This window comes from Entelurus aequoreus, linkage group LG26 (genome assembly GCF_033978785.1).
Source record: "Entelurus aequoreus isolate RoL-2023_Sb linkage group LG26, RoL_Eaeq_v1.1, whole genome shotgun sequence".
In the NCBI taxonomy this organism is placed as follows: domain Eukaryota; kingdom Metazoa; phylum Chordata; class Actinopteri; order Syngnathiformes; family Syngnathidae; genus Entelurus; species Entelurus aequoreus.
The window spans coordinates 11,739,205-11,865,506 of record NC_084756.1 but is presented as its reverse complement, the minus strand read 5'-3'; the positions used below and the strand labels follow the sequence as shown (position 1 = coordinate 11,865,506).

The 126,302-nt window shown below is 38.4% G+C and overlaps 2 protein-coding genes across 2 annotated transcripts; one reads left to right on the top strand and one right to left on the bottom strand.

The window, feature by feature from the left end:
• Nucleotides 1–4,669: 4,669 nt before the first annotated feature.
• nckap1l (NCK associated protein 1 like) lies at nucleotides 4,670–73,906 on the bottom strand. Its single transcript, XM_062038093.1, has 31 exons — nucleotides 73,760–73,906; nucleotides 70,366–70,476; nucleotides 70,178–70,270; nucleotides 66,229–66,285; nucleotides 66,018–66,160; nucleotides 64,744–64,834; nucleotides 64,527–64,664; nucleotides 62,327–62,375; nucleotides 62,081–62,237; nucleotides 60,294–60,350; nucleotides 60,130–60,226; nucleotides 59,928–60,037; nucleotides 58,176–58,308; nucleotides 58,018–58,099; nucleotides 51,379–51,437; nucleotides 49,865–50,010; nucleotides 49,667–49,799; nucleotides 45,898–46,017; nucleotides 44,442–44,581; nucleotides 43,337–43,468; nucleotides 39,414–39,632; nucleotides 36,812–36,942; nucleotides 33,232–33,329; nucleotides 31,466–31,559; nucleotides 29,491–29,573; nucleotides 24,743–24,823; nucleotides 20,649–20,742; nucleotides 20,441–20,557; nucleotides 11,112–11,221; nucleotides 5,137–5,226; nucleotides 4,670–4,964 (listed from the first exon to the last, which is right to left on the bottom strand). Exons 1-31 carry the CDS (start codon nucleotides 73,847–73,849, stop codon nucleotides 4,848–4,850), a joined length of 3,372 nt encoding a protein of 1,123 aa, XP_061894077.1. The 5' UTR covers nucleotides 73,850–73,906; the 3' UTR covers nucleotides 4,670–4,847.
• Nucleotides 73,907–78,620: 4,714 nt separating this feature from the next.
• LOC133643125 (piggyBac transposable element-derived protein 4-like) lies at nucleotides 78,621–79,985 on the top strand. The gene has a single exon (XM_062037535.1). The coding sequence runs from the start codon at nucleotides 78,621–78,623 to the stop codon at nucleotides 79,983–79,985; it is 1,365 nt and encodes a 454-aa protein (XP_061893519.1).
• Nucleotides 79,986–126,302: the final 46,317 nt, after the last annotated feature.

Below are 126,302 nucleotides of genomic sequence, written 5' to 3'. Positions count from 1 at the left end.
CTCTTTAGGAGAAAAATCCCCTGAAGAGCATGGAAACCTGCGAAACAGGCTTGTAGGGATGATATAGCCTCTGTGTTTTTTTCCTGACCTAACATATATCCCGCTCTACCCTGGTATTGAGCACTTTATAAAGGATAACCCACAGAAACCCCAACTATATATTATTGTGATTCGTTTTTTTTTGGTATGGAACATTTGGTAGGGTACCGGTCCTTAAGTGAGGGTCAGGAAGTGCAACTGCCTTGTGATAAAAATCCACATCTGCTGTGTGAACACACTTAGTGAAATCAAGGCTTTGGTGCAGTAAAAGTTCCAGCATTGCAGTTGTTGGGATTGTGTTCAACTACGGAGGGATTACTTTGAACGCAAAATCTTATATTTTGGATTTTAAATATTTCGGTATTGTTTGTCTGTCACACCAGTCCTGGAATTTTTCTGACCTACTTTGCACATACTTTACCAAAGCGTAATTATGGCGTGAAGTGGAACCTCAATTTATGAACCATTCAATGTAAGAACTTTTCGATTTACGAACCACAGACCGAATAAAAATATGCTTTGGTGTACGAACCTTGTCTCAGTGTATGGTTTCATCCACCGTAGGGCTGTATGGTATACTGCTACTAACAAAGTACAATGGTAGTATGTATTATACTAGGGCTGCACTGAATGATCGATATAAAAATGATATTCCTAAAATTCTACTATTTCAATCTGTGCTCGGCAAGTTGGCCTTCAGGAATGTAAGTATTGAACCAAGATCATTTTAAAAGGGAATCAATAGTTTTTTTTATCAATACCAGAAAAATGAAAACATTATATCTTGCACGGCGGTGGGTCACAGCTTACTGCGAGGTTCGTTCTCCCGGGATGCAGACGAACCACTCCGGACAAGGCGTGCAGGTAGGAACATGATTTATTCCTCCAAAATCTAACACGTACCAAAAACAGACAACAAGCAAAGGGAAAGCGTGCCGATCGCACGGGAAGCTAAGGCGAGACTTAGCGCAGGAATCAAGAAGCATATGAGACAAGGAATGTACCCAACGTAACTGTTGCATGTAGCAAATGTTGAAGCAAGACTGAGCGTGGCGAGCAAGGTGAATAAATAGCTCTCTGATTAGTGGTTGACAGCAGCTGAGCGGGCCGACCACTAACCAGAGGCAGGTGAACCCAATTAATCCCCATGGAAACTAAAACAAACCCAGAGGTGCACAAACAGGAACTCAGGGAGTCCAAAACTAACAGGACATAACAAAACATGATCCGGGCCACGGATCATGACAATATTTAAGAACGGCAGACTTTATATGAAGTTTAACACTTTTAATGATAGCAATGTTGATCGTTCCTCAAGTGGATACCTACGGTGGCCGAGAAAAGTCGCAACAAATGCAAATGCTACAAGACTACCATAAATTACAATGCAGTAACTTTCAGCTACAGCACGATTGCAAAAGCCACAACAAATACAAATGCTACAACACAAGATAAAGCCGCAACACAACTTTAAGCCACAAAGGAGGCGACAAACACAAGAGAAGTGACAGCAAAGCAAGTTTCGCCGACGGAGCAGGTGTGGCGGAAGGTTGAAAATGGTGTTATGAACATGGTTTATTAGTATTATTGTGAAAGTTAACTGGAAAAGTTAACTTTTCATTTCCGTGCTTTTGGCTTATAGTTTTTGTCTTGTGGCGTTTGTGTTTCTTGTGGCTTTTGCAACCATGCTATAGCTGAAAGTTGTGTTGTGGCTTCATGTTGTTGTGTTGTGACTTTTGCATCTGTTGTGGCTTTTCTTGGCCACCGTAGCTGTTTCATTAAAATGAGAGGAGTAGCATGTCAAACCACTGCTCATTTAACTCGAAAAGATTTGGTTGCACTTCATTTTTTATATTAATATTGTAATCATTCATTTTTGAATGTTAGAAATGTGAGCAGAAAATGTTTGCTGTTGTTAATTCAACGTAAAGTGTTGGTTGCCCTTTATTCAAATATGTGAATGCATAGGCCATTAATTGTTGTTTATTTGTTTATATCCATAGTTAATTTATACATACTTCCCTTACAAATAGGACACTTTAACTGCGATATCCACTACCCAGTATTTATTTCACACTCTCACTGGTAGTTTAAAAAGTTACTAAAGCAATTCTAACTCACTGAACTGTTTGGGATCGTATCGCTCCAAATAAACTGGTATCGTCCATGAATCTTATCGACAACATCAAATAATGATTTGAGTTGAATCATTATTAAAACAAATCGTGACACCCCTATATTATGATGCTTTTGAAAAAATACCGGTACTTTTTTTTCATGTGCAATGCGGCTCACTGCCATGATATTGCTGGTAGTATGAGCCGAGGGGCATGTTGAGTGAGTCAACACACACACAGAGCAAATACAAGCAGAAACAGCATAGAGAGGAAGAACTGAAGAAATAACAATTCTACCGGTTAATAAAGAGGGATAAGGATGTAATTGGGCTTCAGAACTAACAATACAAGTGAAGTTATAAATACTCTGAAAGCGGTGTTTTAAAAACATGCCTCGCCAAAGGTGGCATTACTTCAAACTTAGGTAAACATTTAAAGCACAAGCAGACCTGCACAAGGAGTTTGAAGAGTGACACAGGTAAGAATGTAGTCAACTGTTGTGCACATACAGTATAGATACATGGACGTTCTCATTGTCATCCCCTTGGGTTGAGTTTTTTCTTGCCCTGATGTGGGATCTGAGCCGAGGAGGTCGTTGTGGCTTGTGCAGCCCTTTGAGACACTCGTGATTTAGGGCTATATAAGTAAACTTTGATTGATTGATTGATTGATGGACGCGAATACAGCTGGTTGGCTCGTTACCAAATTACTAGCAGAGTCAAAACCACCCACTAAAGCTTAAACTAAAGTGAATTGATTGAATTTTGTTCAGTCAAGCAGTTGTTCCTACAGTTTGCGTTTTACTTTGAAAATTGTGTGTTTTACTTAATACATTTCTTATCGGTGTACTTTTAGCAGTGGTGTGCCGTCAGGGCCAGCAAGGCCTAACATAACCAGAAATCATGATCATAATTAAAGATACAAGTATTTTTTTTATTTACTTTCCCTAAATATCTAAAAGTATTCATATTCTCTTCATGTCATATATTGCTCCTTCCAGTGCTGTTGTTTTTAGTTTAGAGTTTGTATCCAATCAGAATTCAGCTAGCTTATGTTGCCATGCTGTACCAAATCTGCAATGTCTGTGCATTGTAAGTGAACGGGCACATACAGTTGATAGACAATTGCCATAGCCAATCAGATCATGAGTTGTTGTCAGTAAGGCCTTCTAGATGGCTTTACGCTGTGATTGGATACTCACTTGGGAGTCCCAAGTGAGTATCCAATCACAAGTTGTGAAAACAGGAAGTGGCACCGGAACCATACGAGCCATAGAAAGCCACATAAAACTCACTGGTACAATAACTAGTAACATAAAGTGTTTGTCTTACACCTAGTAATCCGCTGTGAACAGATGAAACCAAGCAATGCAGGTGTGCTCCCTTCCGCGAAGGAAATACATTTTTGGCAGGCAATCACATTTTGGCACAACACCGGTGGTTTGCTCAGCACTTTCACACGAATCAACCGACTACGACGGTGCCACCGGCTTATACGGCGTCGGAGGGGTGCTACAAATTGTGAGTTCAAATATTTTATTTATTTTATGTTTTATTTCTTTGATACAATTATTTTAATTTTGATAGTACCACATAAGATATGTTTTTACTTGCTGAAGCGGGTTTATTGAATGTTAAATGCGCCGAAAAATAGACTCTTTTGTACACTGTTGAGGGGCTTCAATGGACAGTAGTGTCCAAGTGTGTTTCTGTATAATACATACAGCCGTGTCCATGTGGTGACATTAATTACGGTATTTGGAGAGGTGAAGTCGGACTAAGTAGGACATCACTGAAGGCCTAGGTGAGAAATGCACGGCCCGCCACTAACTTTTAGCCATAGTACTTGTTTTAGTATATACTAATTATTGTATTTGTCTTAAAGATTAAAACCTTTTTTTAAATCTATTGGTGTTTTTTAGCCTTGTTTATGTGTTGGCCCTGCAATAAGGTGGCGACACACACACATGCATAAAAATATGCGCCACACACACATACCCCACGCCCCATCCAACGCCTTTGACGCAAATCCCTTAGGGGTGATGGTTGGGCAGTGCCTGAAGAGCTGCAGCCTGCCACCATGGCCTCCACTCCCTCCCTTCTGTTGCAAGTCTCGAGATGTATGTTGTAATATGTATATGTGCTTTGCTATGAAGGGTTTTTTACTCGGCCCCTTTAGGAGCCAAGTCTAGATTGTATTTTTTTACGCATCTTCCCCCAGCATTTACCTTTTTCCCATCTTTTACGGGGCGCCTTGTGGTGACCCATCAGCGTTCCTGTTCTGTAACCCTGTACACTGTTTGTTTGTCTAATCTTGAACGGGTTTGTGCTGAAAACAAAATTCCGTTGTACTTGTACAATGACAATAAAGACCTACCTACCTACCTACCTACCTACCTACCTAAGACTTGTCCAGGGTGTAACCTGCCTTCCCGCCTGAGTGTAGCTGGGATAAGCTCCAGCGCACACTAGTTTTGCTCGTGCAATATGAGTTAAAAAAATGAAAAAGCGATGCATGGTTTGAAACATTTAGTGAGTATTCACAGCACTCAAGAAACAATTAAGTTCGTAAATTAAGGTTCCACTGTAATTAGTTTAATCATTAAAAACTGTTAACAGTCCTGTATATTCTCACACAAACTTAATGCACATTTAAAGACACGTTATATGTTAAATGTAACAAGTGATGTCTTCACCCGAGGGTGATGATGACGGATCTGTACACTTCTCTGTAGGCGTTCCGGAGCAGGACGTATGGGAAGCAGCTCTCCAGCATGTCTTGGCTCAAGAACGGAGACTCCTCCACAATCTAAACAGACAACAAGTTATGTGCGAGGATAAAGATGGTGTCTTTTTCAAATAAACACAAAATGATGACGTCATCGATTGTTTTCCTTTGTTTACTATGTCTCTTTTTTCATAATTATTGACTTTATCTTCCAAACTGTTCTGTTTCAAGGTCACTTCACAGGTGAGCCTACCATGTGTAGAAGCAGGTAGATAGAATCTCGGTTTTTGTTATCGGCTTTCTCCAAGTTTTGTCCCATCTGGAGCAGACAGGAAGACGCGAGCTGTGTGCGGGACAATAAAACACAGATTGGAACAACTCTGTGAAAACAACAATGCTTGAGCTCTATCAGTGATTCAGGCAAACTAGTTGTTTGTTCGATCGCAAAAAGCCACTGCCTGACCAGGGCTCAGAAAATCTGTAGAGACTCCTACCAGCCCCACCAAGGACTGTTTTCACTGCTGGACTCTAGAAAGAAGTTTCGTAGCCTCCATAGCAGAACCTCCGGGTTCTGTAACAGCTTCTTCCCTCAGGCCATAAGACTCTTGAACATAATAATCCCCTCAATTCCCCCCAAAAATGGATTAACTCGCTGAAATATAAAGACAATATAACATACATCCGTAAACGTGGATGCATATGCAAAAGTGCAATATTTATCTGTACAGTAAAATCTATTTATATCTGCACCTTATTGCTCTTTTATCCTGCACTACAACGAGCTAATGCAACAAAATATTGTTCTAATCTGTACTGTAAATTTCAAATTTGAATGACAATAAAGGAAGTCTAAGTTCAAGTCTAAGTCTTGTTTCGAAGATTCAGTAACTAACAATTAACTAGCAAGCGATTACACAAAGAGCCTACAGCTGAGTTATTGCTGGTCGTAATGTTAGCAAACAGAATGAAGAGGAATAATATGAACAAACGTAAAGTAAAAAGCCACATTTTTTCTAAAATGAGATAAAGTTGTCTATCCGAGAGCCTAGAGACTATAGTCTTGCATACAATCCACTAAAACAGTTTTTTAATAATCTTCGAATAAGGATTTTATTGTTGAATTTGTTAGATTTAGATCCTATTAAAACGTAGATGGATTGTTGTGTATGCTACTATGTTTGCTACCTTTTGAACAGATACAGTGCCATTTTCCCGTACCTGGGAATCAATACCGGTACTCAATTCTACCAATGTAATGTGCAAATTAATTTTTATTGTTTACACATAACATCTCATTTTTAAAAACTTAACATTTAACAGTGAGCTGATTATAACTGTGCTGTTCAGTTGTCGTATCTTGTTTTCTTACACTTCTGAGTCTACTTGAATGTGCCAGTCTTTTCTTTTGTTGAGTCCTACAAAGTGTTTATACTGTAAGTGCTGTACTTATTACTAGGGATACATATCGTTAGGATTGTTACAATACATAAACCATTATCAATATTCCTTATCGATTACAGTAATCACCGGTACTTTTTGTGTAAATAAAAATGTGAAAAAATGCTGTTTTGAATATTTTTTATGAGCACCAGCAATCATCATTATATAACATCTCAAAGCATGGAAGTGTTTTATAAACACTTTATAAACATTTTAAAGTCTTCAAACAAGTCAAATATGTTGGCAGTGGTTATGTCATTATCTTGTAAAGACCACACAGCTCCATCACTGTGTTTCTATTCTTTACAATTACATTCTGCATATCCATTTTCTACTGCGTGTCCCTATATTACAATTTAAAATAATAGTAAAAATATATAAAGTAAAAAAAAAAATGACTACGGTATTCATGTTCATTCGTATGATTTTTAACGGGATATCTCATATCAAATGTACAATATAAATCAATTCAAACAATTACTGTAGCATGTTAAGTGGTTGTGCATTGTTACTCGTGTTTATGTTGCACACGTTCCTATTTGAGTGACGGACTGGAAGCCCGTGTTCACAGCCAGTATCGTGAGTGTATTATGTAAACAAAAAGACCCAGGGATTATTTAAAAATGTCACTTTTTTGGGGACGACAATACTGTTGTTTTACAAACTTTTGTGTGGTCTTGCTTCCTTATTTGTGATAATTCCAAGCCGATTATCATCTACCTGTGCATATAGTAGCGGCACTTAATCTGAATGTGACAGCGTCGCCGGATAAAAAAAATACCCGTAGCCATATTATTAGTCCAGAACCTTAACGGTCTTCCGGGACTGACCGGTCTCAAAAATGACCAGTACACGATATACCTATTCCTACTTATTACACACCGGCTAACGTGCATCTAAGTTGTAGTTTTCATTACCAAAACTGAAGGTTTTGAACTCGCCATGCCAAATAATTAATGCTAATCAGTAGCATGTACAAAACCCAAAACCAGTGAAGTTGGTACGTTGTGTAAATGGTAAATAAAAACAGAATACAATGATTTGCAAATCCTTTTCAACTTATATTCAATTCAATAGACTGCAAAGACAAGATATTTAATGTTCCAACTGAGAAACTTAATTTTTTTCTGCAAATAATCATTAACTTAGAATTCAATGGCAGCAACACATTGCAAAAAAGTTGTCACAGGGGCATTTTTACCACTGTGTTACATGGCCTTTCCTTTTAACAACACTCAGTAAAGGTTTGGGAACTGGGGAGACACATTTTTGAAGTGGAATTATTTGCCATTCTTGCTTGATGTACAGCTTAAGTTGTTCAACAGTCCGGGGTCTCTGTTGTGCTATTTTAAGCTTCATATTGCGCCACACATTTTCAATGGGAGACAGGTCTGGACTACAGGCAGGCCAGTCTAGTACCCACACTCTTTTCCTATGAAGCCACGCTGCTGTATTGGCATTGTCTTGCAGTAATAAGCAGGGGCGTCCATGATAACGTTGCTTGAATGGCAACATATGTTGCTCCAAAACCTGTATTTATCGTTCAGCATAAATGGTGCCTTCACAGATGTGTAAATTACCCATGTCTTGGGCACTAATACACCCCCATACCATCACAGATGCTGGTTTTTGAACTTTGCGCCTAGAACAATCCAGATGGTTATTTTCCTCTTTGTTCCGGAGGACACGACGTCCACAGTTTCCAAAAACGATTTGAAATGTGGACTCGTCAGACCACAGAACACTTTTCCACTTTGCATCAGTCCATCATAGATGCCGGCGGCGTTTCTGGGTGTTGTTGATGAACGGCTTTCGCTTTGCATAGTAGAGTTTTAACTTGCACTTACAGATGTAGCGACAAACTGTAGTTACTGACAGTGGTTTTCTGAAGTGTTCCTCAGCCCATGTGGTGATATCCTTTACACACTGATATCAGTTTTTGATGCAGTACCGCCCGAGGGATCGAAGTTCCGTAATATCATCGCTTACGTGCAGTGATTTCTCCAGATTCTCTGAACCTTTTGATGAGATTACGGACCTTAGATGGTGAAATCCCTAAATTCCTTGCAATAGCTCGTTGAGAAATGTTGTTCTTAAACTGTTGGACAATTTGCTCACGCATTTAATAACAAAGTGGTGACCCTCGCCCCATCCTTGTTTGTGAATGACTGAGCATTTCATGGAAGCTGCTTTTATACCCAATCATGCACTGCAAAAAGTCAGTGTTCAAAAACAAGAAAAAAAAAATACAAAAATTAAGGGGTATTTTATTTGAACTAAGCAAAATTATCTGCCAATAGAACAAGAAAATTTGGCTTGTCAAGACTTTCCAATACAAGTAAAATTAGCTAACCTCAATGAACCCCAAAATACCTTAAAATAAGTGTATTCTTACAATAACAAGAGCTTTTCTTGGTAGAAAAAAGAGAGACCTTTTTGCTCCATATGTTGAAAAATATTCTTAAATTAAGTAAATGCTAGTGCCATTATCTTGACATAATGATATGCGCTGGCATTACATTTCTTGAAACCAGCAAACTTATACTAAAAACTAGTTTATTGTTCTTAATGGAAAGGCAACAAGGCAACCGCTTGTTACTCTCGGGGTCTACTAGCCGCTCAGGCAAATCATATTGTCTAAAAATGCATTTTTCCATCGATAACATGACATCATCGCGCCAAGTGTGTGCTCTTTCAGTCAATTAGTGCGCATATATACAGCCCGGCCTCCGGCCACATTTTTTGTATTGTAATTTTGAGATATTTATCTGAATGTCCATGAACTATTTCTGTTCAAAATTGTTAAATGTTTACTGTACTGTGCCAACTGTACTACTATATGAAAACATAGTTTCTATTGTTTCATTGAAAATAAAACAGCAAAGTCCATTTGGCTGTCATCTGTTTTAATTATGAGACACAATTGTGTCAAAATCATGATTTTTTTTTTCATGCTTGAAGTAAGAAATTATTATTTTTTTTTTAAAGTAGTTTTATACTTGTGTTGATGACACAGCTTTGCAACAGTTGATATTCTAGTTTCAAGCATGTTTTAGGTCATCAAATCTCAGCAACAAGCTGTAATATCTTACTGAGATAATTTAGGACCAAAACCCTTAAAACAAGTAAAACACTAACATCAAATCTGCTTAGTGAGAATAATTCAATTATTAGACAGAAAATAAGCAAATATCACCCTTATTTGAGATATTTAATCTTACTTAGATTTCAGTTTTTGCAGTGTGGCACCCACCTGTTCCCAATTAGCCTGTTCACCTGTGGGATGTTCCAAATAAGTGTTTGATGAGCATTCCTCAACTTTCTCAGTATTTTTGCCACTTGTGCCAGCGTTTTTGTAACATGTTGCAGCAGGGGTCACCAACCTTTTTGAAACCAAGAGCTACTTCTTGGGTACTGATTAATGCGAAGGGCTACCAGTTTGATACACACTTAAATAAATTGCCAGAAATAGCCAATTTGCTCAATTTACCTTTAACTCTATGTTATTATTAATAATTAATGATATTTACACTTAATTGAACGGTTTAAAAGAGGAGAATACACGAAAAAAATGACAATTAAATTTTGAAACATAGTTTATCTTCAATTTCGACTCTTTAAAATTCAAAATTCAACCGAAAAAAAGAAGAGAAAAACTAGCTAATTCAAATCTTTTTGAAAAAATTAAAAAAAGAATTTATGGAACATCATTAGTAATTTTTCCTGATTAAGATTAATTATAGAATTTTGATGACATGTTTTAAATAGGTTAAAATCCAATCTGCACTTTGTTAGAATATATAACAAATTGGACCAAGCTATATTTCTAACAAAGACAAATCATTATTTCTTCCTAGATTTTCCAGAACAAAAATTTTAAAAGAAATTCAAAAGACTTTGAAATAAGATTTAAATTTGATTCTACAGATTTTCTAGATTTGCCAGAATAATTGTTTTGAATTTTAGTCATAATAAGTTTGAAGAAATATTTCACAAATATTCTTCGTTGAAAAAACAGAAGCTAAAATGAAGAATTAAATTAAAATGTATTTATTATTCTTTACAATAAAAAAAATAAATTTACTTGAACATTGATTTAAATTGTCAGGAAAGAACAGGAAGGAATTTAAAAGGTATATGTGTTTAAAAATCCTAAAATCATTTTTAAGGTTGTATTTTTTCTCTAAAATTGTCTTTCTGAAAGTTATAAGAAGCCAAGTAAAAAAATTAATGAATTTATTTAAACAAGTGAAGACCTTAAGACTTTAAAATATTTTCTTGGATTTTCAAATTTTATTTGAGTTTTGTCTCTCTTAGAATTAAAAATGTCGGGCAAAGCGAGACCAGTTTGCTAGTAAATAAATACAATTTAAAAAATAGAGGCAGCTCACTGGTAAGTGCTGCTATTTGAGCTATTTTTAGAACAGGCCAGCGGGCTACTCATCTGGTCCTTACGGGCTACCTGGTGCCCGCGGGCACCGCGTTGGTGACCCCTGTGTTGCAGGCATCAAATTCCCCAAAAAATAAAAACGTTTTCCATTTCGAACATTAAGTATCTTGTCTTTGCAGTCTATTCAATTGAATATAAGTTGAAAAGGATTTGCAAATCATTGTATTCTGTTTTTATTTACTATTTACACAACGTGCCAACTTTACTGGTTTTGGGGTTTGTAGATGCCACTTGCTCAGGAGTTTCTCTGGGTCAAAGATCATATGTGTGAACCATTTTATTGACAAATGCATTTTTTTTCCAAGCAGCATATTCAAGCATGATTATGACTTACTCACCAAGAGGAACTCTTTGAGGTGCTGTTGTATGTTCTTGTTCTGCACGGTAAACATTGCAGCAGCCAGCTGGTTGATGGCCAACGCTAAAGAGTGGCAGTTGTTGTTGTGGCCTGATGAAAAGGAACACATTAAAAAACATCAACAACATCTGTCACTTTAAGCAAAGAGGAAGTTTTTTTTTTTTCCTTATCAATGATCCGTAACGCTTAAGAGGAAGCAGGCTGGACATATTTCCTTGTTTAGAGTTTGCAAATGGAAACATTAAGAGCAAATAACACTGTTTGCTACTTTGATAAAACAATTTGTCGCTCTTAATGTTTCCGTGGAGACTCGGCCAAATAGTTTTTAGTCAACACATGCCAACAGTCAAGGTGGTTTTCATTAGGCAGCATGCTCGAGGCCCAAAAGTATCAAAGGCACAGATGTTTAAAACCGCTTTTCACACGCTCACAGGACCCGCTATTAGGTACACCTGCACAATCAAGCTGAAAATATGCAGGAACAAAACAGTCATTTTGCAAGAAAAAAAGTCACGAGGATATTAGAATGATGTCAATTAACGAAAAAAATGCAACTTTCAGAGATTAAGTGCGTATTTTTGCGACAAAAAAGTTGTTGCAATGAGACAAAAATCGTATTATTAGTAGAATAAAATGTCATAATTGTAACAATAAATAAAGCCCTGGTATGAGAAATGTAACGTTGTGACATTAAAAGGCTATTTTACCTGAATAAAGCCTTGCAAGTTGTCCATGACAACTGTTGCCTGTGAATTGAATGTTAAATGATTTCACCCTTTGTTGTCTCCAAAGGTGTTTCAGAGAATTTGGCAGTACATTCAACCGGCCTTACAACTACAAACCACGTGTGAACACAACACATCCTCCACATCTAGCATCTTCACCAGTTTGTTGTCGTAACCGACATGAGTGTGCAAACTCTCACATTCGATAGCGCCTGGCACGTTGTAGATGTTCTCTTGAAGATGAAGAGAATTTAGATATATTTATTGAGTCATATTTAAAGCACAACAAAAAGCAGAGAGACAGCTCAAATCTCAAATTACTCGTAATTTAATGTACTCGTACGTTGAGGTACCACTGTATTATTTAATTATAGCAACATTGTGATGTTTTTCGTGTAATATGACAACAATCAGTGACGTGCTGTGCCTCACTTTGCCACCAGGGGGGTAAAAGGCTTAACCATGAGATGTTCAAAAACGAAGTAATAAAATAAGTTTGAATATTTCTCTTTTGGTCTATGATTTCTATGTGATGTTGGTGTGGTTCCTGTATATTTTGATAATTTTCATGGTCAAATTTGTGGAAATTCCGTGTTTCCTGATGAAAATAACGCGGCAGAGGAAAAGTGATGCAGACACAGGTGGTGCCTCCACGGCTACACACAAAGTGTATTGAGCGTGTGCGTGAGAGGGCGCTTCCTTGTTGCCGTGGGGGAAAAGGCAGGCCATGAGGCAGCAAGTACCTCTGCCTCAAAGTAAGGGGCGATATATTGTCAACTTGCACGTCAATGCCTCAGCAGTACTCTGACTCGCCACTCTGGGAGAAGTGGGGGTGCTCAAGCTAGCAGACACATGTCTCTCCAGCGGAAGCCAGCCTTTTTTTTTATTCTTTTTTTTTTTTAAACTGTATTTATAACAAACATGGCATTTTCATTAGAGAAAGCTATTGTTTGTGGGTGTTTTTTTATGAGATGCAAAAATATTGTTTTATTGCTTGGAATGAACTTGAATTAAATAAATGTGTCTGCCAATATGGAGGACTATATACTGTATCCAAGAATAAATACTTCTCTAAACTGGACTTTAAGACAAAATGAATGTGATCATACAAAGTACGTTTTCATGGAGGATAGCTATTGCTGCTTCAGGTACAAACACAGAAAGGTAAGATACACTCACAATACTTGATTTATTTTGTTAAAAGCAAATGGAACCAAAAAGTATTTAATAACAACTTCATCAAATACTTTTTGGAACCATTTATCATATAAAAATGTCATTATGATAACAATTTTGTGAAAGCGAATAACTCCCTTCTTTTTCCTGTTACTCTAATGTGCAACCTAAATCAACAATGATTGGAGCTGCACATATCAATTTAAGTAAAACAAAGAAGAAAAAAAAGTCCAAAAGTATCTATGCTTCACCTGGTGTTTAGTTCACCGCACGTCACTGACAACAATATACTTCTTAAAAATCATAGTGCATTTATATTTTGGTTTATTGTATTTAATGATTGTTTGTGAAGATTATGCTCAAGTGGTCCTTATATACCTTCAGCATAACAAAAGTACATTAGAGATCCCAAACATGGGATCAGATCAAGATATTACCCTTTTTTAACGGATTAGATGCAATGTAGTAATTGCTTTGTTCTTACACTAAAACATGTATAATGTAATGAAAATAAAGTTTTATTAACACAATAGAAATATCAGATAAAAGTTGTACTGAAGGACACTTTTATTTTCATTAAAATGGAATTGTAATTATGAACCTAGTCCTAATTTTACTCGATTAAAGTCCTAATTAACAAGAAAGTACATGTGCCTCAAAAAAAGAAAACATTGCTAAACTGGTGTTTTTACCAAAACGATGTGAAATTAAGAAAAAGATGATGAAGACTGTGGAGAGGCGAAGCCGGCAGTCCGACAGCGGAGCAGGGCACCCCGGAGCCTGCCCCAAGATGGCGGCGAGGAGGCGCGGACGGCGAGCAAGCGGTGAGGCGGAGCACGCCGAGATCGACTCCGCAAATATTACCAGGTGCATGGATCGCCCAGCTGGGCACAGTTAAATAATCCTCTCACACCACGTAAAAGGGTGGCAGCCGGAAACGTCAGGGAGAGAGGCGGAGATCAGAGACAGAGCCAACGAGAAGCGGATGCTGAGCGAGAGCGCAAAAGAGCCCAAGGAAGGCGACACGCGCAGCTGAAAAGCACGCAGCTGAAAAGCTGAAGCTGAGAAGTAAGCAGGACACGGCAAGGCTGAAAAGCAACCCGGAACAGACTTTTACTTATTGAAAAATAAAATAAGTCTAAACCTGCTCAACAATGTCCCTCCTTGGTGGTCCTGAGAACCCGCACGACGGCTCGAGACTTTCACAAAGACCAAAGTCTTTTTTTTTTGTTTTGTTGTTGTTGTTGTTGTTGTGTTTTTTGTTTGTTTTAATTATATTTGGATGTATTTGTTTGGTTTGTATGCCTGTGAATCTGGAATATCCATTAAGTAAGACTACTTATTATGTTGAAGGGGGCAGAATATATAAGATGTTCTTCATCCTGTTCCTTCTCAAGCATAGGTGTTTAATATGTGTTTAGTTGCTAAAGTTTAATTGTCTATTGATCAAAAATGCACATCAATGAAGGAGATACTGTAAATAAAAAATTAATGAAAAAACGAATGAAAAAAGTAATTTACTCATCCTATTTTTAATGCATCTAAAGGATGTACAGTAAATATCACTCTATGATGTGTCTTTTTCTAAAATGTATAAATCAGTCATCCATTTCCGAACACATGCATCATTTGCATTCCTAGCATGATGTTCATTTATTATTCCGTAAAACTATTTAACTATTTTTTCTAAATTGTATCCTGATTTTAAAAAATGTATTCTCCCGTGTGTGGCTATTATAAGACTTATTTTCAAAAGATATGCATTTTTACAGATATCATTTAAAACATTTAATTCTGGGTATATCATATTGATCAACTAGTTCTTATTTAGAGGGCTTTGTGGGTGGAATAGAGGCGCTACCATTGGCTTCGTTGTTATAATTACGATAGTTGGGACTTTGCTAATGATTATTGACAAATTAGAATGCATATATAAAGAAAAACATATGTGTTCTTGTCTTACAAAAGGATTTTGAATGATAGACAAAATTTAAAAAAAAGTTCAGATCCCTTTTAATAATTCGTTCTACATTCTGTGAATGTGCTGATGCTGGGGCGGAAGTGACAAAATGAATGTATGTCGGGAAAATGGGAAAATGAAAATCTCAGCAAAAGTAGTTGGCAGGCTAATTTTTAAAACTTGATTAAATCTTGACAGTGGTAAACGCAGAGAGACATGTGTTTGTTGTAAAATTATGATATGATGAGCTTTATTATTTGGGTCATGGGGCCCGCCTCCGGCCCGGCTATGACTTGTTCTGGAAAACAGCAAAAACTTACACGGTGAAACGTGTTGCAGGAAAACCGTCCTCAAAGTACATCCGTATATGACAATCATGACAAAGTCCCGACGAAGAAAGAAAGCATCCGCCAAACTTAAATAGTCTTTATTGCTAACACACAACTTGGTGCGGGAATAGGGAACAAGAAAACAGTAAGTAAAAACTGCAAAATAAGAGCGCAGGACAGGAAAACTGAAAAACCCCAACAAACTCAAAATGAAGCACGGCCTGGTGCGACGGGCCATCACAATTTCTGCACCAAATTTATTTTTACACTGATTTACACAATTTTTTTCTGCTCTGATTTTTTTTAACTGAATTTATTTTGCACTTAATTTTTTATACTGATTTTTTTACACTGAATTTTTACAACTGAATTTTAAAACAGTGGATTTTAACACGTTGGATTTTTAAACACACACATTTTGCTCACCAATTTTTATTCTGTGAAAGTATCAGCATAATTGTATTTATTTCACAAAATACAAATGAAAAAAATGTATATGCATAAATTCTGTTTGAAAAAAAAAAAAAAAGCTTTTGCAAGAAAGGCAAAAATTACCACCATAGACTTTCATCTATATTTCATACTGAAAAATTGCAATATCTTTCCTTGTAACATGACTGCAATATACCTTATAAAAATCTAAGCACTATTATATTTTGGTTAATTGTATTTCATAAAGAGTATGCTCAAGTGGCCTTCATAGCACAACTTCATTCTTAAAAAACAAAAACAATAACCTGTTTGAATTATTCTACTTCTGGCCACTGAAGATTTAGGGCCTGATTCACTAAAGGTTTGCATGTACTAAAACATGTGCAAACTTGGTAGCACACGCAAAGCTGATCTACTAAACATGTGCAAAGTGGATCGCGTCTGTTAAGTGAGCAGAATAAAGCGTGCAATCCATTTTGCTTCTTCGTCTTCATTAATATGCTAAATATATGCTGATCATCAAAATGCCCACAATACTGGGAGGAGAAAACGCAAATATAATTATTTAGCATGCGCAATGTGATTTATCAACACTCATCACCGTTTTGCGAGCGCTATTTTGCGTTTTATTTTGCATGTGTCAGAAAGACGTGAAAACCGACAGTCCCACACACTGCGACATTGTTGCTTGCGCTGCACAGACAGACGAGAATCCTACATTATACGTGTGTGTCGATATTTTGGATGGGCAGGAATAACAAATATTAGACACATTGTTTATTCAGCAATGTCCTTATATAATTTTATAGCTGCTGGGTGATTTATGGTAGTGGTTTTCAAACATTTTTCACCAAGTGCAACCTCAGAAAACACTTGGCCTTCCAAGCACCACCGTAATGATCAACATTCAAATACAGTAGCATAGTAGGCCTAAATATTCATTAAAAACAAGGCAGATTTTGTATTTAACAAGCACTCCCCGCTACCCCGAAAGGGACAAGTGGTAGAAAATGGATGGATGGAAGTATATTTAATAGTTTGGCCACTGTAACATTACACACAGCTTGAACAGTAACACTGTGTTTGATAATTTATTCAAGCGATTATTTGGCGTACCACTAGATGGAGCCCGCGTACCACTGGCAGTACACGTACCAACATTTGAGAATCACTGACTTATGGGGCTGATTAAAACTAATTCAATTGATGCCTATTTATTTAGGAAATATATTACTTGAAATATGTCCTATGTGCGAAGACGTCATTCATGGTGCATTTTCTCGCGCTTGAGTCATTCAAGATGCACTAATGCGCTGGTGATGCAATCCACAGCCTGGCGCACAGGTTTAAGTGTCGGTGTGCACATGTTCTTGTTGTCTAGATTGCAAATCAAAAAAGGTGTTACAGATGATAGAAGTGTGTGCAGCTCGTTCAACACATGGCACACAGCATGACAACATGAATGGAGAGAATATGATCGTCATATTGTATTTAAATGTAACTTAAATCATTTATATTAGGCGATCTGCGTCACTTTTCAATTACACACGCAGTGTTAGTAGATTACGTGCAACACGCCCACTCATTCATTCATATACATACATATATATACATACATATATATATATATATATATATATATATATATATATATATATATATATATATATATATATATATATACTACCGTTCAAAAGTTTGGGGTCACCCAAACAATTTTGTGGAATAGCCTTCATTTCTAAGAACAAGAATAGACTGTCGAGTTTCAGATGAAAGTTCTCTTTTTCTGGCCATTTTGAGCGTTTAATTGAGTTTCTGGAGCATCACATTTGTGGGGTCAATTAAACGCTCAAAATGGCCAGAAAAAGAGAACCGTCATCTGAAACTCGACAGTCTATTCTTGTTCTTAGAAATGAAGGCTATTCCACAAAATTGTTTGGGTCACCCCAAACTTTTGAACGGTAGTGTACATCTAACACAATTTCCCAACTCATATGGAAACGGGGTTTGTATAACCCATTTACCATTTCATTTTCTCAAAACTCGACAGTGCGCCCTATAACCCGGTGCACCTAATGTACGGAATCATTTTGGTTGTGCTTACCGATCTCGAAGCTATTTTGTTTAGTACATGGTAAAATGATAAGTAGATGGCAGTCACACATAAGAGATACGTGGACTGCAATATGCCTCAAGTAAACAACACCAAAATTGTATATGTTCTATTGAAAATATAAAACATTATACAAAAATCTGTCAAAATGTTTTAGTACGACTTTGGTAAGCTATGAAGCCGCACCGCCTGATGGATTGTACTGTGCTTCAACATACGAGTATTATTATGGTGTGTGTATAAGGTAAGACATATTTTTGTTTTGTTTTCGCAATATTATGCAAAAGCAACTTTTCTTACCTTATGGTACCTGCTGATCTGTATTTGGGATCTGCATAAATCCTGAAAAACTGTGCCGGCACCGTAGTCGATAAGCTTCTTCTTTTTCTCTATCTTCTTGTTATGGGACATTCATCCTCCGCTGTTGCCATTTCTAATATAAAGTAGTGTAAAGTTCTTACTTATATCTGTCAGTAAACTTACCATGAAAGTGCTAAAACATACCGGTGTAGTGACTAAACATTATTCACCCAAGGAACTTTAGTTATTAGAGAGGACACATTTCCGGCGTTGTTTTTTTCCGGATGAGAAGATGCTGCTCCGTTATTGATTGAAGTATAGTCTGAATGTAATTAAAACAGTTAGCTCCATCTTTTGACACTTCTTCCACTCCCGTCCTTGCACGCTACACCGCTACAACAAAGATGACGGGGAGAAGACGCTGCCAAAGGTGAGCCACGTAAATAAGACCGCCCACAAAACGGCGCATCGTGAAGCGACTGTCAGAAAGTGACTTGAAGATGATCTGTAAAACATCATCTATGCAACATTTTGACCAAAGAACCACCATTACATGTTATGTAGACCACAAGGAAGTCTTTTACATTTAGAAAAAAATCATAATATTATGACTCCTTTAAAGGCCTACTGAAACCCACTACTACCGACCACGCAGTCTGATAGTTTATATATCAATGATGAAATCTTAACATTATAACACATGCCAATACGGCCGGGTTAACTTATAAAGTGACATTTTAAATTTGCCGCTAAACTTCCGGTTCGAAACGCCTCTGAGGATGACGTATGCGCGTGACGTATACCGGCGAACACGGGTATGCCTTCCACATTGAAGCCAATACGAAAAAGCTCTGTTTTCATTTCATAATTCCACAGTATTCTGGACATCTGTGTTCGTGAATCTGTTGCAATCATGTTCATTGCATTATGGAGAAGGAAGCTGAGCAAGCAAAGAAGAAAGTTGTCGGTGCGAAATGGACGTATTTTTCGAACGTAGTCAGCCACAACAGTACACAGCCGGCGCTTCTTTGTTTACATTCCCGAAAGATGCAGTCAAAATGGAAGAACTCGGATTACAGAGACTCTAACCAGGAGGACTTTTGACTTCGATACACAGACGCCTGTAGAGAACTGGGACAACACAGACTCTTACCAGGATTACTTTGATTTGGATGACAAAGACGCAGACGTGCTACTGTGAGTATGCAGCTTTGGCTTCTAAACATTTGATCGCTTGACCGTATGTGCGCAACTTTTTTTTGCGTATGTACGTAACTTTTTAAAAATATATAAGCTTTATGAACCTTGGGTTAGGTGAACGGTCTTTTGGGCTGAGTGATTGTGTGTGTTGATCAGGTGTTTGAATTGTATTGGCGTGTTCTATGGAGCTAGGAACTAGCATAGGAGCTAGGAGCTAGCATAACACGTACCGTACCGTACGTGCGCGTCACGTACGTAACTTTTTAAAAATATATAAGCTTTATGAACCTTGGGTTAGGTGAACGGTCTTTTGGGCTGAGTGATTGTGTGTGTTGATCAGGTGTTTGAATTGTATTGGCGTGTTCTATGGAGCTAGGAGCTAGCAGAGGAGCTAGGAGCTAGCATAACAAACACGCAGGTGTTTTTATGCAGGATTAATTTGTGGCATATTAAATATAAGCCTGGTTGTGTTGTGGCTAATAGAGTATATATATGTCTTGTGTTTATTTACTGTTGTAGTCATTCCCAGCTGAATATCAGGTCACCCCCGGCTCTCACAGCATCTTCCCTATCTGAATAGCTTCAACTCCCCACTAGTCCTTCACTTGCACTTTACTCATCCACAAATCTTTCATCCTCGCTCAAATTAATGGGGAAATTGTCGCTTTCTCGGTCCGAATCTCTCTCACTTCATGCGGCCATCATTGTAAACAATAGGGAACTTTGCGTATATGTTCAACTGACTACGTCACGCTACTTCCGGTAGGGGCAAGCCTTTTTTTTATCAGATACCAAAAGTTGCAATCTTTATCGTCGTTGTTCTATACTAAATCCTTTCAGCAAAAATATGGCAATATCGCGAAATGATCAAGTATGACACATAGAATAGATCTGCAATCCCCGTTTAAATAAAAAAAATTCATTTCAGTAGGCCTTTAATGCGCCCTATAATCCGGTGCGCCTTTTGTATGAAAATAGACCTGAATAGACCCGCTCATCGGCAGTGCGCCTTATAATCCGGTGCGCCCTATGGTCCGGAAAATACCATCAGGTCCTTATAGAATCAATGATTACCTGCGTGCACGCGGCTGTAGGTGGAGTTTGGGTCGAGGGCCAAACCGGGCAGAGACACTGCGATGTAGACGAGCAGCAAACATGACAGCTTGTACTCCTCTTCAACAGAAATATTATCTGTATATTTTAGGAATAGGAATTTTTTTTAAACGTATGAACCAACAGAGTTCACAGTGTAAAGAAGTATGACTCAAAGTTTGATGTTTACCTGTCTGCATGCTGCGGATGGCTGATACCAGGTCGGGATCGATGTCGCAACTCATACCCGCTGCAGACGCCAGCTCGAAGACACTCAGAGTCACCTGGAAATACAAAGAGGGCGTTAATCAGCTCAATCAGCAATCTACACACCTGTCGCTGATGAATCCTCCTCCTCACCCACAAAGCCCTCCACAAGCAGGGACCCTTCTACCTCACCAAATGTTGTTATTTTTCGCAAATACTAGCTCGTTTGGAATTTGATGCCTGCGACATGTTTCAAACAAGCTGGCACAAGTGGCAAAAAAGACTGAGAAAGTCGAGGAATGCTCATCAAACAATTATTTGGAACATCCCACAGGTGAACAGGCTAATTGGGAACAGGTGGGTGCCGTGGTTGGGTATAAAAGCAGCTTCCGTGAAATGCTCAGTCATTAACAAACGAGAATGGGGCGAGGGTCACCACTTTGTCAACAAACGCGTGAGCAAAATGTTTAAGAACAACATTTCTCAACCAGCTATTGCAAGGAATTTAGGGATTTCACCGTCTACTGTCTATAATACCAATCAAAAGATTCAGAGAATCTGGAGAAATCACCAAAAACCAACATTGAATGCCTGTGACCTTTGATCCCTCAGGCGGTACTGCATCAAAAACCGACATCAGCGTGTAAAGGATATCACCACATGGGCTCAGGAACACTTCAGAAAACCACTGTCAGTAACTACAGTTTGTCACTTTATCTGTAAGTGCAAGTTAAAACTCTACTATGCAAATCGAAAGCCATTTATCAACAACACCCAGAAACGCCGCCGGCTTCACATAAGCTGTACATCAAGCAAGAATGGGAAATAATTGCCCTTGTGCCAACTTTTATGCAATGTGTTGCTGCCATTAAATTCTAAGTTAATATATTTTTACAAAAAATAATACGTTTCTCAGTTCGAACGTTAAATATCTTGTCTTTGCAGTCTACTCAATTGAATATAGGTTGAAAAGGATTTGAAAATCATTGTATTCTGTTGTTATTTACCATTTACACAACGTGCCAACTTCACTGGTTTTGGGCTTTGTAAATTAGATTTTTGCATGTACGACTGGCATTATGTGCCCTCCACTTTCATGTTATCATAGTCTCCAACCTGTGTGCGATGTTGTTGAATGCAATCTATTGACAACTATTTTTAGCGCTCTGCAAGAAGGCGGAGGACCATCTGAAGAGCAGCACATTCATGCGTCTGCAAGGATTGTGTTCCTATTTCTGAGTGATTGATCGAACTTTCAGCCTGCACGGAGCATCTTTTCGTGAATAAAGGACTGGTTTGGTCCTGGTGTTATTATTGTGTGCATTTTACTGCACTTTACTGGTTTATTTGTGAGTCAATGCATAACTCTCTCAAAATAAACTTACATTTCTGGCTTTGTTCACCTTACATTCTGATAATACACATGTCGATGTACCCGTCATGTGTATTGGCCCAATTCTCTCATTTTTGCACAAGCTGGTTTTTAAGCTCAAGATGATTCATTTGAGTAATAGGACAAAGCAACAGGAGTGAGTTTTTAACATAGAATTAGCAAATAAATGAAATACAGACACACAGCAATTACACATTACGGTGATTCAACAAAAATATTCCGGGTGCTAAAAAAATATCTTAATCATTTCATTTTTAACTCAATTCATGTTTTTTGAGAATCTTTTTTTTTAAACTATCAATTTTTTATATATTTATTTTTTGGCCATCTCCACGTTTACTCTATATATTATACGCCAAAGAAGGAGCTTTTGTAACCTGTAACCTCTTTTTAAAAGGTTCTATTATCATTGTTATACCAGATAATATATTGAGAGAATTGGTTTGAATTGAGAATTGATTCTAAATTGGATCGTGAGTTTTTGTAAGATATACATTCCTTTATTTTTGTATTTCAAAAACAAAAAAAACATTTGAAAAATTTGTAGGTCGTTGAAATATTATCTAATATCCAGAAAAAATATTCGTCCTTTTCGGGGTTGCGGGGGGTGCTGTAGCCTATCTCAGCTGCACATGGGCGGAAGGCAGGGTACACCCTGGACAAGTCGCCATCCCATCACAGGGCCAACACAGATAGACAGACAACATTCACACTCACATTCACACACTAGTCAGGACGTGGACTATGGTGTGATTGTTTTCCCGAGATGCAAGAGAACTTGGACTGGACATGGCGTGAAGGTAAAGACATGATTTAATTTTACTATAAAAAAGGAACAAAGCTTGCAAACAAAAGGCGCACACAAGGGCGGAAGTACAAACTTGGCTATGAACAAAACTAACACTTTGACAAAAAAACTATGAACATGAAACCAAAAAGACACTTGCTATGACGTGAAACGCTCAGCATGAACTATGGTAGCCGAAGTAGCATGGCATGAAGTGAGCAGAGTTAATGTCGCCAGGCTGACTTCCTGGCAACAAACAAAGGGCTTAAATAATACATACAAGATTGACAAAAGGTGCGCGAGTGCAAAACGGGAAAACAGGTGAAACTAATGGTCGCTATGATGACAAAACAAACAAGAGTGCACAAGGAGTCCAAAAACCAAACCGAACATAGACAAAACATGATCACACAGACATGACAACACTCATATATATATATATATATATATATATATATATATATATATATATATATATATATATATATATATATATATATATATATATATATATATATACACATACATACCAAAAGGGACAAGCGGTAGAAAATGGATGGATATATATATATATATATATATATATATATATATATATATATATATATATATATATATATATATATATATATATATATAAGTGTTGTCATGTCTGTGTGATCATGTTTTGTTTATGTTCGGTCTGGTTTTTGGACTCCTTGTGCACTCTTGTTTGTTTTGTCATATATATATATATATATATATATATATATATATATATATATATATATATATATATATCCATCCATTTTCTACCGCATACGTATATACATACGTATATATATATATTTATATTTACACATATATATATATATATATATATATATATATGTGTGTGTGTGTAAATATAAATATGTATATAAACGTATGTAAAGTCAAGGTTTCTGTGGTTTATCCCTCATACAGTGCTCAATACCGGGGTAGAGCGGAATATACGTTAGGTCAGGAAAAAACACAGAGGTTATATCACCCCTACAAGTCTGTTTCGCAGGATTTTATAAAATCTCCTGACGAGCAGGGAAACCTGCGAAACAGGCTTGTAGGGATGATATAGCCTCTGTGTTTTTTCCTGACCTAACGTATATATATATATATATATATATATATATATATATATATATATATATATATATATATATATATATATATATATATATATATATATATATATATATATATACATACGTATATACATACTGTATATACATATACTGTAATATATATATATATATATATATATATATATATATATATATATAAATATATATATATATATATATATATATATATATATATATATATATATATATATATATATATATATATATATATATATATATATATATATATATATATATATATATATATACACAAATTGTGTATTATAATTTTATGACCAATGATTGCAAATATTATGTAACATTGTGGTTTGAGAGCTGTGTTGGACTTTTGAGGTTCCATTGTCATGTAAAAAGAGTGTAAATGTTTCGTAGTGCTGATGTTGTTTCTTCTAATGTGGTCTCTCTCACGGAGGTTCGGGGGTTTTTGCTGACGTCTTTGGGGTTATCCTGGCTTAAGCCGTGGCACGACTGCCGTGCCTTCACTCAGAGGCCAGACGTCAGCAAGCGAGGGAGGGCATGGCGGGGAAGTTGTTCACATCACAGCGCTCCGCAGGGAGATAAGGAATTGTATTTGCTTGGTAATAGCGGGCACGCAATTGTTTTCTTCTCCAATCTGCTGTTATTCTTCTTCCTACTTTCTTAACCTTTCCTTCCTTCGCGTGTCAAACATGCAGTGAAATACTTTGGTCGAGCTAAATAATGTGCACAGTGAATACAGAGTGATGGGTGTTTTCTACCTTGATGTCTGTGTCAGGGGACACGCAGTCCTTCAGGCATTCAATGGGGCCCACCAGGTAAGGACAATGCTTTTGCAGCACCTATTGGACACGTTCCAAAGTTAGTAAATATGGTAGCAATCACACTATTCAAGCACTGCAATAACATGTTTGCCTTGTTTTGTGGTTATAAATTATTAAAAAGATAGCTAGTAATGTGTGCACAGCAAAACAAGTGTAGAGTAGGTAAGGTTGTATTCTCATTCCTGTGAGAATCCTCCATGTGACTGAAGCATTATGTATGTCTATGTGTGATCAAACAACCACCAGGTAGCATATGAGAGCAGATAATACTGTATCATCCCTGATAGCTGCACTGACGCTTATGTCTTCTCTGTGTGTGTGTGTGGGTGTGTGTGTGTGTGTGTTTGTGTGTGTGAGTGTGTGGGTGTGTGTGCACTGCAAAAACTGAAATCTAAGTAAGATTAAATATCTCAAATAAGGGTGATATTTGCTTATTTTCTGTCTGATAAGATAATTCTTCTCACTAGGCAGATTTTATGTTAGAGTGTTTTACTTGTTTTAAGGGTTTTGGTCCTAAATGATCTCAGTAAGATATTACAGTTTGTTGCTGAGATTTTATGACCTATATTGAGTAAAACATGCTTGAAACTAGAATATCAACTGTGTCATTAACACTCACAAGTATAAAACTACTTTTTAAAAATATATAATTTCTTATTTCAAGCATGAAACAAAAAATCATGATGCCGAGCGCATATCATTATGTCAAGATAATGGCACTAGCATTTACTTCATTTACGAATATTTTTCACCATATTGAGCAAAAAGGTCTCTTTTTTTCTACCAAGAAAAGTGCACTTGTTATTAGTGAGAATATACTTATTTTGAGGTATTTTTGGGTTCATTGAGGTTAGCTAATTTTACTTGTTTTGGAAAGTCTTGACAAGTCGAATTTTCTTGTTCTATTGGCAGATAATTTTGCTTAGTTCAAATAAACTACCCCTAATTTTTGTATGTTTTTTCTTGTTTTTGAACACTGACATTTTGCAGTGTGTGTGTGTGTGTGTGTGTGTGTGTGTGCTGGCAATGCTTACTTAATGGGGACATTGCTCTGTTTACACAGTCACCTTTAGGGGACCTCTGACGGTATGGGGACAAAAAAACAGGTCCCCTAAAGGGAAACCTTTTTAAATGATAGTCAGATCCATTCTGAAGATGCCTAAGTGATGAGTAATGAGTTTGTATTTTATTTATGTGGTTTAAAGTAAAATAAGATCATCCTTTATTGATCCCACAAACGGGAAATTTGGGTTACTTTGTTTATGTGTTTCAAATATTGGTCAAAGAGAAAATTAATTGTCTTGAAAAGTGAAACATTTGTTATCCTGGCATTAATAGTACTGTGATTCTGTATGGTATCCATCCTTAGTTAAAACTCATATATGTTTCCAAAAACAAAATCTGGTTTAGTGTTCTTAGGATAACATGTTCATACAGCATGATTATAAAACATTATTACCTTAAAGTATGATTCACATTCAGAATTTTCCATCCTTCTATATATGGTAGTTGGAGTTGCAGACACCTTGATTACTGCTGAATAGCAGTTTTCAGTAATGTCACGGAAGATGCAGGATTTGCTTTAACATTTAAGTGGTGAAACTTCCTATAAGAGGACAGCTGTAGTGCTGTATTCTGAGGATCATGTCATATTTCATTTGGATTTGTTTTAAATTGTCCTCAGTAGTCACATACAATTGTGTGTGAATTATGCAAAATTATTTAAATTTGGTCCCCATGAACCATATTAACTCTTTTTCCCCAGGGTCCCCAGTAAGAATGATCAGCACATTACTTCATCAATCCAGAGATTTAAAGACGTGTATGAGCTAACTGGGCAGTGGCCATTTTACCTCTTTTTTTTTTATGCCTCCACAACCTGTAGAAAGGGTGGTCCCCACAAGTGATGATCAAAAACTTGGTCCCCATTCCAAATAATAACCAGTATATGTGTGTGTGTGTGTGTGTGTGTGTGTGTGTGTGTGTGTGTGTGTGTGTGTGTGTGTGTGTGTGTGTGTGTGTGTGTGTGTGTGTGTGTGTGTGTGTGTGTGTGTGTGTGTGTGTGTGTGTGTGAGTCTTATCGACACATCCTTGTATTTTTAATGATGCTGTCAAACGATTAAAATATTTGTCGCGGTTAATTGCATTTTGTTCACAGCTAACTCAAAATGAATCGCGATAATCGCAGATTGATACAATTTTCATCATTAGTAAGTGTAACCTTTACAGATCATTTTCAAGTTTTTAACATCATGACTGGACAACGACGCTAAACAAAAATGTAAACACGACACGTTTTGTTTTTGCTCCCATTTTTCATGAGTTAAACTCAAAAATCCAAAAACTTTGACTATGTACACAAAATACCTGTTCCTCTGAAATATTGTTCACAAATTGTCTACATCTGTGATAGAGAGCATTTTTTCTTGGCCGAGATAAACCATTCCACCATCAAGATGCTGATTAAACAGTGTGATTATTGCACAGGTGTTTCTTAAGCTGCGCACGATAAAAGGCCACTCTGAAATGTGCAGTTTTATCACACAGGACAATGCCCCAGAATCTTTAGTGATGGGTTGATGAGGCGTCATGAAGCGTTTCGACACATTGCAAAACTGTATTGATACTGTGTCGATACTGTGTCACTAAATACTGACATCTGCTGGACATTAAAAATCCCTACAGGCAACCCAAGAACCGACTCAACTGACACTGATTTTAGGACCTAGTATATACAATAATATAAACCAAGTCATTGTATTTCATTTAGGATTATTTCATATCTTCATTTAAATAAAAATATATTTTTATCTTTTTTAGATACAGTCAATAAATATTGTGAACATGTATCATAACATGGAAATCGAAGAGAACATGTTGTGAATGAGGAATCGAGGATGCTTGTGGACTGTGAATTATTACTATTTATTTTTTACACATTTTTATTTAAAAAAAACAGTTTTTCCAACGTATTAAATTTTAGACGATTTCTCTTCTTAGTTATTATTTCTCCAGCTGTAGAAAAGACCCGTTCACAGGGCACAGAGGAGGCGTCAGTGCGACACAGTCCGTGTATCGGTCACGTGACCGAAACAGTTCATGATCGGTCACGTGACTTTCTAAAAGCGGTAGGCGCACCGACACAGGGTTTTGCTCTATGAGCTCGACGCATGCGCCGATGCATCGGTGTTGCCGGACCCATCACTACCACAGATGTCGAAAGTTTTGAGGGAGTGTGCAGTTGGCATGCTGACTGCTGGAATGTCCACAAGAGCTCTCGCTCATAAATTGCATAAGCTGTCTCCAAAGGAGTTTCAGAGAATTTGGCAGTCCATCCAACCGGCCTCACAACCGCAGACCATGTGCAACCACACAAGCCCAGGACATCCACATCCAGCAGGTGAACAAACCTCCATTATTGTCTGAGACCAGCCACCCGGACAGCTGCTGCAACAATTGGTATGCATAACCAAACAATGTTTGCACAAACTGTGAGAAACCGTCTCATGGATGCTCATCTGCATGCTCGTCTTCCTCATCGGGGTCTCGACCTGACTGCAGTTTGTCGTCGTAACCGACCTGAGTGGGCAAATGCTCACATTCGATGGCGTCTGTTACATTGGAGAGGTGTTCTCTCCACGAAAGACACTTTTATTTTGTTGATGTGGTTAAACGGGATCTATTTTGACGCCGTAAAAGTGTGATTGGATTAAGAAGGTGTCTTGACTTTTTGCAATAAAATAGTCCTGTGTACCGTCTTTACTTTCTGTTGAGCTTTTATGCCATCTTACTAAAGCAGCCACAGTAGCAATCTACATTTTATGTTATCAATGCACAAACACGGAAGTTAAGCTCCTCCTCTCCGAAGCAGCCATGCACCTCAGCAGTGTTCGCTCCAATGATGTCGTCTATAAATGAGTCTTTTCTTTGGAACTCTCTACCACCAGACCTTCGTAACTTAAACTCAATATCCCTCTTCAAATCAAGACTCAAAACACACCTATTCCTGACTGCTTATTCATTGTAATCATCTTTTCTTTTCTATCTTTGTTGTTGTTGTTGTTTCTATCCAATTTGATTTTATTTTTTTAATTTTGTACGGTGTCCGTGAGTGCCCAGAAAGGCGCCTTTATAAATAAAATTCATTATTATTATAATTATTTTCTTGTCTGGAGAATGACTCGCCATGGTTTGAACCTTGTATTTCCATAATTTCCCCTGTTTCTTTGTGCATTTCTGCTTGCTATTTTCCAGCTTGTGGCCCAACAGCAACTGATGCCATTACATTTCCGCAGGCTACCGAACGGCCCGAGGGTCAAAAAGGAGTCGCCGTTACATTATATTATTGCGTTAACTTTGATAGCCCTAATTTTTGTACTTAAAAGTTGGTTTGCTGTGTTTGTTAAACTTTGACGTTCAATTTGATATCCAAATAATGTGCAGACTTAAATCAGTGGTCATGTGTGGCCAAATATTCAAACGGTAGACTGGGATAGAGTAGATATTGAGGTATTCACCGTCATTTACAATGACATTTGCAATTAATACAAATGCTGTAATTTGTTGCCATTTTGGGCACAGTAAAATAAATCTGTCTAATAAGGCAATGGTGGCATGAAAACAATGTAAAATGTACTATTCTTATATTAGTTTAATTGTGTGAAGAGTGGCATGGTAAACAGGACCTCTTTCAGGCAGTCCTGCGTCATTGATCGGAAGGACAAGATGACGCCGATGATGGTCATCCTCTTCAGCAGGTTCTCTCCTCCTGTGGTGAACCATTGAGGAAGAACCCAAAGTGTGTTAAAGATTAAACATATTTTGGGCAATTGTGGAAACCGTTTTGGGAAGGCACTTTTCCTGCTGCATCGATTCAAACCCCAAAACCAGTGAAGTTGGCACGTTGTGTAAATGGTAAATAAATAACAGAATACAATGATTTGCAAATCCTTTTCAACTTATATTCAATTGTATGGACTGCAAAGACAAGATATTTAATGTTCCAACTGAGAAACTTTTTTTTTTTTTGCAAATAATAATTAACTTATTTATAAATGGCAGCAACACATTGCAAACAAGTTGTCACAGAGGCATTTTTACCACTGTGTTACATGGCCTTTCCTTTTAACAACCCCCAGTAAATGTTTCGGAACTGAGGAGACATATTTTTGAAGTGGAATTCTTTCCCATTCTTGCTTGATGTACAGCTTAAGTTGTTTAACAGTCCGGGGTGTCCGGTGTGGTATTTTAGGCTTCATAATGCGCCACACATTTTCAATGGGAGACAGGTCTGGACTACAGGCAGGCCAGTCTAGTACCCACACTCTTTTACTATGAAGCCTCACTGTTGTAACATGTGGCTTGGTATTGTCTTGCTGAAATAAGCAGGGGCGTCCATGATAACGTTGCTTGGATGGCAAAATATGTTGCTCCAAAAGCTGTATGTACCTTTCAGCATTAATGGTGCCTTCACAGATGTGTAAGTTACCCATGTCTTGGGCACTAATACACCCCCGTACCATCACAGATGCTGGCTTTTCAACTTTGCGCCTATAACAATCCGGACGATTCTTTTCCTCTTTGGTCCGAAGGACACGACGTCCACAGTTTCCAAAAACAATTTGAAATGTGAACGCGTCAGACTACAGAACACTTTTCCACTTTGCATCAGTCCATCTTAGATGAGCTCGGGCCCAGCGAAGCCGGCGGCATTTATGGGTGTTGTTGATAAATTGCTTTCGCTTTGCATAGTAGACTTTTAAGTTGCACTTACAAACCGTAGTTATTGACAGTGGTTTTCTGAAGTGTTCCTGAGCCCATGTGGTGATATCCTTTACACAAGGATGTCGCTTTTTTGATGCAGTACCGCCTAAGGGATCAAAGGTCCGTAATATCATCGATTACATGCAGTGATTTCTCCAGATTCTCTGAACATTTTGATGATATTTTGGACCGTAGATGGTGAAATCCCTAAATTCCTTGCAATAGCTCATTGAGAAATGTTGTTCTTAAACTGTTGGACAATTTGCTCACGCATTTGCTCACAAAGTGGTGACCCTCGCCCCATCCTTGTTTGTGAATGACTAAGCATTTCATGGAAGCTGCTTTTATACCCAATCATGGCACCCACCTGTTCCCAATGAGCCTATTCACCTGTGGGATGTTCCAAATAAGTGTTTGATGAGCATTCCTCAACTTCCTCAGTCTTTTTTGCCACTTGTGCCAGCTTTTTTGAAACACGTTGCAGGCATCAAATTCCAAATAAGCTAATATTTGCAAAAAATAACAACGTTTACCAGTTCGAACGTTAAGTATCCTGTCTTTGCAGTCTATTCAATTGAATATAAGTTGAAAAGGATTTGCAAATCATTTTATTCTGTTTTTATTTACCATTTACATAACGTGCCAACTTCACTGGTTTTGGGTTTTGTATTACATAGCACTGTGTCTGCTACTCAACAATCATAGTGGAGTTTTTTAGGTCCTCCACCTACATCTTGTTGACAAGTCTTCCCAAAGGAGCGAAAGCTGCAAAAAAGTTGACTAACTCCATCTTTTCTTCCATTTTCACTTCCAGTAAGGTGTCAATGTGAGGTGTCCCAGTACTTTTCCCCTTTCACATTCCCTGCTCCTTATCGTATCTTATCTTCCTCCTCTCACCTGTCAGCCTCCTCCTCAGGTCGCTCATTTCCTCCGCCTTATCATAGTTGCTCCTCATCTGCACCAGCACATCCATGTTTTCTCTGACCAGTTTCTGGCAGGAGGAGAAAAAGTAATATAAGTTCCTTTAACGGCATGATGATGGACACATGCAGCTGTGACCCATGTGCAAAATGTATGACTTATGTCAATCCTGCTGGAGGTGCCAACATGCAATACAAGAGGTTTGTTGGCACGTTTAGCCGCTTTAAAGACGGCACGTTTTCTGCTGCTGTCCAGCGAGGTATTCTTTTAATAATATTAAAACAATACCAAATATAAATGTATCATTGTAATTGAGTTTTTGTTGTTGTTGCTGGAATCCACAATGATAGAAATGGCTACAGTTGTAAACTTCTTGCATACATTGCATTGTTTACATCGTTATAGGTTTTGTACTATAAAAAAAGTATTTATTTTGGAAACCTTAATTCAATTATTTTATATTTGGGATCATTTTTGAATACGTATTGGTACCATAAAAGTGCAATATAAATAATTATTTATTTCTATTTGTATTTTGATTTATTTATTTTGAATTTACATTTTGTACCTGACTGATTATTTTTATACTTTAAATTCATTAATTTAGAATATATTTACTAATACATTAGAATACTTTTTTATTTATTTTTCTTTTATTTAGAAAATTACTATATACATATTTGCCATTTCTTTTTTTTTACTTGTAATTTTTATTTCTTATGTATCTGAAAAGTGCTATATAAAGTCATCGGATTCATATACTTTAGATTTTACATTTATTTAAAAAAAAAAAAAGTTAGACATTTTTTTACTTCATTTTTTGTGTATATATATATATATATATATATATATATATATATATATATATATATATATATATATATATATATATATATATATATACATATATATATATATATATATATATATATATATATATATATATATATATGTGTGTGTGTGTGTGTGTGTGGGTGTGTGTGCATGTGTGTGTGTGTGTGTGTGTGTGTGTGTGTGTGTGTGTGTGTGTCATATACATTAAGTGGTTATATTATCTTTTGTTTGTTTTATTTGTACCTGAATGTGCTCTATTATATATACTTTTTTTAGTGTGTGTTCCTAAAATTGGGGCTATAATAATTGTTTTTATTTTTCAAAACTCACATTTAAATATTTAGAATGTTTTATTTATCCATTTTCAGTATGTTTGTTTACCACAGAAGTGCACAATAAATCATTTTTTTAATTTATATTTTTTTTATTCTCACGTATTTATTTTGAAATTCATATAAATTCGTATAACCTGAATATTTGTATTTTAACTTTAATGTATTAATTTTGAACACACTTTTAGTACTTGAAAGGTGCTACATAAATCTTTAATATCTATGTTTTATATTGTATTTTTTATTTTTAGAAAATTACAAATGTTTCTATTTTTTACTTGTACTGTATTCTTAATCTTTTTTAAATATATATGTTTTATGTACCTCAAAAGTGCTTTATAAATTTCTCAGATTTATTTGACATTTATTTAGGAATTTAAATACTTCTGATTTCATTGTAATACTACATCAATCGCATACATTATTTCTTTAAATTTGTATCTTTTTACCTGAAAATGACAGCACTTCAAAAAATGCATGAAAAAAAAAATCACGATTATCATTGTTATATTTTCTGTATAAAATTGTGCTAGTGCAGGCGTACCTAATTTTGTGGCCGGTGTGTGTGTAGCATACCTTCAGCTCACTGACTTGAGAGGTGATGTGCCACATCAGGTTTTCGCTCAGGAACTTGAGTCCGTATGGACCGAGTAGCTCAGCCAGAGCTTGTAATTCTGTCAAAAAAATATTTCATATTAGTGGCAGATTCTTATCACAGCAAATGGAGGTGTCTTTATTTATTTGAATATCCTGCATATAAACTAAGAATGAGGGGTAAAATGAGTGCAGCTCATCTCTATCGATAAAATGCATTTATTTATAGAGACGTGTGTGGTTAGTGGACTGAAGGATGAGTCAGTAGAGGTAGGCACGTACTCCAGCAGCTACATTTACACCTGCACATAGCGAGGCAGGTCTCCAAGGTACAGTGAGTGTGTGCTTGAATAGCATTTTAAGACCGTAGGTGAGCGTGTTCAGTGTTGCAATGAAATGTGGGCTAAAAGGTAGCCGAATGTATGTGGCACTATGTTGGCGGTGAGAGCACTTGGCAACAAGAAGCTAAAAGATATAAAGTACATTTCTGCAAAGATGTCGTGACAGATCAATGTCTATTGTGGTTAATTCTGCATCAGGAAAACCGTTGTTTATTTTCACTTCCTCTCATTTTTGTGACAACAAAGCCACAGTCTTACACTCTGATGCAGTGTTTTTCAACCACACTAGTGCACCGTGAGATATATTGTCTGGTGTGCCGTGGGAGATCATGTAGTTTCACCTATTTGGGTTAAAAATATTTTTTTGCAAACCAGTAATCACAGACTGCAAATTGCTAATTGCTTTGTAGATGTCGGTTTGTCGTGATCACAATATGCAGACGACAGCGGGAGGCAGAGTGCAGGTAAAAAAATGCTTCAACCAAAAATAGACAAAAGGTAAGTGCCCCTAAGAAAAGGCATTGAAGCTTAGTGAAGGCTATGCAGAACGAAACTAAAACTGAACTGGCTGCAAAGTAAACAAAAACAGAATGCTGGACGACAGCATAGACTTACAACGCGTGGAGCAGCAGACGGCGTCCATAAAGTGCATCTGTACATGACATGACAATCAACAATGTCCACACAAAAAAAGATAGCAACAACCTAAATAGTCTTGAATGATAAAACAAAGCAGGTGCGGGGAATAGCGCTCAAAGGAAGACATGAAACTGCTACAGGAAAATACCAAAAAACAGGAAAAGCCACCAAAATAGGAGCGCAAGACAAGAACTAAAACACTACACACAGGAAGACCTAAAAAAAACTCCAAATAAGTCACGCTGGGATGTGACAGGTCGTGACAGTACACCTACTTTGAGACAAGACCTATATTTATACATAGTTGGTTATTTTTTAAATTCATATCCAACAACAACTTTTTATTGTCGACTGAGTTTATTTTCTTAATTTTTTCTGCTTGTGGTGTACTTTTTTGTAATTTTTCAATGAAAAAAATGTGCCTTTGGTCAAAAAAGGTTGAAAACACTGCTCTGATGGACTCAATGTATCACACAAACGCTGTATTATTTGTATTATTTAACAGTCATAAACTATTAGAAATGTTGCAGTGCATTGAACACCACTACAAACTACAAACTGTAATACATTAAAGAAAACAAAGCAAAAGTATATCTACAGATATTTTTGGGATAGTTATAAATGTATTTAAATTATTAATAATACTATTATTAAGCAGTATTTTTAAACCAAGGTATTTTTATTGTTTTGTACAGTACCCGAAACCTTTAAATCACTCTATTATATTATCTACTAGTACAATCTTTGCAATGTCGAAAACTTACAATGCATTCCTGTTAAATATTTCCCTTAAATTTACATGTTAGAACAATGATATAACTAAGGTAATTAAAGGTGAATTATGAAGGTAATTTACTTACTTCTCCAATTAAGGCCTGTTAAATCAAGAATAGGCTTCAACTTGATTATATTCATATACAATTACCCAGTCAGCAAATTTAGTGAGAATTCAGTTCAAAGCATGTTTATGAGGGATGGTTGCCTTTTACATTTGAACCAATACAGAAACAATTCCTGGTCCCTGGGAATAAATACTGGGACCCAACGGTACCATTTGTCTGTACTTTTGTTTGTGTTAATGTGTTAGTAAATATAATTATATATATACACACGCATATACAGTATATATATATATATATATATATATATATATATATATATATATATACATATATATATATATATATATATATATATATATAAATATATATATATATATATATATATATATATATATATATATATATATATATATATATATATATATATATATATATATATATATATATATACACACGCATATACAGTGTATGTATATATATATATACACACGCATATACATTGTATGTATATATATATATATATATATATATATATATATATATATATATATATATATATATATATATATATATATATATATATATTTCTTGACTTAACGTATATTCCGCTCTACCCCGGTATTGAGCACTGCATAATGGATAAACCACAGAAACCTTGACTATATATATATATATATATATATATATATATATATATATATATATATATATATATATATATATATATATATATATATATATATATATATATATGGAGAGAGAGAGAGAGAGAGAGAGAGAGAGAGAGAGAGAGAGAGAGAGAGAGACAGAGTCTTATCTTATTCATGCCTACTAATAAAACACTTTTTTTTTTATTTAACATTTAACAGTGATTTTTTAATGATAACTGTGCTGTCCAGTTGTTATATTTGATTTCTTACACTTCTGTGTCTAATTTGCAAGTATTATATAGAAGACTTTGCATGCAGTTGCAAATCCAAGACGTTAGATGGCAGTAGTATGTAGACTACGGTGTCAGGAATTTGTCTTTGGCATAACTCTTGTCTTTTGTTGAGTCCTAAAAAGTGTTTGTACTGTAAGTATTGTACTTGTTATACACCAGCTGTTTGATTGCACCAAAGATATTTGGTGTAGTTTCCATTACCAAATTTGAACGTGTCCAAATTGCCATGTTAAATCGCTAATGCTGATTTGTAGCATTCTGGCTGAGTCTGCTATCAGTGCTTGTTTCCTGGCCAAGCGCTGAAGCCGTAGTCTGTAACTGGATGTGACGTCATGTGCAACAAAGGTAAATAAATATGATACTGTTTAATTTTAAATAAATCGGTTCCTCAGTAGTACTGACAGAGTTCCGTGGGTTCCTATACAAGTACGGAATTTAGTCCATCCAACCATTTTCTACCGCTTGTCCCTTTTGGGATCACGGGGGGTGCTGGAGCCTATACCAGCTTCACACCCTGGACAAGTCGCCGCCTCATCGCAGGGCCAACACAGATAGATAGACAACATTCACACTCACATTCACACACTAGGGCCAATTTAGTGTTGCCAATCAACCTATCCCCAGGTGCATGTTTTCGGAATTTAGTATCCATCCTTAATGTTTACAAAATGTGACTCTTACTTTCACTGTTTTCATAAAAAATGTACCAAAGTCCTGATCTTTTTCAACTCAAACAAACAGGATGCAAGTATTGAGAGAGATAATTGTTATATTTTTGAAGGAATTCTATCAGTAACCTGTCACATCTGAGAACTCCTCCGCACTGAAAGTGGGTTCGATGTCAGACTTTTGATTGACAAAGCACTGCATGGCTGGAGAATGCAGGATGAGGGAGTTGCTGGCCAGACGTAAGAGACTCTCCAGGTACCTGTGGTGCACAAAAAACATAGGCATGTGTAACAGGTGTCAGCCAATACAGTCCAGTCCTGCCAATGACTGGAATGGAACCTGCAACCACACAACCATTGGGCTAAAACAACAGGCTCCCAACCCACAGAGCAGAGCTGCTCTTAAATCTTCAGATAGTTAAGATGACTTAAAGTCACGTACAGCTACGGAAGTGAAGGAATGTTCTATAACAGCTTTCTGCCAGCTCTGAGCTACGCGGGAGGGTGACAATTTTGCCGTTTCAGCACCACAGAGTTAATATACTGATACATGTTGATGTTTCTGCTTCGTCTACACGAGAAGCAAACACACATTTTGATTTTTGTTTACCGTATTTTCTGGACCATAGGGTGCACCGGATTATAAGGCGCACTGCCGATGAATGGTCTATTTTTTTTTTCTTTTTTCATACACTGTAAAAAAACAATCTGTAAAAAAACGGTCATCTACTGGCAGCTATGGCTGCCAAACGAAAACCATAAAATTAAAGTAAAACATTGTAAACCAAATAATGATCAAAAACATTATAATTACAGAAATTTTCATGAAACGTTTTACGGAAAAATATCGTAATATTACATGAATTTGAAAGTAATTTAAGAAAACAGAAAATGCTATGTATAATTAATTTGGTATTTTTCTGTAAAAAAAATAGAAATATACATCGTTTGTAATTACTGGCATATTACTTAAAATAACAGGCGGATTGTTTATTTACAGATAAACAATCCGCACAGTTTTATAAACTATTTTTAAAAAATAGAAAAATTACAGTAGAAATTTAGAGGTAATTAACCATAAAAATAGGATTTTTTTTACAGTGTATATAAGGCACGCTGGATTATAGGGCGCATTAAATGAGTCATATTTTTATATTTTTTTTCTAAATGTAAAACAGTTCCTTGTGGTCTACATAACATGTAATGGTGGTTCTTTGGTCAACATGTTGCATAGATGATGTTTTAACTTTTTTACTGATTAAGTAAATTTTTTACCGTATTTTCTGGACCATAAGGCGCACTTAAAATCATTTTTTTGTCTCAAAACTCGACAGTGCGCCTTATAACCAAGTGCGCCTAATGTACGGCATGATTCTGGTTTTGCTTACCAACCTCAAATACATTTTATTTGGTACATGGTGTAATGATAAGTGTGACCAGTAGATGGCAGTCAAACATAAGAGATACGTGTAGACTACAATGTGATGGCAATATGACTCAAGTAAACAACACTGATATTTTATATGTTCCAATGAAAATATAGAACATTACACACGGCACTCAAAAATCTATCAAAACGTTTTAGTACAACTTTGGTAATCTATGAAGCTACTGTGCTTCAACATAGGAGTATTATCATGGTGTGTGTATAAGGTAAGACATATTATATGGCGTTTTGTTTCACAATATTATGCAAAAGCAACTATTCTTACCTTCTGGTACCTACTGATCTGTATTTGGGATCTGCATAAGTCCAGAAAAAATGTGCGCGTCCGCCTTTGTAGTCCCTTAAACATCGTAGTTGATAAGCTTCTTCTTGTTCTCTATCTTCTTGTTATGGGACATTGCCATTTCTAATATAAAGTAGTGTAAAGTTCTTACTTATATCTGTCAGTAAACTCCCCTTGAAAGCACTAAAACATACCGGTGTAGTGAGTTGACATTATTCACCCAAAGAACTTTACAGCCCTTTGAGACACTTGTGATTTAGGGCTATTTAAATAAACATTGATTGATTGATTGATTGATAGTTATTAGAGTTCTGGTCGGACGGTTTTTCACGGGACACATTTCGGGTGTTGATGTTGTTTCCGGTATGTTTTAATTTTTTTTTTTTTGTCATAAAAAAATACAATCATGTGTGCTTACGGACTGTATCCCTGCAGACTGCATTGATATATATTGATTTTTTAATGTAGGAACCAGAAATATTAATGACAGAAAGAAACAACCCTTTTGTGCGAATGATTGTGAATGGGGGAGGGAGGTTTTTTGGGTTCGTGCACTAATTGTAAGTGTTTTTTATGTTGATTTAATAATTTTTTAACATTTTTTAAATGTATTTTTTTTTTATTTTTTATTTCTTGTGCGGCCCGGTACCAATCGATCGGTTGGGAACCACTGATGTAGACCACAAGGAAGTGTTTTACATTTAGAAAAAATGATTAAAAATAATAATATGACTCCTTTAATGCGCCCTATAAATCCGGTGCACCTTTTGTATGAAAAAAGATAAAAAAATAGACCATTCATCGGCAGTGCGCCTTATAATCCGGTGCACCCTATGGTCCTGAAAACACGGTAGATCGTTTAATTAGTCATGAAAGCTGCACAATCAAGTCCTTACTTATTCACTGTGCAGCATTTGGTCACGTACCAAACAAAACAAAAAAGTATCTTATTCGAAACTTTGCCTCGTCCCTGCAGTCATTGAAGTATAAAGCCGCCATACCAGCTTGTGTAAACGTGTGTGAGGGTCTGCGCCCCTCTGGAGTCCAGGGGCTGCGTTTGCTGCAGCAGGACACTCCTCACCAGCCGGGACACGTCCACATTGACGTAGCTGGGGAGGCTGTGCAGGCTGGCTGTGTAAGCTCTTATCCTTGCCAGGAGCTCTGAGGGCCGAGCGATCTCCTGGGTGGTCTGGTTGTAATTGGCCATTCTCACGATGATCCTGGTGGGAGACAATAAGTCAGAATACGCCACAAATAAGCTACGGTGGTATTTCAACATTGAGGTGCAAATAACTGCAAAGTGTTACTGAGGACTGATGTTTTTTAGGGTGACCTGGGGGGGGGGGGGGGGGGGATAATCATCCACGTACACAGAAACATCAAGTTGCCAAGCACTAATGTAAATACCAGTTCATGCTGAAGGGAAGCAGAGCAAAAGAAGTGGGTGCAGCATGAAGAAGTTGGAGGTTGAAGAGGACGCTAAGAGTATTCGAGGTAGTTAAAGAGTGCAGTAATGAAGGGAGCCGTTTACGAGAGACAAGATACAAATGAAGCACCGATTAGTGTGCGTGGATGCTGTCACTTTCCAGGTTGTACTCTGTCTATATCACATCATTTTGACAGTGTTGTATAAAACCCCAAAACTAGTGAAGTTGGCACGTTATGTAAATGGTAAATAAAAACAGGATACAATGATTTAAAAATCCTTTTCAACTTATATTCAATTGAATAGACTGCAAAGACAATATGTTTAATGTTCAAACTGGAAAATGTTGTTGTTATTTGCAAATATTAGCTCATTTGGAGTTTGATGCCTGCAACATGTTTCAAAAAAGCTGGCACGAGTGGCAACAAAGACTGAGAAAGTGGAGGAATGCTCATCAAACACTTATTTGGAACATCCCACAGGTGAACAGGCTAATTGGGAACAGGTGGGCGCCATGATTGGGTATAAAAGCAGCTTCCATGAAATGTTCAGTCATTTACAAACAAGGATGTGGCGAGGGTCACCACTTTGTGAACAAATGCCTGAGCTAATTGTCCAACAGTTCAAGAACAATATTTCTTCACCAGCTATTGCAAGGAATTCAGGGATTTCACCATCTACGGTCCGTAATATCATCAAAAGGTTCAGAGAATCTGGAGATATCACTGCACGTATGCAATGATATTACGGACCTTCAATCCCTCGGGTGGTACCGCCTCAAAAAGTGACATCGGTGTGTAAAGGATATCACCACATGAGCTCAGGAACACTTCAGAAAACCACTGTCAGTAACTACAGTTGGTCGCTACATCTGTAAGTGCAAGTTAAAACTCTACTATGCAAAGCGAAAGCCATTTATCAACAACACCCAGAAACGGCGCCAGCTTCGCTGGGCCCGAGCTCATCTAAGATGGACTGATGCAAAGTGGAAAAGTGTTCTGTGGTCTGACGAGTCCACATTTCAAACTGTTTTTGGAAACTGTGGACGTCGTGTCCTCCGGACCAAAGAGGAGCATAACCATCCGGATTGTTATAGGCGCAAAGTTGAAAAGCCAGCATCTGTGATGGTATGGGGGTGTTTTAGTGCCCAAGGCATGGGTAATTTACACATCTGTGAAGGCGTCATAAATGATGAAAGGTACATACAGGATTTGGAGCAACATATGTTGCCATCCAACAAACGTTATCATGGACGCCCCTGCTTATTTCAGCAAGACAGTGCCTAGTGGTTAGAGTGTCTGCCCTGAGATCGGTAGGTTGGAGTTCAAATCCCAGCCGAGTCACACCAAAGACTATAAAAATGGGACCCATTACCTCCCTGCTTGGCACTCAGCATCAAGGGTTGGAATTGGGGGTTAAATCACCAAAATGATTCCCGGGCGCGGCACCGCTGCTGCCCACTGCTCCCCAAGGGGATGGGTCAAATGCAGAGGACAAATTTCACCACACCTAGTGTGTGTGTGACAATCATTGGTACTTTAACTTTAACTTTTTAAGACAATGCCAAGCCACGTGTTACAACAGCGTGGCTTTATAATGAAATAGTGCGGGTACTAGACTGGCCTACATGTAGTCCAGACCTGTCTCCCATTTAAAATGTGTGGTGCATTATAAAGCCTAAAATACCGCAACGGAGACCACCGGACTGTTGAACAACTTAAGCTGTACATCAAGCAAGAATGGGAAATAAATCCACCTGAAAAGCTTCAAAAATATGTCTCCTCAGTTCCCAAATGTTTACTGAGTGTTGTTAAAAGGAAAGGCCATGTAACACAGTGGTACAAATGTACCTGTGACAACTTTTTTGCAATGTGTTGCTGCCATTAAATTCTAAGTTAATTATTATTTGCAAAAAAAAAAGGAAGTTTCTCAGTTCGAACATTAAATATCTTGTCTTTGCAGTCTATGCAATTGAATATAGGTTGAAAAGGATTAGCAAATCATTGTATTCTGTTTGTATTTACCATTTACAAAACGTGCCGACTTCACTGGTTTTGGGTTTTGTACACAACAGAACTATTTTTAGCGCACAGACGGTGTGCTCTGCGGGGGAGGCACATTCATGCGTCCTGGAATGATCCAACCGCAAGAGAATACACGATAATATTACATTTCCTAATTTAAAAAATAAACGACATAAAAGAAAATAAAAATCAATTGAATTTGTCTTAGAAAGGCAGTCCACTGCCACTCTAATATGGTTCAGTTTGATTTTACTTGAATTGGTACTCGGTAGTAACATCAAAAATGTGTCAGTAAAATATCCAAATTTGATAGCTATCCCTAGTTTTATATCATGTTTACTAATTCAGAATATTACCACAGTAGTAGTAGTAATATAATGTAGTAGAACTGGTAGTATGTCAGTTTATGACATTCTATTTATAAAATAATATATTATAAATAAATAAATGATAAATGGGTTATACTTGTATAGCTCTTTTCTACCTTCAAGGTACTCAAAGCGCTTTGACACTATTTCCACATTCACCCATTCACACACACATTCACACACTGATGGAGGGAGCTGCCATGCAAGGCGCTAACCAGCAGCCATCAGAGGCAAAGGGTGAAGTGTCTTGCCCAAGGACACAACGGACGTGACTAGGAAGGTAGAAGGTGGGAATTGAACCCCAGTAACCAGCAACACTCCGATTGCTGGCAGAGCCACTCTACCAACTTCGCCACGCCGTCCCTATTGATATTGATATTTCTTAATTATTTTTAAAATATATGTTTACATATACATATTTCTGTTATCATTTTTAAACACATTTTTATCACTATTATCTTTAGTAGTTGTAATCATGTATAATATGTACGTATTACATCTGCTACATGTTGTATTATGAGATTACAAGTCATTTTACATCATTACTTTTTGATTGCATCATACTATTTTAATATTATTTGTAGTAATACAGTATAGCTTATGTATTTTTTTTATCCATCCTCTTTCTATACAGCTCATCCTCATCATCAGGGTCACAGGTAAGCTGGAGCCTATCCCAGCTGGCTTTGGACGAGAGGCTGCGTACACCCAAGACTGGTCACCAACCAGGGCGATATTTAAATCCTTAAAATAATTATGATAATATTTATTTTATATTATCTTTTATCATCAATAGAGGGTACTTACATTATATATTTTTGGATCACTTTTTCTATTACTATATTACACTACTACTCAGTAGAATAAATCGCTTTCAAGCAGCTGACACGGGGTCAGTTTTGAAATAAATGCACTGTGATAGGCTCCAGCCCCCCTTCCAACTCTGAAACAGACACTGCAAGCCCCATAAACTACAAACGTATGTTTACATAATTCTAGTGTTTATCAATCAAAAGTCCACCCATGGACCCATCTAGTAAACCTTCAGGGGCTTATTGCAGCGACCACGTTCAACATCCGCTTGCTTCGCCATGCACTCAACATACTCAGAAAGGCGTGTCTCCATGTGAGAAAGCAGGAACTCTGTGGGAAGGATAGTGTGCGCAAAGACCACGATGTCAGTGCACAGGCTGTAGGTGGAGCACACCTCAGTCAGCATCAGATGCATCTTGTCCACACTGCAATCCAAAGAAAGAGCGGATGCAAGAAATTAGTCGACTGCATATGGAAGTAAACACGTTAAGAGAAATACAGAGGTTATAAAAAATGATTAGGTATGCAAACAACCCGGTTTAATAAACTTAAGCCTTTTATAGAGGTTTCAAAAAGCCCAAAAAAGTTGATTAATTAACAGGGGTGTCCCCATCTCATATCAGATATTGGTCCGATTTTAGCAAAAAGAAAAACAACTATGGCTAGCATGTAAAATATCTGAAAAATCGCCGACTCAAGCAGTCCTACAGCGTGTCTATTTGTCAGTTATCGTCTAAGAGCCTGCCTACTACACCTACCTCTTATGTGTGGCTGCCATCTACTGGCCACACTTATCATTACACCATGTACCAAATAAAATTGCTTCGAAGCTCGCTAAGCACAACCAAAATGATTACGTACGTTAGGCGCACCGGGTTATAAGGCGCACTGTCGATTTTTGAGAAAATGAAAGGATTTGAAGTGCGCTTTATAGTCTGAAAAATACAGTATGTTGCCGTCACGTAGATCAGGTAAAGCATTTGTGGTGTCACAATAGTTTTGTCTCGATAAATGGACAATTCCAACAGAAAACACTCCAGAAGAATATAGCGTGCGGCGCGCACACTGTATTTTTTTTCCGCCACTATACAGATACATGCAGGGGTACTATTAGGTTCTAACTCATGTGGAAGACTCTTCTGGTGAAAAAAAGTGAATTCAAACCCTCAATCTACTGACTGTGAGGCCAACATGCTAACCACTCGGCCACTATATTACACAAAATAATCAATAACACTAAAAGTACAATAAACTACTATAGAATCGAACATTTACAAAACTTAATTCCACACTTGTACAAGTTAATTAGACCCACCTTTAAAGCCCTACTCGGATTATGTGTCTTTGAATAAACAAGACCTAATTAAAAGCTTCTAGTTAATCATGAATAAAACTGACTTGGTGGTGATGCTGCGATCTTTCCTCAGGCTTTCAGCTCCTGGTTTTTCTTTGTGGACCTCTCCTTTCTTTTGCACGGCTTTCTTCTGCTTTCTGTAGCGAGCTGCACTGATGGTTTCAGCACAATGTTTGGGCTGCAACTACACAACATGTGGATTTTTGTCATTATATTGTGTATTGTATGCAAACTATTGAATGATACACTTTATTGCCAAAAGTATTTGGCCACCTGCCTTGACTCACATATGAACTTGAAGTGCCATCCCATTCCTAACCCATAGGGTTCAATATGATGTCGGTCCACCTTTTTTGCAGCTATTACAGCGTCAACTCTTCTGGGAAGGCTGTCCACAAGGTTGTGTTTATAGGAATCTTCCACCTTTCTTCCAAAAGCGCATTAGTGAGGTCACACACTGATGTTGGTTGAGAAGGCCTGGCTCTCAGTCTCTGTTCTAATTCATCCCAAAGGTGTTCTATCGGGTTCAGGTCAGGACTCTGTGCAGGCCAGTCAAGTTCATCCACACCAGACTCTGTCATCCATGTCATTATGGACATTGCTTTGTGCGCTGGTGCACGGTCATGATGGAAGAGGAAGGGGCCCGCTCCAAACTGTTCCCACAAGGTTGGGAGCATGGTATCATCCAAAATGTGTTGGTATCCTGGAGCATTCAAAGTTCCTTTCACTGGAACTAAGGGGCCAAGCCCAACTCCTGGAAAACAACCCCACACCGTAATTCCTCCTCCACCAAATTTCACACTCGGCACAATGCAGTCCGAAATGTAGCGTTCTCCTGGCAACCTCCAAACCCAGACTTGTCCATCAGATTGCTAGATGGAAAAGCGCGATTCATCATGCCAGAGAACAAGTCTCCACTGCTCTAGAGTCCAGTGGCGACGTGCTTTACACCACTGCATCTGACACTTTGCATTGGACTTGGTGATGTATGGCTTGATTGCAGCTGCCGGGCCAAGGAAACCCATTCCATGAAGCTCTCTGCGTACTGTACGTGGGCTAATTGGAAGGTCACATGAAGTTTGGAGCTCTGTAGCAACTGACTGTGCAGAAAGTCTTTGCACTATGCGCTTCAGCATCCACTGACCCCTCTCTGTCAGTTCACGTGGCCTACCACTGGGTGGCTGAGTTGCTGTTGTTCCCAAACTCTTCCATTTTCTTATAATAAAGCCGACAATTGACTTTGGAATATTTAGGAGCGAGGAAATTTCACGACTGGATTTGTTGGACAGGTGGCATCCTATGACAGTTCCACGCTGGAAATCACTCAGAGCGGCCCATTCTTTCACAAATGTTTGTAGAAACAGTCTCCATGCCTAAGTGCTTGATTTTATACACCTGTGGCCGGGCCGAGTGATTAGGACACCTGATTCTGATCATTTGGACGGGTGGCCAAATACTTTTGGCAATATAGTGTATGTTGCTCGGAAGACTGGCACAGACCTGCTCGTGAAGGTTGCACTGCTCAGCACAAATCTCCAACATGACTGCACTGGTCTGCTTGGCTATGCCCTCCAGGAAAGTCACGCACATGCGCAGACTCCTCTTCTCTACCGCCTCCTCCTGGACACACAAACAAGTGTGGAAAGTGTGAGTGAATAGAAAACGCAGTCACTCCAGGAATTTGCGATGTTGGGATCGTGCAAATTCAACCAACGCCCTCAACTTCCCCCGCAAATTTCGGCCAATGGCTTTTGTCTTTGAGTGGCGCTCGAACATCGAAACGTTGTTTCCTTTTTGTTTATTGTGTAGAAAAAGTAGGAACAGAAATGTGTAACAATAACTAATTTGTTATTGATCAAATGGCACCGTTGTCTTCCAATTGTCCTGTTCCTGTTCCACAGCGGTAAGCCTTCTGGGTAATGTAATATACAAACTATTGCTGTCAAATGATATTGTTTAAAAATCGGATTCATTTGGATTAATCGGGATTAAACACAGGATATCACTCGCTTGCAGAATTTAAAGAAAATTTAAAAAAAGAGCAATCCTGGATGAAAACCGACACTTCCAATCTAATCTGATGGAGCTTCAGAAGTGCTCTAAGGAGGAACGGGCGAAACTACCCAAGGATAGTTGAGCCACACCTGTGGCATCGTATTTATTTATTTATTTATTTATTTATTTATTTATTTATTTATTTATTTATTTATTTTTTTATTTTTTTTTTTATAATGTCCTGCCCAGCTTCTCGGGCAAATCATATAGCAGATGTAGATGCCCATATCGGCTGTTCAGATTTACTTTACAAAAGAGAAGTGTAGGATACTTCTCTTGTTGCCTTACTTGTATTTTGACTTTATTAAATGTATTTATATTATCATTTGGTGCAGCCGGGCCGGAGCAGGAGGGGATAGAAAGAGAGAAAAAGGAAGACAGAGGGGGGAATTGTGGGGACAAGAGGGGGATTAGACAGAGAGACAAAAACAACAACAGCAAACACAACAACAACAACAACAGAGCAACATCAGCAAATACGACATGTACAAATATGATGGTAAAAGTAATAGCAAATAAGCAGTTAGCGAAAATTAAAAAAAAAAAAAAAATACAGAAATGACAATGAGCATTATTACACTAAAAATCGTATTTTTAGTGTATTTAAAAAGTCTTAAGGCTGTAATTTCTGCCAAAATTGCATCAACAAAGAATTAAGCAAATTTGGAGTAAAAAAAAAAATTGTCATTAATGGGTGTTATCTGTAGAATTTTGAAGACAAAAATACAATATTTTTCGGACTATAAGGCACACTTAAAATCCTTTCATTTTCTCAAAAACCAACAGTGCGCCTTATAAACCGGTGCGCCTAATGTACTATTTAATTTTGTACATAATATAATGATAAGTGTGGCCAGTAGATGGCAGTCACACATAAGAGATACACGTAGACTGCAAGATGACGCCAGTAAACAACACCAAAACTTTAAATGTCCCATTGAGAATATTGAACATTATACACGACGCTCAAAAATCTGTCAAAATGTTTTAGTACGACTTTGGTAAACTATGAAGCCGCACTTGATGGATTGTGGGAGTATTATGGCTACCGTAGTCGGACGAATTGTGCTTCAACATACAAATATTATTATGGTGTGTCTATAAGGACCGCATTGTCTTGCAATATTATGCAGAAACATATTTTCTTACCCTCCGGTTTCTGCTGATGTGTATTTGAGATCTGCATCTGAAAATTTGCGCGCTTCCGCCATTGTAGTCCATGGCTACACAATTGTCGATAAGCTTCTTAGATTAGATTTAGATTTAGATTTATTGGTCCCCGTTGGGGAAATTCATTTTCATTGCCGTACATTTGAACAATGGACATTACACATCACGAAACAAAAATAACAAAAAGACATAAAACATGACCAACACACATTTACAGGCTTGTCAGACAGGTCGGCCGGGCCTGCTGTTAAGGGCGGCTATAGCTGCAGGGATAAGGCTTTTCCTGAGGCGGGCCCTCCGGAATTTGATGGTTCTGTATTGGTGTAGGGGGTGAGTGATATCCTGGACTATCGTGTTTGCCAGTCAAATTACATTTTTCTTTTTCTCTATATTCTTGTTATGGGACATTCATCCTCCGCTGTTGCCATTTCTAGTATAAAGTAGTGTAAAGTTCTTACTTATATCTATCAGTAAACTCGCCACAAAAGCGCTAAAACATACCGGTGTAGTGAGTTTACATTATTCACCCAAGGAACTTTAGTTATTAGAGAGTTCTGGTTGGACGGTTGGCATTGTTGTTGTTTCCGGATGAGGAGATGCTGCTCCGTTATTGATTGAAGTAAAGTCTGAACGTCATTAAAACAGTTAGCTCCATCTTTTGACACTTCTTCCACTCCCGTCCTTGCACGCTACACCGCTACAACAAAGATGACGGGGAGAAGACGCTGTCGAAGGTGAGCCACGTAAATAAGACCGCCCACAAAACGGCGCATCCGGAAGCGACTGTCAGAAAGCGACTTGAAGATGATCTGTAAAATATCATCTATGCAACATTTTGACCATAAAACCACCATTACATGTTATCTAGACCACAAGGAAGTCTTTTACATTTAGGAAAAAAATCATAATGTGACTCATTTGATGCGCCCTATAATTGCCAGATGTATGAAAATAGACCTTAATAGAGCCACTCATCGGCAGTGCCCTATGGTCCAGAAAACACGGTAAATGTATTATATTTTGTAAAAAGGGTGTAACATAACACAATGTGGCAAAGTAAACCGTTACGAATACTTTCCGGATGCACTGTTCTTGTTATCAGTTGTACACACAGACTTAGTAGATCACACACAACACGCCCAATAATAGTACACACAATGTTATAGTTAGCACACGTTATTTAGCACTTGTTATTTTGATTTTAGTGAATCAGGCCACAAGTGTAAAACAAATTAGATCATTTCAGTTCAGTTCAGTTTGGAACATGCATACGATACAATGTAATGCGTCACATATTTCCAGTTGTTTCATCATAGCACATCCGAAAAGGAGTAGGAAGAAGCTAAACTTATTTAATACTACCCCTTTTCATACTATAGCAATTTTATCCCATTGCCTTGTTCTCTATAACAGAACAGAGAATAAATGAATAATAAATAAATAATATATCATAGTAAGTAAACAAATATTAAATACATAAATATGTGTACTTTGTGAACACTTGTAGTTTGAACAGTCTCTTAAACTGAATGATATTAGTACTTTATTTGATGTCCTTGCTTAATCCATTCCATCATTTAATTCCACATACTGATATACTAAAGGTTTTAAGTGTTGTACGTGCATACACATGTTTTAAATTAGATTTTCCTCTAAGGTTATATTTCTCCTCTTTTGTTGAGAAGAATTGTTGGCTAGCAGGTTATAATTTGCTTTGTGCATCATTTTAGATGTTTGCAAATGTACCGAATCCTTGAATTTAGTGCTGTCCTTTTTTAACAGGATAAAAGTTGTAATACACATTTATTATTTAGCTTCGAATTATATTGATTGTGTTTAATACCAATCAAGTACCAATATGTCTTGGAAGCGGAAGTCCTCAAGTTCTCCTTTTGGGAGTTGTTGTGATGTAAAATTACAGTCACTGGATTATGATAAACTAAAAGCACACAATAACAATATATATATATTTTTTTATGATTCTTAAGAGATTTGAAGTTTCACGGTCCATAGAGGATAGTCGACTGGTTGAGTGAACACTGACCTCTTCAGGACAGAGAGGGTGTCCACACTGGCTGAAGTGGGTGCAAACGGAAGGGAAGGCCATCAGGTAACTCTTCATAGTCATCTCCTCGCAACTCTGGAAAAACATCTTCTCAAAGACTCGTGGGAAGAAACTAGTGAGACCAAACAAAAAGTGTCAGTGGAGCAAAGAGTAGATTGGTAAAGAGTGCACACACACCAGAAAATAGACAAATCCGACGTCTCTTGAAGGAGTTCTTCAATACCGTCCACCATCTTGGTGTGAAACTGAATCATGTTCATGACTTTGGCCAAATCCAGGTATTCCTTAATGGGCAGAGGGGCCTTGTTCACACCTGTGTAGGCCTAAAACCAAGCATGGAGACACAATTAATACGATTTTTGCTGACATGGATTCCTCGCGGGGACACTTGGTATTATAGGCGCCGATCTACATTTCTGCCAGTGGGTGCTCGGTGTGTGTGTATTACTGCTACCAATATTTTGGTACCGGTACCTGTACCAAAAATATTTTGGTACTTTTCTAAATAAAGGGAACCACACAAAATTGCATTATTGGCTTTATTTTAACAAAAAAATCTTACAGTACATTAAACATATGTTTCTTATTGCAAGTTTGTCCTTAAATAAAATAGTGAACATACTAGACAACTTGTCTTTTAGTAGTAAGTAAACAAACAAAGGTTCCTAATTAGTCTGCTGGCGTATGCAGTAACATATTGTGTCATGTATCAGTCTATTATTTTGTCAACATTATGAGGGACAAACTGTAAAAATTGATTATTAATCTACTTCTTCATTTACTGTTAATATCTGCTTATTTTCTGTTTTAACATGTTCTATCTACACTTCTATTAAAATGTAATAATCACTTATTCTTCTGTTGTTTGATACTTTACATTAGTGTTGGATGATACCACAAATTTGGGTATCAATCCGGTTTCGAAGTCGTTACAGGATCATACATTGGTCATAATCAAAGTCCTCATGTGTCCAGGGTCATATTTACTGAGTTTATAAACATAATATACATTTTAAAAAAACGAAAAAAAGATTTTGTGACAATAAAAAATATGTAATCATAGTAGTATCGACTAGATATGCTCCTTTACTTGGTATCATTACAGTGGAAGTTAGGTGTAGATCCACCAATGGCGTTTGTTTATATTGTAGCGTCCCGGAAGAGTTGGTGCTGCAGGGAATTCTGGGAATTATGTTCTGTAGTGTTTATTTTGTGTTGTGGTGCAAATATTCTTCCAAAATGATTTTGTCATTGTTGTTTAGTGTGGTTTCACTATATGGCACATGTTTATGACAGTGTTGGCATTGTTCATACTGCCACCCTTAGTGTGACATGTATGGCTGTTGAGTAAGTATACCCTTCATTCGCTTGTGCGGTGAGTGTTGAAGTCAAGGTGTTTGTGTCATTAGTTCATTATCGGACAAAAAAGACCGATAGGTGGTGTGGGCGGATAATGATTGCATAGAAGCTCCACAACGGTCACAAAGGCGGAAGAAGGCTGCAGCAAAGATGGGCCCCCAATTGTCTTGGTCTCCATGCCATTGGACCCTGGCCTTCTCTTTGCCGAGGACAGTGTGATGGCTGTCTGTGCACCAGTTTCCCCACTTTAAAAGATTCCACGCACAGTCGTTCTCCTGAAGGCAATTCCACCAACAGGAGGACAATCGTACTCGCCTATGCTTGGTACGTACCTGCAGCCTCAACCAGTCCAGTCTCACAGCCCTGAAGTCAAACTCCTCGTTCTTCTCCACTGTAACGGAAATCCGAAAGCATCATCAGCATTTTCTGTGGCTCTGCCTTTATAAGTGTAAACTCTGATGAAAATGCAAACCTCCCCCCTGCCACAACATGCGAATGGTAGAATCCATCAGTAAAAAATGTTAAAGTCTGAAGTCGTTCTCTGTCATTCTCCATGAACCAGCAATTTGCATATAATGAAGAGGATCATCATTTGTTTGTGGTACAGTATTTACATCAGTGGTGGCCTAACATAAACAGAAATCATGATCATAATTAAAGATAAAAGTCTTTTTTTATTTACTTTCCGTAAATATCTAAAAGTATTCATATTCTATTCATGTCATATTATGCTCCTTCCAGTGCTGTTGTTTTTAGGTTGGAGTTTGTATCCAATCAGAATTCAGCCAGCTTATGTTGCCATGCTGTACCAAATATGCCTTCAGAATCAACAATGTACGTTTTTATGTGCACTGTAAGTGAATGGGCACATACAGTTGATAGATACACTATATTGCCACAAGTATTTGGCCACCGATCCAAATGATGAGAATCAGGTGTCCTAATCACTTGGCCCGGCCACAGGTGTATAAAATCAAGCACTTAGGCATGGAGACTGTTTCTACAAACATTTGTGAAAGAATGGGCCGCTCTCAGTGATTTCCAGCGTGGAACTGTCATAGGATGCCACCTGTGCAACAAATCCAGTCGGGAAATGTCCTCGCTCCTAAATATTCCAAAGTCAACTGTCGGCTTTATTATAAGAAAATGGAAGAGTTTGGGAACAAGGAATTATGGTGTGGGGTTGTTTTTCAGGATTTGGGCTTGGCCCCTTAGTTCCAATGAAAGGAACTTTGAATGCTCCAGGATACCAAAACATTTTGGACAATTCCATGCTCCCAACCTTGTGGGAACAGTTTGGAGCGGGCCCCTTTTATTTGCTTTTTCAATGAATGCCCAAGTGACATAGTAGTTTTGAATAGGCTTCAGTGCAGTAAGAAATATTGAACTTTTATTTTTTATTTTTTATTACCTTGGACATATTTTTACCTTTTCATATAAACTTTTGACATTATCTGGAATGTTAACATAAGACTATTGAACCTATTAGATTTAACTGCATTACAGCTGTCAATGTTGTATTTTGTTTATTGTTCACATGTTCAGTTCAGTTCCGTTTCAGTTTATTTGGAACATGCATACAATACAATTCATCACATATTTCCAGTTTTTTCATTACAGCACGTCCGAAAAGGAGTAGGAAGAAGCAGGGCTTATTTAATCCTACACCTTTTCATACCATAGCAATTTTATCCTATTTCCCTGTTCTCTGTAACATAGCAGTGAACAAATAAATAATTAATAAATAATATACCATAGTAATTAAACAAATATTAAATACATAAATAATTGTTGTCTCAATAAAAAACAAAAAAGGGGTTCAAGATGTTTATAATAATTATTGTTCTGTGTACTTTGTGGACACTTGAACAGTCTCTTAAACTGAATCATATTGGTGCTTTGTTTGATTTATTTGTTTATTCCATTCCATCATTTAATTCCACATACTGATATGCTAAAGGTTTTAAGTGTTGTACGTGCATACAAATGTTTTCAATTAGATGTTCCTCTTTCTTATGTAATTCTTTATAGTAAATACAAATCTTTACATAACTTCAAATAATAATATTAATAATACATCATTTCTTGATATCAAATTGTAAACATACTTGAACTGTACTTTGGTTGGTTGTGTATTATATGCACGTAATCAGGCTCCAATACCAGAATCTGCTTTTGGTCACCAAATGTACTGGAATATTATGTTAATTGGTAAATGATAGTCTGCAAATATTAATATAATATTTTTCTAAGTAGTGCATAACAAACCTGCTTATGACTTTCTAAATACCTTTTTAACATTAAGAAAGTTCTCTAGACATGAAAAAACACCTACATAGTCAACTTTACAAGCCGCAAACTTTGAAGTGTGATGTGGCGAGGGGACAACTGTACTACAATACACGCTAGGCTGCAGTCAGCCTTCGGCTCGTTACATATTAATACATTTCCAGTGCAGGAATTTCACGGCAGCCATGACGGCCATGGCTCTCGTTGCAGCCTGTAATGTGCAGATGTGCAAACGTCTCCGACTTCTCAAAGCCCGGTGCACTGAATGAAGAAGTCGGCTGAGCTAAGCTAAGGTAAGAAAGTTTTATACAAAAGCCTAAGAAGACAATAAACTCTCAGCATTTGATATGTAGCAAACTGCTCACATTTAGCGATGCAACGCGACGACGTGTGCAGGTTTTGCAGTTTTCCCCAACCCACTCGACCCACGCTGGTTTACGTGAATGAAAACCGCCACTAAATGATACAAAGCCAGAACACATTATCGTCATTGTGGGCAAAAGGAACACTAAGCCTAAGCGTGGGTTCTTTTTGAATGTACTACCGAATTTTCCGGACTATAATGCGCACTTAAAATCCTTTAATTTTCTCCAAAATCGACAGTGCGCCTTATAACCCGGTGCGCCTAATGTACGGCATAAATCTGGTGGTGCTTACCGACCTCGAAGCAATTTTATTTGGTGCATGGTGTAATGATACGTGTGACTAGTAGATGGCAGTCACACATAAGAGATACATGTAAACTGCAAGATGATGCCGGTAACCAACACCAAAACTTTAAATGTTACATTGAAAATATGGAACATTACACACGGCGGTCAAAAATCTGACTAAATGTTTTTAGTACGAAGTTGCACCGATTGATGGATTGTCGGCACATTAAACATAGGAGTATTATTATGGTGTGTGTATAAGGACCGCAAAATGGCGCCTATTAGCAGACATATTACCTGGCGTTTTGTTTTGTAATATTATGCAAAACAAACTTTTCTTACCTTCTGGTACCTGCTGATCTGTATTTGGGATCTGCATAAGTCCTGAAAATGTGCGTGCGTCCGCCATTGTAGTCCGTGCCGACGGCATAGTCATAAGCTTCTTCTTTTTCTCTATCATCTTGTTATGGGACATTCATCCTCCGCTGTTGCCATTTCTAATATAAAGTAGTGTAATGTTCTTACTTATATCTGTCAGTAAACTCTCCATGAAAGCGCTAAAACATACCGGTGTAGTGAGTTTACATTATTCACCCAAGGAACTTTAGTTATTAGAAAGTTCCGGTCGGACGGTTTTTCACGGGCCACATTTCCTTGTTGTTGCACTAGTGAGCCACAGATGAGGAGATGCTGCTCTGTTATTGATTGAAGTAAAGTCTGAATGTCATTAAAACAGTTAGCGCCATCTGTTGACACTTCTTCCACTCCCGTCCTTGCATACTACACCGCTACAAAAAAGATGACGGGGAGAAGACGCTGTCGAAGGTGAGCCACGTAAATAAGACACAAAACGGCACATGTTAAAGCGACTGTCAGAAAGCGACTTGAAGATGATCTGTAAAACATCATCAATGCAACATTTTGACCAAAGAACCACCATTACATGTTATGTAGACCACAAGGAAGTCTTTTACATTTAGAAAAAAATCATAATATGACCCCTTAAAGGCCTACTGAAATGAAATGTTTTTATTTAAACGGGGATAGCAGATCCATTCTATGTGTCATACTTGATCATTTCGCGATATTGCCATATTTTTGCTGAAAAGATTTAGTAGAGAACAACGACGATAAAGATCGCAACTTTTGGTCGCTGATAAAAAAAAGCCTTGCCCCTACCGGAAGTAGCGTGACGTCACTAGCTGGAGTGCTGCTCACATTTCCCTATTGTTTACACCAGCAGCGAGAGAGATTCGGACCGAGAAAGCGACGATTACCCCATTAATTTGAGCGAGGATGAAAGATTTGTGGATGAGGAAAGTGAGAGTGAAGGACTATAGTGCAGTGCAGGACGTATCTTTTTTCGCTCTGACCGTAACTTAAGTACAAGGGTTCATTGGATTCCACACTTTCTCCTTTTTCTATTGTGGATCACGGATTTGTATTTGAAACCACCTCGGATACTATATCCTCTTGAAAATGAGAGTCGACAACGCGAAATGGACATTCACAGTGACTTTTATCCCCACGACAATACATCGGCGAAACACTTTAGCTACGGAGCTAACGTGATAGCATCGGGCTCAAATGCAGATATAAACAAAAGAAATAAACCCCTGACTGGAAGAATAGACAGAAAATCAACAATACTATTAAACCATGAACATGTAAATAAACGGTTAATGCTTTTCAGCTTGGCGAAGATTAACAATGCTGTTGCTAACGACGCCATTGAAGCTAACTTAGCAACGGGACCTCACAGAGCCATGATAAAAACATTAGCGCTCCACCTACGCCAGCCAGCCCTCATCTGCTCATCAACACCTGTGCTCACCTTCGTTCCAGCGATCGACGGAAGGACGAAGGACTTCACCCGATCATCCGTGCGGTCGGCGGCTAGCGGCGGCTAGCGGCGGCTAGCGGCGGCTAGCGGCGGCTAGCGGCGGCTAGCGGCGGCTAGCGCGTCTGCAAGCGCGTCTGCTATCCAAGTCAAATTCCTCCTGGTTGTGTTGCTGCAGCCAGCCACTAATACACCGATCCCACCTACAACTTTCTTCTTTGCAGTCTTCATTGTTCATTAAACAAATTGCAAAAGATTCACCAACACAGAATACTGTGGAATTTTGTGGAATACTGTGGAATTTTGAGATGAAAACAGAGCTTTTTTGTATTGGATTCAAAGGTGTACCAATACTTCCGTTTAACTAGTGACGTCACTCGCATACGTCATCATACAAAGATGTTTTCATCCGGAAGTTTAGCGGGAAATTTAAAATGTAACTTTATAAGTTCACCCGGCCGTATTGGCATGTGTTGCAATGTTAAGATTTCATCATTGATATATAAACTATCAGACTGCGTGGTCGGTAGTAGTGGCTTTCAGTAGGCCTTTAAATGCGCCTTTTGTATGAAAATAGACTTGAGTAGACCCGCTCATGGGCAGTGCGCCTTTTGATCCAGGTGCGCCCTATGGTCCAAAAAATACGGTGTTTTAATTTGAAATAATGCATATTAGAGATGCAATCATCCTCAACCTTTAAGTTACATTAATTATGTTTAGATGTGACTTTAAGGTTTTACTACGTACGTACAAAATACTAAAGGGTCTAGCTCCATCCTATCTTGCTGATTGTATTGTACCATATGTCCCGGCAAGAAATCTGCGTTCTAAGAACTCTGGTTTGTTAGTGATTGCAAGAGCCCAAAAATAGTCTACGGGCTTTAGAGCGTTTTCTATTCAGGCTCCAGTACTCTGGAATGTTCTACCAGTAACAGTTAGAGATGCTACCTCAGTAGAAGCATTTAAGTCCCATCTTAAAACACATTTATACACCCTAGCCTTTAAATAGACCCCCGTTTTAGACCAGTTGATCTGCCATCTCTCTTTTTCTGCTCTGCCCCCCTTCTGCTGCATGGAGAGGTTATCAGGTGACCACAGATGATACGCTAACTGTTCAAAGTTGGAACCCAGGATGAACCACCATGTCTTTACACCGTGATGTGTCTACATGCAAGAGGTTACCCACTATGGACTGGACTCTCACATTATTAACCATATTCGTGCGGCATCAATTGCACCGGTCGCCTGGGGGGGGTTCCGGGGGGGGACCCACATCTGCGGTCCCCTCCAAGGGTTCTCACTGCGACCAATGGGTTGAGTTTTGTCTTGCCCTGAAGTGAGATCTGGGAAACTCGTGATTAAGGGCTATATAAATAAACTTTGATTGATTGATTGATGACTGTGGACTTAAAATTATTAATTTATTTGATGGCTTTCCTGCCATGACAATTTGGCCTTTGTGCCCTCAAATGGTTTACGGCAGTGGTCCCCTACCTTTTTGTAGCTGCGGACCGGTCAACACTTGAAAATTTGTCCCACGGACTGGGGGTTGGGGGTATTTTATTTTTTTAAATTATTTATTTTTTATAAAGAAATACAATCAGGTGTGCTAATGGAATGTATCCCTGCAGACTGTATAGATCTATATTGATATATAATGTATATATAATGTATATATTGTGTTTTTTATGTTGATTTAATTTAAAAAATATATATATATATATTATTATTATTATTATTTTTGTATTTATTTTGCGGCCCGGTACCAATCGGTCTGCAGCCCGGTGGTTGGGGACCACTGGTTTATGGCACCTAAGGCCAAGTGGCCTTGCCTCTAAAATGACGAAATTCCAGGCCTGGTAATTTCTAAAGACCAAAATCGGGCCGCGAACAAAATGTTGTTTAAGGTCACTAAAAGCCTAGGCCCTGATGCAGGGTCAACACATTTATATATGAAACATCAACTGATGGCTACAACTTCTCCCCAATCAAGTCAGAGCTTTTCATCCTTTCATTCACGTGACTTATTATGATGCTCATTTCCAGATAATGGTGCTTAATGAACCATACTTATGAAACAACCGCCCAGCAGCTAGGGATTTTTAAAATAAAATATACCAGTTATTTCCATGATATTTTATCTTTCTATACTCAGAGTCATCCTATTTTTGAGTGAGTGCAGTAATTACCTTGTTTCACTGAGAGCGCAGAAAGAGTTGAAACAAATGAACTCAGCAGAACTGATTCTTCTTCTGGACACACCTGCATTTTCTGTGGAGGAGAGAAAATATGTGTTTACCCTGGAAATACTAATCATGTTGTTCTACACTCCCAGCCGTGGACACACCTGCATGGTGTCATTGAGAACCAAGGCATCAAACTGAGCCAGGTACTGTACGTAGTATCGTCGGACTACATGTTGGTATTTTCTCATGAGTAGTCTCAGTCGTTCCATGTGGAAGAGCAACTCCGCCATCTGACTTGAGAATCAGCCACAAGGTGATTTTAGTTTTTAATTTACAAAACCCAAAACCAGTGAATTTGGCACGTTGTGTAATTCGTAAATAAAAACAGAAAACAGTGATTTGCAAATACTTTTCAACTTATATTAAATTGAATAGACTGCAAAGACAAGATATTTATTGTTCGAACTGAGAATTGTAATTGTTTTTTTGCAAATAATCATTAACTTAGAATTTAATGGCAGCAACACATTGCAAAAAAGTTGACACGGGCAATTGTACCACTGTGTTACATGGCCTTTCCTTTTAACAACACTCAGTAAACGTTTGGGAACTGAGAAGACCAAATTTTGAAGTGAAATTATTTCCCATTCTAGCTTGATGTACAGCTTAAGTTGTTCAACAGTCCGGGGGTCTCCGTTGTGGTATTTTAGGCTTCATAATGCACCACACATTTTCAATGGGAGACAGGTCTGGACTACAGGCAGGCCAGTCTAGTACCCGCACTCTTTCACTACGAAGCCACGCTGTTGTAACATGTGACTTGGCCTTGTCTTGCTGAAATAAGCAGGGGTGTCCATGATAACGTTGCTTGGATGGCAATATATGTTGCTCCAAAACCTGTATGTACCTTTCAGCATTAATCGTGCCTTCACAGATGTGTAAGTTACCCATGTCTTGGGCACTAATACACCCCCATACCATCACAGATGCTGGCTTTTCAACTTTGCGCCTAGAACAATCTGGATGGTTCTTTTCCTCTTTGGTCCGGAGGACACGACGTCCACAGTTTCCAAAAACAATTTGAAATGTGGACACTTGTCCACTTTGCATCAGTCCATCTTAGATGAGCTCTGGCCCAGCGAAGCCGGTGGCGTTTCTGGGTGTCGTTGATAAATGGCTTTGGCTTTGCATAGTAGAGTTTTAACTTGCACTTACAGATGTAGCGACAAACTGTAGTTACTGACAGTGGTTTTCTGAAGTGTTCTTGAGCCCATGTGGTGATATCCCTTACACACTGATGTCGCTTTTTGATGCAGTACCTCCTGAAGGATCTTAGGTCCGTAATATCATCGCTTATCTCCAGACTCTCTGAACCTTTTAATAATATTACGGACCGTAGATGGTGAAATCTCTAAATTCCTTGCAATAGCTGGTTGAGAAATGTTGTTCTTAAACTGTTGGACAATTGTCTCACACATTTGTTGACAAAGTGGTGACCCTCGCCCCATCCTTGTTTGTGAATGACTGAACATTTCATGGAAGCTGCTTTTACACCCAACTATGGCACTCACCTGTTCCCAATTAGCCTGTTCACCTGTGGGATGTTCCAAATAAGTGTTTGATGAGCATTCCTCAACTTCCTCAGTCTTTTTTGTCACTTGTGCCAACTCTTTTGAAACATGTTGCAGGCATCAAATTCCAAATGAGCTAATATTTGCAAAAAATAACAAAGTTGTCCAGTTCGATTGCTAAGTATCTAGTCTTTGCAGTCTATTTAATTGAATACAAGTTGAAAAGGATTAGCAAATATTTGTATTCTGTTTTTATTTACGATTTACACTACGTGCCAACTTCACTGGTTTTGGGTTGTGTATTTTACCACTGGTTTCTTGTTTTGAGCGTGCAATATCTACTTGTCAATGTAGTCCTCAAGTGTTTTCATTTTGGGCATGTTCTCGGAGTGTCGCACAAGCCACAGGACTTCATCACGGGAGAACGTCAGGGCCATAAAGACAAAGAGAGCCTAAAACAGCAAAATGTCACAATGGATTGGGACAAACTCTACTTTTATACCGTAACTGGAACCACCAAACACAACCCGATTAAAATGTGTACCTTTGGTCCCAGCAGCCCTGGTTCATCTTCCAGGACCATCACTAATTCCTTTAGGGCTCCTCGAAGGAAGTGTCGCCTCTCCCGGTGCAGAACCCCACTGTCAAAATCATACCTTACATAAACCAGTGATCTCTTTGAAGATGTCGGGCCTAATTGTACAGTACCTGTTGGCTAAGACGTGATCACGGCACTCCTTAATGTCTGCAACACGCTTGCTGTATCTGGGGGAAAAAAATACTCTCATCACGACTTACCTTAACCAGTACTATACCATATTGTAAAAAAGATCTACTGTTGGCAGGAGCTCTGTGCTCTTGTGTCATCATTTTGTGTTCCTGATGTTTCCCTCTTCTTTTAATGTGGTTTTTTTTTTGCCTTTTGGTTCGGGTTAGGGTTAGGGTTAGGGTTAGTGGTTAGGGTGCGACAAGGGGTGGCACTTTTGTGACTTCTGCGGTACTTTTTTGTGAACTTCTGGATCTGCCTCCCGGGAGCCTTTTGGCCATGGAGACCAGCTGCTGGGTCTCTGCCACAGCAGAGTCAGTTTGGAGAAACTGGAGGAGATGCGGATGAAGAGACGGGTGCTGCGGAGCTGGCGCTGAGTGTCGGGACGGACAAGCTTCACAGTGTCTTGGCTGAATGAGCAGGTATCGGACACCTCGGTCTCCTTGGACGTATCCTCGCTCATCCATGCGGACTGGACACTGGCCGAGAGTTGGTGGGTGGCCGAGGGTGGAGTTGACTCTGTTGGTTGCTGTCTATGGCAATGCTCCCCCCACCCCAGAAGACGATGGCGTGGAGCACCGCCTAGGCCACCACAGTGTATATGTTTTTGTTTTTGTTTTACTTTTGTGGCTGTGTGTAGAAGTGGCTGGTTGCATGTTTGATGTTCCCCTCTTTCACACATGCTTATGTGTGCTATGATTATGATTTTTTTTTTTCCAGTCTGGATCCCCTCTCCTGGGGACCTGGCTTAGACTGAATTTGCCGGAAGTTGGCAGACCCGTCAGCGATCCTGTTCTGTCTCCCTGTAATGTTTGTTTGCTCTTGAATGGGATTGTGCTGAAAATCTTAATTTACCCTCGGGGATTATTAAAGTACTGCGATGAGGTGGCGACTTGTCCAGGGTGTACCCCGTCTTCCGCCCAAATGCAGCTGAGATAGGCTCCAGCACCAAAAGGGACAAGCGGTAGAAAATGGATGGATGGATGGATGGATGGATTATTAAAGTATTTCTGATTCTGATTCTGTTAGCAGCCTCTACACGTACAACACTTAAAACCTTCAGTATATCAATATGTGGAATTAAATTATGGAATGGATTAAGCAAAGCAATCAAACAATGTACTAATATGATACACTTCAAGAAACTCTTCAAACTTAAAGTGTTTACAAAGTACAATGAAGAAGAACCATGACAAACATTCTCAATTTATTTCATCCATCCATTCATTCATTCTTAAAGTAATCTTACTTATCTCATCATATGAAATATGACTTACTTCACCAATTATTATTATTAAATTCTTACTATTATTTATTTATTTATTTTTATTGTAATTACTTATGGAGTTTATTGTGAAAAAATTGTGAACAGGAAGTGAACAAAAAGTTTTGCAACTGTTATGTAAAGAAAAGGGGTAGGATTAAATAAGCTCTGCTTCTTCCTACTCCTTTTCGAACATGTTGAATAGAAACTGGAAATTGTGATGTATCATGTTGTATGCTTGCATGTTCGAAATAAACTCAAACTCAAAACTCAAACTCAAACTCTTAACTTGCAGATTTTCACCTTTATGAACACATCATGAATATTGTATGATAAAACATATACTTGTGATAATATAAAAAAACAGGGTACGGTATAGTGCAGTACCTATTGAAATGTGTTTAAAAATGGAGGAGAATATATAGTGCAGTGCAGCGTATGTATTACTGTGGTGGATTTCCATACCCTTTGATGCTGTCAAAGAGGTCCTCTGAGACTTTGTGTATGCTCAGCAGCTGGTCTCTGGTGAGGGTGACGTACAGGCCGCTCCGCAGAGCCATTTTCCACAGCTCTTGAGAGGCCTGGTCGTTGTTCAGGCTGCCGTGGCACAAAAGGAAGCCGACTGCAAGGGACAAGGGAGTGGATGATATTTCTCCACATGACGATAAAGCAGACCTCCCAAGAATGACACTAATGGAATTCATGACTTACTGAGGATCCAGCGCTCCATCACCTCCAAAGGCAGATATTCACATGCCATCTGTGAGAGGTGTGGAGTGGGTGGGAGGGGGGTACATCAGGCTTATTAACTGCCAACCATGATAGATCACAACAGCCTCCCAAAACATGCACGCAAAGAAAGACACTTGAACAATTGAATTTTGTTGGTTCTATCCACTCTCCCATTCAAATGATGAGTTTTTGAGGATCCTGTCGTCTCATGTATCATATTTCATAGCAAACATTAACAGCGCGCCTGCAGGTCCATAGAGGCGAATAAACTGTGGAAGAACATCTCCAGGCTGCAAAAGAGTGACGCATCACATGAAATAACGGCAGAAATATAGGACAATTATATTTGAGGAGGTGCAAAAAGGTGCAGAAGACGGTGGCAGTGAAGAGGAGCACAAATTTAGAGGAGAATTAGTTACACAACCCACCCACTCATCCATCCATTCACCTACCTACCTACCGATCAATGAATCTGCTGTGTTCCTACCATACATCCAACATCCATCCACCTACCTGCCTGCATACCCAATTGATGTTTTTTTCCCAACCATCCATCCATTCATCCATCTACTTGCCTACAAAACCAGTGAAGTTGGCACGTTGTGTAAATGGTAAATAAAAACAGAATACAATGATTTGCAAATCCTTTTCAACTTATATTCAATTGAATAGACTGCAAAGACAAGATATTTAATGTTCCAACTGAGAAACTTATTTTTTTTGTTGCTATTAATCATTAACTTAGAATTTAATGGCAGCAACACATTGTAAAAAAAAGGGGCATTTTTACCACTGTGTTACATGGCCTTTCCTTTTAACAACACTTAGTAAACGTTTGGGAACTGAGGAGACACATTTTTGAAGTGGAATTATTTGCCATTCTTGCTTGATGTACAGCTTAAGTTGTTCAACAGTCCGGGGTCTCTGTTGTGGTATTTAAGGCTTCATATTGCACCACACATTTTCAATGGGAGACAGGTCTGGACTACAGGCAGGCCAGTCTAGTACCCACACTCTTTTACTATGAAGCCACGCTGTTGTAATACGTGGTCCATGATAACGTTGCTTGGATGGCAACATATGTTGCTCCAAAACCTGTGTGTACCTTTCAGCATTAATGGTGCCTTCACAGATGTGTAAGTTACCCATGCCTTGGGCACTAATACACCCCCATACCATCACAGATGCTGGCTTTTGAACTTTGTGCCTATAACAATCCGGATGGTTCTTTTCCTCTTTGTTCCAGAGGACACAACTTCCACAATTTCCAAAAACAATTTGAAATGTGGACTCGTCAGACCACAGAGCATCTTTCCACTTTGCATCAGTCCATCTTAGATGAGCTCGGGCCCAGCGAAGCCGGCGGTGTTTCTGGGTGTTGTTGATAAAAGACTTTCGCTTTGCATAGTAGAGTTTCTACATTGCATTTATAGATGTACGACAACTTTAGTTACTGACAGTGGTTTTCTGAAGTGTTCCTGAGCCCATGTGGTGATATCCTTTACACACTGATGTCGCTTTTTGATGCAGTACCGCCTGAGAGATCCAAGTTCATGGGCATTGCCGCTTACGTGCAGTGATTTCTCCAGGTTCTCTGAAACTTTTGATGATATTACAGACCGTAGATGGTGAATCCCTAAAGTATTTGCAATAGCTGGTTGAGAAATGTTGTTCTTAAACAATTTGCTCAGGCATTTGTTCACAAAGTGGTGACCCTCGCCCCATCCTTGTCTGTGAATGACTGAGCATTTCATGGAAGCTGCTTTTATACCCAATCATGGCACCCACCTGTTCCCAATTAGCCTGTTCACCTGTGGGATGTTCCAAATAAGTGTTTGATGAGCATTCCTCAACTTTTTCAGTCTTTTTTGCCAGCTTTTTTGAAACATGTTGCAGGCATCAAATTCCAAATGAGCTAATATTTGCAAAAAAGAAAGTTTTCCAGTTTGAACGTCAAGTAGCTTGTCTTTGCAGTCTATTCAATTGAATATAAGTTGAAAAGGATTTGCAAATCATTGTATTCTGTTTTTATTTACTGTTTACACAACGTGCCCACTTCACTTGTTTTGGGTTTTATACTTACCTATCTGGCTACCTACCAATCAATCCATCCACTTAACTACATCCAACATTAGTTTGTAAATAAGGTTTAGTCTATAGGTGAAGTAGCAGGACTCACAGTGTCACAGCAGACTGGATCCATCATGGTGGCCGGAGAACTAAGCAGACTAAGGAGCTGGTTGCACCGCCATTGTTCAGCTGGTAGGTTCCTTCTTGGGTAGATCATTCTCAGAGACAGCAGTGCTACTGTCACTGCCTGGAGGGGCACACAATCACCAAGGTTAACATTCATCTTGTAATCACATGAAAGTTGGAGTCGTTCAAAGGGTCCCCACCCTGGTGTGAGGTCCAAACTCCAGAGTGAGCTTCTTCCAGGGATGCTCACACTCCACAAGCATCTGGCTGAGGCGTGGGTAGGAGGGGTCACTGCAGGGTGCAATAAAACACGCAACTCATTAGATGTACAGTCGTGGTCAAAAGTTGACATACACTTGTAAAGAACATAATTTCATGGCTGTCTTGAGTTTCCAATAATTTCTACAACTCTTATTTTTTTGTGACAGAGTGATTGGAGCACATACTTGTTGGTCAGAAAAAACATTCATGAAGTTTGATTCTTTTACGAATTTATTATGGGTCTACTGAAAATGTGACCAAATCTGCTGGGTCAAATGTATACATACGGGAATGTTAATATTTGGTTACATGTCCCTTGGCAAGTTTCACTGCAATAAGGCACGTTTTCATCTGACCGCAGAACTTTCCTCCAGAAGGTCTTATATTTGTCCATGTGATGTCAGATGAAACAAAAATTGAGCAGTTTTGTCACAATACCCAGTAATATGTTTGGAGGAGAAAATGTGAGGCCTTTAATCCCAGGAACACCATGCCTACCGTCAAACATGGTGGTGGTAGTATTATGATCTGGGCCTGTTTTGCTGCCAATAGAACTGGTGCTTTACATAGAGTAAATGGGACAATGGAAAAGGAGGATTACCTCCAAATTCTTCAGGACAACCTAAAATCATCAGCCCGGAGGTTGGGTCTTGGGCACAGTTGGGTGTTCCAACAGGACAATGACCCCAAACACAAGTCAAAAGTGGTAAAGGATTGGCTAAATCAGACTAGAATGAAAGTTTTGGAATGGCCTTCCCAATGTCCTGACTTAAACGTGTGGACAATGCTGAAGAAACAAGTCCATGTCAGAAAACCAACAAATTCAGCTGAACTGCACCAATTTTGTCAAGAGGAGTGGTCGAAAATTCAAGCAGAAGCTTGTGGATGGCTACCAAAAGCGCCTTATTGCAGTGAAACTTGCCAAGGGACATGTAACCAAATATTAACATTGCTGCATGTATACTTTTGACCCAGCAGATTTGCTCACATTTTCAGTAGACCCATAATAAATTCATAAAATAACCAAACTTCATGAATGTGTTTTGAGACCAACAAGTATGTGCTCCAATTACTCTATCACAAAAAAATAAGAGTTGTAGAAATTATTTGGAACTCAAGACAGCCATGACATTATGTCCTTTACACGTGTACGTAAACTTTTGACCATGACTGTATTCAGAAGAACCTTGCTTTAGGACCCAGTTAGTCTCACCCGCTGCCCTTTATCATCTCATGAGCACAGTTGAACATGCCCACCAGAGCCTTCTTCTCATCAATGCGAGCGAGGGTGAGGATGACAGAGGCATACGTGACGATCAGGTCCAAGTAGCTCTTGGTGAAGTCAAAGTTTACAGCCTAAAATCCACAATTCAACTCATTTTAAAAGGACTTATTTGTAATACCGAGCAATAACTCGTACTTACAATATCAAAGAAGCACTGGCAGGCGTCTATGGTGTTCAGCAACTCATAGACGTGGTCCTGCAGCAGATAGAAAGGACTTCAATAAAATGTGAATCAACAGTCACACAAATTATTTAATACCTGTAAAAAAAAAAAGCTTAAATTAACCATCATGATGATTACTGTTATAGACTATCTCATGAATACAGACGATACCTCTACCTGGACGCAATCTCCATACGGGTGAAAGTGTAAAAATGGGCACCAAATATCATATTTGGGGGAACATCAGCTATTTTCCAAGTCAGGATATGATCCACTCTATATGCAAATGTAAAACTGGATAAAGATTAGATGGGAGGCAGGAGAGAGAGGGTGGAAATCGGTTTATTTATGCTTTTGTAAAAAAAAAAAGTAATTATGAAGTATATAATTTGGTGGATGTAAAAGAGAAAAGTAGCAAAATATAAGCAGAGGACAACTACGAGAGCAAGCAAAAACGACGTTTGAAACACGTGTATGCTTGCTCAATTGTGAACACTTTAATATATTTGTAAGATTGTGGTGTTTCCAAGATATATACAGTCGTGGTCAAAAGTTGACATACACTTGTAAAGAACATAATGTCAAGGCTTTTTCATTGTCCCATTTACTCTCTGTAAAGCACCAGTTCCATTGGCAGCAGCCCAGAGCATAATACTACCACCACCATGCTTGACGGTAGGATTTGGTGTTCCTGGGATTAAAGGCCTCGCCTTTCCTCCTCCGAACATATTGCTGGGTATTGTGGCCAAACAGCTCAATTTTTGTTTCATCTGACCACAGAACTTTCCTCCAGAAGGTCTTATCTTTGTCCATGTGATGTCAGATGAAACAAAAATTGAGCTGTTCGGCCATAATACCCAGCAATATGTTTGGAGGAGAAAAGGTTTAGCTGAACTGCACCAATTTTGTCAAGAGGAGTGGTCAAAAATGCAACCAGAAGCTTGTGGATGGCTACCAAAAGCGCCGTATTGCAGTGAAACTTGCCAAGGGACATGTAAGCAAATATTAACATTGCTGTATGTATACTTTTGACCCAGCACATTTGCTCACATTTTCAGTAGACCCATAATAAACTCATAAAAGAACCAAACTTCATTAATGTTTATTTGTGACCAACAAGTATGTGCTCCAATCACTCTGTCACAAAAAAATAAGAGTTGTAGAAATGATTGGAAACTCAAGACAGCCATGACATTATGTTCTTTACAAGTGTATGTCAACTTTTGACCACGACTGTATGCTGCTGAACATAGTGTCTGAAATTATTTATCCTGATTTTTTTTAATCTTTGTTTAAAGGGAACCTTTGTCTTTTTTTTTGCCTTTTCTGACATAGAAAAGTTATTACAATGTTGGATAATTGTGTGAAAGGGGACTTAGTATGCACAACCAACTGTTCTTACCTATTGGTACCTGTTTTGTGTAGTTTAGATCTGCATTAGTCTTAAAAATGTGAAATCAAACCATGGAGTCAGAGCAGAGACATTTATCATCGGACATCGGGCGAACAGATCCACTGAGGATTCCATCACTGTGGCTCTCCACTTTGCTCTACACCACCTGGAGCAACAGCAGAGGTATGTCCGGATGCTCTTTGTGGATTACAGTTCTGCCTTTAATACCATAATACCAGACATCCTCATTACAAAACTGGTTACTCTCATCCTCCCGCCCTCACTTGTGTCTGGATTAAGGACTGTCTTTCCAACCTGCCCCAGACTGTGCGACTCAGCCCCCTCCTCTCCTCCACCCGCACGTTGAATACCGGCTCCCCACAGGGCTGTGTGCTGAGCCCCCTTCTGTACTGCACTTACACCTACGACTGCAGTCCGACCCACAACAACAACCTCAGTTAAATTTGCGGAAGACACTACGGTGGTCGGACTCATCTCAAAGGGGGACGAGGCAGCCTACAGAGAGGAGGTCCGGAAGTTGGCAGACTGGTGCTCAGAGAACAACCTTGCTCTGAACACCAAGAAAACCAAGGACTTCAGGAAACACAGCACTGACCTAGGTGTGGAGAGGGTCCACACCTTCCGATCTCTTGGCGTCCTTATCTCTGACAACATCTCCTGGTCAGATAACACTACTGCCATCACTAAGAAGGCTCAGCAGCGGCTGCACTTCCTCAGAGTCCTCAAGAAGTACAACCTGGACTCCAACCTGCTGCTGACCTTCTACCGCTCATCCATTGAGAGCCTGCTGACATACTGCATCACAGCATGGTACGGCAGCTGCACCGTTGCAGACAGGGAGAGGCTACAGAGAGTGGTAAAGGCAGCACAGCGGATCATCGGCTGCCTTCTCCCCTACCTGACAGACATTTACACCTCCCGCTGCCTCAGCAGAGCTACCAACATTATCAAGGACAGCTCCCACCCTGGCTTTGATCTGTTGGACCTGCTGCCCTCAGGAAGGCGCGACAGGGTCATCAGGTCTAAGACAAACAGACTCAAGAACAGTTTTTTCCCTAAAGCCATAACCACGGTGAACTCTAACAGGCACTGATTTTATAGTTTAGCACCTCTCTGTGTGCAATTTTTACTTTCCACCCACAGTCTGAATGCTTCAGTATATAAGTATATAGTATAATATTTAAACAACACATTCAGAACATTCGTTCTCAGGACTGGACTGTGCACCTTACCTCCTTTTGCACTATTTTTATTTTCTTTCCTTCCTATGTTTTGCATATTTGTAGACTGTCGCACTGATACTGGAGTTGCTTTTAATCTCATTGTACCTGTGTATTGTGACAATAAAAGGCATTATGTTCTATTCTACTCAATCTTGCCTTCCTTTATGCTTTGCCCGCATTTGTACTTTCTCTTTTAATGCCTTCTAGTGTTATAAAGCTATAGATTTACATGCTAGGTGCCATTATGTCTGTCTTCCTATTTGAAATTTCTTGAATTATACAAAACCCAAAACCAGTGAAGTTGGCATGTTGTGTATATGGTAAATAAAAACAGAATAGATATGGAGGTAGAAAATTGATTAGAAAAGACAGATTTAAAAATATATATATATATATATATATATTTAAAAAAACAACAACAAAAAAAAAAATTTTTTTTAATCAAAACAACTTTTTTTTTTTATCTTGGGACTTCCTGTGGGCCAGATTTTGGACGCGGACACAAAGGACAGATTTTAAAAAAAATTTAAAAAATAAATAAATAAAAATATATACATATATATATTTTTATTTATTTATTTATTTATTTTGTTACTTGGGACACTGGTGGGCCCGATCCGTTTCGGGACCCCTGCCATAAATCATAGGCACTGGCCTCTCCATTAAGTGTAATTTCTGTGAAAGTACAATGTTTGTCTTTTAGATTTGTATTTATTATTTATAAATGCATTTTAACCTCTTTATTTTTTTCGTTTTATTTAAAAATCTTTCACACTCATTTTCTTCCTTTTACATTCATCGCTGAAAAAGTTATTTATGATTACACATTCTGTATCTTGAGTATCAATAGACTTAGACTTAGACTTACTTTTATTGTCATTCAAATTTGAACTTTACAGTACAGATAAGAACGACTTTTAGTTGCATTAGCTCGTTGTAGTGCAGGATAAAAGAACAATAAGGTGCAGATATAAATAAATATAAATATATTGCACTTTTGCATATGCATCCACGTTCATGGATGTATGTTATATTGTCTTTATATTCCACCGAGTTAATCCGTTTTTGGGGGGAATTGAGGGGATTATTATGATGTGTTCAAGAGTACAAAAATGTGTACTAATGTGAACAAATTGCTGACACACAGAGATGGGAGAAAATTCAATTCTACTTCTTCCTACTCCTTTTAGGACACGTTAAATTGTGCAAACACCTGATGCCTCTTAATGTAAAGTCTTATGCATGTTTGTACCATTTTTTCTGACCATGAAGAAAAAAGTAGAATTACCCTGAACTCGATAACGTCCAGAAAAGAGTCGTAGTAGCTGGTCGTGGCCTCCATCACTGCAGACTTTTGCTTTTGGATGCTGCTCAGGTTTTGCTAGAATGAGTCAAAGCAATTTGTGATTGGTAATGATGTTGTTTGGATGGATAAACCAGCTTTCCAAATAACATAGAAAAAATCTAAATACTTACGATGTTTCCTCGGAAATCAATGTTTGGGAACTTTTTGTTGATATATTTGATGGCAGGCTCCATTGATTTTTCTGTAAGGATGGCTGGCCGGAGCTTGACGTCTGCACACAACTGCAACAAAGAATTTGCCAATTTTCAGATGAAAACTGTTTAACTGCTAACAGTTGTGTTGCGGATGGATTTTTTTTTATTAGGGCAAAGAAAAAAAGCACCCGGTTTGGTCAGTAACCCAGCTCACTTCAGGTACACCCTAAACTGGTTGCCAATCAGAGGTCAAATTAGAGTTGTGCCAAAAAGTTCAGTGTTTCTAAACCATAGGGCTATTGTTGGGCCACCAGCGCCATCTAGAGGGCCATGTCTTTATCACTCATACACTATATGGCCACCTGTCTTGCTTGGTATACTTGCTCACCCCGGTATAAACTATTTGCTTGCCTAACAGAATTTATATTGCGACATCCAGTGGACACATTTAGAAAAACAGTTACTTTAATTTAAAAAATGCATGCAAATTCAACCAATCCCTGCAAATTATGTGCAGCCTCGCAAGTTTGTGCAACATTCCCGCACATGTTGGCCTACCAGCGTAATTTCTGCCAGTGGAATTTGTCTTTAAATGTACGTTTTGTAACAATATGATAACTCTTTATTGATCAGAATAGCGCAATATGCAATTTGTTATTCTTACAGCCAGGTTGTCACATCACGTGACAACCTCTGAGGAAGGCAAAAGTCAGGTAAGGAATTAATCACACAGGTCTGGCTATAAGAATAACAAATTGCATCATTATTTGAAGACCTAATTAACCTATTTTGATTATTAATAGCACAATAGTCTTTCTCCTGCACAGCTCTAACCTACTTCCTGTTCCTGTCTACAGCACTAAGCCTTTTGGGTAATGTTGGTTATAAAGATGTACTTCCCAGTATACATGTATATGTATACATCTACATGTACATGTATATATATTAGTCGAGGTTTCTGTGGTTTATCCGTTATACAGTGCTCAATACCGAGGTAAAGCAAAATATACGTTAAATCAGGAAAAAACACAGAGGCTATTTGATCCCTACAAGCCTGTTTTGCAGGTTTCCCTGAGCAGGAAACAGGCTTGTAAGGAGGAAATAGCCTCTGTGTTTGTTTCCTGGCTTAACGTATATATATATATATATATATATATATATATATATATATATATATATATATATATATATATATATATATATATATATATATATATATATATATATATATATATATATACGTTAGGTCAGGGGATTTTATGACGGGAAACTTGCGAAACAGTTTTGCAGGTTTTCCTGAGCAGGAAACAGGCTTGTAGGGATGAAATAGGCGCTTTGTTTTTTCCTGACCTAACGTATATTCCGCTCTACCCCGGTATTGAGCACTGTATAACCAATAAACCATAAGAACCTCAACTATATATATATATATATATATATATATATATATATATATATATATATATATATATATATATATATATATATATATATATATATATATATATATATATATATATATATATATATATATATATATATATGTTAGGTCAGGAAAAAACGCAGAGGCTATTTCATTCCTACAAGCCTGTTTCCTGCTCAGGAAAACCTGTGAAACAGGCTTGTAGGGATGAAATAGCCTCTGTGTTTTTTCCTGACCGAATGTGTGTATGTATGTATGTATGTATGTATGTATGTATATGTATATATAAATATATATATATATATATATATATATATATATATATATATATATATATATATATATATATATATATATATATATATATATATATATATATATATATATATATATATATATATATATATAGATATGTATATATATATATATATATATATATATATATACACTACCGTTCAAAAGTTTGGGGTCACATTGAAATGTCCTTATTTTTTAAGGAAAAGCACTGTACTTTTCAATGAAGATAACTTTAAACTAGTCTTAACTTTAAAGAAATACACTCTATACATTGCTAATGTGGTAAATGACTATTCTAGCTGCAAATGTCTGGTTTTTGGTGCAATATCTACATAGGTGTGTAGAGGCCCATTTCCAGCAACTATCACTCCAGTGTTCTAATTGGAGTGTTTGCTCATTGGCTCAGAAGGCAAATTGATGATTAGAAAACCCTTGTGAAATCATGTTCACACATCTGAAAACAGTTTAGCTCCTTACAGACGCTACAAAACTGACCATCCTTTGAGCAGATTGAGTTTCTGGAGCATCACATTTGTGGGGTCAATTAAACGCTGAAAATGGCCAGAAAAAGAGAACTTTCAACTGAAACTCGACAGTCTATTCTTGTTCTTAGAAATGAAGGCTATTCCACAAAATTGTTTGGGTGACCCCAAACTTTTGAACGGTAGTGTATATATATATATATATATATATATATATATATATATATATATATATATATATATATATATATATATATATATATATATATATATATATATATATATATATATATATATATATATATATATATATATATATATATATATATATATATATCTGTTTAACCTATATTTATCCATGGTAAGACAATTAATAACAGAGTTTTGTTTGCAATGTTGACAAGCAAAGGAGCAGTAGAGCAGTTGAAGTATGATGATGATGATCTCTCATCATCTTTCATTTACCAACAAAAATTAGCGCTATAGATGGCTCTCAACACTTCACACATGCTCTTAAATAGCGGGGGTAAATGTGTTGGAACATAAATAAAATGTTTAAGATGGACAAAAAAATTTCGAGCATTAAACACACACGGAGAATGTCTGCAACTTGTGGACGACAACAAACAGCAGAGAACAAAATAGCCCTTAGTAGTGTTTCTTTCCATTATTATAATTATTAGTAATATGAGATACAACAAAGTAAAATAATTTGACAATGAGTTTGTGCTTTTTCAAACTCAAGTTCTGCTTAGGGCCCCTATTTGATTATGATGACCGCACTTCTACTGTGTCATGCCAGACACAAAGGTGTGGTGCTGCTCATACCAAATGCATTTTGATCATTTTTTAAGTTTGAGCCAACCGCAACTCGTGTTGACTAACATAAACCCGCTTCCTGGTTGCACTTCCTCATTTTTTGAGTACAACTATCAGACAGGAAGTGCAATATACACAAAAAGCACAGGCACTCCGTTGTACTTCTCTTGACTGAAATGATCCCCAAAACCACGTAGTCCGTGGGCTTTCAGTCCATAAATCATATACATAATATATTATATCCATATTTAGGTGCACAATTGAAGCGTTATGCAGGTAATAATATGTTTATAAGTCATGTTTTAAGCAGACAGTACAGCATGAGGGCCTATGAAGATGCTTCCCTCACCTTCTTGATGTAGTTCATGCGTATCAACACGCCGGTCCCTCTCTCGTTCAGGATGCTGAGTTTTTCCGCCAGTTTCTGATTGTACTCCATGGTGCCGTCACCTGTCCCTCCGTGTGAGCCCGGGCCTCCTGGTACTGAGGAAACTGAACCCCCGGAAACGAGTGCGCCCGAGGCCTCCTTCCTGCCTGGGTCACATGAGGTCGTGGTCATGGTAGGTGGAGTTTGGTCTTAAAAGGGGTTTTGTTGGAGATGGAAGTATTTATAAACTTTAGTTCCACTACACTATCACCACTATGATTTACTGCTATTTCAGAAGATGCAATGTTTCTTTTTTTTGTATCTTTTTTGTAAAATTGTACTATTTCACATGTTTTTTTATATCCATTTTTATTTACAAAGCATCAGACATGAATGCAAAATATTTAGTTTTAGACGTTTAACCTAAAAGCTGACTTGTTTGTCCTTACAGTAAATTCTTACTGGCCATCATTTGTGTTGTGTTACTCTTCATTTTTCATGTTAAATAAAACAATGGTAATGTCCAATTACTTAACAGATGTTGCCATATGCTGGCAGCTGTTCAACAATACCAAAACAAGACATATAATTGTATATTAACATATTGTGTATAGTATATATACAATATATAATATAATATAAGAATATATCAGTATATATGATATACTGTATATGTAATATGTAAATATTACATATATGTTATATTTACGTTAGGTCAGGAAAAAACAGAGGCTATATCATCCCCACAAGCCTGTTTCGCAGGTTTCCCTGAGCAGGAAACAGGCTTGTAGGGATGAAATAGCCTCTGTGTTTTTTCCTGACCAAACGTATATATATATATATATATATATATATATATATATATATATATATATATATATATATATATATATATATATATATATATATATATATATATATATATATATATATATATATATATTAAGTAACACTTTAGTATGCGGAACATATTTATTAATTAGTTGCTTATTAACATGCAAATTAGTAACACATTGGCTCTTTATTAGTCATTATTAAGTACTTATTAGTGCCTTATTATGCATGGTCTTCCCTCAATAACCTCAGAATTATTGCTTATTAGTAACCCTAACCCTAACCCTAACTCGTATATGTTCCCCTAGTGTCCAAATAACTCTAAATTAAGTCTGTGTTACTTAGAATATGTTCCCCATACTAAAGTGTTACCATATTTTATTATTTGTTATATTTATATTGCTACTGTGGTACATTTTTAGTCTACTTTATAACTTTTGTTTCCGCCCTCTTTTTGTGGCCTGTGTGCATTATCCTTTCCATTCTTACCCTTTCCATCCTTTGTAACTGAGCTACTGTGTGGAACAATTTCCCTTGTGGATCAGTAAAGTGTGTCTCAGTCTAAGTCTATAAGTCCTTCATTTTTCAAAGGGCATAACATTATTTTTGGATTATTTTATTTTCCGCTATTTCAGATAACAAACACATTTTTTTTCAACACTTTCAAGGGTCTTTTGATCAATTGATGTCACAGTTTTCAATTAGTATAAATTAGTATTACTGATTTAAACATGCAACATTATCTGATTAAAATGCATTCAAAAGGGTAACAAAAAAACAACAACATAATTTGATGTTTTTGTTTAGAGCTGAAGCTTATCAAGAAATTTGAGCAAAAGTAAAAAAAAAGAAAATCCAAAAGGTTTTTACGCCCTTCAAAAACTTGAAAGTTAATGGCATTTTAGGGAGGACATTTTTCTATTCTTCACAATCCTTACGTGAGACAAGAACACATTTATTGTTCTTTTTTTGTGCATTCTAACTCGTAAATAAATATTAGCAAAAGTCAGCTAACAATGGAGCCAATGTGACTCTATTCCGCCTATAAAGCTTCCACCAACATTTTATATACTTACACTGTAAGTATATACAGTCGTGGTCAAAAGTTTACATTCACTTGTAAAGAACATAATGTCATGGCTGTCTTGAGTTTCCAATAATTTCTACAACTCTTATTTTTTTGTGATAGAGTGATTGGAGCACATACTTGTTGGTCACAAAAAACATTCATGAAGTTTGGTTCTTTTATGAATTTATTATGGGTCTACTGAAAATGTGAGCAAATCTGCTGGGCCAAAAGTATACATACAGCAATGTTAATCACATGGACAAAGATAAGACCTTCTAGAGGAAAGTTCTGTGGTCAGATGAAACAGAAATTGAGCTGTTTGGCCACAATACCCAGCAATATGTTTAGAGGAGAAAAGGTGAGGCGTTTAATCCCAGGAACACCATGCCTACCGTCAAGCATGGTGGCGGTAGTATTATGCTCTGGGCCTGTTTTGCTGCCAATGGAACTGGTGCTTTAAATGGGACAATGAAAAAGGAAGATTACCTCCAAATTCTTCAGTAAAACCTAAAATCATCAGCCCGGAGGTTGGGTCTTGGGCACAGTTGGGTGTTCCAACAGGACAATGACCCCAAACACACGTCAAAAGTGGTAAAGGAATGGCTAAATTAGGCTAGAATTAAAGTTTTAGAATGGCTTTCCCAAAGTCCTGACTTAAACGTGTGGACAATGCTGAAGAAACAAGTCCATGTCAGAAAACCAACACATTTAGCTGAACTGCACCAATTGTGTCAAGAGGAGTGGTCAAAAATTCAAGCAGAAGCTTGTGGATGGCTACCAAAAGTGCCTTATTGCAGTGAAACTTGCCAAGGGACATGTAAGCAAATATTAACATTGCTGTATGTATACTTTTGACCCAGCAGATTTGCTCACATTTTCAGAAGACCCATAATAAATTCATAAAATAACCAAACTTCATGATTTTTTTTTTGTGACCAACAAGTATGTGATGCAATCACTCTATCACAAAAAAATAAGAGTTGTAGAAATTATTGGAAACTCAAGACAGCCATGACATTATATTCTTTACAAGTGTATGTAAACTTTTGTTCATGACTGTATGTAATGTAGTGGCAGGCACATTTATAATAATATATACCTTCTACAAATTTAATAAATTTAAGCATACGTCGCCGTATTTATTTCACAGACACAAAAAGTTTGCGTTTCCCTTCAACAACAAATATCAAGGGCCGGATTGACTAAGATCAAAACACCACGCGGTAAACAGTGTGTGCAAACTAAAAAAATAGAGAATACTATTTGTGGGCGTGTTGCTCGCGATTTACCAAGACTGTGTGTGCAATTGAAAGTGGTGCAGACCGCCTTATTTAAATGAGGATTTTGCGTGCACTATACGGAACATCACCACGTAAAAACCCTCGTTTACTGCACACTCATGTTGTCGTGCTCCTATGTTAGAGGGAAAATAATCCCTCCTTTTTGGCGAAATAAGAATGTCTATAAAAGTGGCCTTCATTCTGCACAAGGACATAAACACTTGTGTTTTTATCTGTGCACTCACACACATATATTATTATTAATGATGTCAGAAGGTACCAGTTTGTGGGGTGAGTGATTAAAGACAAAGCTAAATTAAGTTTTACTTCCAGCTTTACATCACGAAGGAGGACAAAAGTCGATGAAGAAGGAAGCCCTCCTTCGCTCTACTCACCTACTCAGTGGCCTAGTGGTTAGAGTGTCCGCCCTGAGATGGGTAGGATCGTGAGTTCAAACCCCGGCCGAGTCATACCAAAGACTATAAAAATGGGAGCCATTACCTCCCTGCTTGGCACTTAGCATCAAGGGTTGGAATTGGTGGTTAACTCGCCAAAAATGATCCCTGGGCGTGGCCACCGCTGCTGCTCACTGCTCCCCTCACCTCCCAGGGGGTGAACAAGGGGATGGGTCAAATGCAGAAGACAATCATTGGTACTTTAACTTTAACTTTTAACTCTCTCTCCAGGCCTGGTATCGCTGCTGTTTGTACTTAGTCCTGTTTTTGTATAATTAATTGTTAGACTTCAGTTCTAGTCACCCCTCTTCATTTTAGACAGCCTTAGAATAAAAGGCTCTGGCAGGACTAATAGTCTACCTGTGGTGCCTGCCATGCTCATCATCGACGGTCACTCGGACGAGTATGACGATCCTCCTGGTAGGGGTGTACCCCTTTATGGAGGATGCCTGTGCGTGACTTTGTTTTACGTGGGGAGACTGGTGCACAGACAGTCACCACACGATCCTTGACAGAATCGGGTCAGGGTCCAGTGGCATGGAGTCCAAGACGACTGGGGACCCTTTTCTGCTGCAGCCTTCTTCCGCCATCGCAGCCGTTGTGGTAGTTCTTAAATCTACCGTCTTCCGCCTGCTCCGCCGTTGAGGTCTTCATCGTATCCCTGGCTAGGGGGCAGTCAGGTACTAGGCCTTTGCCAAGGGCCACCTGGGGTAACAGTAGTAAGGGGTTAACCTCCTAGTGCGCCAAGACCGCCATAGAAGAGCCTCCACTGCCGGATGCACTTTAACCCTTGTATTATGTTAAGGGTCAATTTGACCCATTTCAGTTTTTGTGTTGATCAGAGTACTGGTTATCCTTTCTTTTTCTTGCTGAAATTTGGTGACTTTTCCTTATCTAGGGTCTTGAACTGGTGTGTAAAATCTGGACACTTTGATGTGTAGTGGAATGTCTGTCTAGAGTTGTATACAAAGATGATGTTGCGGTTCATTTTGACCCAGAAGCTTTGATGAGGGTTAACAGCTGTTCAGATCCAAAATAAACATGTCTCTATGATGTACTTTTTACTTTGATGTACAATTGTTTGTAGTTTGATTGCCTCTGAGACCCAGAGCCAGGTGTGTGAAGAGAGGGAACTTTCTCACACTTGTCCTTGTCACTGTTCTCATGTCATCTCTTTGACAAACTCACCAAAAATGAGTTCCACAATGATGACATCTGAGGCTTTATCACTGATTTTTAACTGGGATAGTGATGTAGAGGAAGAGATTTCAGAAACAGACGATTTTTCAGAGACAGAGGACAATGTTATTACTGATCCAGATTGTCAATTTTCCTACGATGAGGAGGATTCAGAGGACGAGTCTGCCGTTGTTCCTCCAACAGATGAAAACCAAGGAATGCAGCAATCATCATCCACAGAGGGGACATGGGCATCTAAGGACGGTAATATAAAATGGTCAACATCACCACACCCAAGCCGAGGCAGACTATCATCTTCCAATGTGATAAAAATGACTCCCGGTCCTACAAGATTTGCTGTCTCACGAGTTGATGAGATTCAATCAGCATTTCAGCTCTTCATATCCCCACCAATAGAGAGGATTATACTGGAAATGACCAACTTGGAGGGGAGACGTGTGTTTCAAGAGAAATGGAAGCCACTGGATCAGACTGACTTGCATGCTTACATTGGAGTTCTGTTATTAGTTGGAGTGTACAGGTCAAAGGGAGAAGCCACTGCAAGTCTATGGAATGAAGAGAATGGAAGACCAATCTTTCGTGCAACAATGTCTCTGGAGACATTCCACATGATGTCTTGTGTGATCCGCTTTGACAACCGCGACACCAGAGCTGGTCGACGTGAAAGAGACAAACTAGCTGCGATCAGAGATGTGTGGGATAAATGGGTTGAAAATGTACATTTGTTGTACAATCTTGGTCCCCATGTTACTGTAGATGAGCGCCTTGTTCCATTCAGGGGGCGCTGTCCTTTCCGACAGTACATGCCCAACAAGCCCGCCAAGTATGGCATCAAAATATGGGCAGCCTGTGATGCAAAATCCAGATATGCATGGAATATGCAAGTATACACTGGAAAGCTACCTGGAGGAACATCTGAGAAGAATCAGGGGATGTGTGTGGTGCTGGAAATGAGTGAAGGGCTGCAAGGTCATAACATCACATGTGACAATTTCTTTACATCCTACCGCCTTGGAGATGAACTTCAGAAGAGAAAGCTGACCATGTTGGGAACAGTCAGAAGAAATAAGCCAGAACTTCCCACCGAAATTCTGAAGATGCAGGGCAGACCTCTGCATTCCTCAATATTTGCTTTCAATGAGAAAGCAACAGTTGTTTCATACTGCCCAAAGAGAAACAAGAATGTTCTTGTAATGAGTACAACGCACACAGATGCATCTCTGAGCACAAGAGAAGACATGAAGCCACAAATGATCCTGGATTATAACTCCACCAAAGGAGGAGTTGACAATCTGGACAAAGTCACAGCAACATACAGCTGCCAGCGCAAGACAGCCGATAGGACAGTAAAACAAGTACCTCTTGTGTGAAATGCAAGAATTACATCTGCAGAAAGCACACAGTAACATTCTGTCCATCATGTGGAGAGCATTAGAAATGTTGAAGAAAATTTGGAGAACATTGAAAATGTTGAAGTTCGCTGGGATGAAGTTAAAGTTGAAGTTACAATATTTCTTAAATATAGTGTTGGAATTAAAAATGTATTGTATGTCACTTTTCTAAATGTTTATATAACCTAAAATAAAGTTGTTATTGGTTTAACCTGTTTTCTTGACTGTTTTGAGTGCATTTACACAGTACGGGTCAAAATGACCCGCAACATAATCAATGTCATTTTTTTTCAACATGATACAAGGGTTAACGTCATGCCCAGGACAAATGCCATGCTATGCCATGTACTACTTTTTATGAGCATTTTAGACGCAGTCTCACATTGCATCTTTTTTTGTTTGTTTGTTTTTGTCCTGTCCAGCTTCTCAGGCAAATCATATAGTAGATGTAGATGCCCATATCGGCTGTTCAGATGTACTTTACAAAAGAGAAGGGTAGGATACTTCTCTTGTTGCCTTATTTGTATTTGACTTAATTAAATGTATTTATATTATCATTTGGTGCAGCCGGGCCGCAGCAGGAGGGGATAGAAAGAGAAAAAAAGGAAGACAGAGGGGGGAATTGTGGGGACAAGAGGGGGATTAGACAGAGAGACAAAAACAACAACAGCAAACACAACAACAACAACAACAATAGAGCAACATCAGCAAATACGACATGTACAAATTTGATGGTAAAAGTAATAGCAAATAAGTTTTTTTTTGTTTTTTTTTACCGTGCTCATTGGAGGAAGGCTGCACTACGGTCAAGATGCAAACAAATTCATACTTAAAGATTATTTTTTTATGTAATAAATATTTCAATTACATATATTCTATGTGAAAAAAATGAACATCGTTAAAAATACTAAAGGAAACCAAAACGCACCAATTGAATTAATTGTAATCAGCCCCGTATGTCCTTTCGCAGCTATAAAATTATAAAATGATGTTGCTGAAAAGACGACATGTGTAGTCATTTTTACGTCTGACCGTCCAAAATGTTGACACAAACTACACACGCAGGACTCCCGTCCGTGCATCCAAGGTTTCTCATTGTCATTCTCATTGACATCCCACTGGGTAGAGTTTTTCCTTGCCCTGATGTGGGATCTGAACCGAGGATGTCGTTGTGGCTTGTGCAGTCCTTTGAGGCACTTGTGATTTAGGGCTATATAAATAAATATTGATTGAATAAACATTGAACATAATAAAATAGTCACTCGCTGTACAATGTCTGCTCTCACTGGGATGCCGACTGATGGAGTATGTATATCTTCCCGTTGAGATAAAGAAAATAATCATAATTATCATTGAGGGTTTTGTTTGGTTTAGTTTATTAAGGATCCCCATTAGTCTACACCGCAGTGGAGACTATTCTTCCCGGGGTCCAGGCAAAAAGCATCACACAATCACAAAACAAAAGATTACAATTAGAGATGTCCGATAATACCGATAAATGCTTTAAAATGTAATATCGGAAATTATCGGTATTGTTTTTTTTATTATCGGTATCGTTTTTATTTTTTTTATTTTTTTTATTAAATCAACATAAAAAACACAAGATACACTTACAATTAGTGCACCAACCCAAAAAAAAACCCTCCCCCATTTACACTCATTCACACTCATTCACACAAAAGGGTTGTTTCTTTCTGTTATTAATATTCTGGTTCCTACATTAAATATCAATGTATATCAATACAGTGTGCAAGGGATACAGTCCGTAAGCACACATGATTGTGCGTGCTGCTGTTCCACTAATAGTACTAACCTTTAACAGTTAATTTTACTCATTTTCATTAATTACTAGTTTCTATGTAACTGTTTTTATATTGTTTTACTTTCTTTTTTATTCAAGAAAATGTTTTTAGTTTATTTATCTTATTTAATTGTATTATTTTTTTTAAAAAGGACCTTATCTTCACCATACCTGGTTGTCCAAATTAGGCATAATAATGTGTTAATTCCACGACTGTATATATCAGTATCGGTTGATATCGGTATCGGTTGATATCAGTATCGGTAATTAAAGAGTTGGACAATATCGGATATCGTCAAAAAGCCATTATCGGACATCCCTAATTACAATACAGTACAACATGATCAATAATAACATTTGGTAATACAAAAATAGCAACAACAAAAAAACAAAAAAACAACAACTTGGAGTTTACATAATAATGGTCATACCAAAGATAAAAAAAGAGCAATGTAAATATATATATATATATTTATATATATATATATACATTTTTTATTTTTTTATTTATTTTAAATAGAACAAAGTACCAATGGCCTACAATATACACTTTAGTGTACCAAAGACAAGGGTTAAAAACTGGTGGCTACATGAGCATATTTTTGTGTCTTTCTCGCCATCTCGCGGTTTTTGGCAACAACCTTCGACTATCCAGGTGAGATGCATAAATTATTGTATAACCTGGAATTAACTTTCACCAACTTAGCGGCGACGCAGCAGCTCAGTATGTCAATATAGCAGCGTAAGCCAGTTAGCGCTCTGTGGTCACGGTGCGGCTAAAAATAGTTGCTCAGCCTTAGCGCTAATAATAAAAATATCGCTAGTGCCTAGTTAATATTCAGGTATGCATAAAAAAAGAAAAACATGATGTGGAAGAAGGCGTGGCCTGCGGACCTGCAGCGAAGCGGGGTGTGCCAGGACCGGCTTCGAGATCAGCGACAGGTGTGTAAAAGGCCCACCTGGGCCTGGTTATATAATCACCTTTAGCTCTGTTAAAAGGCAGCAACCGGGAGGAGAGAGGTGTGGGAGCTAGAGTAAGAGCGAGAGCGAGCCTGAGACGAACAGAAGACAATTGCTGGAAAGCAAGAGACAGACTTATTGCAAAACAAAACTGTATTCTGAACCTGAACCGGGCTATCATGTCAGTGCTTGGTGGTCCGAAGAACCCCCTGGAGGGCAACCTCCACACATGATTTTTTTTCCCTCTTATGTAGGGATTGTGAATGATGGACACAGTTCCAAAAAAAAAGTGCAGTTCCCTTTTAAGGACTTTTATGTATGTTATAATTCAAATCAAATGTGCCCGCAACACCCCACAATAAATGATCCCTGCATTATGTTGTGTGTTTATGTGCCACTTTACCTTTACATATTAATATTGATTATACAAATAAAGAGTAATGAGTGAAATACTAAATCATGTTAAAAAAAAAACATTACACTTGTCTTGCCACTAGAGGGCAGAACTCACCAATGTATCTAAAGTTGTGCTGCAGCACCAACATCTGGGGAATAAACTGTGATCTACTAAATGTCTTTTTGACATTAACAAATGTATAGTTTATCATTTTACATCAAATGTAAAAAAAAATTCTGTTGTGGTTCTTTCTCAAACAAACATTATTACGTAATATTTGACAGACACAGTATATGCTGATAATGTTATGTGTGTATATGATTACACTATTTCTTAATATATTTATATTTATACATTGTAGGCTAGCAATGAAGGAAAGCATTTAGTTCCTGCTCTATTTTTTACCACATTGGGTTAGTTAGTGTGACTTGTCTTTGTCACATAAACGAGAAAGGTCACAGATATTTCAGCAGCTTTGTGTCACCTGTTTTTTTTTCTCCCTTTTAAACGCTTCTTTTGAATTCTTTTTTGAGCAGGTTGAAGGCGTAAATGTTTCTCCAGCTATACAAACATTGTCTGAGGAATATTGCCACTTGTTTCCACTATATTCTAGTACAGGGGTGTTAAATGTACAGCCCGAGGGCCGGATCAACCCCGCGAACAGGTTTTATCCGGCCCACGAGATGAGTTTGCCAAGTATAAAAATTAACCTGATTTTTTTTATGTAAGAAACTGCTTTTCTAAATGTGTCCACTAGATGTCACAATAGCAATTATTTTGTATATTTATAGATGATGTTATATATAAGCAAAATAAACCACATGATGTTAGTGCACCAGTCGAGGAAAATTATCAAACTACATAAATAACATACTTTAATTAGATTTTTCGATAATTTTTTATATCTTGATAGATTGAAAATTAACACCAATGATGAACATTATCACATAATTTATTCAGAAAATATAAATAATGACAAATAAAGTATGTATAGTATTAAACGCAACATGTAATTGTAAAAAAATAAAAAACAACAACATTATGATTTGTACAATTTCAGAATGTGCTTGTTCTATTTTAAAACAAAGAAAACAATCCGAAGTTGTCTTTATTTTTAAGTGATCGTGCCGTGGTTTTACCAGTCCGGCCCACTTGGGAGTAGATTTTTCTCCATGTGGCCCCTGAGCTAAAATGACTCTGACACCCCTGCTCTAGATAAAATAATAATAATAATATTAATAGATTTTATTTGAAAAAAGCACTTTATATTGAGTAAACAATCTCAAAGCGCTACAGTGTATTAAAAAAAATAAAAATAAAAATAAAAATAATAAATACATTAAAAAATAAAAATAAATAAACAAATAAATAGTCAAGGTTTTGCATGCTAATAACAGAAGAAAGTGTTCAGGAAGTGCTTCCAGACTCAGCTGGAGTCCAGATATCAGATAAAATGTGGAAATGTCAAATTAATTAAAGATAAACATACTGCACACTTTTGTTTTATGAGATTATTTGGCGAATTATTCTTTTAATTACTTCATTAAAGAGGAACTGTACTTTTTTTTTTTAAATGTCACCTATTATTCTCAATCCTTATGTAAGAAAATAACACGTTCTTCTTGTTTTATACCTCCTAAATTGTAAAATATGGCAAGTAGGAGGTGGCTAACAATGCAGCTAATGGGAGTACTCTATTGCGCCCGTAAAGCACTCTAAAAACATTTAAAAACCGCCAACAATACTCCATTTCCATGTCCTGACCTGAATATTAACCAAGTATTAGCGATACTGTTGATATTGATTGACAGTGTTATTGTTACCTACTCAGTGGCCTAGTGGTTAGAGTGTCCGCCCTGAGATCGGTAGGTTGTGAGTTCAAACCCCGGCCGAGTCATACCAAAGACTATAAAAATGGGACCCATTACCTCCCTGCTTGGCACTCAGCATCAAGGGTTGGAATTGGGGGTTAAATCACCAAAAATGATTCCTGGGCCCGGCACCGCTGCTGCCCACTGCTCCCCTCACCTCCCAGGGGGTGATCAAGGGTGATGGGTCAAATGCAGTGGACAAATTTCACCACACCTAGTGTGTGTGTGACAATCATTGGTACTTTATTATAAGCACTAACAGTTGGTGAGCTGCTGCATCGCCTCTGAGTTGGTGAAAGTTAATTGTAGATTATAAATCATGCCTCTCACCTGGATATGCGGCCACGCGCTTCACACCACAGAATGGTGTAAATGTGAATCTACCGCTTTGGTACAATCCTAATATCATTATTAATAAAACTGTGGTTAAATGGACAACATGGAAAGTCAGATGTATTATTAAACCTCATCATATTATTCATATAAACTCCTTTAAACTGTTCAATTAATTAGTTGCTCAATATGATATACACAGAAATATTTTTTTAGAATGATTCTCTTTAAAACACGCTGTAAAGAAATGCATATCCTCTGAAAGCAGATGGGTAAAGTGTCTTGCCCATGGACACAATGGCGTTGACTAGAATGGAGAAAGCAGGAATCGAACCTGGAACCCTCGAGTTGCTGGCAGGGCGGCTGTAGCAACCGAGCCACGCCACTGTTTAAAAGATTAGATATTTGCTTTGATAGTTAGGCCCAATAAGACCAAAAAAATGTGCTTTTCTAGAGGGGTCTGTGTTTGCATAGTCCTTAAAAAGTAGGTAATTGTGTCCTTAAATGTCACACACACATGGGTGGAATGGAAACACTCTCAGTCACACCAGTAAATGTGTCATGACCTGTCAGGAAACATTGGTCTTTTGTTTATAAATTCACCTTGTTTTTGCATTTATTTATGTTCTTGCACTAATTCCTTCCTTTTTTTTTCTACTTGCTGTTTGAGCGCTGAGCTACACCCTTGCCCCTGATTGGCAATCAGCAGACACACCTGTCACTGTTAGTCAATCAGAAGGCTCCTTATGCCACGCTGGTCCTTTGCTTCTGTTTGCTATGTGTGCACATGACCACTAGTGTGCTACAGTAGCTTATCTACAAATCCCAAAGCCAGTGAAGTTGGCGTAAATAAAAACAGAATACAATTGAATAGACTGCAAAGACATGATATGTGTTGTTCCAACTGAGACTCTAAATTGTTTTTTGCAAATACTCATTAAGTTAGAATTTACTGGCAGCAACACATTGTAAAAAAGTTGTCACAGGGGTATTTTTACCACTGTGTTGCATGGCCTTTCCTTTTAACAACACTCAGTAAACGTTTGGCAACTGAGGAGACAAATTTTTGAAGTGGAATTATTTCCCATTCTTGCTTGATGTACAGCTTAAGTTGTTCAACAGTCCGGGGGTCTCCGTTGTGGTATTTTAGGCTTCATATTGCGCCACACATTTTCAATGGGAGACAGGTCTGGACTACAGGCAGGCCGGTCTAGTACCCGCACTCTTTTACTATGAAGCCACGCTGTTGTAACACGTGGCTTGGCATTGTCTTGCTGAAATAAGCAGGGGCGTCCATGATAACGTTGCTTGGATGGCAACATATGTTGCTCCAAAACCTGTATGTACCTTTCAACATTAATGGTGCCTTCACAGATGTGTAAGTTACCCATGTCTTGGGCACTAATACACCCCCATACCATCACAGATGCTGGCTTTTGAACTTTGCGCCTAGAACAATCTGGATGGTTATTTTCCTCTTTGTTCTGGAGGACACGATGTCCACAGTTTCCAAAAACAATTTGAAATGTGGACTCGTCAGACCACAGAACACTTTTCCACTTTGCATCAGTCCATCTTAGATGAGCTCGGGCGCAGCGAAGCCGGCGGCGTTTCTGGGTGTTGTTGATAAGTGGCTTTGGCTTTGCATTGTAGAGTTTTAACTTGCACTTACAGATGTAGCGACCAACTGTAGTTACTGACAGTGGTTTTCTGAAGTGTTCCTGAGCCCATGTGGTGATATCCTTTACACACTGATGTCGGTTTTTGATGCAGTACCGCCTGAAGGATCATCGCTTATTGGTTCCTCCAAATTCTCTGAACTTTTTAATGATATTACGGACCTTAGATGGTGAAATCCCTAAGTTCCTTGCAATAGCTCGTTGAGAAATGTTGTTCTTAAATAATTAGCTCACGCGTTTGTTCACAAAGTGGTGACCCTCGCCCCGTCCTTGTTTGTGAATGTCAATAAATGACAAGACACTTGACACTTCAAATGATGCAGTATCCATCAAATGAAAATAAAACATTTTAGCCACTCTTTTAGAAATGTGGAACGCTCAAGTATTTTTTTTTTCTTGGAAGTTTGAGAAAATGTGCCCCTGGCCAATGACATTCTGCACAGTAAGCCCGTGTAATTACGTATTTAAATGGTTAAATAATAGAGGCGGTTAAAAGAGGTGGCATTCTTCTCTGACAAGCCGGGACACGGTGGAAGACAGTAACAGGCAAAAGACAAAGATATTTAATTAAAAAAACAAAACGTTTGCTACTTAGTGGAATGTACAGTATTTGATGCACGAGGAAACACACAAGGTCACATATTTACATGGCAGATGCTTATCATATTACCAGAACACACACTTTGTCAAGAACATAAATCATGAGCAATTATATTTAAGGAACACTTTATGTACTTTTTTTAAAAACCTGAGTTAAAAGGGGGAATTGTTTACTCTGCATTCTAACTAATAAATAATCGCTAGCAAGAGTCAGCTAACAATGGTGAACGTATTCCCTCAATTCCACCTATATAGCACTTCAAAATACATCGAAAAGCCTCTAACAATGTTTTATATACACGCTGTAAGTATATACAGTATGTAATATAGTAACATTCATAATAACATATATTATATACATGCTGTAAGTATATATGTAATGTAGTAACATTCATAATAACATGTATTATATACATGATGTAAGTATATATGTAATGTAGTAACATTCATAATAACATTTAATATATACATGCTGTAAGTATATATGTAATGTAGTAACATTCATAATAACATGTAATATATACATGCTGTGAGTATATATGTAATATAGTAACATTCATAATAACATGTATTATATACATGATGTAAGTATATATGTAATGTAGTAACATTCATAATAACATTTAATATATACATGCTGTAAGTATATATGTAATGTAGTAACATTCATAATAACATGTAATATACAGGTATACATGCTGTAAGTATATATGTAATATAGTAACATTCATAATAACATGTAATATATACATGATGTAAGTATATATGTCATGTAGTAACATTCATAATAACATGTAATATATACATGATGTAAGTATATGTCATGTAGTAACATTCATAATAACATGTAATATATTCATGATGTAAGTATATACTGTATGCAATGTAGTAACATTCATAATAACAGGTAATATATACATGATGTAAGTATATATGTCATATAGTAACATTCATAACAACATGTAATATATATACGCTGTAAGTATATATGTCATGTAGTAACATTCATAATAACATGTAATATATACGTGATGTAAGTATATATGTAATGTAGTAACATTCATAATAACATGTAATATATACATGATGTAATTATATATGTAATGTATTATAATTATTATATACAATATGTATTATATATTATATATATTATGTTTAATTATAATTATAATTTGATATTTTGCTAATTTTTAAGACTATGGCGCCGCATTAATTTCATAGACACATGACAACGTTCACTTTTTCCTTCAACAACAATAACAACGACTACCAACAGACTTTGTGAGAGACAACAAAGATTACTTTGGGACAAATGATCATCCAGAATTTCATATTTTTGAGCCTGAACATAAGGAGGATGAATTACACGTTTTAGAAGCTGTGCGCTAAACAGATCTAGCTTTAGTGAAACACTAAGCATCTTGTAGCAGTATTGCTAAATGCTAAACAAGAAATAATAACTACATACATCATAAAACAACCACTTACTGTACAATGTCTGTTCTCACTAGGAGGCAGAATGATGGGGTGTTGATATATTCCCATTTAGATAAAGGATTAATCCCAATCCTCATGCAATTTATTTTTTGTTTTGTTTTTTAAAACTGAGCGCAAACAAGCATCTTTTTTGCCATTTCCGGGTATAAATTGAATGTTCAAGCTGACCAACTTCTCTGTGTATGGCAACAACCTTCTACTATCCAGGTGAGAGGCATGATTTATAATCTAAAATGAACTTTTACCAACTCGGAGGCGATGCAGCAGCTCACCAACTCAGTATGTCAATATAGCAGCAGAAGCTATTTTGTTCTCTGTGATCGGGGTGCCGTTAAAAATAAACCAATTTCTCGGTTTATCGCAACAACTTTTTTACTATCCAAGTGAGATGCATGATTTATAATCTAAAATTAACTTTCACCAACTCGGAGGCGATGCAGCAGCTCACAAGCTCAGTATGTCAATATAGCGGCATAAGCTAGTAAATGCAAATGTTGGCTGTTTTTTGGATGTTTTTTTTTTTTAAGAGTACTCCTATTAGACGCATTGATAAACACTTCCTACTTTCCGGATTTTACGACTTGCATACATTGTTTTTAAATAAACAGCTCCGAATCTGAGCCGCCCAATAAAAATAAAATGTTGCTGTCAATGTTGTTGTTTTAATCAAAAAAGGAATGTGTAACTGCATGTAAAAATCATATTATATTTTTTATAGCGTTTTAAAAAGTTAGCTTCAAACAAATTAAGTCAATAATTACTTTTGTAGTGCATGTAAACATACTGAGTGTGCAAGTATGGGTTTAGGGTGGAACGGATGCTCCTCAGGTGTCTAATAATAATAATCAATAAGCAATATTTTAGGCCTAATTGGGGCCACAAACAACATCTTGTTTAGGGCCCAGTGAGTCTGTGCAGCAGGAGAAATAACATCCATGTGGCGCTCGCAGTCTTGCACATTGTATTACCTGCCAAGGCTTCATGCAGCACACCAAAAAGAGCTCCAAAGGTGAAAATAGAGGTCAAGGGAGGGAGATGGGGGGGGGTAAGCATTTCTTTTTTGTTTTTTTTGTTGAAATATTCAGTCAGACAGTAATCCTCTAACCTGCCTGCCGACAGCGTGTTACACACTCTCGTCTGGGGGGAAAAGTGACCTGTAAAGTCTGCTTCTCAGGGGAGGTTCAGGCATCAGAAATGAAAGTGATGGCTGGAGCACATTGATGAAATAATATGTGAAATGTGCTGCTTTGCTGCCTCGCAGATGGCCCAGTCATCAACTCGCTGAGGTTTGCCAAAAAATAGAAACTGTCATCTGATAGCTACATTCAGGCCTTAGCTTTGTGGCCACATTTTGGCCTTTAATATTAGACTTAAACTTAGACTTAGACTTCCTTTTATTGTCATTTAAATTTAAACTTTACAGTACAGATAAGGACATCATTTTGTTGCATTAGCTCATGGTAGTGCAGGATAAAATAGCAATAAGGTGCATATATAAATAAATATAAATATATTGCACTTTTGCATATGCATCCACGTTTATGGATGTATGTTATAGTGTCTTCATATTCCAGTGAGTTAATCCATTTTAGGGGGGAATTGAGGGGATTATTATGATGCATTCAACAATTGTAGGGTGTCCCCTGCTAAATGACAGTTAATAGTAATGGTGTGACGATCTGTCATTTTACTTCTGGTTGTGTTTCGTTTCCTGTCGGCACTCTTATTTTTGTTCCCCTTCCTGCATGTCTACCTGAGTGCTCGTTTCCCTCACCTGTCCCCGATTGGCAGCCTGGCACACCTAGTTCAGTGTTTCCCACACATTCATTTATTTGTGGGAAATAAATTACGTCCACCACAAATTAAAAAAAATAAAAACATTTAAAAAATGTTTGTTTTTTGGGGGTTTTTTGGGTTTTTTTGTCCTGTCCAGCTTCTCAGGCAAATCATATAGTTGATGTAGATGCCCATATAGGCTGTTGAGATTTACTTTACAAAAGAGAAGTGTAGGATACTTCTCTTGTTGCCTTATTTGTATTTGACCACTACTGTTTTTTGTTTATTTGTTACTGACTGTGGCAGGACACCTCTGCCTCTGTTTCACTTTATGTTGCTGGTAAATAATATGGTTGTAGTAGTAGGCTAAAGTTAAATTATTTAGTATGCACTAATTAAAGGGGCAGAGCTTTAAGAGACATTTTAGCTTTTATATTTTATAAGATATATATTTTTGTAAGAACCACAATTAATAAATATATTTCAGTGAATAACTTATTGTTCAAATCTGTATATAAATATGTACATAAAGTGTTGTAATTATATTGTAAAATGGATGGATGGATGGATGGATGGACGTTTAAAACAAAACTGTTATTATTCATTAGTAACTATACATTTTTGAGCCTTTTTAGAGAAAATCATATCATTGTAGTAAATTATGCAAATTACTCGATGATGTCATGGTGACCACGCCCATAGCCACACCCATACCAACGCCCCCACCGCCACAGGTATCTTGGCAGTTTATGGGAAACGCTGTAGTTGCAGTTGCCAATCAAGCTGCTATTTATGCCTGCCTCGTCTGTTCCTCAGTGCTCAAGGATTGGTTATGTTAGGGACCTTTTATGACCGCTCCTCATACTTTGAGTATATTTAAGACTCTTACCTGGACTTCGTTCTCCTGGTTCCTGCATCTTGGGGTCACAAGGGGTGGGGGGTTGTGTGTAAGTGACTGAAAAACAACAGATGCCGATCGTAGCTTAGATGTTTACATCAAGCTAAACATTCAGTCTCTTCTCACGGATAGGGCCATCAACTTTGCATAACTAGGTCCGATTGTATTGCCTTTTCTTCCGCGAGAACTAATCCAATCCACACACAAATATCAGTACTAAAGGGCCCTATGTTATTATATGCCCCAAGTGAAATAACTACTAGCTAACCTGGTGAAAAAATGTGTGAACAAAGAACAACATTTCTCAACGAGCTATTGCAAGGAATTTAGGGTTTTCACCATATACGGTCTGTAGAATCATCAAAAGGTTCAAAGAATCTGGAGAAATCACTGCATGTAAGCAACGATATTACGGACCTTTGATCCCTCAGGCGGTACTGCATCAAAAAAACGACATCAGTGTGTAAAGGATATCACCACATGGGCTCAGGAACACTTCATAAAAACCACTGTCAGTAACTACAGTAAGTGCAAGTTAAAACTCTACTATGCAAAGCAAAAGCCATTTATCAACAACACCCAGAAATGCAGCCGGCTTCGCTGGGCCCGAGCTCATCTAAGATGGACTGATGCAAAGTGGAAAAGCGTTCTGTGGTCTGACGAGCCCACATTTCAAATTTGTTTTTTGGAAACTGCGGACGTTGTGTCCTCCGGACCAAAGAGGAAAAGAACCATCTGGATTGTTATCGGTGCATAGTTTGAAAGCCAGCCTCTGTGATGGTATGGGGGTGTATTAGTGCCCAAGGCATGGGTAATTTACACATCTGTGAAGGCACCATTAATGCTGAAAGGTACATACAGGTTTTAGAGCAACAAATGTTGCCATCCAAGCACTGTTATCATGGACGCCCCTGCTTATTTCAGCAAGACAATGCCAAGCCACGTGTTACAACTGTGTGGTTTCATAGTAAAATAGTGCGGGCACTAGGCTGGCCTAAACTCTACTATGCAAAGCGAAAGCCATTTATCAACAACACCCAGAAACTAGTTAACCTGGTCGTTGCTTTCTCCAAGATGAATATAAACATTCACCATATGTAGAACATAATATGAGTTAATTCATTCACTTCAGCCCCCACTTTGTTGACCGTAAGTAACAAGGTCAGAAAAAGTCACGTGACTGAATACAACCTATTGTCCCTTGAGAAGATACTGAAACGGCTGCTAGAATGTGAGGGGTGGACTCACTTTTGGGAGTATTTACTCTGTTTGCTCATTTTATATGGGCTGTGTCACTGATGCACATTTCTGCTAAAGTACAGCCAACATTAGAAAGTAGCCTTTTAAAGCCTATTCCCCTGTTTTATGACATAATAACCGCCGTAGTTTGACTTAAAACGAAGGCAAATTGCTCACAGACGCCGTGACCCAGAATAATAAACAGGTCAGCAGCAGTGCAGCAGCAGCTCAGCTGGTCCCACAAACTTCATATCGTATTTCACTTTTGAATTAAGTACATCAACACTCATAATAAGACCTTATTTTAACTCCGAAAAGTAACCCACTTCTGCACATTGCAGTCTGGTATTCAAGGAAGTGCAGTTAGAAGCGATCACAGCCAGAATCAGCTGACATCTTGCAGGGATGCAAGTGAGAGGAAAGAAGGCTTGGGAAGACGGTGAGAAAAGGAAACGAGGTGAGGAGGCAAATGAGGAGGTGAAGGAAGCGGGAAGGACATTCTTTCACCGATGTGAATTTTCCACCCCGGACTTTAAAACGTGGAATGTAGCGGGTGACTGACACGACAGTTTGCATTGTCAGTGTATGTTTATGTTGCATTTGGGGAAGAAAGGAGGGCGGGGAAAAAAAGATCAAAAGCTTCCATCGAGCCCCTCTAAAACCTTCTGCCTGCCAAAGGGTCTCGTCAGGAGAGAAGAATTATGGGATGTCAGAAGAAGGGGAAAAGCTGCTGCTGTCAAGCTTCCTTCGGTTTTAAATACAGTGACCACAAGTTGGCACTTTTATTCATATTTACAGACTGCAGAACATATGTTTAACTTGAGGCTGTCATATTTAATGCATTAACTTATGTGATTAATCACAAGAAATATCCCATTACTGTAATCATGTAAAAACACACACTGCAAAAAGTCAGTGTTCAAAAACAAGAAAAAAAATACAAAAATTAGGGGTATTTTATTTGAAATAAGCAAAATTATCTGCCAATAGAATAAGAAAATTCGGCTTGTCAAGACTTTCCAAAACAAGTAAAATTAGCTAACCTCAATGAACCCAAAAATACATTAAAATAAGTATATTCTCACTAATAACAAGTGCACTTTTCTTGGTAGAAAAAAAAGAGACATTTTTGCTCAATATGTTGAAAAATATTCTTAAATTAAGTAAATGCTAGTGCCATTATCTTGACATAATGATATGCGCTCGGCATCATGATTTTTTTTTTTTTCATGCTTGAAGTAAGAAATGATTACTTAAAAAAAGTAGTTTTATACTTGTGAGTGTTGATGACACAGCTTTGCAACAGTTGTTATTCTAGTTTCAAGCATGTTTTACTCATCCATCCATACATTTTCTACCGCTTATTCCCTTCGGGGTCACGGGGGGCGCTGGAGCCTATCTCCGCTACAATCGGGCGGAAGGCGGGGTACACCCTGGACAAGTCGCCACCTCATGGCAGGGCCAACACAGATAGACAGACAACATTCACACTCACATTCACACACTAGGGCCAATTTAGTGTTGCCCATCAACCTATCCCCAGGTGCATGTGTTTGGAGGTGGGAGGAAGCCGGAGTACCCGGAAGGAACCCACGCAGTCACGGGGAGAACATGCAAACTCCACACAGAAAGATCCCGAGCCCGGGATTGAACTCACGACTACTCAGGACCTTCGTATTGTGAGGCAGACGCACTATCCCCTCTTCCACCGTGCTGCCCATGTTTTACTCAATATAGGTCATAAAATCTCAGCAACAAGCTTTAATATCTTACTGAGATAATTTAGGACCAAAACCCTTAAAACAAGTAAAACACTCTAACAGGGGTCACCAACCTTTTTGAAACCAAGAGCTACTTCTTGGGTACTGATTAATGCGAAGGGCTACCAGTTTGATACACACTTAAATAAATTGCCGGAAATAGCCAATTTGCTCAATTTACCTTTAACTCTATGTTATTATTAATAATTAATGATATTTACACTTAATTGAACGGTTTAAAAGAGGAGAAAACATGAAAAAAATGACAATTAAATTTTGAAACATAGTTTATCTTCGATTTCGACTCTTTAAAATTCAAAATTCAACCGAAAAAAAGAAGACAAAACCTAGCTAATTGGAATCTTTTTGAAAAAATTAAAAAAATAATTTATGGAACATCATTAGTAATTTTTCCTGATTAAGATTAATTTTAGAATTTTGATGACATGTTTTAAATAGGTTAAAATCCAATATACACTTTGTTAGAATATATAACAAATTGGACCAAGCTATATTTCTAACAAAGACAAATCATTATTTCTTCTAGATTTTCCAGAACAAAAATTTTAAAATACATTCAAAAGACTTTGAAATAAGATTTAAATTTGATTCTACAGATTTTCTAGATTTGCCAGAATTTTTTTTTTAAATTTTAATCATAATAAGTTTGAAGAAATATTTCACAAATATTATTCGTCGAAAAAACAGAAGCTAAAATGAAGAATTAAATTAAAATTGATTTATTATTCTTTACAATAAAATTTTTTTTTACTTGAACATTGATTAAAATGTATATTAATTGTCAGGAAAGAAGAGGAAGTAATTTAAAAGGTAAAAAGGTATATGTGTTTAAAAATCCTAAAATCATTTTTAAGGTTGTATTTTTTCTTTTAAAATTGTCATTCTAAAAGTTATAAGAAGCAAAGTAAAAAAAATGTATGAATTTATTTAAACAAGTGAAGACCAAGTCTTTAAAATATTTTCTTGGATTTTCAAATTCTATTTGAGTTTTGTCTCTCTTAGATTTAAAAATGTCAGGCAAAGCGAGACCAGCTTGCTAGTAAATAAATATAATTTAAAAAATAGAGGCAGCTCACTGGTAAGTGCTGCTATTTGAGCTATTTTTAGAACAGGCCTGCGGGCTACTCATCTGGTCCTTACGGGCTACCTGGTGCCCGCGGGCACCACGTTGGTGACCCCTGCACTCTAACATAAAACCTGCTTAGTGAGAAGAATTATCTTATCAGACAGAAATTAAGCAAATCTCACTCTTATTTGAGATATTTAATCTTACTTAGATTTCAGTTTTTGTCAAAATACATTTTGTCTGCACATGCTACTTTAACTTAAAGGGGTCACATTTATGATTTTTTTTTTTTTTTTTTTACATTTAAAACACTTCCTTGTGGTCTACACAACATATAATGGTGGTTATTTGGTCACAATGGTGCATAGATTATGTTTTAAAGATCATCTTCAATCAGAATTAGAATCAGAATCAGACATACTTTAATAATCCCAGAGGGTAAATTAAGATTTTCAGCACAATCCCATTCAAGATCAGAAAAAACATTACAGGGAGCCAGAACAGGATCGCTGACAGGTCTGCCAACTTCCGGCGCCCCTTACAAAAAATGTGAGAAACAGGTAAACACTGAGGGTAGGGGGTTAGAAAAATTTAAAAATCAGTCCAAGCCTGGGCCCCTGGAGAAGGGGTCCAGACTGAGGCCAAGGGAAAAAAACAACAAACAAAAACCTCATGGCCGTAGCACACATAAGCATGTGTGTAAGAGGGAAATATGAAAGAACACAAAGGACATTAAATACATTAAAAGAGCAGAGTTGATGCAACCAGCCACTTCTACTCACAGCCACAAAAGTAAAACAACAACAACAACAACAACAAAACATACACAGTGTATACACCATCGTCCGCTGGGGTGGGGGGAGCATGGCCAGAGACAGGAGCAGACCCAACAAAGCAACTAAGAGAACCGACTCCACCATCAGCCACCCACCAACTCTCGGCAAGTGTCCAGTCCGCACGGATGAGCGAGGACGCGTCTAAGGAGACCGAGATGTCCGATACCTGCTCATTCGGATGTTTTGTGACAGTCTCGTCAGGATGCGCCGTTTTGTGGGAGTTCAGTGATTTCCAGCGTGGAACTGTCATAGAATGCCACCTGTACAACATATCCAGGCGTGGAATTACCTCGCTCCTAAATATTCCAAAGTCAACTATCGGCTTTATTATAAGAAAATGGAAGAGTTTGGGAACAACAGCAACTCAGCCAAAGAGTGGAAGGTCACGCAAACTGACAAAGAGAGGTCAGTGGATGCTGAAGCGCATAGTGCAAAGACTTTCTGCACAGTCAGTTGCTGCAGAGCTCCAAAATTCATGTGACCTTCCAATTAGCCCACGTACAGTAGGCAGAGAGCTTCATGGAATGGGTTTCCATGGCCGAGCAGCTGCATCTAAGCCATACATCACCAAGTCCAATGCAAAGCGTCGAATGCAGTGGTATAAAACAGTGGTCCCCAACCACCGGGTCGCGGCCCGGTACCGGTCTGTGGACCGATTGGTGCCGGGCCGCACAAGAAATAAAAAAAAAATAAAAAAATGTTTTGGATTTTTTGTTTTTTTTATTAAATCAACATAAAAAACACAATATATACATTACATATCAATATAGATCAATACAGTCTGCAGGGATACAGTCCGTAAGCACACATGATTGTATTTCTTTATGACCAAAAAAATAAAGAATAAAAATACCATAACCAGCTATGCACTCTTTGAAATCAATGTCAACAGCAACATTCAGAGCACTTTTTGTGTGTTTGGTACCGCTAATAACAGATTTTATTGAGGTCCTTGCAGTGTTATCATGTAGCACTATTGCTATGTTTCAAATAAGAACGTAAAACTGTTACAATGTACGCTCTCACTGGGATGCCGACTGAAGGAATGTTGTATCTTTCAGCACTTGTGCTCTCTCTGCGCTGCTTAATTCAGAATAATCCTCACTCCTCAGATTAAAAAAAAAAATAGCTCCCTTGCAATGTTGTCTGGTTTTATGCTGCATTCCCTTTGTTGAGAGCCATATAGTATCAAGTTGGTAGCATGTCGATTTTAAAAGTTAGCTAATTTCTCAACTTGATGCCAAAACCTTCTACTTTTCATGCAAGATGCATGATTTATAATCTAGCATTTACTCTTACTAATTCAAAAGCGATACAGCAGCATTATCAGTTCAAGCTTGCCTGTTCAATCAATCAATCAATGTTTATTTATAAAGCCCTAAATCACAAGTGTCTCAAAGGGCTGCACAAGCCACAACGACATCCTCGGTACAGAGCCCACATACGGGTAAGGAAAAACTCACCCCAGTGGGACGTCGGTGAATGACTATGAGAAACCTTGGAGAGGACCGCAAATGTGGGTAACCACCCCCCCCCCCCCCTCCCCCCGCCGCCCCCCCCCCCCCCCCTAGGGGAGACCGAAAGCAATGGATGTCGAGTGGGTCTGACATAATATTGTGAAAGTAGTGTTGCTAGTAGCTGGCTACTTGCTATTTTTTGGCAGAAACACATTGCAAAAAAGTTGTCACAGGGGCATTTTTAGCACTGTGTTACATGGCCTTTCCTTTTAACAACACTCAGTAAACGTTTGGGAACTGAGGAGACACATTTTTAAAGCTTTTCAGGTGGAATTATTTTCCATTCTTGCTTGATGTACAGCTTAAGTTGTTCAACAGTCCGGGGGTCTCCGTTGTGATATTTTAGGCTTCATAATGCGCCACACATTTTCAATGGGAGACAGGTCTGGACTACAGGCAGGCCAGTCTAGTACCCGCACTCTTTTACTACGTAACCACTCTGTTGTAACACATGCAGAATGTGACTTGGCATTGTCTTGATAAAATAAGCAGGGGCGTCCATGAAAAAGACGTTGCTTGGATGGCAACATATGTTGCTCACAAAACCTGTATGTACCTTTCAGAATTAATGGTTCCTTCACTGATGTGTAAGTTACCCATGTCTTGGGCACTAATACACCCCCATACCATCACCGATACTGGCTTTTAAACATTGTGCCTTTTACAATCCGAATGTCCACAGTTTCTAAAACCTATTTGAAATGTGGACTCGTCAGACCACAGAACATTTTTTCACTTTGCATCAGTCCATCGTAGATGAGCTGGGGCCCAGCGAAGCCGGCGGCCTTTCTGGGTGTTGTTGATAAATGGCTTACGCTTTGAATAGTAGAGTTTTAACTTGCACTTACAGATGTAGCGACCGACTGTGGTTACTGACAGTGGTTTGCTCAAGTGTTCCTGAGCCCATTTGGTGATATCCGTTACACACTGATGTCGCTTTTTGACGCAGTACCACCTGAGGGATTGAAGGTCACGGACATTCAATGTTGGCTTCCGGCCTTTCCGTTTACGTGCAGTGATTCCTCCAGATTCTCTAAACCTTTTGACGATATGTCGGACCGTAGATGGTGAAACCCCTAAATTCCTTGCAATAGATTGTTGAGAAATGTTGTTCTTAAACTGTTGGACAATTTGCTCACATATTTGTACACAAAGTGGTGACCCTCGCCCCATCCTTGTTTGTGAATGACTGAGCATTTCATGCAAGCTGCTTTTATACACAATCATGGCACCCACCTGTTCCCAATTAGCCTGTTCACCTGTGGGATGTTCAAAATAAGTGTTTGATGAGCATTCCTCAACTGTCTCAGTCTTTTTTGCCACGTGTGCCAGCTTTTTTTGAAACATGTTGCAGGCATCAAATTCCAAATGAGCTAATATTTGCAAAATAAAACAAAGTTTACCAGTGCAAACGTTAAGTATCTTGTCTTTGCAGTCTATTCAATTGAATATAAATTGACATGGATTTGCAAATCATTGTAGACACATAAGGATTGTGAATGATGGGCCAAATTAAAAAATGTACAGGTACTCTTCAAGTGGAGTTATCCACTAATATTGTGCAGATGTGTGATTTTAGAACATAGTGAAGAATCTCACCTTTTCTTTCCACTTGAAAAGTTAAGGGAATGTTTCTTTCTTCGTATCCTGCCATCAGTTTCAGTGACAAGACGCTGTTTAGAAGGCTGCCTGTAGGTGGCGCACTCTTCTTGGAATTAGACTCATTTGAGGCCCCGTGTCGTCTGTCTATGAGTCCATTGTATGAGTAAAGAGGTAAAGATAGCATCACCTCAGCAGCCACAGAGCATCTAGTGTTAGAGCTGCTCCACTCCCCCCCCTCCTGCCCAACAACACCCGCTTTTCTGTCCTGGTTATACAAAACTACCGTACTCACCTTGGCCCCCTACAAAAAAGGCCTCCTGTACTATAAAATGACGTCAAGCCCAGAGTCGGCCGCATCACTTCAAGAGAAGCTGAAGCTTGTCCTTGTGTTTCCATGGCAACTCGATTGCAGCTGACAAGGGGAAGGTCAGGTACAGGTGTGTATTTGACTGTCATCGCCCAGCGTCTGATGAGGCCGGCATGGAAGGAAGGTGACGATTGACGAGATAATCAGGTGTGTCAGACCCACAGATCTTCGACAGCCTCTGTGGTAAATGAAGCACATCAGACATCCGTCATGTCTGCTTCGTACAAAAATGACAGAAAGAAAAAAAGTGTTTCCGTCCTGTTAAAGTCAGGTGTGTTAAACAACATGATGTATTGAGAGGTTTTTTTTTGTTTTTTTTGTTTTTAAATTCATATGTTTTCATCAGTCTTAATACAGGCGAGCAAGGATAACAAGAAAAAGAAGAGAACAATTAAATTTCATTAAAAAGCTATCAAATGATTCTTAGTCACATTTATCTATCTTTTATTAAATAAAAAAAACATTGTGGGGTGGTACACCGTACATACACCCACAGTATCTTCCTCCAGGAAAATCTGTTGTACAAACCCTAAAACCAGTGAAGTTGGCACGTTGTCTAAATGGTAAATAAAAAGACAATACAATGATTTGCAAATCCTTTTCAACTTATATTCAATTGAATAGACTGCAAAGACAAGATATTTAATGTTGGAACTGAGAAATGTAATTTTTTTTTGCAAATAATCGTTAACTTAGAATTTAATGGCAGCAACACATTGCAAAAAAGTTGGCACAGTGGCATATTTACCACTGTGTTACATGGCCTTTCCTTTTAACAACACTCAGTAAACGTTTGGGAACTGAGGAGACACATTTTTGAAGTGGAATTCTTTCCCATTCTTGCTTGATGTACAGCTTAAGATGTTCAACAGTCCGGGGGTCTCCGTTGTGGTATTTTAGGCTTCATAATGCACCACACATTTTCAATGGGAGACAAGTCTGGACTACAGACAGGCCAGTCTAGTACCCGCACTCTTTTAGTATGAAGCCACACTGTTGTAACATGAGCAGAATGCGGCTTGGCATTGTCTTGCTGAAATAAGCAGGGGCGTCCATGAAAAAGACGTTGCTTGGATGGCAACATATGTTGCTCCAAAACCTGTATGCACCTTTCAGCATTAATGGTGCCTTCACATATGTGTAAGTTACCCATGCCTTGTGCACTAATACACCCCCATACCATCACAGATGCTGGCTTTTACAACAGTCTGAATGGTTATTTTCATCTTTGGTCCAGATGGCCCGACGTACACAGTTTCCAAAAACATTCGTCAGACCACAGAACACTTTTCCACTTTGCATCAGTCCATCTTAGATGAGCTCGGGCCCAGCAAAGCCGGCGGGGTTTCTGGGTGTTGTTGATAAATGGCTTTCGCTTTGCATAGTAGAGTATTAACTTGCACTTACAGATGTAGCAACGAACTGTAGTTACTGACAGTGGTTTTCTGAAGTGTTCCTGAGCCCATATGGTGATATCCTTTACACACTGATGTCGCTTTTTGATGCAGTACCACCTGAGGGATCGAATGTCACAGGCTTACAGCTTACGTGTAGTGATTTCTCGAGATTGTCTGAAGCTTTTGATGATATTACGGACCGTATATGCCGAAATCCCTTAATTCCTTGCACTAGCTCGTTGAGAAATGTTGTTCTTAAACCCATTTGTTCACAAAGTGGTGACCCTCGCCCCATCCTTTTTTGTGAATGACTGAGCATTTCATGGAAGCTGCTTTTATACCCAATCATGGCACCCACCTGTTACCAATTAGCCTGTTCACCTGTGGCATGTTCCAAATAGGTCTTTGATGAGCATTTCTCAGTCTTTTTTGCCACTTGTGCCAACTTTTTTGAAATATGTTGCAAGGCATCAAATTCCAAACGAGCTAATATTTGCAAAAAATAACAACATTTTTCAGTTTGAACATTAAATATCCTGTCTTTGCAGACCATTCAATTGAATATAAGTTGAAATACAATACAATGATTTGCAAATCCTGCAAATCATTGTATTCTGTTTTTATTTACCATTTACACAACGTGCCAACTTCACTTCGTTCTTCTTTTCGGACCTTTTAATCTCATGTCCAATCATAACTTTGAGATACAAATATCAACACCAAAGGCCTTTAAGTTCCTCCAGCACTGTCGGTATCACTCCAGGCCAGACAGAGAACACAATATCCTCTCTTTTTGCCAGAACAGGATGTCCTGACTGGGACTGGTCCCCCTCAGATCACTCGGACCCTAAAACAAAATAAAGCTTTTTGAAAACGCAATCAGAAGCTCAGTGGCCACCCAAAAGAGTTGAACCATTTTAATCCCCGCGACATCTTGATATCATTGTAGAGACGGACTTGATTCCAAGTTAAACACAGTTTGTCCAAACAGATAAAGTTCTTTGATGAAAAGCATGCAGACTCCAAACAAAATTGCAATCAGTTAACTTATGTTATTACGCTGTAATAGTGATGGGCAAGCTACTCTTAAAATGTAGTAAATCTAAGCTACACGTTACTCTCGATTTAATGTAGCTAAGTCTTAAGCTATCTCAGAGAATTGTAGCAAGCTGCACAACAAAAGTAGCTAGCAACATTAAAGCTTAATTAAATAAATATATAACTTCATGTACAACTTTTCACCAAACAAGACAAAAAATGCTCAGTTTGATTGATTAAAATAAACACTACCTAGAAAAAGTGTTGGGACTAACGCGTTACAAAGTAACGCATTACTGTAACACCGTTATTTTTGGCGGTAACTAGTAGTCTAACGCGTTATTTTTTATATTCAGTAACTCAGTTACCGTTACTACATGATGCGTTACAGCGTTATTTTACGTAATTTTTTTATGTAGTATCGGCTAGAAACAGAGAAGATCTGAGTTTGTTTTATTGGAGAGCTGCAGTGTGAATCTTCCTGTGTCACAAGGAGGAGAAGAGGCGCGCTGTGTGTGTGTGTGGGGGGGTGTGTGTCTGTGTTTAGTAACAAGACATCATGGCGAAGCCGAAGTCGAGTTTCTTAACATGGACATATTCTCACTACTTTTTTTTGTCAAGCACAAAGAACATTTTAGTTAAATATAAGTTGTTTCTTGGATCAAAGATCCTATCTACTGCCCAAAACAGCAATTCAAATCTGCTGAAACAGCTACAAAAGCAACATGCTTCGACGAAGCTAGTAAAGAGAGACACACTTCACCTCCACCTCCACCTCCACCTCCACCTAAGCAATAGCGGCTGGATTTTAACGGAGGGACTGCTAGCCAGGACAACATTGATAGAGCCATTGCAGCGTATGGGGAAGAAGACATGCAGGCTATTTCTACAGTGGAGTCACCCGCTTTCAGGCAGCTAATTAGCATGATACCGGGCGTCAAACGGCAAATGGCACCTGGACAGTGAGTACATAAACATGGAAAGCGAGCTAAAGAAGACACTCCAAACTCTGCCTCTGCTCATCATTCAGCACTGAAGGTACACACACTCTGTCAATTATCTTATATACTCTTTCATTCTAGACTTCTAGAGTGTTTGATCACTCTAAATGTATAGACTATAACGTTCACAAACATAAAGAGGGATCCTAGTGGACCAGGCCAATCTTTCCTTATCTCTCAACTAAAACTGTGGAAATGCGTAGTGTTCTGGGCTTCAGTACAGTGTTGATCTCCTGAAGACATGATTTTATTTCAGAATTCCTTGAGAGAAAAAAATGCCGGGTTAGGCTTTGTGTATGTCACGTGTGCCTTCCTTGGGTGAAGCCAGGTTTACCGCTATGTTGTTATTATGCTGTTTGTTACTTATCTATGTTATGTTGCAGCTACTTCAAATAGGTTGGTCAATTTGGTCTGGCCTGAAATAAATTGGCCTCTTTGAAACATATCTTTGACTTTGTGTGTTGTATGTAGACCACATTGCTTAGCAGAGTTCAGTGATGCAAATGCATGTCAAGTCGATCACCACATTGTATTATTCTCCAGTGCAATAACAGTACTGAAATGAAGGCTAAAAGGGCATTAATGGGAGCCTTAAAAAAAAAAAAGTAACTAAATAGTTATTTTTCACAGTAACGCATTACTTTTTGGTGTAAGTAACTGAGTTAGTAACTGAGTTACTTTTGAAATAAGGTAACCAGTAACTGTAACTAGTTACTGGTTTTCAGTAACTAACCCAACACTGCCTAGAAACATGCACTTTGTCTGGCTTTTCAACATTTCTTTTAAATTGCGTACCATGTACAAAATGAGGGGAAAAAACACAGGTACTTTTTAGAGGCGGTATAGTACCGAATATGATTCATTAGTATCGCGATAAAACACTAATACCGGTATACCGTACAACCCTAGTTCTAACTTATAGCTGTCAGTAGACTGTCGAAGTGGAGGCACGTAAATAAGACCGCCCACAAAACGCTGCATCCTGAAGAGACGGTCAGACAGTGACTTGAAGATGATCTGTAAAACATCTTCTATGCAGCATTTTGACCAAAGAACCACCATTACATGTTATGTAGACCATAAGGAAGTGTTTTAAATGTAGTAAAAAAATCATAATATGACCCTTTTAATGCGCCTTATAATCCGGTGCGCCCTATGGCCACAGAATTCTGTACTTACTTACAATTCATGGCTACTATCCCCACCTCCTAAGTCCGAACAAATAGATAAATGTAAAGTTACGGGCAATGAGTTGCATGCATGTGGCACCGAGAAGTAGAGCTTGGGCAAACAGGATCCAGTACTGGTACCCAAAGCCTCCAAGGTCATGTGATCTCTTCCTCCCATTCAGGGACCTTCTGGTCAGTCCACAGTGCAGATGTTTGGCTCCTTTGACGTCTGTGCAGATCTAAAAGCGGCTCACAGCAAGCAGATCCTAATCCACAGGCAAGGAAGCCTCTCCCTGTGTGTTGTCTTTGCACATGTTCCCCTCGGGGGGGTGGAACCTTTTCCAATACCAGGCGAAGGAATATGAATGGTCGCTTTGTTGATTAGTCTCCAAGTTGGTTTTTTACCATCAATACCCCCACATCTCTAAACTCTGCAAGCAATAATACATTTTTGACATATAATCCAGCGAGCATCATCACTTCTGCCATAACAGGTGATATGAAGTTTGGAAGTTGTCAGCTTTGATCCAAAATGGACGATCTAAAACGAAAAAGAGGAACAAAGGTTCTTCAGTCCTCCAAAGCTTATTTGTCGAGGAAAAGCAAAGTGTCTTTGTTTTCATTTGCCAAATGCCAACTTCAGCACATTCTTCACTCTCTCCGAAGGCTTTCATTCAAACGGTCGCGAGGATCAACACAATTCCCTGACAAATATTTTATTTCAGACACAGGTTGGAAAATAATTATTATTATTTAGACCTCAGTTGGATGATTACATTACATAATGGCGTTTATGAAGAACACACAAATATATATATATATATATATATATACACACACACACACATATATATACAGAATATATACAAACCCTGTTTCCATAAGAGTTGGGAAATTGTGTTAGATGTAAATATAAACGGAATACAATGATTTGCAAATCATTTTCAATCCATATTCAGTTGAATATGCAACAAAGACAACATATTTGATGTTCAAACTGATAAACATTTTTATTTTGCAAATAATCATTAACTTTGTAATTTGATGCCAGCAACACGTGACAAAGAAGTTGGAAAAGGTGGCAATAAATACTGATAAAGTTGAGGAATGCTCATCAAACACTTATTTGGAACATCCCACAGGTGAACAGGCAAATTGGGAACAGGTGGGTGCCATGATTGGGTATAAAAGTAGATTCCATGAAATGCTCAGTCATTCACAAACAAGGATGGGGCGAGGGTCACCACTTTGTCAACAAATGCGTGAGCAAATTGTTGAACAGTTTAAGAAAAACCTTTCTCAACCAGCTATTGCAAGGAATTTAGGGATTTCACCATCTACGGTCCGTAATATCATCAAAGTGTTCAGAGAATCTGGAGAAATCACTGCACGTAAGCAGCTAAGCCCGTGACCTTCGATCCCTCAGGCTGTACTGCATCAACAAGCGACATCAGTGTGTAAAGGATATCACCATATGGGCTCAGGAACACTTCAGAAACCCACTGTCAGTAACTACAGTTGGTTGCTACAGCTGTAAGTGCAAGTTAAAACTCTCCTATGCAAGGCAAAAACCGTTTTTCAACAACACCCAGAAACGCCGTCGGCTTCGCTGGGCCTGAGCTCATCTAAGATGGACTGATACAAAGTGGAAAAGTGTTCTGTGGTCTGACGAGTCCACATTTCAAATTGTTTTTGGAAACTGTGGACGTTGTGTCCTCCGGACCAAAGAGAAAAAGAACCATCCGGATTGTTATAGGCGCAAAGTTGAAAAGCCAGCATCTGTGATGGTATGGGGTTGTATTAGTGCCCAAGACATGGGTAACTTACACATCTGTGAAGGCGCCATTAATGCTAAAAGGTACATACAGGTTTTGGAGCAACATATGTTGCCATCCAAGCAACGTTACCATGGACGCCCCTGCTTATTTCAGCAAGACAATGCCAAGCCACGTGTTACATCAACGTGGCTTCATAGTAAAAGAGTGCGGGTACTAGACTGGCCTGCCCGTAGTCCAGACCTGTCTCCCATTAAAAATGTGTGGCGCATTATGAAGCCTAAAATACCACAGCGGAGACCCCCGGACTGTTAAACAACTTAAGCTGTACTTCAAGCAAGAATGGGAAAGAATTCCACCTGAGAAGCTCAAAAAATGTGTCTCCTCAGTTCCCAAACGTTTACTGAGTATTGTTAAAAGGAAAGGCCATGTAACACAGTGGTGAACATGCCCTTTCCCAACTACTTTGGCACGTGTTGCAGCCATGAAATTCTAAGTAAATTATTTGCAAAAAAAATAAATAAAGTTTATGAGTTTGAACATCAAATATGTTGTCTTTGTAGTGCATTCAATTGAATATGGGTTGAAAAGGATTTGCAAATCATTGTATTCCGTTTATATTTACATCTAACACAATTTCCCAACTCATATGGAAACGGGGTTTGTATATATATATACTTTAGGTCGGGGAAAAAAAACACAGAGGCTATATCATCCCTACAAGCCTGTTTCGTAGGTTTCCCTGCTCATCAGGGGATTTTAATAAAATCAGGGAAACCTGCAAAACAGGCTTGTAGGGATGATATAGCCTCTGTGTTTTTTCCTGACCTAACGTATATTCTGCTCTATCCCGGTATTGAGCACTGTATAACGGATAAACCACAGAAACCTCGACGACACACACACACGTATATATATATATATATATATATATATATATATATATATATATATATATATATATATATATATATATATATATATATATATATATATATATATATATATATATATATATATATATATATATATATATATATATATACTGTATGTAAACTCACTACACTGGTATGTTTTAGCACTATCATGGTGAGTTTACTGACAGATATACAGTAAGTAAGAACTTTACACTACTTTATATTAGAAATGGCAACAGCGGAGGATGAATGTCCCATAACAAGAAGATAGAGAAAAATAAGAAGCTTATCGACTACGGTGTCCCCACGGACTACAAAGGCGGACGCGCACAATTTTTCAGGAGTTATGCAGATCCCAAATACAGATCAGCAGGTACCAGAAGGTAAGAAAAGTTTTTTTTGCATAATATTGCGAAACAAAACGCCAGATAATATGTCTTACCTTATACACACACCATAATAACACTCCTATGTGGAAGCACAGTACAATCCACCAAGCGGTGCGGCTTCATAGCTTACCAAAGTCGTACTAAAACATTTTGATAGATTGTTGAGCGCCGTGTGTAATGTTCTATATTTTCTATGGAACATATAAAGTGTTGGTGTTGTTTACTTGAGTCTTATTGCAGTCTACACGTATCTCTTATGTGTGACTGCCATCATATTGCGGTCTACACGTATCTCTTATGTGTGACTGCCATCTACTGGTCACACTTCATTTTACCATGTACCAAATAAAATAGCTTTGTGGTCGGTAAGGACAACCAAAATGATTCCGTACATTAGGCACACCTGAAAGCTTAATGATGAAATGAAAGGATTTTAAGTGGGCCTTATAGGCCGAAAAATACGGTATATAACTCTACATGCCCCTAAAGCTGACCAACACGCCGGATTGTAGTCAGCTGGAGGCGTGTCTTAATGAAATTAAACAATGGATGTCCGCTAACTTTTTGCAACTCAACGCTAAGAAAACGGAAATGCTGATTATCGGTCCTGCTCAACACCGACATCTATTTAAAAATACCACCTTAACATTTGACAACCAAACAATTAAACAAGGAGACTCGGTAAAGAATCTGGGTATTATCTTCGACCCAACTCTCTCGTTTGAGTCGCACATTAAGAGTGTTACTAAAACGGCCTTCTTTCATCTCCGTAATATCGCTAAAATTCGTCCCATTTTGTCCACAAGCGATGCTGAGATCATTATCCATGCGTTCGTTACGTCTCGTCTCGATTACTGTAACGTTTTATTTTCGGGCCTCCCTATGTCTAGCATTAAAAGATTACAGATGGTACAAAATGCGGCTGCAAGGCTTTTGACAAAAACAAGAAAGTTTGATCATATTACGCCTATACTGGCTCACCTGCACTGGCTTCCTGTGCACCTAAGATGCGACTTTAAGGTTTTACTACTTACGTATAAAATACTACACAGTCAAGCTCCTGCCTATCTTGCCGATTGTATTGTACCATATGTCCCGGCAAGAAATCTGCGTTCAAAGAACTCCGGCTTATTAGTGATTCCCAGAGCCCAAAAAAAGTCTGCGGGCTATAGAGCGTTTTCTATTCGGGCTCCAATACTATGGAATGCCCTCCCGGTAAAAGTTAGAGATGCTACCTCAGTAGAAGCATTTAAGTCTCATCTTAAAACTCATTTGTATACTCTAGCCTTTAAATAGACTCCCTTTTTAGACCAGTTGATCTGCCGTTTCTTTTCTTTTCTTTTCTACTCTGCTCCAAACCCAACGGTGGACCGCCAGCCTGTTCATCAGATGGGGACATCTCTACGCTGCTGACCCGTCTCCACTCGGGATGGTTCCTGCTTGCCCCACTATGGACTGGACTTTCGCTGATGTGTTGGACTTTCACAATATTATGTCAGACCCACTCGACATCCATTGCTTTCGGTCTCCCCTAGAGGGGGGGGTTACCCACATATGCGGTCCTCTCCAAGGTTTCTCATAGTCATTCACATTGACGTCCCACTGGGGTGAGTTTTCCTTGCCCGTATGTGGGCTCTGTACCGAGGATGTCGTTGTGGCTTGTACAGCCCTTTGAGACACTTGTGATTTAGGGCTATATAAATAAACATTGATTGATTGATTGATTGATTGATTGTTACAAGCAGCCCTCTGAGGGCAGCCATAACTGCGATGTGGCCCTCAATGAAAACAAGTTTGAAACCCCTGTTCTAACCAGTCACTTTGTTCGACAAAATTGATTATCACGAATGTTATGTTCAAAAACATGATATATATTTCTTGAAATGTATCAATATAGATAGATCAACAAAGATAAGTTATTTGGATGCATAAACAATCAATTTCAGGCCAATTCACTAAAATGGTATTATTTCCCGCAACAAACCTAATGGTCTCCCATGACTGCTCAGAACAATTAGCAACGTACACTATATTGCCAAAAGTATTTGGCCACCTGCCTTGACTCACATATGAACTTGAAGTGCCATTCCATTCCTAACCCATAGGGTTCAATATGACGTGGGTCCACCTTTTGCAGCTATTACAGCTTCGACTCTTCTTGGAAGGCTGTCCACAAGGTTGCAGAGTGTGTTCGGAGGAATTTTCCACCATTCTTCCAAAAGCGCATTGGTGAGGTCACACACTGATGTTGGTCGAGAAGGCCTGGCTATCAGTCTCCGTTCTAATTCATCCCAAAGGTGTTCTATCGGGTTCAGGTCAGGACTCTGTGCAGGCCAGTCAAGTTCATCCACACCAGACTCTGTCATCCATGTCTTTATGGACCTTGCTTTGTGCACTGGTGCACAGTCATGTTGGAAGAGGAAGGGGCCCGCTCCAAACGGTTCCCACAAGGTTGGGAGCATGGAATTGTCCAAAATGTTTTGGTATTCTGGAGCATTCAAAGTTCCGTTCACTGGAACTAAGGGGCCAGGCCAAACTCCTGAAAAACAACTCCACACCATAATTCCTCCTCCACCACAATGCAGTCCGAAATGTACCGTTCTCCTGGCAACCTCCAAAACCAGACAGGTCCATCACATTGCCAGATGGGAAAACGTGATTCATTACTCCATAGACGTGCTTTACACCACTTGGTGATGTATGGCTTAGATGCAGCTGCTCAGCCATGGAAATTCAAACAGTCTCCATGCCTAAGTGCTTGAGTTTGCAAGTGATTAGGACACCTGATTCTGATTATTTGGATACTTTTGGCAATATAGTGTAACTGTAATGATAACTATTAGCCAAGCAAGGTCAAAAACAAATCATTCAATCAACATGACTGGTCAGAAAGGTCACTGAGACCGAAAAAGGCAGCAGCATTCATGTGTACTTTTTTACGGCAGCATGACCCACTCAGTGAGAGGTTAGAAGGAGACAAACAAAGAACGAGAAGAAGTTTGTTAAGAGGCGCAGGCGATTCACAAGGCTGCTCTAATGGGAACCAGCTGAGCGCTAATAAAGCCACAGCCAGGATGGGGATATTTGCTTTTGTTGTGGACGTTTAAGGGCAAGGGGGGGGCGGCTTCTGTTTATTGTACTTTATTCTCCTCGCAAAGATCCTCAAAAGGAAGCAAGAGAATGTACACTTTCTCAAGAGTGGGATATTTGCTGATACGCCACACAGTTGTCCCGCACTAGATCGTGTTTCAAATATCGTAGCTTCACCACACCAAAAACATGTTTCAAAAATAATAATATTCAACATGTTTGGGCCTAAATAAAGTGTTAAATTCAGTTGTATTTCTCTGTTATTGTTACGGTTTTACAGGGGAAGAAGACGGCACAGACAGTGGGGAAGCCGTTTAGCTCTATGTTTATTATAAAACACCATATATATATATACATCTATACAAGGGAATGGAGTGTTAAACTAACCCAAATGCGTGTGGTGTGCGACTATGTGTGGGAATTAAATGTTGAGTGCTACCATGAATTGATTAACGTGGACCCTGACTTAAACAAGTTGAAAAAAACGTATTCGGGTGTTACCATTTAGTGGTCTATTCTACGGAATATGTACTGTACTGTGCAATCTACTAGTAAAAGTTTCAATCAATCGATCAAAACCCGTAGAGTTGAGCGAGAGGCGATGTCAAAAGAGGGGCAAGGCTGTTTCGGAGGTCCGTGAGCAGGCAGGTAGTCGGGGGGTGAGGAGAGAAGCGTCAAAGTCTGTGTCCCAGGCGAAAGGTCGAGATCCAAGAGGCAGCCAGGGGAAGCAGAGGGAATACAAGGAGACGAGACACACTTCTCGTGACGCGGGAATGGAGGTACGCTGCTGGAAGGCGACAAGGAGGACACGAAACAAATGAACACGACGGGGGAGAAACACGGAGAGAGAAAGAGTGCATAGTGTCAGGTTTGCCACTGACAGTTTAGTTATGTTTTGGTCTTTTCTCTGTCTTTATTTCCTGTCAGCGCTCTTGTTTTGGTTATTTCCTGCTGTTTTCCCTCAACTGTGGCTGATTGGCACCTGGCCACACCTGGTGTCAATCAGCCAGCTGCTATTTAAACCTACCTTGCCATCCAGTCTGCGCTGGAGTATTGATTGTCGATGGCATAACTACCTGTCCTTGTCACCGTCGTCATAGCGGTAAGCTTTTCCTTATAGCTATTTACAGTTTGCTGTCTCCTAGCTCTTTTGTTTCATGTTTTCCTGTTAGCTAGATCTTGTTAGCCATTAGCTGTTTCCAGTTTTTCTGTTTGCTGGTTCCTGTTTTCAGTTTGGCTATTCCTAGTTCCTGGTTTGTGTTTTACCTTTTTATTTTCAACATTAAATCATGTTTTCCTGCACCAATCCTGCCTTCTCTGCATCTTGGGGTTCGTCACCAACACTTTGTGACACATAGAGCTTACTGTACAGGACAGGTCGCTACGTTCTGGCCCGGAATAGCAGGTTGTGCTGGTTTAAGAAGGCAGGTCTTCTCATCAGCGACAGGCGCGTTGATTGCTGGCGATTGATTGCAGCTGCTTGCTGCAACCAGACTGGCTGATGTGGGCGATGAAATGGGGAAAGGCCCGCCACTTCCACTCGAATTATCCGACTACGAGGGGTACCACTGGCTTATACGACGTCGAAAGGGTGCTACAAATTGTGAGTTCAAATATTTTATTTCTTTATTTTTTCACGTTTAATATGTTTTTTGCAATTTTTATTTTGACAGTACCACATAAAATATGTTTTAATTGCTGATGCAGGTTTAATGATTTTTAAATGCGCCAGAAAATAACCCGTTGTGTACACTGTTGATGTGTATCAATGCCCAGTAGGGCGTAAATGTGTTCCTGTATAGTATTTCTCCAGCAATGGTCATGTGGTGACATCAATGATGGTGTTTTGAGAGGTAATCATTGAAGTCACTGAAGGCCAAGGTGGGAAACGCATGGCCCGCCAATAACGGTTTAAAAATGATTTAAAAAGCCGTAAATTGTTTTTTTTAAGCTCTAACTATGAAAATATTTCACTCATTAACAATAATCCTACTTTGCAGAAATGTGTTTACCACGACCATGTCCAGTGGAAATTAAACACCATAAAATGAGGAACAACTGTAAAGTGAAAACCTCAAAATGATCAGTCCGTCTTTAGCTGAATTGGTAACTACAATATGATGTAACAAGTACAAGGTAGTCCCTGCAAAAATTACTAATAGGGATTTTGCAAGAATTGTGACATAATATAGCGTAATAAAGTGAAATGTTCCAAATATAAACACACCCATCCTTCTGAATTATAGGATATGTCTGACATCCAACGACTGTTCTGCTGCTCGTCCAAAGTCAACAGTGGGTTCAGTTGAGTGTAAGAATTGGCAGATCCAGAACAATTTGTTTCCTCTCTAAAGCTGAGAGTGTTTTGTTTTGTCTGAGCTTCTGATGCTTTGGTCGTGGATGTGGACATTCCTCCCAGAAAATGCTTGATTAACAGTTGGGCAAGGTCCAGTCAGCTCTCACGTTTCTACGAACACATGCTGGGTGATCTCTTCAGAGGAATTTGTGCTTCCAGGAAATCTATATCGTGACACATTTTACTATAACATTTTCATTTAGGGCCTGATCTACTAAGATCTAAAATGACAAGTTTAAACTATCACATTGTGTGTATTTTGAGTATTCATGGTGGTCTACCAAGACTTGGCCTGGATGTGGGTTCAGATCAGGGGACGTTGTTGTAGTTTGTAAAGCCCTTTGAGGCGCTTGTGATTAAAATCTCTACAAACAAATTGTAATTGATTGATTGACAATTGATAACAAGCACAAAAGTGGTGCAGGCCGGCTTAATTAAATGAGGTTTTTGCGCGTACCACTGGCCGTCACCATGGAGACGCTCATTTCCTGCACATTCATGTTCCAACCTGTGGCAAACGCACAACATCGGTGGTTCTCAATCTCTTTTCACCAAGAACCGCCTTAGAAAACACTTGGCTCTCCATGTATCACCATAATGACCAACATTAAAATATGGTAGCGCAGTAGGGCCAAGTATTCATTAAAAATAAAGCATAGGTTTTATTTAACAAGTATATTTCGACAAACATCCGGTTGAGCATGGATGGTGCAGGGGGTGCTTAGCCTGTGGAAATGTGACATTTTATATTTTATTGGCACTTTTGCTAACACCAGCCGTCAACTATACCATACTTTTTTACTAACTTGTCATATGCTGCTTCTTCTTTGTGGATTGCCCATGTGAATTCTTAAATGTGTGGGGTAAAGAAATTAGATAAGGCTCATACATCTACGGATCCAGATATCATGGAGCAGTCGGAAAAATAATATTCAATCTGAATATTTTCGCCTTTAGCGTTCCACATGGCACGGTTGCCCCCAGAGCCCTTTGCTTTTTGCTCTTTTTTAGTTTAGTCTTTACTTGAAGGGACAATGCACAGAAACATTAAACTCAAAGACAGATATGTTCTGTACCAGATTATAGCTAAATAGCTAATTTTCAACTGCAGTCTATGGCTACCTAAATTAAAGGGATTACAAAAATCATGCAATAAAATTATGACAATAAAATCATACTATAGCATGTAATCAAATTAAGAAAAGTCATAAAATGCCCTTTCATTGACACATACTTAATATACATTAACCACACCTCATTTACATCATCACAAAAAGACAATGTATGCTTTTGTTCACATCTGTCATCATTTGTAAAAACAGCCATGATTTTAACAGACACACCTCACAATTTACAACAAAAATGCTCTCATGGATAAATATAATACACATTAAGTTGATGTGTCAAACATAGTGTCCACCTTAGTGACCGTGTGAGCAGCTTTGATTGCTCCAAAGCCACTTTTTAACTTCAATTGTCAATGAGCCTCCAGGAATGCAGTTGTCTGTCCCATTATGTCAATATTTGAGTGAGGTATGTTTTTTAAATTGTATTTTAAACATAATTTTTGTGGGTTACTTGTTTGAGGGAAAAAATAACATTTGACATTTAATGAGATGTAATTGTATTTCTGGACTGTAAATGTCAAAAATTCAATGAACACATGTTAACAAATGTATAGTTAATATTTGGCCACTGTAACTTTATGCACTATATGAACAGTAACACTGTGTTTGATTATAGGAAAATAAAACACTGTACTTTAATCAAGTAATTTTTTTTGGCTTACCACTAGCCACTGAATAGATCACTGCACTACATGGATTTCGCTCTGTATTTTGGTCAATTAAGATACACAATCCTTGGTACACAAGCTTTGTAGATTAGCTTTGCTTACACTATGAAGTTTGCACATGATTTGATACACACAAAACATTAGAACAGAGATATTCAACTATATTGTTTGGGGGCCACATTTCTAGAAAGCTAAAGACTAGGGGGTCTGACTTTTTCCTTCACCATCATTTGTCTTATGTATATTCCGGAAAACCAGCGTCCTCTACAATAGACATTTGATTTTGGTTCTTATTTTACAGGAGCGATCCAGTGTTTTTAAGGATTTTGTTGTAAAAAATATAGTCAAAGATCTTCTCTATGATGTGTCTCTTACAAAAAAATTTAACTGAACTTGCGGGCCACCAGTTGAATAACCCAAATGATGACAAAAAGAGGACCTAAAAAGGAATATAACTAAAACAGCTGAACAAATGACTAGTGACTAACTCTGAAGTCCAGATGCTACAGCAACACCTTACAGTAGTTACATAAATCCCGTTATGAAACAAAAGTGTGACTGCCAATAGGAGAGAACTTAAATGGGTGCCTTGAGTAACGCAGCTTTGAAAATCACAAGTTTGGATCCCAGTGTTGTATGTTTGATATCAAGGTTAAAATGCCAATACAAGGGTTTTGGTCCAAAGTGTATATAGGAATTTGCTACAAAAAATGTTGTCTCCCATTTTTTAAACTGCAATCGGGGGCATTTGGCATTGTCAAGGACTGGACTCTCACATTATTAACCGTATCCACTCAGCATCCATTGCGCCGGTCACCAAGGGGGCGTCCCCACATCTGCGGTCCCTTCCAAAGTTTCTCGTTGTTCCCATTAGGTTGAGTTTTTTCTCGCCCTGATGTGGGATCTGAGCCGAGGATGTCGTTGTGGCTTGTGCAGCCCTTTGAGACATTTGGGATTAAGGGCTGTATAATTAAACGTTGATTGAGTGATTGGTCATTCCTGTGCTGGATTTAGCCCCAAGGCCGCCAGTTGAAGATCAGTAGTAGATTAGTAGATCAGGCCCTCACATGACCGCAGTGGTGTGCCGTCAGGACCAGCAAGGCCTTCTCTGTTGGCCTTACATAACCAGAAATCATGATCATAATTAAATATAAAAAATATTTTACTTTCCTTAAATATCTAAAAGTATTCATATTCTCTTCATGTCATATTATGCTCCTACGAATGCTGTTGTTTTTAGTTTTAGTTTGTATCCAATCAGAATTCAGCTAGCTTATGTTGCCATGCTGTACCAAATCTGCCAGAGGCCTTCAGAATCAACAATGTGGGCGTCCGTGCACTGTAAGTGAATGAACACATAGAGTTAATAGACAATTGCAATAGCCAATCAGATCACAAGTTGTTGACAGTAGCCTATCTAGGTAGCCTGATGTTAACGAAACTGTGATTGGATACTCACTTGTCACTCCAAAGTTAGTATCCATTCACAAGTTTCAATTTAGCAGGAAGCAGGAAGTGTTGTGCCGCAGCCAGACCGGGATAGCGGAGAAGGAGAACAAAACGTTGACTAGGTGGCAGATATATATTTGCAAGGCCATTTTCAAGAAGGATTTTTAAAGAGAAACTACATCTTGTGAGACCATGTCGGCCAACCCTGGAAACTAGCTCAGCTCTTCCGGCGATGAAATGGGGAAATGCCAGCCATTTCCACTCGAATCAGCCAACGACAAGGCGTACCACTGGCTTATACAGCGTCAAATGGGTGCTACAAATTGTGAGTTCAAATATTTTATTTTTTCACATTTAATATTTTTTTTGCTATTTTAAATTTGACAGTACCACAACAGACATGTTTTAATTGCTGATGCGGGTTTATTGATTTTTAATTGCGCCAGAAAAAAACCTGTTTTGTACAGTGTTGAGGTGTTTCAATGGACAGTAGTGTGTAAATGTGTTCCTGTATAGTATTTCTCAAGCAGTTGTCATGTGGTGACTTAAATTATGGTATTTTGAGAGGTAATCATTGAAGTCGGATATCACTGAAGGCCTAGGTGTGAAACGCACAACCCGCCACTGCATGGGGACGGCGTGGCGTGGTTGGGAGAGTGGCCGTGCCAGCAACCTGAGGGTTCCTGGTTCAATCCCCACCTTCTACCAACCTTGTCACGTCTGTTGTGTCCTTGAGCAAGACACTTCACCCTTGCTCCTGATGGATCGTGGTTAGGGCCTTGCACGGCAGCTCCCGCCATCAGTGTGTGAATGTGTGTGTGAATGGGTGGATGTGGAAATAGTACCTTGAGTACCTTGAAGGTAGAAAAGCGCTATACAAGTATAAGCCATTTACCATTTACCCTGTGTATTTATACAGTATGTGAAAGCAAGCATTTCTACTCCCGAACCGCAGCACAAAAAAGGTTGAACATTTGTCAAAACATGCACGCCTACCTGAGGAATAAGCCACATGGTGGCGCTGTTAATACATTAAAGTTTGACCCCATAAGTAGGATTAACTCATACAGCTAACTGCACTAACTTTAAGGTGTTTAGCCAAATAACAACAAAATGTGTTACATACCTTTAGGGTACTGACAAGCACATGTGTGTAAAGTTAGAGCAAGATTGGATAAAAAACATGCAAAACGCCTTTAAACGGGCACAGGATTTGACTTAGCCTAATGATGTAGAACTACATGGATATTTATATTTATGCTAGCATAACACTACAGTGACAAACTATTACAAAAAGCAACCAAGTGTTCAATTCTAACTTTGTGAAGGCAGGCTGTAAAACTCCCTATTTGTCATTCCACTCCAACATACTTGACTGAGGGAAATATGAACGCACCACCTGGTTTCTGCACTGTAACTCATTGGAAGAAAAAGTAGTCATTTCATCCAGCCTTGAAGACTGGTAATGCAGCTAATTCTAGTGCAAATGAATAAATCAGACCTTGTCCTGGCCATGTATTGACACAGGCTTGTTCACCACTGCCTTAAAAAAGCTCTCCCTTTTTCTAGTCACAATCCGCACCGTTTGCTACCTGGGCACGCAACGTCATTCCACCGCCACCAGCAAAGTAGTCCAAGTCGGACACATAGAGGACTCTGTGTGGAGAGCGCCGAGAAATGCACATATAACTGTGTACTGTACATGAAATATGTACTTTGGATTACTGTAGTATGGAGTTTAATAAGAATTTAAACGAGGACTGCACTTTCTTTACAATTTTCCCGATCATCCACAATCCTTATGTGAGACAAGAACACACGTATTTCTCTTTCATGTGCATTTTAGATAGTGGAAAAAAACTGCTAGTATGAAGTACTTAACAATGCAGGTAATTGGTTTCATCTGCATTATCTATAAAGTGCTATAAAAAACATCAAAACTCACCAACAACGCTCCATTTACATTTCATGAACTGCATATTAACCAAGCTTTAGCAACATTGTTATTGTAGGCGCTAACTCCTTGGAACTACTTTTCTGTGTGACATATTGTTGTCCGCTACTATCTTCAGAAATCATGATCATAATTAAAAATATAAATAGTTATTTTTTTACTTTCCCTAAATATCTAAAAGTATTCGTATTCTCTTCATGTCATATAATGCTCCTTCCAGTGCTGTTGTTTTAGGTTAGAGTTTGTATCCAATCAGAATTCAGCTTGCTTATGTTGCCATGCATTACGAAATCTGCCCGGGGCCTTCAGAATCAACAATGTCTGTGCACTTTAAGTGAACGGGCGCATACAGTTGATAGATAATTGCGATAGCCAATCAGATCACAAGTTGTTGTCAGTAAGGCCTTGTAGCTGGCCTTACGCTGTGATTGGATACTCACTTGGGAGTCCCAAGTGAGTATCCAATGACAAGTTGCGAAAACAGGAAGTGGCACCAGAGCCATACGAGCCATAGAAAGCCACAGAAAACTCACCGGTACTCACAAAGAAGGAGAGCAACATGTTGATTAGGTGGCAGATATATACTATATTGCCAAAATTATTTGGCCACCCATCCAAATAATCAGAATCAGGTGTACTAATCACTTGGCCCGGCCACAGGTGTATAGAATCAAGCACTTAGGCATGGAGACTGTTTCTACAAACATTTGTGAAAGAATGGGCCGCTCTCAGTGATTTCCAGCGTGGAACTGTCATAGGATGCCACCTGTGCAACAAATCCAGTCGTGAAATGTCCTCGCTCCTAAATATTCCAAGGTCAACTGTCGGCTTTATTATAAGAAAATGGAAGAGTTTGGGAGTTGAACTTTGAATGCTCCAGGATACAAAAATATTTTGGACAATTCCATGCTCCCAACCTTGTGGGAACAGTTTGGAGCGGGCCCCTTCCTCTTCCAACATGACTGTGCACCAGTGCACAAAGCAAGGTCCATAAAGACATGGATGACAGAGTCTGGTGTGGATGAACTTGACTGGCCTGGACAGAGTCCTGACCTGAACCCGATAGAACACCTTTGGGATGAATTAGAACGGAGACCGAGAGCCAGGCCTTCTCCACCAACATCAGCGTGTGACCTCACCAATGCGCTTTTGGAAGAATGGTGGAAAATTCCTCTAAACACACTCCGCAACCTTGTGGACAGCCTTCCCAGAAGAGTTGAAGCTGTATTAGCGGCAAAAGGTGGGCCCACATCATATTGAACCCTATGGGTTAGGAATGCGATGGCACTTCAAGTTCATATGTGAGTCAAGACAGGTGGCCAAATACTTTTGGCAATGTTGTGTATATTTGCAAAGCCATTCTCAAGAAGGATACTTAAGAGAAACTACATCTTGTGAGACAAGGTCGGCCGACACCGGAAGCTATCCCAGTGGTGAAATGGTTTCACGCGAATCAACCGACTACGACCAACTACCGACTACAAGCGGTACCACTGGCTTATACGGTGTCGGATTGGTGCTACAAATTGTGAGTTCAAATATTTTATTTCTTTATTTTTTCATGTTTCATTTGTTTTATAAAATTCTCTTTATTTTAACAGTACCATGTAAGATATGTTTTAATTGCTGAAGCGGGTTTATTGAATGTTAAATGGTGAAGTCGGACTAAGTAGGACATCACTGAAGGCCTAGGTGAGAAACGCATGGCCCGCCACTGCTATCTAATAGCTAGCTGCTAGTAACGTTGGTTTCAATCTGCCATAAAGTAAAGAAGAAAAAGGAGCTTGAGCCTTAGACTTAGTAAAAGTTAATGCTAGATTATGGATCATGCATCTCACATGCATAGAAGAAGGTTTTGGCACCAAACCGAGAATTTGGTCAACTTTGAAAATCCACATACTATCAACTATGGCTCTCAATTTAGATCTCAACAAATGCAACACAGCATAAGACTGTTGCAACATTGCTAGGAAGTCTTTTTTACATTTAGAGTGAGGATTATTCTGAATTTACCAGCTTGATGAGAGCACAAAGTACTTAAAGATACACCTACCCCATCAGTCGGTACCCCCAGTGAAGATGGACTTTGTAAGTCATTGTTTTATGTTTTTTTTTCGAAACGTTCAGCCATAGTGCTACATGGTACTCCAAGGCTTTCACCAAGTCTGCCATTAGTGGCAACACAGAGAGTGCAAATTGCCCAGGAAAAAAGTTACAGTCATGCTTAAAATAACCAGCATATTGTAAATATGACGTGTTATCATGAATGTGCCTGTCGATTTGTCCCCGGTGGATTCAAGGACACTTGGCCTAGCGACCCACCACCAAGTCCTCCCTCCGCCCTCCCCTGACTTTTGAACTGTCTTAGTTTTTTTTCAAGGGACATCTGGAATCTGTCCTTTAAGGGGGGATACTGTTATGATACGTTGCCCGGATCATGTTTTGTTCTGTTAGATTTACTACCTCAGTTCTGTTTTTTTCCACCCGTTGCCATGACTGCAGCTTAGTTTCACCTACCTCTGATTAGTGTCCGGGACGCTCACCTGCTCCTGGGCACTAATTAGAGAGCTATTTATTCCTGTTTCTTTCCACAATCAGTCTGGCTTCCTTGTTTGCGTTGCGCAACAGTGACAACATTTTCTACTTGCTTCCATGCAACCCGTACGCTAAGTATTGTTCTATGACTTTTGATTCCTGTTTGTATGCTAGCTTCCACACTAGGCTCTTTCTTAGCTTTGCCACCCGTGCTATCGGCACACTTTTGTTGTTCCTGTCCTTCCTGCATGACTTATGCAAATAAATCATTGCCTACCTGCACGCTTAGTCCGGAGTTTTCCATCTGCATCTTGGGAGAACGACCTCCGCGTAACCATGCAACCAAGTCATCACACGAGATATGCATCTTCTTGTGAAGAACAATGTTAGCCAGTTATATTCAATTCCCACACAATGCAACTAAAGCAACAGCCATTTTTCTGTAACGTAATCGGAGCGATCAACTGCACCCACATGTGCTCTAAAAGCATCATCACATGACAAGTATGCATATGTAAAAAATAAAAATTTTCCTACGATCAATGTGCAGTACATATGTGAAGCGCAAATGCAACGAAGCAACATTGAAGCAATGTGGCCTGACTCAACGCATAGTTCTTACATTTTAGGTAACAGCCATGATTGTTCTTTAAACTAATATGTGCTAGGCTAATAAATGATGATGGATCAGATTTATATAGCACTTTTCTAGATACTCAAAGGGCTTCACAGCGGAGTGAGAACTCATTATGTATTCATTCCACATCCACACTTGATGGTGGTAAGCTACATTTGTAGCCACAGCTGCCCTGTGAGCGGCACTGGGAGCAGGGGTGAAATGTCTTGCCCAACGGCAGTGACTTGGATGGCAGAAGCGGGGATACAACCTGAAACCCTCAAGTTGCGGGCACGGCAGCTCTACCAACCGCTTCACACCGTCCCCTGAAAAGGTATCAGCTAATAGGCGTTTGTGAACCCAAGGATCTGCGTCGAAACGTAATCTTCTGTTGTGTACAGTAAGCTAACTACATGCTTGATGCAATCCTGCTCTACCTGTGTTTTCCCCTCCGAGTTTGATTGGTGCTGTGTCTTCCTTTGTCGCCCTCCCTGCAGCTTGTCGATTCCCCGTTGTTCCCCTCTGGTTCTCTGGCTGCCCCTTTTGGATTCTCAACCTCCCGCTTGGACATGGACCTCTGACGCCTCGCCATTCGCCCTGACTATCTGCCTGCCCACGGACTACCTTCTTGCCTTGTCCCTCCTCTCGTCCAACACATCACGGTAATACACAACAATTAATTACACACATAGTCACACACACATACACCCTTTTGGATTTTGTCACACTCCATTCTTCCCTTAGTTAATAGTATTATTTGTTTGATTATTATAGTGTTATTGTGGATTATATATATACAGTCGTGCTCATAAGTTTACATACCCTGGGAGAATTTATAATTTCTTGGCCATTCTTCCGAGAATATGAATGATAACACAAAAACCTTTCTTCCACTCATGCTTAATAGTTGTGTGAAGCTATTTATTGGCAAACAACTGTGTTTACTCTCTAAAGAAAGCCATTTCTGCGCAAATGTCACAAAGTATCCCACTTACATTACACCAAACAGCACAGAGACACGCCTCAAAACGTCTGGAACAAAGTAATTTGGAGTGAAGGCTTTCTTCTGGGGACTCGACCATGCAGCCCATGTTTCTTTAAGTGCCTCCGTATTGTGCATCTTGAAAAAGCCACACCACAATTTTTCAGAGAGTCCTGTATTTCAGCTGAAGTTATTTGTGGATTTTTCTTTGCATCTCTAACAATTTTTCTGGCAGTTGTGGCTGAAATCTTTGCTGGTCTACCTGAATCCCTCATTTTCCACCTCTTAATCAGTGTTTGAACACTGCTGATTGGCATTCTCAATTCCTTGGATATCTTTTTATACCCCTTTCCTGTTTTATGCAGTTCAATTACCTTTTCTCGCAGATCCTTTTACAATTATTTTGCCTTCCCCATGACTCTGAATCCAGAAACATCTGTGCAGCACTGGATGTAAGATGCAATGGTCTCTCAGAAGCCCAGAAACTCACTGACCTTTTATAAACACACATTAATTACAAACAAACATGTCACAGGTGAGGATTGGAACCTTGATTAGCCATTCAAACCTGTTTGTGTGAACTTCTGTGCATGTTATAAGATCAAAGTCACTGGGGTATGTAAACTTTTGAACAGAGTCATTTGGGTATTTTCTTTTGTCATTTTGATTTAAAAAGAGTAAACACAGTTGTTTGCCAATAAATAGCTTCACACAACCATTAAGCATGAGTGGAAGAAAGTTTTTTGTCTTATCATTCATATTCTCTGAAGAATGGCCAAGAAATCATAAATTCTCCCAGGGTATGTAAACTTATGAGCACAACTGTATATATATATATATATATATATATATATATATATATATATATATATATATATATATATATATATATATATATATATATATATATATATATATATATATATATTGTAATAATTTATTTGTATAGCACATATATAATAAAATACATAGAGCTATACCGTTCCCTTGTGGTTCTGTGCCGTCAACTCCTCCTGCAACCATAACAGACAAACCATGTTCCCGACATCTACAAAGCAATTAGCTACCTGCTGCCACCTACTGATATGGAAGAGTATTACACGATTACTCTGCCGAGCTCTAGACAGCACAGACACTCAACATTGGCACATTTGTGGATTATAATTACTGGTTTGCAAAAAATATTTTTAACCCAATTAAGTGAAATTACATATTCGCCCACGGCACAACAGACTGTATCTCACGGCCGCGGCACGGTGGTTGAAAAACACTGCGATAAAGTATCACCGTACCTTTCTTGTTTTGATGCTCTAGCTAGGAAACAGTGACTTACTTTTAACAAATCACCATCTCACAGCTAAGGTTGGTGAAACATGAAAGTCTAAAAGCGAATATTTGTACCAATTAAAAGGTAACTGTGCTGCAGGAATAAGAATGACATTTCCTGCTGTGCTCAAATTAGTATTCCCTTATCTTCCTGCTGCTTTGCCTTCCTGGACACTTGCAAAAGTATTTTGTTCCACTTCATTATTGGCCAATAAGCGCCTTATAAAGAGAAGATCATGCCATCGCCGCCGTGCTATACTCTCTCTAAGTTGGTTGGCAAGACCGTTTCACTCTTGATTCATTTTGTTTAATGGTGCACCATAATCAGCTTAGAAAGGATTGCTGCTCTTTTGCTGACCAAGCTTGGTGTGCATTCCTTCCACCAGGGGGCATGTTTGCTGTGCGCTGCACTGTAAAGTGAATAGCAGCTCTGTGTACACATGCACCGTGCACATCTCTCTTTGAGTATGAATCGAGCTCTCTCACTTGTGTCCCATTCCCTACAGTGTTTACCAAAATATCATTTTCACTATTCCCAGCACTCCCGAGCACACACACAACTCTATGTCAAAGATTCATATTCATCCCATCACTCCCACCATCGGGGAAATATTCCAAGATGTGTTTATACGTTCCTTTTTTTAATCATCCAAGCGCTATATGTGCCGTGTATTAAGTCAACCTGAACACATATTTTGTCCTCCTATGCAGGTATAGTCGATTAGCCCGGTGACCCGGTTCCTGTCATTGCAAAGTCCCATAATGGTCGTCACTACCGGTCGTCACCACAGCTGGACTGATTACTAGTGAGGTTTTCTGTGAAATATACTATAAATGAGCCTGTGGAATGATAACCAAGCATTAAAGGTCCCCATATTGTACCATAGTGTTGTCCCAATACCGATATGTTGGTACCGGTACCGGTACCAAAATGTATTTCGATACTTTTCTGTACTTTTCTAAATACAGGGGACAATAAAAATAGGCATTATTGGCTTTATTTTAACAAAAAATCTTAGGGTACATTAAACATATGTTTATTATTGCAAGTTTGTGCTTAAATAAAATAGTGAACATATATTTTAGTTAGGGATGTCCGATAATGGCTTTTTTGCCGATATCCGATATTCCGATATTGTCCAACTCTTAATTACCGATAACGATATCAACCGATACCGATGTATACAGTCGTGGAATTAACACATTATTATGCCTAATTTGGACAACCAGGTATGGTGAAGATAAGGTCCTTTTTAAAAAATAAAATAAAATTAAATAAGATCAATAAATTAAAAACGTTTTCTTAATATAAAAACAGTTACATAGAAACTAGTAATTAATGAAAATGAGTCAAATTAACTGTTAAAGGTTAGTACTATTAGTGGACCAGCAGCACGCATAATCATGTGTGCTTACGGACTGTATCCCTTGCAGACTGTATTGATATATATTGATATATAATGTAGGAACCAGAATATTAATAACAGAAAGAAACAACCATTTTGTGTGAATGAGTGTAAATGGGGGAGGGATGTTTTTTGGGATGGTGCACTAATTGTAAGTGTATTTTGTGTTTTTTATGTAAATTTAATAAAAAAATGAAAAAATAAATAAAACCGATACCGATAATAAAAAAAAAATGATACCGATAATTTCCGATATTACATTTTAAAGCATTTATCGGCCGATAATATCGGACATCTCTAATTTTAGTAGTAATTAAACAAACAAAGGCTCCTAATTACCTAATACTGTTGTATGCAGTAACATATTGTGTCATTTATCATTCTATTATTTTGTCAACATTACTAAAAACAAGTGGTAGAAAATAAATGTTTAATCTACTTGTTAATTTACTGTTAATATCTGCTTACTTTCTGTTTTAACATGTTCTATCTACACTTCTGTTAAAATGTAATAATCACTTATTCTTCTGTTGTTTGATACTTTACATTAGTTTTGGATGATACCACAAAGTTGGGTATCGATCCGATACCAAGTAGTTACAGGATCATACATTGGTCATATTCAAAGTCCTCATTTGTCCAGGGACGTATTTCCTGAGTTTATAAACATAGTATATATATATATATTTTTAAACAAAAGAAGATGGTGTGATGCTAAAAAATATCGATGTACTTATAGTAGTAACGACTAGATACGCTCCTGTATCTAGTTTGTATCTCGGACATATAAGAGATGAAAGTTGAAGATTACGCGCAATTTGAACGAAGGACAATGAGCCTTAACAGACCTTGCATTCTGAAATTCTTCACCGGTATAAAAA

Coding starts and splice junctions, on each gene's coding strand:
- nckap1l (XM_062038093.1), bottom strand. CDS start 73,849: ATGGAGTACAATCAGAAACTGGCGGAAAAACTCAGCATCCTGAACGAG. Junction 33,330..36,811: donor GGAGTTCTCAGATGTGACAG/GTTACTGATAGA, acceptor TTTTTTTGACAG/AATTACAAGCTCTGGCTGAG. Junction 20,558..20,648: donor CATCCGCAGCATGCAGACAG/GTAAACATCAAA, acceptor TAAAATATACAG/ATAATATTTCTGTTGAAGAG.
- LOC133643125 (XM_062037535.1), top strand. CDS start 78,621: ATGATGACATCTGAGGCTTTATCACTGATTTTTAACTGGGATAGTGAT.